The sequence below is a fragment of the Neoarius graeffei genome, chromosome 12 (genome assembly GCF_027579695.1).
Source record: "Neoarius graeffei isolate fNeoGra1 chromosome 12, fNeoGra1.pri, whole genome shotgun sequence".
Lineage (NCBI taxonomy): Eukaryota > Metazoa > Chordata > Actinopteri > Siluriformes > Ariidae > Neoarius > Neoarius graeffei.
Window position 1 is genome coordinate 82,837,698 of NC_083580.1, and position 144,179 is coordinate 82,981,876.

General features: G+C 42.9%; 4 protein-coding genes across 7 annotated transcripts; 2 read left to right on the top strand and 2 right to left on the bottom strand.

Annotated features, from left to right (window-relative positions):
- The first annotated feature begins 2,487 nt into the window (after positions 1–2,487).
- Positions 2,488–4,373, top strand: pou4f3 (POU class 4 homeobox 3). Its single transcript, XM_060936581.1, has 2 exons — positions 2,488–2,633; positions 2,871–4,373. Exons 1-2 carry the CDS (start codon positions 2,532–2,534, stop codon positions 3,771–3,773), a joined length of 1,005 nt encoding a protein of 334 aa, XP_060792564.1. The 5' UTR covers positions 2,488–2,531; the 3' UTR covers positions 3,774–4,373.
- A 9,039-nt stretch (positions 4,374–13,412) lies between these two features.
- Positions 13,413–88,781, bottom strand: rad50 (RAD50 homolog, double strand break repair protein). Of its 4 annotated transcripts, none has more exons than XM_060936583.1 (26): positions 88,717–88,781; positions 85,088–85,234; positions 82,025–82,108; positions 81,732–81,886; positions 77,208–77,393; positions 76,729–76,933; positions 75,906–76,034; positions 63,141–63,306; positions 62,350–62,543; positions 60,764–60,970; positions 56,381–56,563; positions 51,522–51,679; positions 50,937–51,112; positions 50,421–50,658; positions 44,964–45,153; positions 42,084–42,210; positions 41,591–41,784; positions 41,369–41,479; positions 40,877–40,969; positions 40,670–40,783; positions 40,400–40,527; positions 39,825–40,049; positions 26,259–26,344; positions 25,874–26,016; positions 24,833–24,966; positions 13,413–14,024 (listed from the first exon to the last, which is right to left on the bottom strand). In XM_060936583.1, the coding sequence occupies exons 2-26, from the start codon at positions 85,214–85,216 to the stop codon at positions 13,838–13,840; spliced, it is 3,942 nt and encodes a 1,313-aa protein (XP_060792566.1). In that variant the 5' UTR covers positions 85,217–85,234; positions 88,717–88,781; the 3' UTR covers positions 13,413–13,837. The 4 variants fall into 4 exon arrangements, with proteins under 4 accessions (XP_060792566.1, XP_060792565.1, XP_060792567.1 ...); XM_060936582.1 differs by lacking the exon at positions 88,717–88,781 and adding an exon at positions 88,152–88,316; XM_060936584.1 differs by lacking the exon at positions 88,717–88,781 and adding an exon at positions 86,965–87,226.
- LOC132895755 (zinc finger BED domain-containing protein 4-like) lies at positions 72,003–75,896 on the bottom strand. The gene is made up of 2 exons (XM_060936592.1): positions 72,328–75,896; positions 72,003–72,085 (listed from the first exon to the last, which is right to left on the bottom strand). Exon 1 carries the CDS (start codon positions 73,557–73,559, stop codon positions 72,366–72,368), a length of 1,194 nt encoding a protein of 397 aa, XP_060792575.1. The 5' UTR covers positions 73,560–75,896; the 3' UTR covers positions 72,003–72,085; positions 72,328–72,365.
- Positions 88,782–109,805: 21,024 nt separating the features above from the next.
- Positions 109,806–111,725, top strand: drd1b (dopamine receptor D1b). The gene has a single exon (XM_060935274.1). The coding sequence runs from the start codon at positions 110,247–110,249 to the stop codon at positions 111,585–111,587; it is 1,341 nt and encodes a 446-aa protein (XP_060791257.1). The 5' UTR covers positions 109,806–110,246; the 3' UTR covers positions 111,588–111,725.
- Positions 111,726–144,179: the final 32,454 nt, after the last annotated feature.

The window sequence follows — 144,179 nt, forward strand, 5'->3', positions numbered from 1 at the left end:
AATTTGGACATATGTTTTACTCCTCATCTTAATGGTGCTGTTTATGGTCAAGTCTGAACCTCCTGACGGAGGCAACCAGGTTTTGGGTCGTGGGGATTAATTAATGATGTCACAAAAGAAGTCTTCAGCCACAGAACAGCCCTACGCCTCGTGTACCACTTGACATCACTTCCTGTAGTGTGTTGCATCCTGCTCAAGAACATGCAGTTTTAAGTAACTGATATGCTGACAATTTTTTATAATTAATTTTGTTGTTGAAAAATTGTTGTTCATGGTTTATTCCACTTCACAGAGCAAAACTATAAAATATTTCTGTAACAGCTCTCATTTAAAAGAAATTGTTACAAACATTCCCATATTCTGAAAAATAGCTAACATTGTAATTATTTTCAACCTAAAGGACAACTTTTTAAGTGGAAACAATAAATCACCTGTGTGTGTGTTTTCTGTAAATTCATCAGTGTTTTAGTTGAAATGTTTGATCTGTATAAGATGTATATATTTTGGAAGGATGAGTCGGAACCAAGCCCTGTATAAACCATGTCACTGTAAATCAAGATGAAAGGCTGAGCGATGAATGAGCCATTTTAGTTTCTCCTTTTGAAATATTCATGTGTTGAAATGTTATCTAGAGAGAAAAGCAGGCACAGTTTCATCATAAAAAACGGATCATAAACTGGAGGGTGTACATCGTGGCATAGTTGGCTTGCTGCAGGTAACTTCATTGTTCGCTGAAGAAGCTCACATCAATCTCCATAATGAATAAGAAAATGCCAGTGAGGTAATGGATGCCTGCCACAGAGCTGGTGAATAATTGAGTGTGTGTTAGGACAGAAGAGGTGGACGGGATCAGGTGGAGCAGCCGAGCTCCACTTTCTGCACATCGAGCTCTTATATAGAGAGAACAAGTGCACACTGAAAACGACAAAAGAACGAGTGTCATGCTCAAAAGTGTAGTGCATCAGCATTTCCCCCAAACCTCATGTTCAGCTGTCACTCTATGTGTCCATTTCAGGTCGCAACCTTCCATCACTTGCATGTCAGTTCAGCTCCTAAAAAATACAATCAACATCGTTATCTGTCTTTTCCTGATCTTAAGAGAAACTGTTTATGAACATGATCTTGAATTGATGATACATTTTGGAAATCCTGAGTGAAAATGGTTCTGTTTGGAGTCTTAGAGCTGTAAAAGTTATGAAATGCAGTTGATGGTGTGATATTTTACACATTTGTACACAATCTGTTGGAGAGTGTAGATCAGTTATTTATTTGGGTTTATTTTATCTTGCCTTCACTCACTGTGTTCAATTCGCATGAACTATAAACCTTGCTCACATCAGCATCACGTTTCCATCATACCGGTATGTGAATTTTAGCCTTTCTGAAAAATGTGGTGAAACATTTTCTGTCATGATATAAATCATTTTCAGTTAAAAAGAATCCAGAACTTATAACCTGAACAATACAGAGAGTATCAGCAATCAGAAATCCTCTGTGAAGGTCAGCCAAGGTCAAAAAGCAAAACACAAGTGAATATCTGCAGGTTGATAAAAGACTCTGAGAAATGTGTGAATATAAACTACAGCTTCCACATTTAAAATAGAAATATTACAACATGGTATGACGTGTAGAAATACACTATAAATCTCTTTGAATTTATTTTTTTCCAAACCAAATCATCTCGAGTTTTTACACATTTCAAACAAACGCTATTTTTAATGAATTGGTTTTAGTGTTAATTTATTAATTGTAAATATCGTGTGTATAAAAGCACAGCATCAGTAAGGTCACCAATTACAGTAATGAAGTGATAGAAGGTGAAGTTAAATCTAGTTTGGATTTTGTTTTCATGAAGATTTAATTCATTACATTTGTAAAGAGTAAATTCAGTGGAATATTTAATTTTACATTACTGATTTTAATCTTTGGTTAAATTCAACACTCGCCTTATAAATATGATTAATGCTGAATATTTAATAAAACTACATTAAAATCAGACTCTAATTATTTTACTGCACCTTTATTTCATTTACCGCACGTGCGGCGGACCTGTCTGTCCGACCTTTTCCTGTCTCACTGTCATCAGGTGTAATTTCTTTGAGTTTTATTATTTCACTCGGTTTATTAGATTTTATCTTCATGAGCTGAAGTGATCAGTCCGGACAGCAGCAGGAGGGAAGATTGGAGTAAATCACACGAACAAACCGCCTGCTTCGGAACTAAATTCAGAATGATGTTAAAAATAAACATTAATGTACTGAATGTTCTGGCAAAAAGTCAATAAACTGAAATATTTGCGCACAGACAGCTTCAGCATTTAGAGCGCGTGCTGTTTGCACTGTGACTCTCGGGCCTGCAGTGTGTAAGGTGAGATGATCATGAGCAGGTGTGTGTGTGTGTGTGTGTGTGAGCAGGTGTGTGTGTATGTGTGTGTGTGTGTGAGACAGGTGACCGGAAGGAGGTGGTGATGGAGAGAGAAGCTGTACAGTGGTGAACTCAGAACCAGCGCACGAGGAGAGAAACTGACGGCCATGAACGGTAAGCAGCAGCACTTCCCCGTGCACGAGCCCAAGTACTGCGGCGTGCACGCGAGCTCGGAGGCCATGCGGAGGGCGTGTCTTCCTGCACCGCAGGTACGTGTAACGGGAAACTCCTTTATTCTTTACAATACAATAACAATAAACCTGCGTGTTTCCTGTACCAGCTTTTTCTCACTAGGTTTCTTAGTGCTTTTGCCTGATTTCACCCCCCCCTCCTCCCCCCCAACGCACTGCTTTCATATTAATTTTATGACTTGCCGTCTTTCCCCCGTAAATCCCGCGCGCCCCCCCGCCGCGCTGTTCACTCTCTCCGTTTGTTTGAACTCTCAGTTGCAGACCAACATATTCGGTGCATTTGATGAGAGTCTGCTGGCGCGCGCAGAAGCTCTGGCGGCGGCCGATCTCGCCAAGCCTCCCGCGACACCATACCACGCCATGAACGGCGGCGCGTGCGCCACATCCGCTTCATCTTCGTCCATCTCTTCCACTTCCTCCCATCATCATCACCACCACCATCATCATCATAACCATCACCACCTGAGCCAGACGCTGGAGGGCGAGCTCCTCGAGCACTTGTCCTCCGCGCTGGCCGTGGGCAGCTTGGCACCGGATCCGTCGGCTTTGGCCGCGCAAGCGCACCAGCATCACCTTCCGGCCGTCGCGTGCCACCTGCACCAGGCCGCAGGCCACGCGGGTCTCCCGCACGCGCACCCTCACCTTCCGCTTCCCCTGCTTCCCGGCGGTGACGGAGACTCGGACCCGCGCGAGCTCGAGGCGTTCGCAGAGCGCTTCAAACAGCGGCGCATCAAACTCGGCGTGACGCAGGCAGACGTGGGCTCGGCGCTCGCCAACCTCAAAATCCCGGGAGTGGGCTCTCTCAGCCAGAGCACGATCTGCCGGTTCGAGTCTCTCACGCTCTCGCACAACAACATGATCGCGCTGCGGCCGGTGTTGCAGGCGTGGCTGGACGAGGCCGAGGCGGCGCACCGCGACACGAGCGCGCGCACAGACCTGCTGCTGAACGGTAACGGAGAGCGCAAGCGAAAGCGCACATCCATCGCCGCGCCGGAGAAGCGCTCACTCGAGGCCTATTTCGCCATCCAGCCCCGGCCTTCTTCAGAGAAAATCGCTGCCATCGCCGAGAAGCTGGACCTGAAGAAGAACGTGGTCCGGGTTTGGTTCTGTAACCAGAGACAGAAACAGAAGAGGATGAAATACTCCGCGGCGCACTGACTCAACACTGACTCACAGGGATTATTAAACACTTGACACGTGCACAGGAACCTACGAGTTCTTCTGATCAGGAACCAGAGCACTGGAACAGTACTTTTTTATTTCCTCGTTCTCTAAATGTATTTTGCACAACAGTAATGTCACAGGACTCTTCCTGCAGCTCCGCATTTCACTTCTGTGGGTCTTAAAACAACAAGATGCCAGTTTTATTGCAGTTTTATTGCAGTTTTATTGCGCTTTTGATTTTACAGCACTCTCAAAGGCGAAAGTAGCTTTAACACTTATTTCAGTATTATTGCACATTATGTCTTGAAGTGTGTGTAATTATTTACTATTAATGCACCTGTACATGAGCCGGAAGTAAAGCGCCAGACACTTCCTTTAATGAAAAGTTGAAATTCGAGGTTCTGATGTTCGTCACTTCACTGAACGGTTCTGAAATAATAAATCCTGCAAACCTGCGCGACAGAAAAACAGAAATAAAGCTGCTATTGAATAGTTTTGTTGTGATCGTAGCCACCTTCGCAGTCTCGGAGAAATATCCTGAGATTTCACTTGAAATGTGTGACTGAATATTTAATAAATCTTTTTTTTTTCTAAGCTCTCCAGTCCTGTATAAATAAATTATATGCGCTTTTACCCTAAAGACTGAAATCCGGGACAGCCTTCTGTCTCCTGCACACGGAATTACCCTAAATATTTAATTATAGGCCTGCTAATTATAATTTTAATCAAACTTTTTACAGTCAAGTAGCTACAGAAAATTAACGTTTATTCACTACCGCGTCATGAACATTGAGAGATTATTTTATCCTGTTAATATACTGAAGATTTTAGAGCTCATATCCGACATGTTTATCATTTTAATGGCTGCTCATTAGAATTTATATAAATCATTAACAGCTACATTCACTAATAATAATCTAGAGCACACTGAACACTTCTGTGTTTTATCAATAAATAAAAATGCAGAAATGACAAATACTGAGCATTCAACTGTTTACATCATAAACAGACATGAAATATAAATATTTTATTACTTTCCAGGTTTTGTTATTCAGAAACTGTGTGTGTTGCCGTTGATTAATTCTCTTTACGGCTTTGTGCTGACTCTGAAATGATTAAATCATGGCGATGTTAATATTAATAGCAGACTGGTATAAAAAGCAGAGAGCTGTTACACACGCGCGCGCGCGACGGGAACCCCCCCCCCCCCAAACTTCTGTTTCAGTTTTGAGCAGCGGATTATTTTTATAACATTAGTGTAGTCATTTAAATGCATTATTATTATTATTATTATTATTATTATTATTATTATTATTATTATTATTATTAATACACATTCCTCTGAGGCAAAACAGAAATAAAAATGTGATTAAGGACTGAATGCTGTGCAGCTGTGCTTTAAAAGATTGTGGCCCAAACTAAAATTTTGAGCTACAAATTGTTCATTCGTCAACGGTTATCATAAAAGGTCCTTAACACTAAATATTTCAGTAATTTCACTTTAAGGATGCTCTTTAATTAACAAATGTTTCCCTAAACTCAAGAAGTCTGCAAACGAGAATTAACGAGTAACACATTATTCACTTTAAAGTGTTTATCTGAACTTCGTTTTCTGCCTCAACAGAGACAGCGTGAAAAACCCACAACAATTTATCCCAAATTAGTTTATTATTATCTCATCTCATCTCATTATCTCTAGCCGCTTTATCCTTCTACGGGGTCGCAGGCGAGCTGGATCCTATCCCAACTGACTACGGGCGAAAGGCGGGGTACACCCTGGACAAGTCGCCAGGTCATCACAGGGCTGACACATAGACACAGACAACCATTCACACTCACATTCACACCTACGCTCAATTTAGAGTCACCAGTTAACCTAACCTGCATGTCTTTGGACTGTGGGGGAAACCGGAGCACCCGGAGGAAACCCACGCGGACACGGGGAGAACATGCAAACTCCACACAGAAAGGCCCTCGCCGGCCCCGGGGCTCGAACCCAGGACCTTCTTGCTGTGAGGCGACAGCGCTAACCACTACACCACCATGCCGCCCTTTTTTATTATTATTATTATTATTATTAAAGTAGTTTGCTCTTTGTTGTACTTATTAGCTCAAAGCAGTGGACACGGGCGCAGATAGGATTTTTGAACTGGGGGGGACTGAGCTGTCAGCAAATGATTCCATTTTGTGTAAATGCATGCATATATATATATAATGTGTGTGTGTGTGTGTGTGTGTGTGTGTGTGTGTGTGTGTGTACTGAAGCTTCAATATACATTCAAATTGTGAGTTTTCTAACTGAATGAACATTGGTAGACAAAGGCCTACCTGGTCAACATTGCTCGGTTTTTGAAAAAACGCTGTAGCTAATTGTTTTTTGTTTTTTCATTGTTGACCCCACCAGGGATTGCCTGCAGGCCAGGAGGACAATGTTAACATCTTGAATCTCATAATTTCAGTTAACAGTTGCTGCTTACTAAAATAACATTATACATAAAAATAACAACATTAAAAGATATTCACCTACAGCCTAGAATGCTGTTATTTTACATTTAGCCTCCTTCAGGTAAGTCCAAATTCCTTCTTATTATTATCAGACTAGCTACTCAACATTACAAAACAAGTATTTGTCACATCTGGGAAAGGCAACAGGCAGAGGATATTTACATCTTTTGGTTCTTGAAACAAACGCTGTGATTTTTTTCCCCTCTTCTCTGGCTTAATGTGGCAGAAAGATCACCAGCTCGGTCATTAGACAGTTGTTTATAATCACTATGGTTACCGCGACAGGCAAAGTCCCCAGCTCCCCTGAGGACCCCGGGGTCGAGATGGTGCGTTACATTTACATTGGAAGTCGGAACTTGGAGCTCCGAGCAACATAACCTCAGAACTGAGCGCTTCCCAGTTTAAAAACTGGGACATCATGGAACATGGAATTCGAAAAAAAAGGCCAGTTAATGAAATGAAACGAAAACCCCAACGTTTATGCTGGGAGATGCTGGATTTCAATGCTTTTCCGACTTCAAACTTCCAACTTACGAGTACAACTGAACGCACCATTAGTCGCAGCAGAAACACTGCTGCTATCAAATGGATGAGCTGTGCAGTGTTATTAACCCAGAATTACGTGGAAAATGAACACCTTGCTTTCCCAACTCTGCAAGGATCTGCTCCAGCCTACACCGATTGAAGAAGGGGAAAATGTGGATTGATCACTGACAAGGCTGCTGCTGCTGCCATTTCAACTTGGTGCTGCAGTGCAAGTTAGTCTAACTAACAGAACATTAATCCTCACTTTTTCTACCTATGTGTGGCGCCTTACGTAGGGACGTGGGGGGGGGGGGGGGGGGACAGATTGGGGTCACTATAAATCTGGGGGGGACATGTCCCCTCCCCGTCCCCCGTGCTATCCGCGCCCTTGAGTGGACACTGTGTACGGTCCATCAACTACAGTCAGTAGTCAGTAATCCCTGGTTAAAAGGCTTATGACACTATTTATTTTAATCAGTTCGCCCTACAAATGATTCATTACATCTCTGTGTGCTGTTCAGGAGGGAGGGGGACAGAGAGAGAGACTATTTGAACTCAGGGTTGGTGTGGCAGGGGTTATTTTAAGGGTAGTGTGCGTCAACCCAAGTCACGTATGTGGCCACGCCCTTGATGACGTATAAATAGACACAGACAGACAATGCAGGGGTGAAGTAGTAATGAACCGATTTGTAGCACAGACTGTAATTCTGTTAATTCAGTGTGTGATTAAACGAAATGTGAACTTGGTCTGTAATTATTTAACATGAACTGAACGACATAATATTATAAAAGATGTAATTATATAATCATTTCTGGGAAATAATGTAAGTTAACCTGAAGGTTTGTCAGGTCCTGAGTGAGTGCTGCTGAATTATTCATGTTGGACTGAAGAATTAAGTTTACAGCCTGGATTGGATTTCCTTCGGTGTCCAACCGATTACAGAACTCTCTACTGTAAAACTTCCACTGAGAAAACTTACTGAAATTCAATTTATAATTATTTATTAGTTAATAGTTTGTATAAACGATGCTGTTCTGGATGATACACAAACATCAAAAACTGCTGTCTTAAGAATAACCGAAAAATAAAAACACGATCGAAGATCATTATGTAGTAAACTGCGAATTTTATGGGACTTGTGGTGAAGACCAAGAAAAAAGCCAGATCAGCGTGCGACAATCTATTTGTAAATTTATTTAGAAATATGTGCTCTTATTTACAGATGTATTTACGATATCGAGTAATTTAAACGTTTTGTTAATGCAGCACCTTAATGTAATCGTGCCAAAGAATAGCGGTCCTGTTTACATCTCAAACTGACAGAATGAGGATGAAAGCCACGTGCCTCCGTTATAGCCACACCCACCAGACCAGCCCCGCCCACTCACTCTCCGTGCTAATACAGAGGCGGTCAATAATTTATAAAGCAGCAGCAGCGCAGTGAGCTGAGGAGAGACACACACACTGAACAGAGAGGACTTACAGCAGTATCTCTTTTTAATCATCAGTTTTTTTTGGTTGCTATAAATGAGCAATTTGTGAATGAATCACTTATCACAGCTGATTAAATTCCTCATTTCACATCAATTTGAACATCAAATGAAGCAAAAATATCTACTGCTGCAGTGATGTGTGGAAAAACCAGAACATTAGCTGTCAGGACTTATATACTAGTGCATCTCAAAAAATTAGAATATTGTGAAAAAGTTCAATATTTTCCATCAGTTATTTAAGAAAGTGAACATGTTATATATTATAGACTCATTACATATAAACTAAAATGTTTCAAGCATTTTTCTATTTTAATTTTAATCAGTATGGCATACAGTACAAAAACATAAAAAAAAATCTCAAAATATTAGAATATTTCATTTCGAGTTTGAGTAAAACAGTATGAACACAGTGTATCTCTCGGTCTAGTTCAGTACACACAACCACAATCATGGGGAAGACTGCTGACTTGACTGTTGTCCAGAAGATGATCACTGATGCCCTCCACAAGGAAGGTAAGCCACAAAAGGTCATTGCTGAAAAGGGTGGCTGGAAAAGGTGCACAAGCAACAGGGATTGTCTTGAGAGGATTGTCATGAAAAGTTGATTTAAAAACTTGGGAGAGCTTCACAAGGAGTGGACTGAGGCTGGTGTCAGTGTATCAAGACCCATCACGAACAGACATCTTCAAGAAAGGGGATGCAACTTTCGCATTCCTAATATCAAGCTACTCCTGAGCCAGAGACAATGTCAGAAGTGTCTTATCTGGGCTAAGGAGAGAAAGAAATGGACTGTTGCTCAGTGGTCCAAAGTCCTCTTTTCAGATGAAAGTACATTTTGCATTTAATTTGGAAATCACGGTTCTAGAGTCTGGAGGAAGAGTGGAGAGGCACAGAATCCAAGGTGTTTGAAGCCCAGTGTGAAGTTTCCACAGTCTGTGATGATTTGGGGTGCCATGTCATCTGCTGGTGTTGGTCCACTGTATTTTATCAAGTCCAAAGTCAACACAGCCATCTACCAGGAGATTTTAGAGCACTTCATGCTTCCATTTGCTGATGAGCTTTTTGGAGATGCTGATTTCCTTTTCCAGCAGGACTTAGCACCTACCCACAGTGCCAAAACTACTACCAAATGGTTTGCTGACCATGATATTACTGTGTTTGATTGGCCAGCCAACTTGCCTGACCTGAACCCCATAGAGAATCTATGGGGTATTGTCAAGAAGAAGATGAGAAACACCCGACCCAAAAATACAGATACACTGAAGGCCACTATCAAAGCAACCTGGGCTTCAATAACACCTCAGCAGTGCCACAGACTGATCACCTCCATGCCACACTGCATTGATACAGTAATTCATAGTAAAGGAGCCCCAACCAAGTATTAAGTGTATAAATGAATATACTTTTCAGAAGTTGGATATTTCTGTATTGTAAATCCTTTTTTTGATTGATCTTAGGGAATATTCTAATAATTTGAGATACTGGATTTCTGATTTTCATGAGCTATAAGCCATAATCATCAAAATTAAAACAAAAAAAAGGCTTTAAATATTTCACTTTACATGTAATGAATATAGAATATATGAAAGTTTACCTTTTTGAATTAAATTATGAAAAAAAGGAACTTTTTCATGGTATTCTAATTTTTTGAGATGCACTAGTGTGTATATATATATATATATATATATATATATATATATATATATATATATATACACACACACATGACCTGATTTCAATGTTTTGGTAAAATGTTTTCTATAAATGTCAAACAAATGAACATATCTGCATATCTCCTTACGTCTGAATGTAATATATGCTTTTATAGGTTTTTTCTTTTTTTTTTAACTTGATACAGTCCTGTGTATTATCTACTCTTGAGACAATGGAACGACACAAAATGCCTGAAATCACCTAGTCATTAGGTGAGGAGGACCATCAGAACACGTAACTTTTCTAGGTCCAGTGGGTTTTCGGTGAGGGGTACCGGATTAGCAGAGACACTCATCACCATCATCAGTCTAATGCATTGCTTAATAATCAAATGCCAATTAAAGTATCCTTAGGTGTTTGGTCTTCAAATTATTAAAACTCCAATTTTCTATTAGTTGACATTAAAATTAATATCCTTTTTATTGCATGCACAGATGAAAACTTAGTTTAAGGGTCAGCCATGACTGCTTTTTGGCCCATTAATCAGAAGATATGCTACTCAGTGTCACATGATCAAGTTGCTGATAATTTTGCAAGCTCTCCAATTAATCATCTGAAAAGCACCTGACAGACACTGATGAAATGAAAAGTATGTGGATATTTACAGGACATCTGTCCTGTTATTGCATTGGCAGTCCTTAAAATATCAAACCTGGAATTTTCTGACACAAAATGAGCTGCAGAAGTCCACAAAATAATCTGAACTAGTTTTTATTTAAATCCACAATAAGGTCTTCCAAATGTGAAAATGACCTCAGTATGTTACAATAAATGTATTTTAATAACAATGTTGAAAATATAAAAATAAAAATAAATTAATTTAGAGTTACATGCCAATATAAACGTGATTTCATAAATTAATGGAAAAGCTGTTTAGGAAGATTGGCTCCGGTCAGCTTTGAGAGGCCTGGAGAAAACCACCTGTGTACATTTCAGCAGATCGTCTGTGAAAGAACGGAGCAATGTTTCATCTCCTGTTGGGACAGTGCAGTTCACCTGGAGAAAAACAAACCCAAAACATCAACCTATGTGAAAGTTCATACATTTTAAACCTACACAATGTATGCAGTATTCTGATATCTGAATGCACATCAACACAATGTGAATGTTTCTGTAGCTGAGCCGTATCCTACAGCAGGATTAAGTGACTGAGTGAATTTTAAAAAGACAATGAATTGAACAAACCCCACGATTGTACTGCTTCAGATTCCTGAGCAAGTCATCAACACTGCAGTTACCAATGTCTTTAGAGATCTTCTTAAGCTCCATCTGAGCCTGACAGAAAAACTCAGGCTAAAAACACAAACAGTGAAGTGAGAATCTGTCTGCAATCTTTAAACAATTCAGGAAAAGGAACAAAAGGCAAGGTTTGAAATTAATGTTGGGAAATTAGTGTTCATGTGAACATTTTAAACCAGCAGAAACATGACAGTAACTACATACATCACCTGTTTATGTTTAATTCTGTAATCACAATCCATAACCAAGTAAGTAATGAAATTCTCAACACATTTTTTCATGGTTTAATTAATCACAAAACACCAGTGTGTGTGTGTGTGTGTGTGTGTGTGTGTGTAGTGTTCCTCACCTCACAGTTGTCTCTTTTGTTCTTTTTAAGGTCTTTCACAAAATAATCATCAAACAACCCCTAGAAGCAAACCATTCTTGTGAAACAGGCTCTATTTCTTCCCAGGCAAAATTTAAAAGAGACTCAAGAAAACGAATGTCTTACCGTTTTCATGGTTTCCTTGTGTATACATTTTACCTCCTCCATTATAAACTTTAGATTTGGATGAGGAGCCCCGTAGGCAAACGCAGCAGAAACCAGAAGCACAATCACAGCCTTCATCTTGTTTTGTAAAGTTGGCTCAAGTCTCACTCAGATTATTCAGGTTGTTTTAAGCAGGCTCAACCTAGACACAATCCTTACACATGCTCCCGGCGAATATATATATATATATATATGCACATGAAAGCCGGATATAAACCATCACCTGTTTTCTTGGAAGCTGTTTTTTTCTTGCACTGTCAGCATTTATGTACTGAGCAGCAAACCCAAAGGCTAACAGTGAAATCTTGATAAAGATGAGGTTGATTAGGTTTGAAGATTTGCTTATGATGATGCTCCAAATTCTCTGAACAGGGGAAACTGAGTGTTTCATGACAATTTGCCAAAAAAAAAGAGAGACTGCAATGGATCAGATAGACACATCTGTGAGAGTTGATGAAACAAACTAAAACCCCTTGAACATATTTGGTTGTGAGAACTTACTGGGTTCTTTTAGCAGTAGCTAAATAAACTGTTGTAGTTAAAGTAACTGAACTGACCAATTGATGGAAAGAGTCTTCTTGTAGTAATCCATTAGATTCTAGCTATGAAGTATAATTACTTGAAGCCAAAATACAATGCTTTAAGGTCCCAAGTATTACAATAGGCAATAACTTGGATTTTATTTTTTTTACAATTAAAAAAAAGCAAAAAAAAAAAAAAAAACCCTAAACACAAATCAGGTAACGTATGCAACAAATAAAACCTTCACACGGATGACCCTTTGGTTTTTATCAACTTTAAATAAACATCCAGATTTGTTGTTTCTTTCAAATCACAAACAGTTATTGGTGAACAGAGTTATAGTTAATAACGAACAAGTTTTGTGCTGCGTATAGAGATGATGTTCATTTTATTAGGCAACCGATTCCTGTTTTTTTTACATCAGTACATGGAAGTGGAATTTCACAGCGTTTCATACTACACTGTAAAAAAAAAAAAAAAAGGTTATGCCAACTTAAAAATTCAAGGCAACTTGCTGCACAGGATTTTTGAGTTTATGTGACAACTAAGATTTTTAAGTTTTGAAGAAAGTTGTGCCAACTTGTACTTTTGGTCTTCATATTCACACAAACTTAATTTTTTCAGTTTTACATGATCAGAATTCAACTTTAAGGCCACTAATCTTTCATCCAAGTACACCATTGTATGCCATTTGTAGCATTTTAATTGGCTGGTACTGAATTGTTTGTACATTTCGTTTGCCAAATTAGCTTCAGGCTTAAAATAAGTGAATGTGTGACTTAACAAAAAAGCACCGCCACTACAGTTTTATAGCAGTTTTGCTACCATCGTGTTAAAATAAACATGCGATTTGAACTGGATTGTTATTTGTTTTATTGTGGGATAAAAAGAAAATTGAACTCAAATTTTGAAGTTTTTACTTGGATGAAAGATTAGTGGCCTTAAAGTTGAATTCTGATCATGTAAAACTGAAAAAATTAAGTTTGTGTGAATATGAAGACCAAAAGTACAAGTTGGCACAACTTTCTTCAAAACTTAAAAATCTTAGTTGTCACATAAACTCAAAAATCCTGTGCAGTAAGTTGCCTTGAGTTTTTAAGTTGGCATAACTTTTTTTTTTAGTGTAGCAAAAGTGACAAAGTGGTTTCCCCGTAAGGTCCACGACCACACCCCAGTAAGTAGTGTCAGTTTTCTAAAACACAAAAACTCACCTCAAAACCAAAAGTACAGGAATCGTATGAAAATGTCAAATCTTTCTGAATATCCAGGCTTCACAGACTCCGTAAGCGTGGAGTTATTTATATCATTTTTTTGGTGCAAAGTGTGAACAGAGAAAATAACCGAATTAGTTAAGCATCTTTTCTAAAACTGAACATAACTATGTCAGTAGTGTTACAAAGAACAAAGTCCTTATGCTTTTTGTTTGATTTTGGATACACTCCTTTTGGTTGTTAATTTCACTCATATTCATCAGTCACGCTTCCCAACATTAAATCTTCACTCTGGTGTGTGATGCACCTGGAGTGCATCAGCGCAGGTAGCTGTTAAGAGTGTTGATGTTACACTTAGAGATCTCGGAGTATTGGTCTTGGTTCTTCTTGATCCTGTAGAAGTGCTCCACATAGTTGGAGCGACCCAGGAGCTCTACAAAATCCTCATCGTGGGTGATGATGAGCAGCTGGAAGTTACGCTGCCGAGAGCGACTCTTGATGATTCTGTCATTGAGAAAGTACACAGCAGATGTTAGAGACATAATAATACAAACAATCTGCATGCACAATCCTGAGACACAACAGCAAAAGTGTTTGTCCTCTAACGGCACGCTGGTGCAGTGGTTAGCACTGTCATCTCACAGCAAGAAGGTTCTGGGTTTGAACCTCACGGCCTACGGGGGCCTTTCTGTGTGAAGTCTGCATGTTCTCTCTGTGTCTGCATGGGTTTCCTCCCACTTCAAAAGACGTGCAGCTTAGGCTGAACTTGTACGTGGCTCTGGGTAAGAGTGTCTGCTAAATGCCTGTAATGCAATGTAATCTTCAGGAGATTGCAGGTTTGAATCCCAACGGTGCCACAGCAACTCACGTCCAGGAGTCCACGAGAACTTAATTCTCCCGGGTTACAGCAGTAACTCTAATGCCCATCTGGCTTTAGGCTTATAAAGGAAACTTTACATCATGATTTCTTGATGCTTCAGATCCTGAACAACTTCATTCATTCATTATCTGTAGCCGCTTTATCCTGTTCTACAGGGTCGCAGGCGAGCTGGAGCCTATCCCAGCTGACTACGGGTGAAAGGCGGGGTTCACCCTGGACAAGTCGCCAGGTCATCACAGGGCTGACACATAGACACAGACAACCATTCACACTCACATTCACACCTACGCTCAATTTAGAGTCACCAGTTAACCTAACCTGCATGTCTTTGGACTGTGGGGGAAACCGGAGCACCCGGAGGAAACCCACGCAGACACGGGGAGAACATGCAAACTCCACACAGAAAGGCCCTCGCCGGCCACGGGGCTCGAACCCAGGACCTTCTTGCTGTGAGGCGACAGCGCTAACCACTACACCACCGTTCCGCCTCCTGAACAACTTAATTTCCTTAAAGGAAAACAAAACTCAAAATTAAACGCAGTTTTCCAATCACAGCAAGTGCCCCGATATGTCCCTCCGCACATTTAATTTAAAAATAAAAAACTTTATAACATCAATTTTAAAAGAAGTTATGACACTGCTAAAAATAGGCTTACCTGGCCGCAACCATTTGCACCGAAACCGGATGTCTGCCGGTGATGTAACTGGATCACTAGTACGCCGTTTCCCTTACTAACACAGAACTATCAAATAAAGGCTTCTAATTCTTAAAACAAACAAACAAACAAAAACCCCAAACCCAAGCAACACTGCGCGTGCACTCTCGTTCTGTGCGTGCGCTCACTGCTTTAGTGTTCAAGCTTATTTTTACAGCCAAACGCTTGACACTCGGCATGTTTAGGGCTGTTTACAACAATATGTATCTGCTTGGTTTTAGCTTCAGTATGTCATGTGGTGAGTAAGTGACGTCACAATCTGACGTCAGAACCTCAGAGAGAGTGAGATGTCAGCACCCAGGGACGTTTTATTTTAAAAAGAAAAACAATTAATCAATCTGTACACAGTATACAGATACAAATATGAACAAGTGAACGCTCAAACATGTCTTGGATGGATATTATCTGTCAGTGTAAAAGGAGTTTATTTTTGGGGTTTTGTTTAAATAAACTGTGCAAATTTAAAGGGGAAAAAAAATTTGTTTATGGCTGCCGAGTGGCATTCACCCTGCAGTGTGACGCTATCTTCCAGCAGGGTTCCTACAGATATTTTATGTTGAAGTTACTACCTTTTTACTACCTTCACAATTTTTTTTATTACCACAGCGACAATTTGGATTTGGACATCTTCTCACAATTTAACAAGGTAATCTTTGAGTGTGTGTGTTAGTCCAAGTGAATGTGCTACATATAAGTTAGTGACAACTCTACCCAAAGAGTTGGATTGATGAGACAAGATAGAAAGAAAATCTGAACGTACCGGTAGTGTAACTCTTTCCCTTTGGACGCATAATAGAACCTCCCATTGCTAGGGCTACACATGGAGTAATGCATATTTGCATAAAAGAAAACAAACTTCCACATATAATTTATAATTTTATTGAACTGTGAAACTATGGCCCATAACCTCTTAACAGGTACACAGATTTGCACTAAACCTTGTGTGTCAACACTTCACATTAGGTGCAAGATCTGATTACATTTTGTCGGCCAACACTTTCAAGATGGCCAACCTTTTGTTTGTGGAATAATCTTTTGAACAGGTGAACAGATTTGCACAAAAAATCTTATGTGCTTAGGTACATCAACTCATTACATTTAGATCAGGTCAAATGGCAAACATGAACCCACACACACACACACACACACACACACACACACACACACACACACACACAGCGCACCAGGCGCACGCACACATGGGTGCACACACACATGACAAAGACAAGACACACACCCTAAAGATACAAAACACACATAACCCAAGCCCTGTTTTGGCAGTCTCTCAACACATTGCCAAGTTTGCTTAAGATAGTCATTTGCACCAGTGCTGTAGTGGTGAAGGCCCGCAGGCAGAGTCAACACCTTCCTCCCAGAGATCAGTGTTTTAGAGGGTTAATCTTAATCATTTGAACAGTTCAACAGATTTGCTCATCACATTTTGGATGCCTCAAATGGTGCACACACAGCGCACCAGGCACACACACACATACAGCACACCAGGCACACACACACAGTGCACCAGGCACACACACACACACACACACACAGCACACCAGGCACACACACACACACACACACACACACACACAGCGCACCAGGCACACACACACATACAGCACACCAGGCACACACACACAGTGCACCAGGCACACACACACACACACAGCACACCAGGCACACACACACACACACACACACACACACACACACACACACAGCGCACCAGGCACACACACACATACAGCACACCAGGCACACACACACAGTGCACCAGGCACACACACACACACACACACACAGCACACCAGGCACACACACACACAGTGCACCAGGCACACACACACACACACACACAGCGCACCAGGCACACACACACACACACAGCACACCAGGCACACACACACACAGCACACCAGGCACACACACACAGTGCACCAGGCACACACACACACACACAGCGCACCAGGCACACACACACACACACACAGCACACCAGGCACACACACACAGCGCACCACGCACACACACACACACACACAGCACACCAGGCACACACACACACACACACACACACACACACACACACACACACACACAGCACACCAGGCACACACACACAGCGCACCAGGCACACACACACACACACACACACACAGCACACCAGGCACACACACACACACACACACACACACACACACAGCACACCAGGCACACACACACAGTGCACCAGGCACACACACACACACACAGTGCACCAGGCACACACACACACACAGCACACCAGGCACACACACACACACACACACACAGTGCACCAGGCACACACACACACACACACAGCACACCAGGCACACACACACACACACAGCGCACCAGGCACACACACACACACACAGCGCACCAGGCACACACACACACACACACACAGCACACCAGGCACACACACACACACACACAGCACACCAGGCACACACACACACACACACACACACAGCACACCAGGCACACACACACAGTGCACCAGGCACACACACACACACAGCGCACCAGGCACACACACACACACAGCGCACCAGGCACACACACACACACAGTGCACCAGGCACACACACACACACACACACACACACACACACACACACACAGCGCACCAGGCACACACACACACACAGCGCACCAGGCACACACACACACACAGTGCACCAGGCACACACACACACACACACACACACACACACACACACACACACACACACACACACACAGCGCACCAGGCACACACACACACACAGCGCACCAGGCACACACACACACACAGTGCACCAGGCACACACACACACACACACACACACACACACACACACACACACACAGCGCACCAGGCACACACACACACACAGTGCACCAGGCACACACACACACACACACACAGCACACCAGGCACACACACACACACACAGCGCACCAGGCACACACACACACACACAGCGCACCAGGCACACACACACACACACACACAGCACACCAGGCACACACACAGCACACCAGGCACACACACACAGTGCACCAGGCACACACACACACACAGCGCACCAGGCACACACACACACACAGCGCACCAGGCACACACACACACACAGTGCACCAGGCACACACACACACACACACACACACACACACACACACACACACACACACACACACACAGCGCACCAGGCACACACACACACAGCGCACCAGGCACACACACACACACAGTGCACCAGGCACACACACACACACACACACACACACACACACACACACACACACACACACAGCGCACCAGGCACACACACACACACAGCGCACCAGGCACACACACACACACAGTGCACCAGGCACACACACACACACACACACACACACACACACACACACACACACACACACACACACACACACACACACAGCGCACCAGGCACACACACACACACAGCGCACCAGGCACACACACACACACAGTGCACCAGGCACACACACACACACACACACACACACACACACACACACACACAGCACACCAGGCACACACACACACACAGCGCACCAGGCACACACACACACACAGCGCACCAGGCACACACACACACACAGCACACCAGGCACACACACACAGCACACCAGGCACACACACACACACAGCACACCAGGCACACACACACACACACACACACACACACACACACACACACACACACACACACACACACACACAGCACACCAGGCACACACACACACACACACACACACACACACACACACAGTGCACCAGGCACACACACACACACACACACACACAGTGCACCAGGCACACACACACACACACACACACACACACACACACAGTGCACCAGGCACACACACACACACACACACACACACACACACACACACACACACACACACCACACAGCACACCAGGCACACACACACACACACACACACACACACACACACAGTGCACCAGGCACACACACACACACACACACACACACACACACAGCACACCAGACACACACACAGTGCACCAGGCACACACACACACACACACACACACACACACACACACACACACACACAGTGCACCAGGCACACACACACAGTGCACCAGGCACACACACACACACACACACACACACACACACAGCACACCAGGCACACACACACACACACACACACACAGCACACCAGGCACACACACACACACAGCGCACCAGGCACACACACACACACAGCGCACCAGGCACACACACACACAGAGCACACCAGGCACACACACACACACAGCACACCAGGCACACACACACACACAGCACACCAGGCACACACACACACACACACACACACACACACACACACACACACACACACACACACACACACAGCACACCAGGCACACACACACACACACACACAGTGCACCAGGCACACACACACACACACACACACACACACACAGCGCACCAGGCACACACACACACAGTGCACCAGGCACACACACACACACACACACACACACACACACAGTGCACCAGGCACACACACACACACACACACACACACACACACACACACACACACACACCACACCAGGCACACACACACACACAGTGCACCAGGCACACACACACACACACACACACACACACACACACACACACAGTGCACCAGGCACACACACACAGTGCACCAGGCACACACACACAGTGCACCAGGCACACACACACACACACACACACACACACAGCACACCAGGCACACACACACACACACAGCGCACCAGGCACACACACACACACACACCAGGCACACACACACACAGCACACCAGGCACACACACACAGTGCACCAGGCACACACACACACACAGCGCACCAGGCACACACACACACACACACACACACACACAGCACACCAGGCACACACACACAGCGCACCAGGCACACACACACACACACACACACACACAGCACACCAGGCACACACACACACACAGCACACCAGGCACACACACACAGCGCACCAGGCACACACACACACACACACACACACAGCACACCAGGCACACACACACACACACACACACACACACACACACACACACACACACACAGCACACCAGGCACACACACACAGTGCACCAGGCACACACACACACACACACACACACACACACACACACACACACACACACACACACACAGTGCACCAGGCACACACACACAGTGCACCAGGCACACACACACACACACACACACACACACACACACACACAGCACACCAGGCACACACACACACAGTGCACCAGGCACACACACACACACAGCGCACCAGGCACACACACACACACACAGCACACCAGGCACACACACACACAGCACACCAGGCACACACACACAGTGCACCAGGCACACACACACACACACACACACACACACACAGCACACCAGGCACACACACACACACAGCACACCAGGCACACACACACACACACACAGCACACCAGGCACACACACACACACACACACACACACACACACACAGCACACCAGGCACACACACACACACACACAGTGCACCAGGCACACACACACACACACACAGTGCACCAGGCACACACACACACACACACACACACACACACACAGTGCACCAGGCACACACACACACACACACACACACACACACACACACACACACACACACACACACACACACACAGCACACCAGGCACACACACACACACACAGCGCACCAGGCACACACACACACACAGCGCACCAGGCACACACACACACACACACACACAGCGCACCAGGCACACACACACACACACACACACAGCGCACCAGGCACACACACACACACACACACACAGCACACCAGGCACACACACACACACACACACAGTGCACCAGGCACACACACACACACACACACACACACACACACACACACACAGCGCACCAGGCACACACACACACACACAGTGCACCAGGCACACACACACACACACACACACAGTGCACCAGGCACACACACACAGCGCACCAGGCACACACACACACACACACACACACACACACACACACACACACACAGACAGCGCACCAGGCACACACACACACACACACACACACACACACACACACACACACACACACACACCAGGCACACACACACACACAGCACACCAGGCACACACACACACACACACAGTGCACCAGGCACACACACACACACAGCGCACCAGGCACACACACACAGCGCACCAGGCACACACACACACACACACACACACACACACACACACACACACACACACAGCACACCAGGCACACACACACACACAGTGCACCAGGCACACACACACACACAGCGCACCAGGCACACACACACAGCGCACCAGGCACACACACACACACACACACACACACAGCACACCAGGCACACACACACACACAGCACACCAGGCACACACACACACACACACACAGCACACCAGGCACACACACACACACACACAGTGCACCAGGCACACACACACACACACACACACACACACACTGCGCCAGGCACACACACACACACACACACACACACTGCGCCAGGCACACACACACACAGTGCGCCAGGCACACACAAGTTCAAGTTCAGGTTTATTATAAAGCCCTTTAAAAACAACAACAGTTGACCAAAGTGCTGTACAGTCCATCTAAGATGAGAGTAATTAAATAAATAAATAAAAATAAGTAAGAATGAAGTGAATATACATAAAAATCATATATAAAACCTAAAAGCAGATAAAGGACAGAGACATAAAATCACACATAGACCCTAAAAGCAAATCATGGACAACAGACATGGATCTTCACTATACCAAGTCACATAACATCACACCACTCAGAGAGAGTCAAACGCCAGGGAGAAAAAGTGTGTTTTCAGGCGGGACTTGAAGATGGGCACTGAGGGGGCAAGCCTTACATGCAGTGGGAGTTCATTCCATAGTTTGGGGCCTACAACTGCAAAAGCACAATCCCCCCTACTCTTTAGTCTCGAGGGTGGGACAGTTAGCAGTAGTTGGTCAGAGGACCTCAGTGATCTCAGGGGTGTATGATGATGAAGGAGGTCTGCTATGTAGGATGGGGCTAAATGTTTCAGTGACTTAAAAACAAACAACAGAATTTTAAAATGTATCCTGAAACGCACAGGGAGCCAATGGAGAGCCTTCAGAACAGGTGTGATGTGCTCACGCTTGCGTGTTCTGGTCAGGAACCGTGCCGCAGCGTTCTGAACAAGTTGGAGCCTTGACAAGGAAGAGCAGCTAAGACCAGCATACAAAGCATTACAGTAATCAATGCGGGACGTAATAAAAGCATGTATAGCAGTCTCCAGATTACTAGGAGATAAAAAAGGTTTGACCTTTGATAGGAGTCTTAAATGGAAGAAACTAGATTTGACAACAGTATTTATTTGTTTCTCCATTTTGAAGTCTGAGTCAAAAATTACACCTAGATTTCTTACTGAATCTTTGACAAAAAGACTCAGAGGGCCAAGGTCCAAGTTATTTTAGCAGGCCTTGCTGGGTTTGCAGAGTAAAACCTCAGTTTTGTTTTCATTTAAACTTAAAAAATTCAAGGACATCCAGGCTTTAATGTCCTCAAGACAATCAGTGAGCTTAGAAACTGACTGGGAGTTAGTGGGCTTCAGTGGCATATAAATCTGGGTATCATCAGCATAACAATGAAAGGAGATGTTATATTTCTTTAAAATGGAACCTAATGGCAAAAGGTAGAGGGAGAAGAGGATAGGGCCAAGAATTGACCCCTGGGGGACCCCATAGGGGAGGGGTGCAGAGGAAGAGGTGTGTTCTCCAATGCTGACAGAAAAACTTCTGTCAACAAGATACGCCTTGAACCATTCCAAGGCTGTTCCCTTTAAGCCAACCCACTGTTCTAAGCGATCAATAAGGATGCTATGATCTACTGTGTCAAATGCAGCTGTAAGGTCAAGGAGTACCAGAATCACAAAATCACCACTATCAGTAATTTGCAGCAAATCATTAACGACTTTAAGGAGTGCTGACTCTGTGCTATGCCGAGCTTTAAAACCAGATTGAAAAGGCTCTAAAAGATTATTTGCATCTAAATGAGATTGAAGCTGTTTAAATACAATTTTTTCCAACAGTTTAGATAGAAATGGGAGCTTAGATATAGGCCTGTAATTAGAGAAGACTGAGGTATCCAGGTTTGGCTTCTTAATTAAAGGCTGCACAACAGCGTGCTTAAAGTGCATGGGTACAATGCCTGATGTAAGACTGGAGTTTATTATGGCTAAAATACTGGCTCCAGTAGTGTCAATAGTGTCTTTAATGAGACGTGGAGGAATAGTGTCTGTGGGCCCAGGTACACACACACAACGCACCAGGCACACACACACACACACACACACACACACACACACACACACACACACACACACACACACACACAACGCACCAGGCACACACACACACACACAACGCACCAGGCACACACACACACACACACACACACACACACACAAAACGCACCAGGCACACACACACACACACACACACACACACACACACACACAACGCACCAGGCACACACACACACACACACACACAACGCACCAGGCACACACACACACACACACACACACACACACACAAAACGCACCAGGCACACACACACACAACGCACCAGGCACACACACACAACGCACCAGGCACACACACACACACACACAACGCACCAGGCACACACACACACACACACACACACACAACGCACCAGGCACACACACACACAACGCATTACATGTGCCTCAGTTGTTTGACCTTTTCTTCGATCAACTTTTCAATGAACGCCTCTCGCCGATTGTCATCTACCGCCTTTAGCCAGTCTTTAAAATCAGGTTCCTCCAGCCAGAGGTCTGAAAATTTGCATTTCCCCATTGTTTAATTCTCGTGCAGATGTCGCCAGTTGGGTCAACAGATAGATTCGACTAGAGCCGTATAAACAAAGTCAGTCTCGTACTAAACAATCTCTGGTATAAATTTATACTGGATTCGACCGTTATTGGAATTCAATGCGCATGCGCCACCAACTCCTCACTGCGGTCCTCCTCGATACATAAAAATAAATTCGCCCAAATGTAGTAATTTATGGATATTATGGCATGCAGGTTAATTAAACGAATTAGAAAACACATAGGCCCAGTTGGATGGGGGTCAAAAAAATTTACTACCACGTCAGATTACGTTTACTACCTTTTACTACTTTTTACTGGCCATAATTTAGCCTATTTTAATTAACTACCTTTTACTACCTTTTAAAACCCTGCGGGAACCCTGTCCAGAGAACACAAGCTCGAATCATGACAATGCCACCAGCATCCAAGAAGGAGTCTAAGAAAGCAAAACTGGCCATGCTCTCTGGATGGGAGAGGCATACCCCTGGTTGCTTAGAATCAGTCAGGACAAAAATAAGGGAGAAAACTGGGGAAAATCCATTCATCCATAAATAAATAAGTACACAAATATAGTACTTGGTTTAAGTACATTATATTTGTAACGTGTGCCAGAATGTATTTCTGAGATATAAATCAACCAAAATTTCTGTTCAGTTGATGTGATGTTCACTTACTCTACCAAGGCGTGGGCTAAAGACTCTATGTTCTCTCTGTCCAGATTAGTAGTTGGTTCATCTAGTGCAAGGATTCCACAGTTCAGACAGAACGTCTCTGCCAAAGCCAACCGGATGATAAGTGAGGCCAAAACCTGTGAAATGACACACACCATGAGGAAAACGTACAGACAATACACACGTTAAAGTAAATGACCTACAGGGAATTTAATGGTCTTCTGCATTAAGACTTAAAAAAACCCAAACAGGTTATAGTAGGGCTGCACAATTAATCGAATTTAATCAAAAATCGCGATTTTGGCTGCCACGATTAAATTAAATGAAAATCGCGATTTATTTCCATTTAAAATGCGAGCTCTGCTGTATATCTGATCAAGCACTTTTTGACCAATACTCCGCCAAACCATTAGGGAGCGAACCGACGCATGTAAGGTTTCATTACTCCGCCTAAATAAGCAAGCAAGCCAAGTGCGCAGAGCTTCAGTGCAGCGGTATCTTCAAGGGGTGATGGCGTGAGAGTCGGTAACAGACTGAGGTGAGAGAGAAAAGCTAACTATGTCGGAACAACAGACTATTTAGCGCTGGAGGCAATGCTGTGACCTGCCTGCGCTCATGTTTAAAGCCAGAGCATGCTGATAGGCTGCTCTTTCTAGCTAAAAACTTGTAGGCCTCAGTATAATGCTATGTAATTGTTGCAATTGAGTTTTCAGTTCCTTCATCCTTTGGTAATTTCTTGGATAAATTTCATTTATTGGTCATTTGGAAATCAGAATTTCTCTTTTAAATTTCATTCTGCACTGAAAGCTGTTCATATTGTTTGTTTGAATATAGTGAAATAAAATTTAAGTGATTTCCCTAACATCAAGAATAATCGTGATTAATAATCGCGATTACAAATTTTGATCAAGATAATCGTGATTATCATTTTTTCCGTAATCGTGCAGCCCTAGGTTACAGATTAGCTTTTTATAAGCTTTCAAACACGTTCAATATTGATTTAGACTAAATTCTAACATCTTTAAAAGTATAACACTGACGCACCTTCTGTCCTGCACTGCAGCGTCCTCGCATGTCTAAGGCTGTGTCTCCTTTGACCATGACCACTCTGTAGTTGTAGGTTCGTCTCTTTGTACCAGCAGAGGCATTTTCATCCACGTCAGAACGGATCTCCACGTACTCAATATCTGGGATGAAACAATCACGCATAGAGAAGACATTTGGATGATGTCCACAAGAGAGCATGTTTACCTTAACAGGTCTTTTCTGGCATTTAACGCTTCAGATATGAATTAGATCATTTATTCAAGTTAAAGAAAATGTTTGTGGTTCACGTATTTAGCTATACATAAAATGAAGAGCGATTTTCACGACTGCTAATCTATCAGAACTAAAGTCCACCAAGTGAAGTTATTTTGCTGTAGAAGACCTTGTCCACGGTATGTGCTCCGCCACAGGTCTCGAATGATTTTGTTGATCTCTTCCATCTTCATACTGTGAAACTTCATGATTGTTCTGTAAAAATGGATATGCAGAGACTCTTAAAATATCGAAAAATACAAATTATTCTACACACGCATGTTGCTTCATATGTTGTTAACGAGACTAATGCATTTTACACAAAACAAAATATTCAAAAAAAGGTTCACACTAGAAGTATTTCAGACTGAAACAATCTGAGCCTGGTCTTTCCCATCACAGATAGATAGCACACCGATGCTTATCATCATGAGAATGTGATGAGCTGAGCAGATAAGAAAAGCTGCACAGGCAAGTGGTTGGCTGCTTGCATCAATATCCTTTCAGTTATACAGTGAATGTGTGTAAATACATAACTTTTAATAACGGGAAATAAAGTTTGTATTCAAACTCGGTGATTTATATGGACCTCAGGCTATAATAAAGGTCATGCACGATAAAGGTCTGAAAGGAAATGCGTTCAGCTGAATGCAAATATTAACTCAAGTGTTTGTACATTTGTGGTTTATTAGACTGATCTCTTACCAAAACCAAGTAAGACAAATCCCCAAATAAGGTCTGTGACCAGTCAGCACGCTCACATTCAGCTTTCACGCCCAAAGTTCATGCCAAAGATGAAACGCTTGCATTCAGAGAAAATTCAAAGATAAACATAAACCATACTCAATTTTTTTTATATTTTCTCAACCATTTAATTATGAACATTGTGTGGAAAACATCTGATCACATTTCAGACACTCTCTTAGTCTGGCTGTGCACTCTTCTCTGCTTATTCACAAACAACCTCACTTCCAACAGTGAACATCACCACGTTTATTCATCTCGGACAATAAATCTACCACCATCAAATCGACTGATGATATGGTGGACGCGAACAACCTGGAGGAAGAACCCCGCTCCTCTCTCCTCCACATGAACACACTATTCAGCCGTGAGTGGTGCACTGGATTAAACGACACAGCAGAAATCTGTAAAATGTGAATGTCATCACAGCAAACTAGAGGAACGTTTTCACTGAGGGTTATCTTTTGCAGTATTGCAGTAAGTGGTTTTAATTAAGCCTACTTAAGCATTCCCTTTTAATAATAGTAGCTATTATACGTTTTAAAAATAATCCAATTAATAAATCAGTCCATCAATAAACCATAATAGTAGGCTTGTCTCCAACTTAGCTAGTGCTTCACGTCCACTTTATTCCTAAACCTTTGAGGGTAGCATCTTGATTTTATTTTTAAATAAACAAACACCTATCTACATGATTCATTTCTAGGTTCTTACTTTTTCTCGGGGTTTGCGCTTATCATGAAATCTGAATACTATGACATCATGGACACAGCTTGTGCTTTTATTTTACTTTGAGAAAGTAGAGATGACTCACTGCCCTCCGTGTCACTAATCATGATATTGCAGGGATATTCCAGTGCGTGCGTGCGTACGTGCATGCATACTTTCTTTAGGTACACCTACATACAATTATTGACTGAAGTCTCCCTGCTGTGCATAATTTATCATCCTCCGCTGGTAACAGAGCGTCATGGGACTGACAGTGAGCAGATATAATCTCAGGAGCATTTTATATCTAGCAATATTTTAGTTTTAATAAAATCAAACAACAAAAGCTTCTCCTTGTTCAACCACAAAATCCAACAAAACTATTCAGATCTTTGACAAAACAGAAATACAACAAGCCAAATACTCCATTTTTTGTTAATAAGATCACTGGTATCTATAAACAAGACTGTAAACTAAGAAACTCTTGAGACAAACAGGAGCATAAAGATTAATCTACAAACACAAATTTAAGTTGCTCAGTCTGTCAGCAAAATACAGGTCACTCCATATTTAGACACGCATCACCAGAGCTCTCAGGCTAAACATGAGACAAAAGGCCTTTTTCACCTCGCACGCAAACGTTTCACTTCCAGAGACCGTACCAGTTGATAAAGATCCCAGCTACATGAAGTCCTCTCCTGCTAAGAGTTCAAGTTCTCATTTATTTTCCATATGTCTATTAATGCATAAAATTAACTCCTTGTACTTTTAAGTTAAAATAGGTTAGCTACAGCTTTTAGCCATATTACATGAACCTCTGGGCAAACACACTGGACCTTTCACTTGAGCAGTGGATTAGATAAGGAGTTTATTATTTGACTTAAATGCAGTTGTGTAGCAGTTACTTTTATTTACCGTTACCCTTTTTTTTTACTTAATGTTCTGTCTTTTCTTGAGAATAAGAAATAAAGGAAAAAGAATAGTCATAGTGAAAGGACAGTGAAGAAAACAATTGTGAGCAAAAAAGAAATTTCAGTTTTTAACTTGCTTAACTAATTGTAGTAATAACCTTTATTATTCAGCTTTTTGTTACTGAGCAGTTAAAGCATCTATTCAGTTACAGTCAGAAGTTTACATACAGGGACATGAACTTCATAGTAATTTTGGGCTTTCAGTGATCTCTTTGACCTGTACTTTTTCTGTGCCAGAAATGATTGTACAACATGCATCTTTAATTTAAAAAAAATTGGTGCGCAAGTTTTAATTCATTTTGGGTTTTCTGAAATCAACACAGGATCACAATTATACATACTGGGTCAAAAAATTTACATACACCGACTTAGATGATTAATTCAGTGGTGTTGAAAGTTGCAAAATGTCTTAACCTGCCGAGACCTCTTAACTTCCTGTTAGTGATGATTGACTACAGCTGGTAGCTTCTCTGTGCACAGCATAAAAAGGGTTTGTTTGACAAGGGTTTATTTTTGACTCCTTAGATTTGCCAACACACAGTACAGTGGAAAAGTCCAAGGAACTTAGTGCAGATCTGAGAAAGAGAATCCTAGATTTACCCATTGGAGCCATTTCTAAACAAAAGTACAATTTAGACACTTCGCCAAGTCACTTTGCTGGAAGTAGACCCAAACTGTCCCCCTCAGCTGGTTCGGATGGTCAGGAACAATCCAGGAACAACCAAGGCACAGGCCTACCAAGAACTCTAAGCTTCTGGAACACCAATGTCGCTGTCTCCAGTCAGGAGAGTTTTACATCACCATGGACTGAGAGGCTGCTGCCCAGGAAAGAAGCTCCAGCTCCAAAATCCACACCTTCAAGAAGGACTAAAGTTTGCAGCTGACCACATGGACAAAGAAAAAGCCTTCTGGAGGAAAGTTTTATGGTCAGATGAGATACAGATTGAGTTGTTTAGCCACAATGACCAGAGATAGAGGAACACTGTACCAACTGTTAAGCATGGTGGTGGCAGCATCATTCTCTGAGGCTGTTTTGGTGCTAGTGGAACTGGTGCATTGCACAAAGTGGATGGAATAATGAAGGAGGAGGACTGCCTCAGAATTCTTCAGCATATCCTCAGACCATCAGAAACTTGGACCCAGTTGTGCATTCCAACTAGGGATGTCAACAATTAATCGACTTACAATTAAGAATCAAGAACTAGATCAAGAACTTAAAGCATATATGAAAGAAAGGGATAGAGCCAAAATAGAAGCAGTAAAAACTGGTGGTGAACAAGAATGGAGTAAGTATCGTAAACTTAGAAACTTTGTAACGATGTTAAATAAAAATAAGAAGAGAGTGTATTATCATAAAAGGATTAACATGATAAGTATAGACAGTAAGGCTACTTGGAACATTCTAAATCAGCTAATGGGGAAGACGGGCAGATCCATACCATCATTTTTAGAGGCAGAGGGCAATTTTATCACTAAACCAGTAGATATAGCAAATTATTTGAGTATGTTTTTTAGAGATAAAATTCAGAAGTTAAATAATGGGATGGCAGTAAATGATGGAGGATTAGAATTTGCATCCAAACTTATCATAAATAAAGTTATGAAGAATAAAAGTTGTATTTTTCACTTTGATAAAGTTCAAGTGTCTACTGTTGAACAATGTATTAGATCGAGTAAGAATAAACCAGCTGGTATTGATAATTTGGATGCAAGGTTGCTTAAACCTGTTGCTGATGTTGTGGCTATTCCCATTTGTTATATAATTAATTTAAGTTTTGAAAAATCAATTTGCCCTGCGGATTGGAAGATAGCTAAGATTATTCCACTGCCCAAGAATAATAAAGAGATCTTCTCAGGGAAGAATAGTAGGCCAATAAGTATTTTACCTTTGTTAAGCAAAATTATGGAAAGAATAGCTTATGAGCAAATACAATATTATTTCTGTACAAATGATTTGAATACAGTACATCAACATGCATATAGAAAGGGGCACTCCACAGCTACTGCACTCACTGAAATGACCGATGAATGGTTGAAAGAAATAGATGTAGGTAAGATAGTTGGTTCTGTTTTATTAGATTTTAGTGCAGCGTTTGATATTCTTGACCATAGATTATTGGTGAATAAGTTACATTGTTATGGCTTTGATCAAGGTTCTGTTGCCTGGATAAGTAGTTACCTTAATAATAGGAAATATTGTGTGTATTTTAATGGTGGTTTTTCAGATGTTAGAGAGATGAATTGTGGAGTTCCACAAGGGAGTTGTTTAGGGCCATTATTATTTTCTATATTTACTAATGATTTACCTTTAATTTTACAACAGTCGTCCATTACTATGTATGCAGATGACTCTACTATTTATGTAGCGGCTTCAACATCAAATGAGTTAGAAAAAATCCTAAATGATGAGCTTGTATTGATAAGGAAATGGGTTAATTTAAATAAATTGGTTCTAAATGTTGACAAAACAAAATGTATAGTATTGTCCTCTAAACGGGGAGGGAGAGTAGAATCAAAACTGAATGTAAAAATAGATAAAACAATAGAACAGGTCACAGAAGTGAAATTACTTGGTGTGTTGATTGATAGTAGAATGTCGTGGACGAGTCATGTAAATGAAATGGTGAAGAAAATGGGTAGAGGAATGGCTGCAATTAGATACTGTAGAAAATATTTACCAGGATGCTTTGTTAAGCAATTAATGCAGGCTGTGGTTCTATCTCAGATGGACTATTGTACTGTAATATGGTCAAACACATCAGAAAATAATCTTCAAAGGTTACAGGTTGCGCAAAACAAAGCTGCACGTATAGTGCTCAATTGTTCTTTCAGAACAAGAGTGTCTGATATGTTAAAAACATTGAATTGGTTACCAGTTAAAGATAGGTTACATCACACTCTTCTTAGTTTTGTAAGAAATGTAATTATGACAAAGCGTCCTGTTACTTTGTTTAAATCTTTGATGTTTTCTAGTAATATACATACATACTTTACAAGACATTCAGTACAGAGAAGATTTTTGTTGCCTGCGTATAGAACAGGGGCTGGGCAGAGAACACTGCATTATAGAGGAATGTTAGCATGGAATTCTTTACCCTGTTTTTTGATTAATGAAGTAAATGAGAAAGTTTTTAAAATTAAATTAAAACTGTATTTGTTTACTCAAAATATATGATTATTTTCTATTCCTCTATAAATAGGATATGTGGTACGATGACTAATTGATGAGACCAACATATTTGAAACAAATTTATTTCCTCTTTTGTTTTTTGTTTTTATTTTATGTTTTTGTTTGTACAGTCTGTAAAAATGCATGTCTATATTAAAAAAATTTAAGGAATTGTAAGTTTGACCACAGGGAGAACAGCACCCTTCTGTGAAGGGGAAGCTGATGTGGATCAATATAAATAAAATAAAAATAAATAAATAAATAAAAATTAATTGTCGATCAAGACGTTGGTTGAACAAAATAAATTAATTGCAATTAATCGCCAGAGGGCGCTACTGCACTTACTTGAATGTGAACACGAGATGTTAACCCATCTCGCGAGAAAGACCAGAGGTGAAAACTAACCATGAAGTGGTCAAAAAGAAGTGCGGTATGGAACCATTTCAAACTAGTTGATTCCTGGAAAGAAGCCAAATGTTCTCTGTGCAATGCAGTATTTAAATACAACAGTTCTACTACTTCACTCAGTTACCATCTCAACAACGTGCATGCGGCTGTCCTGCAAGGCGCGAGTGCACCAGACCAACCTACAATCACAGCTGCACTGGGACGGCGCGCGTGTGATGATCGGAGGACGGAGGGCATTACAGAGAGGATATGTAGCATGATTGAGAGAGATTTGATGCCACTCAGCACAGTTGCCAGTGCAGGATTTCAGGAGCTCATTAGGTTCCTAGAGCCAGGGTACAATATCCCTTCAAGGGCAACAGTAACCTCCCGCCTTGAAGCTCGCTACGAAAAAAAAGAAAAGTGAGCTAAAAACAATGTTGACTACGGCTACTGTGGCACTAACAACAGACTGTTGGACGGCTCTAACAACAGAAAGTTACATTACCGTAATGTGCCACTATATTGACGAGAACTGGCAGCTAAAGTCAGCAGTCCTTATTACGACTAACATGTCGGATAGAGGCGGCACGGTGGTGTAGTGGTTAGCGCTGTCGCCTCACAGCAAGAAGGTCTGGGTTCGAGCCCCGGGGCCGGCGAGGGCCTTTCTGTGCGGAGTTTGCATGTTCTCCCCGTGTCTGCGTGGGTTTCCTCCGGGTGCTCCGGTTTCCCCCACAGTCCAAAGACATGCAGGTTAGGTTAACTGGTGACTCTAATGGCCCTTTTTCAGCTCGCTTCAGCTCACTTCAGCCCAATACGGCTCGCGTTTCGACTACCTTAGAACAGCACGACTCAGCTCGCTTCAGCCCTGCTTAGCACCCAAAACTCGCATGGTTTTGGAGTGGGGCTGAAGCGAGCCAAACCGAGCTGAGTGAGGCTGGGGGCGTGAGGAGACACTCCCCTGTGCACTGATTGGTGAGGAGGAGTGTCCTCACATGCCCACACACGCCCCGCGAGCACACTGGGATCTGTAAACACCGTAAACCCGGAAAAAGAAGAATTACGAATTACGAGAATTTCTGAAGCCTTATGCGCCTCGCCTCATCTATATGCTCTTGCCAGTATCTGTTGGCGTTGTCGATGACAACAAGCCACAGCACCAAGACCAGCAACACTAACGACTCCATGTCCTCCATGTTTATTGTTTACTAACCGGGTCGTGAGACTACCGCTTAAAAGATCACTGATGTCACTGTTTGCGCTGCTTAACGACATCACGTGACGTCCACCCACTTTCGCTAACTCCACCCAATGTGTCCACCCACTTCCAGCCAGCGCGGTTCAGCGCGGTTGTAGTCGAAATGCAACTTCAATAGGCCCGCTCAGCCCGACTCAGCACGGCACGGCTCAGCCCGACTCAGCCGCGTTTGTAGTGGAAAAGCGGCATTAATTGAGCGTAGGTGTGAATGTGAGTGTGAATGGTTGTCTGTGTCTATGTGTCAGCCTTGTGATGACTTGGCGACTTGTCCAGGGTGAACCCCGCCTTTCGCCCGTAGTCAGCTGGGATAGGATCCAGCTCGCCTGCGACCCTGTAGAACAGGATAAAGCGGCTACAGATAATGAGATGAGATGAGATGTCGGATAGACACACAGCTGACAATTTAGCTGACAAGCTCAATGATGTTGTGGAGACATGGGGACTCTCTGGTCGCGTTACAGCGTGTGTTCACGACAATGCTAGAAACATTGTCCAAGCTAACAACCCCACACGAGTCAGCTGGAAATCAGTTGCATGCTTTGCACATACCCTAAACCTTGCAGTCAATGACGGATTTACTGCTGCTGGTGTGAGCAGAGCAATAGTGGCAGCGGGAAGATTGGTGAAACACTTCCACCACAGCACAGTCGCAACCAAAGCCCTCGAAGAAAAAACACCAAATGCGGCTTCCACCTCATTGCCTCATCCAATCCTGTAAAACCAGGTGGAATTCGGTCTGCGACATGTTCGAGCGCCTGGTTGAACAGCGGTGGGCCGTGTGTGCCGTGTTGTCAGACCGGTCCGTGACAAAGCTGACAGATGCGAGGACGCTGGAGTTAAGAGACGACTACTAGCAGCTGATGGAGGACATGGGACCGGTGTTGGGAGCTCTGAAGTGTGCCACTACAGTCATGTCTACTGAGTCCAAGGTGTCCATATCAAACACGTACCCCATCGCGTTCAGTCTAATCAACAAGCATCTCAATGTTGCAGACGGTGACAGCCAAAAAGTGGCGGAATTCAAGTCAAAAGTGCGAGATTCGCTGGGTGAACGCATGAAGGTATGTATCCATTAATTAGCCTATCTATCTATCTATCTATCTATCTATCTATCTATCTATCTATCTATCTATCTATAATAATAATAATAAAATACAACAGCAGCAATAATGATAATAATAATAATAATAATAATAATAATAATGTCATTAATATTATTCATTTTACCGTTTTTATTTAAACAGGTTGAGTCTGATGACCTCACATCATCAACCCCAATGATTGCAACCATGCTTGACCCTCGGCATAAACACCTGGGATTTCTACGTCCAGCAAGTAGGATTTCTGCTCATTCCAAACTGCTTGCACTGGCTTCAGTAGAACATGAGAGCTCCACACCCGCAGGTGCAGCCACTGCGAGAAACGAGGGGAGCACTGATGTCCAGGAAGCTGCGCATCAGGGACATAGGCCTACGTCTGCTATGAGTCTACTCCTGGGTGATACCTATTCCAGTGCCCGCGACGGTGACGTGGAGAGCGAAGTGGAAATGTATCTAAAGGACCCCTCTCCAATTCTTGACTCTGATCCCATAGGCTGGTGGAAAGTTAATGAAGGGAGGTTTCCGAGGCTGGCAAATCTAGCACGATGGTATTTGTGCATACCAGGCACATCAGTCTCATCACAACGTGTATTCTCAGCAGCTGGCCTCACTGTCAACAGGCTGCGTACACGCCTTACTCTTGACCACGTTAACATGCTCATATTCTTCAACAAAAATATATGGTTCTAGGTCCAGCTCTGCTATGAGTTGTATGGCAACATTCAGACAGGAAAGGCTAACATGATTTTATAATTTCTTAAATTGATTGTTCTGGTTTGAGGCCCTGTAATGTTTTATGCTGTGTCTAGGGACCCTGTGAAGTTTTCATTTTATTTTACTGTAACCCTTCACAGATTAAGGGAGAGAAATATTGTTGATGTTTTAGTTCAACAGAAATGTTGAGGATTTCCTAAATAATAGCCTGGATTCACAGTTTCTTCATAATATATAGGCTAAATAATATTCTGTTTGGCTCTCTATTCAATTTCTTCTGTTCCTTCCCAGATTTCTAATGTTTCAAGTGCAACAACTGAGCCAGTCCTCAATTCATTTTCAATAAAGAATGTATTTTGTTATTCAGCATCAATACATTTGTCTGCTTTTTAACTAATGAATAATTAATTGAGGAATATAATAATATAACAATAATAATATAATATTTTTTTAACTCAGTGTTATGAATACTATAGCTTATATTCTTAAAGACCCAATTGAAAGACTGAAATTCAGGTGAAAAACGCCACTTATCAATTAATCGTAAATCGATCGATAAGGTCAATCAACTAATGATTAATGAATTAATCGATAATTTGCATCCCTAATTCCAACAGGATAATGACCCCAAACACACATCAGAGCTGGTTGTGGATAAAGTAGAACATTCAGCTTAAAACAAGTCCTGACCTCAACCCTATCGAAAATACTAGTGCATCTGAAACAATTAGAATATCCTGAAAAAGTGGAATATTTTTCCATCAAGTTATTTAGAAAAAGTGAGATTTAATATACTCTAGACTCATTACACACAAAACATTTTAAGCATTTTTCTATTTTAATTTTGATAATTATGGCCTACAGCACAAAAAAAAATAATCTCAAAATATGAGAATATTTCATTTCAAGTTTGAGTAAAACAGTACAAAGGAGGGAAAGCCACAGAAGGTCATTGCTGAAAAGGGTGGCTGGAAAAGGTGCCCAAGCAACAGGGATGAGCACAGCCTTGAGAGCATTGTCAAGAAAAGTCCATTCAAGAACTTGGGAGAGCTTCACAAGGAGTGGACTGAGGCTGGTGTTGGTGCATCAAGAGCCACCACGTACAGATGTCTTCAGGAAAGGGGTTACAACTGTCCCATTCCTAATATCAAACTCCTCCTGAACCAGAGACAGCGTCAGAAGCGTCTTACCTGGGCTAAGGAGAGAAAGAACTGGACTGTTGCTCAGTGGTCCAAAGTCCTTTTTTCAGATGAAAGTAAATTTTGCATTTCATTTGGAAATCAACATCCTAGAGTCTGGACGAAGAGGAGAAAGGCTCAGAATCCAAGGGGTTTGAAGTCCAGTGTGAAATTTCCACAGTCTGTGATGATTTGGGTTGCCATGTCATCTGCTGGTGTTGGTCCACTGTGTTTTATCAAGTCCAAAGTCAATGCAGCATCTACCAGGAGATTTTAGAGCACTTCATGCTTCCATCTGCTGACCAGCTTTATGGAGACGCCGATTTCCTTTTCCAGCAGGACTTAGCACCTACCCACAGTGCCAAAACTACCACCAAATGGTTTGCGGACCCTGATATTACTGCGCTTGACTGGCCAGCCGACTCGCCAGACCTGAACCCCAGAGAGAATCTATGGGCTACTGTCAAGAGGAAGATGAGAAACACCCGACCCAAAAATACAGACGAGCTGAAGACCACTATCAAAGCAGCATGGCCTTCAAGAACACCTCAGCAGTGCCACAGGCTTATCGCCTCCATGCCATACTGCATTGATACAGTAATTCATGGTAAAGGAGTCCCGATCGAGTACGGAGGGTGTAAATGAACACACTTGTCACAAGTTGGACATTTCTGTATTGTAAATCGTTTTTGATTTATCTACATTCTAATAACCTGAGATACTGGATTTCTGATTTTCATGAGCTATAAGCCATAACGATCAAAATTAAAACAAAAAAGCCTTGAAATATTTCACTTTACATGTCATGAACACAGAAGATATGAAAGTTTACCTTTTCAAAATAAATTACAAAAAAAAAAACCTCACAATACTCTAACTGTTTGAGATGCACTAGTACATTAACTGTGCTTAAAAGTCAGATCCATTCCACAAATTTCAGTGTTTCCCACAGACCAGGTAGCAATTTGTGGTGCTCCACTGTGCCGATGAGGGAATCGTGCGCGGTGGTGTCGTGGCGGTCGGTGGAGTCGGTCATTGGGGTGTATAATGCAAGGTGTTTACAGCGGGCGGTGTTCAAACACACAGTATTTTTCTTCAGAGTCACCTGCTGGGACTATTTTAAAGCTACAAGAAGCATTTGAGATTATTCAGTTCAATTTAAATTCTTTTAAGTTCTTTAAGAGAAGACAGCTAAAACAATTTTTCCCAGAACCCTGCCTGGTTTCATTCCTTAACCCAACTTTACATTACAGGGCAGGCCATTAGTTTGCTGGGCTTGATGTTGGTGGAAAACCTGTCTTTTAAATTTATGAAAATTACTCACCAACATTGAAGTTAAAGTTTAGTTTTTACTAGAGATGCACCGATTGCAATTTTTTGGGCCGATTCCGATTTTCCACGGAGTGTGACCTGCCGATACCGATTTTGGCCGATTCTGATTTCATTTTTTTTCAAACCACTTCACAGCACACACAAAGACTATTTTCTTTTTATCTTTTCTTTAATAGAACATTCTGCCAGATTTTCAGTAATAAATTCAGTATATAATTCAGTAATAAAAACACCTCAAAGGTTGAAAACAAACAAAAAGACATTGCTCTTTGTAAAATCTTTCTTCATGTTTGGTATTAACATATTAATTCCTGAAATAGGAAATTCACACAAACATTTTTTTCTTTTCCCATCCAATATCTGGCACAAAAACAACTTTCCCCTCATATATTATTTGCCTACTGCTATGGAACACACTTTCATAAGCCTATTTAGATTTGAAAACGTATGCCTTATAGAACAACCCATTTCTTCATTCAGTATCAAAATACAAAAATAATTTCCAGTCATACTTATACCATAGCCATTCTATCATCTTTGTCAAATGTGTATTTGTAGAGTAATTTCCAATGGAATCAAGTGCAACCAAGGCTGTAAAACAAACAAAAAGACATTTTTTTCTCTCTCTTTGTACAAATCTAACTAGATGTTTGGTAAGAGGCTAATGTATTAATTCCTGTACTGGGAAATTCACACAACCACAAACATTTTCTTCTTTTCACATCCAATATCTGGCACAAAAAAAAATTCACTATATTTGGATATCCAAATATAGTGATTTTTTTTGTTGTTGTTGTTGTTAACAGCGCGCGCCGGAGCTCGTTAGGCGCGCAGGACTGACACTGCTCTGCGCAAGCGCAACACAATCGCACTAGAAAGCATGTTCAAGCTGCCAGTGGAGCTGCAGTCTTTTTAGTTGCGAATTACGAGTATTTCCACTTTCATCTCTGTGATACACAAGTTTTGATCGGCAGAAAATCGGCATATTTTAATTTTGCCCGGCCGGTCGCCGGTCATGGCCGATCACGTGAAAATCGGCCGATTCCGATCAGCAGCTGGTCAATCGGTGCACCTCTGGTTTTTACCTTAGTTTTTTGCCTTTTTGGTGGCAATCTTTCAATCATTCTTTAGTTGACATTCAAGGAATAAATTGCAAAAAACAAGCTGGAGGTTTTTATTTTAAATTGAACTCAACACTTACCTCAACCAATACTAAAATGAAATAAATAGTATAATGTAACAACAAAATAAGAATAAAATATCATAATTAGATGTAAGAAACCACTTAAGGTAACACCAAGGCAACTAACAATAATGAGAAAGCATTACCCTAATTGGTGCAAAGCCTGCATGCCCTATCAGAACATTTAATTCTGCGTGGCTTCCTGAAAAAAACCTCCAGCGCCCTATTGTAAGGGAAGTCATTGCTGAAGCGGGATAACCGGGATAATGCAATAAGGCCGGTTCCTCATGTAAAGCTGCTGCTGTCTGCATCAAAATTGGTTTATAGCCTGACTCAGGGATTTCCGTTTCCTGTAAGCCAAGAAGGCTATGATAAAGCTCATCACGAGCACGACGTAGGCTACCTTTTAAAATAAGCGGTCGGAAGGCGAATCGGGAAGGCTGCGTTATTTTTAATTAGCGCAACGGATTTTTTTTTTTTTTCAAAAATCGCGAGTCTGATTGTGTGGCGCTAGGAATCCATTGTGTGGCGCTGCGCCACACAATGGTCTATGTATGGGAAACCCTGAATTTAACTGAACTTGTTGATGGCTTGCAAAAGCGTCTGGTCGAGGTGAAACGTGCTAAGGGACCTTTAACCAAATATTAGGTGGCTGTATGTATAATCCTGACCGTGCTGGTTTCAGAAAAACACCAAATAGATTGAAACTTATGCACCAAATTATTTTTTTTCCTATTAAAGATGTTATACGACCATTCTGCCACAGAAATTGAACAGTTCAAAGAAATCACTGAAAGCCCAATATTACCATGACATTCATGTCCCTGTATTTAAAGTTCTGACCTCAGCTGTATTCACTTCACTGCTGCTCGACTCGAGCATGGCGGTCCAAGTATAGTTTATTCGGGCATCTACCCAGGAGGCTTTAACAGACTATTCACCAATCACTTACTGGTCTAGTGCTTTATAGTAGATGTCCAGGTCCTTGTTCGCCAGCTCAGTGGTCCTCATGATTATCATCTTGTTCCGGAAGCTCTCTTCAGCCTGGCAGTACTGATCCTCACGAAGTTCCTTGCGCAAACGCAGGATCTCCTCCTCAAAGCCCTTCTGTCGTCCCAAAGCCACACTGCGTTGATTCTTCAGGTCCTCTACCTTCCGTTCCAACTCCCGCCGCTCACTGGTCAAACAAAATACAACACAAGAAATGTTTGAAACATGGAGGCACTAGTCTGGAATCTGGCAAATAAATAATGGACCACATTTTAATTCCCTCTGCTCCTTTTAAACAAAACGTTCACTTCATCCACCTTGGCTACAATACCACTCATAAAAAGAAATTATACTTACAGCCCAAAAAGACAGGTTAAGCTACACTTAACTAAAATGTGAGGAAACAAAACCTTTTTTGTCTCGCTGCCTCAACACACAGAGCATTACAATGCAGTGGTAAAGTGAGTCACTACAATGGTAAAAATAATTTAAGAAAAATTCAATTAGAGCCACACAATAAGAATAAAAGCTAATTACTTGCGCAGCTCTATGACCTTCATGTTGCCCATCTCCTTCATTAAGACCTCTCTTCTCTTGCAGACCTCCTTCAGCTCTTCCACACGCTTTCTCAGGGTCAGATTATCCTGAAGCCAGCGCTCTTGGACCTATGAGCAAGAAAGAAGCAAAACTAAAACCTCATTTCTCTTTCACTGACTCACACACCACCCATTTGTATTGATGATGATTAGAGAAAGTAGAGATTAGAGAATTAGATTAGGAAAGAGGATGATCAGACAAAGTCTGTACCTTTTGAGTGTCTATATCTTGTCGGATATTGCCCATGTCTTTGTTGATTTTCTCTCGTTGTTTCTCAGCTTCAGCCAGCTGAACATTTATCTCCTGAAGTTCTGCCTCTTTTTGCTGAATAAAGAAAAACAAATAGGAAATGTAAGAGAATTTAAGAGTAACAGAAAGTGACAGTAGAGAAAACACTGGGAGAAGTGAATCTCGTACCTGCTTGTAGTCATCTTTGCCTTCTTCAATGTACTTGGTAATTTCTCTTTCTAAAATGGCCAAATTTTTAACTCTCTCTTTAATAGCATCAATCTATGATAAATCAAATAAACATATTAATCATTTGAAATGTAATGGCTACTGTTGGTTTTAATACATAAAGAGGACACAATAAACCTGAATACACGTTCTATATCAGCGTCATTGTTTTTATTCATTTCTAATTCTTATCAGGCCTAGTGAAGAGATAAATACAGACTGAAAACAGCAAAAAGTGAGAACGTGAACAAGGACGCTCTAGAACTGAAAAGCTGAGCCATTTGTAGTGATATTACTTGCATATACTGTGATATTACTTTATGTTGTCTTCCCCCGCCCCAATTAATTTATTATCCATCTGTACATGGACCATTTAAAAAAATGAAACATGGCATAACCTTGACCACCACACTGACATGGTAGGTATGGTATATAAACAGAAAAGTTACACACCTTCTCCTGGCCTTCACTTTGTTTCTGCTTTCTGCGCTCAATCAGATCCTGCTTTTCATGCTGGAGCTTCTCTAAAGTGATGGCTAGTGGAGAGACCTGCTCTTTAGCATCCTACAGCACACAAATGGTAAAATTATTAGAACAAAACAAACACTTTCATTCAACTTTCTCCTGAATACAAGACAGAGTATTTCATGAAGCAGGAAGAGAAGCTAGCGCTACCCGTATTTCTCTGTGCAGTTCCTGAATTTCAGCACTGAACTCCACACACTGCTCTTCCAGCTGCTGCTGCTTCTGCATGTTACTGGAAACCTGAAGCTTTTCAGCACAGACCTCATTCACACTACTCTTTAAGGCCTGTATCTGCTCCTGTTGGTCCTGGATGAGTTTGCGTTTCAGCTCCATCTTACTGCAGGCTGAGATCAGAAACAAAAACACATCAGAATGATAAAGAACAGGACACTGTGGAAACCTGCATTCAGACCAAGAACAAGGTGAAGGAACTCTCACTAAAAAGCAGAAAATACACATTCCTTTTAGAAATAATGCACTCTGCAGTACATGTAGACAGAAGGTTATGGTGGAGATTTATGGAGGAAAAAAAAATGTAAAAACTGATAATGAATTCAGGTCTTTATTCTGATTTGTGCAGAATCCATCAGTTAGTCCAGTTCACACGTAGGTGTATTTGGTGTTAAATGCTCAGTGCTCATACTGGTATCAAGGCGATGTTGGACTTCCTGTTTCTCTTGGCTGACGTGCTGCATTGTGCGGTTCAGGTCCACTCCCTGAAGCTTGGCTGTATGCTGTGCTATCTTCCTCTCCACGTCCTTCAGATCCAGCTACAATGCAACCAAAGTTGAACAAAGTATCAAAACGATTGCATTGCGAAGAGTTTTATAAAGGTTTAAAGGCCATAGTGTTGCCTGGTTTGTTTATAAAAATCACTGATTGGTAGCAATCTGAATCTTCTTAGTGCCACTGTAACATTCACCCAGACACAAACACATTCACTGTATTATAATACAACCGTATTTCCAAAAAAAGTTGGGATGCTGTGTAAACCGGAATTAAAAAACAGAATGATGATGATTTACAAATCATGGAAACCCTAATATTTAATTGAAAATAGTACAAAGACAACATATCAAATGTTGAAACAGACGTTTTGTTGTCTTTTTTTTTCTTTAAATACATGCTCATTTTGATGTCAGTAACATTTAAAAGTTGGGACAGGGGCGTGTTTACCACTGTGTTGCATCACCTCTACATTTAACAACACTCTGTAAGTGTTTGGGAACTGAGGAGACCAATTGCTGTAGTTTTGAAAGAGAAATGTTGTCCCGTTCTTGCCTGATATACAGTTTCAGTTGCTCAACAGTTCGGGGTCTCCTTTTGCCGCTTTTCCACTACAAACGCGGCTGAGCCGTGCCGTGCCGAGTCGAGCTGAGTGGGGCTGTTGGAGTTGCATTTCGACTACAACCGCGCTGAACCGTGCTGGCTGGAAGTGGGTGGACACATTGGGTGGAGTTAGCGAAAGTGGGTGGACGTCATGTGATGCCGTTAAGCAGCGCAAACAGTGACATCAGTGACAGTGGCGGAACAAGTCAGAGCCGGGCCGGGGGCGGGGCAAATGACCGGGCCCTTTATTAAAGCTTATCATGACATCATTTTAGGCTACAAAATGTCCGCAACTGCGGTGTTTACCAATTTCAACACTACCGGGTGCAACTATGTTATTTAGTACATCAAGTCCTTCAAACGAACATGTAACTCAGAAACAAAAAACATTAGGATACTGTACATGGCTCATAATAAAACATCAATAGCCTATACTGCGCACATTATTTGAAGGGCATACGAATGAGCGCTCAGAGGTTGCAACGCTGACAGGAAGAGTCAGAAATAAAAGGAGGGCGGTGCAAACCTCACTGAATGCACTGTGTTTACCAATTTCAACACTACGGGGTGCAACTATGTTAGTTTGTACATTAAGTCCTTCAAACGAACATGTAACTCAGAAACAAAAAAACATTAGGCGACATACTGTACATGGCTCATAATAAAACATCAATAGCCTACTGCGCGCATTATTTGAAGGGCATACAACGAGCCTTGCGCTCCGCGAACTCATCCACGATGCTCTGTATGTCACTGATTCAGTGAGCTTTTCAGCGGTAGTCTCACGACCCGGATAGTAAACAATAAACATGGAGGACATGGAGTCGTTAGTGTTGCTGGTCTCGGTGCTGTGGCTTGTTGTCACCGACAACGCCAACAGATACTGGCAAGAGCGTATAGATGAGGCGAGGCGCATAAGGCTTCAGAAATTCTCGTAATTCATAATTATTCTTCTTCCGGGTTTGCGGTGTTTACAGATCCCAGCGCGCTCGCGGGGCGTGTGTGGGCATGTGAGGACACTCCTCCTCACCAATCAGTGCACAGGGGAGTGTCTGCTCACGCCCCCAACCTCAGTCGGCACGGTTTGGCTCGCTTCAGCCCCACTCCAAAACGGTGCGAGTTTTAGGGGCTAAGCAGGGCTGAAACGAGCTGAGTCGTGCTGGTTTTTGGTAGTCGAAACGCGAGCCGTGTCGGGCTGAAGTGAGCTGAAGCGAGCTGAAGTGAGCTGAAAAAGGGTAGTGGAAAAGGGCCATTTGTCGTATTTTGCGCTTCATAATGCACCAAATGTTTTAAATGGGAGACAGGTCTGGACTGCAGCAGGCCAGTTTAGCGCCCAGACTCTTACTACAGAACCATGCAGTTGTAATATGTGCAGAAAGCGGTTTGGTGTTGTCTTGCTGAAAGAAGGAAGGCCTTCCCTGAAAAAGATTTTGTCTGGATGGCAGCATATTGCTCTGAAACGTGTTTATATCATTCAGCATTAATGATGCCTTCCCAGACATACAAGCTACCCATGTCATGTGCACTAATGCCCCCTCATACCCTCACAGACACTGAATGCTTTTGAGCTGTGCACTGACAACAAGCCGGATGGTCCCGCTCCTCTTTAGCCTGGAGGACGTGGGGTCCATGATTTCTAAAAAGAATTTCTACTTTTGATTCATCAGACCTCAGGACAGTTTTCCACTTTGCCTTAGTCCATTGTAAAAGAGCTCAGGCTCAGAGAAGGGGGCGGGGTTTCTGGATATTGTTTATATCTGGTTTTAACTTGCATTTGTGGATGCAGTAATGAAGTGTTTTCACAGACGATGTCTTCAAAAATTTCTTCATTTTACTACCTGATATGTTGCCTTTGTACTGTACCATTTTAAATGAAACATCGAGTGTCCACGATTTGCAAATCATTACATTCTGTTTTTATTTACAGTTTAAACAGCATCTTGACTTTTTTTGGAAACATGGTTGTATTAAATATATTAATTAATAGAATTTGTATTGTGTAAAAAGTACAGACAGTGATATATTAATACACTACTTTCAGGGTGGGACTTACATATAAAATACTACACATAAAATAATTAAATACATAACATCTAACAATGAGCTGAAATTACACCAGAGAAAACCACAGAATATTTACTGCAATTACTGAAACACGATAAATTGATTTTATAAGCTCAGAGTGACCTCAGACCTGGTAGCGATCCATGAGGGAAATGTCCTGTAGGCAGGCTTTGGCCGTGTCCTCCTCAGACATCAACAGAGACAGCAGACTCTCCTGCTCCTCAATGTCTCTCTTCAATTTCTCTATTTCACGGTTGACACCCTGCAGTTTATTCTTTAACTCTGGCAGATCCTTCTCCTGCAACTCTGCAACAGACTGTCTGTATGTGGAACAAAATAAAAACAAGCTGTAACATGACAGCCATCTACATACTACTTTCATATTTTCAAAAAAGGCTGGCAAAAATAAAACACCACTAGAGTGGCAAAACAAGCGCTAAACTGGCTGGAGTAATTTTGAAAGCGAGAAGTCAAAATATAGTTAGTTTTTTTTTTCTTTTTTATCAGACATCTAGTTTTTAGGTTTGTTTACCTGACATGTTTCGACGTACGACTGTCGTCTTCCTCAGAGTGTCACCGGATGTTATTGGTGACGCATCTTTTATCAGCTGATGTTTCCGAAGGCGTGGCCTTCCTGTCTGGTTTGACAGGCCGGTCACGCCTTCTACTGTCTGTTCGTCCCCTGCAAGATGGCACTCCAGGTATGGGAGAGCATGTATGCTCCCTCATCCCGGTTGATGGTCCTCGGGCTTCGCTTACGGATCTCCATGGCCTCCCTGATCCAGCGCTGATGTTTGTTATCTTATGTGCGGATGACTCTGGCATTCCCCCAGTCCATAATGTGATTTTCCCTTTTGCAGTGATCTGTTATGGCTGACTTATAATTTTCCTGTTGTGCATTTTCTTTTATTGTTCGGGTTTGTCTTGTAGCTGTCTCCTTTTCGCACTCTTTCTTATGTTCATTTTTTCTTGTGTTGAAACTCCTTCCTGTCTCCCCGATGTAAGTTTTATTGCATAATTGGCATGGAATCTCATATATGGTGTTGCGTGATGCGTCACCAATAACATCCGGTGACACTCTGAGGAAGACGACAGTCGTACATCGAAACATGTCAGGTAAACAAACCTAAAAACTAGATGTCTGATAAAAAAGAAAAAAAAACTAACTATATTTAATATATGACATAATGAACGTAATTGAAAGAAGTCAAAATAGTACTGATCCTAAACGGAACCTGTACACCATTTAAACATGATTGATATTGACAGTACAAGTCCTAATTATAATAATGCACAAGTGCAGCCACCTGATTAGTGATCATAAGTAGCTTTAAGTGGTTAAAAGTCCAAAAGCACATCAAATTTTATTGCACAGGAGCAACCAATATAGCTCTCAGGATGTGACGCGAAGTTGTTGATAGCCAGGTACCGGAAGTTAAGTGTAGCCGATGTAAACATACCTGTGTAGGGACAGTCACAGTCCCGTCTAGAACTACAAATCCCATCAACTAACTTCCGCGATGCCCTACGTCACGGCTGGGCGGGATCACCTACGTCACATCCTCCATGATCCTATAAGTGACCCGGTTACACTCAAACTCGCTCTCTCATACAGACATATAGAGACACCCCCCCGCTCACCGGACCATCCGAAATCACGACTTCTGCCTGGCAAGAAAGAAGACTCAACGCGCTTTCGCATATACCACTGGCTACGGTAAAAAGTACCTAAGTTGCGTCGTCTCACTCAATCAAGTTACAACCGGTTTATTTGTTTATTATAAGTAACGTTACGACTGCAGCCCAAGCAGTTAATTAAAAGTTAGAAGCGACTGGATTCCTTCTGACTTAATCGCTGTGCACATTGTTTGATCAGAGACTTTTCCTCACGAATGACGAAGTTCGGACCAAGGAAACCTCTGCGCTTTTACAGGAGCGACCCACGAGCTTCTGTGAACCCTGCGAAACTTCGGGACATCTTTGTATTCCTACATAGGAGCAAAATACTGGAAGTAAGACTGGCATTTGGGCAAATTAGTCTTAGGAATTAGCTTTATGAAGTAGTGTGAATTTAAACTCAGAAACTGTTTAATTGTGCACACTGATCATTGTGTTCTACAATTGTTCTCTCTCCATTGTTTAATAGATAGGTTGTTGCATGCTTTTTCTCTATCCTTTCTAACACCCTTAATTTCATTATTACACACACTTTGACTTCATCAAGATTTCAGGGGATTTGGTAATGTTATAAGTTGGTGGAATTAGCAACCACGACGAATTCCTTTGTCTCAAGAAGACCACGAGGTGATTCTCCCTTCCCCCAACACCTTAGATAACATTCCAAACTTTACAACATCTCTCTCCCTCTCATACACACACGCACACACACACATACTACCTCACTGTTTTGCTGCTGACCATATTGAATGTATTCAACTGCTATTACCCATTTAGTATCATTGTTATAATAAATTCAATTATTCTGTTAAACTGTGCTTGTCTGTTTTTGCTGCTGTATCCTTGAAGTCACAGAGAAAGGACTATCCACGTCTGGTAAATGATTTCAGCAGTAAATCATCAGATGATTGTAATGATGAAATTGGTGGTGCTTTACAAGCGCGAAACTGGGAAGTCAGGAAAAAGGGTTCGGCAACGACCTGATGCTGACGTGGAAAGTGTGCCAAGCTGAAAACTGACACTGAATGTGTTTGTTATAAAGAGCACAAACTTTTGTGAGATACAATACAAGCACAGTCACTGAACTATTTCATGGTTAAACCCGGTTTGGAAACGTATGATTCTCGCACAAGCTTGTGTTGGAAATGGATGATATACAGACCACGATGCCCAGATATGTGAGGGCCAGCAGCAGATGGAGAATTCAGAAAATAGGCAAGCAACCTACAACCCCGATTCCAAAAAAGTTGGGACAAAGTACAAATTGTAAATAAAAACGGAGCGCAATGATGTGGAAGCTTCAAAATTCCATATTTTATTCAGAATAGAACATAGATGACATATCAAATGTTTAAACTGAGAAAATATATCATTTAAAGAGAAAAATTAGGTGATTTTAAATTTCATGACAACAACACATCTCAAAAAAGTTGGGACAAGGCCATGTTTCCCACTGTGAGACATCCCCTTTTCTCTTTACAACAGTCTGTAAACGTCTGGGGACTGAGGAGACAAGTTGCTCAAGTTTAGGGATAGGAATGTTAACCCATTCTTGTCTAATGTAGGATTCTAGTTGCTCAACTGTCTTAGGTCTTTTTTGTCGTATCTTCCGTTTTATGATGCGCCAAATGTTTTCTATGGGTGAAAGATCTGGACTGCAGGCTGGCCAGTTCAGTACCCGGACCCTTCTTCTACGCAGCCATGATGCTGTAATTGATGCAGTATGTGGTTTGGCATTGTCATGTTGGAAAATGCAAGGTCTTCCCTGAAAGAGATGTCGTCTGGATGGGAGCATATGTTGCTCTAGAACCTGGATATACCTTTCAGCACTGATGGTGTCTTTCCAGATGTGTAAGCTGCCCATGCCACACGCACTAATGCAACCCCATACCATCAGAGATGCAGGCTTCTGAACTGAGCGCTGATAACAACTCGGGTCGTCCTTCTCCTCTTTAGTCCGAATGACACGGCGTCCCTGATTTCCATAAAGAACTTCAAATTTTGATTCGTCTGATCACAGAACAGTTTTCCACTTTGCCACAGTCCATTTTAAATGAGCCTTGGCCCAGAGAAGACGTCTGCGCTTCTGGATCATGTTTAGATACGGCTTCTTCTTTGAACTATAGAGTTTTAGCTGGCAACGGCGGATGGCACGGTGAATTGTGTTCACAGATAATGTTCTCTGGAAATATTCCTGAGCCCATTTTGTGATTTCCAATACAGAAGCATGCCTGTATGTGATGCAGTGCCGTCTAAGGGCCCGAAGATCACGGGCACCCAGTATGGTTTTCCGGCCTTGACCCTTACGCACAGAGATTCTTCCAGATTCTCTGAATCTTTTGATGATATTATGCACTGTAGATGATGATATGTTCAAACTCTTTGCAATTTTACACTGTCGAACTCCTTTCTGATATTGCTCCACTATTTGTGGGCGCAGAATTAGGGGGATTGGTGATCCTCTTCCCATCTTTACTTCTGAGAGCCGCTGCCACTCCAAGATGCTCTTTTTATACCCAGTCATGTTAATGACCTATTGCCAATTGACCTAATGAGTTGCAATTTGGTCCTCCAGCTGTTCCTTTTTTGTACCTTTAACTTTTCCAGCCTCTTATTGCCCCTGTCCCAACTTTTTTGAGATGTGTTGCTGTCATGAAATTTCAAATGAGCCAATATTTGGCATGAAATTTCAAAATGTCTCACTTTCGACATTTGATATGTTGTCTATGTTCTATTGTGAATACAATATCAGTTTTTGAGATTTGTAAATTATTGCATTCCGTTTTTATTTACAATTTGTACTTTGTCCCAACTTTTTTGGAATCGGGGTTGTAAATAAGATAGATGGGTTTTTAATCCAGTGTTCATTTTAAATTTGCTTTTGAAAAAAATAAAATGGGGTTATTTACCAACACATTTTACACTCCTCAGGAGCTCTGCTTTTAGGTAGTGGCATGTGCGCACATATATATCTTGACATTGAAAGTTTGACAGTGAATCAACACGGGCTTTTATTTTTTAAAGCAAGGCAGCATTTTTGACCTAAGCCTAGCTCTAGATTTAACAGTCTCTCCAACTTGTAATACATGCCAACTAATAAATTAAAATGTTATGCCTTTCTCGCATTTCTTCTAGTTAATCGGCTTGCATGGCCTGAATCCCTTTTCTGTGGACAGTGTTGGAATATTGTTGGCACAGCATTGGGTTTGAGTCTGACACGGCCTGCGTAGCCCAAGAGGTCGGCCTGTGGATTCCTTTCAGAGCAACTGCACTCAAAATACTCCTTGCAAACGACAGAATTTCTACCAGAGGAGAGTGTTTCTAAAGTGCGACATGTTCAAGTTGTGTAGCCACTGTTTAGCAAGTTATGTTGCTCAGTTGTTGGCAGTGGAACACAGAAAAATGCTTTCCCTCATCACCACATGTATTATTTTTATAACCATAGGCTTTGCACGCCACCATTTTTCTACACCCACCATGTTTTGTACATCTGGCTACATTGCAGTATCAGGAGCAGCAAGCCAATCAAGATACAGGAAACCCATCAACAATACTTTGTCATGCTGACCTTTGACACCGCCCACAAAATGGCAATACGGCTGAAGTGGAACATAAGTGAGCAGGAATACAAAAGATTTTTAAAACACTGCTTTATGCAACATAGTGTGACAGTACAGGGGAGTCACAATGCATTTGTGCAAAATGTGTAACATTTCTAGCCTGTGTTTATTTTTTGCTGCAGGTTTCCTTAAATAAAAAAAAAAATAAAAAAAAAAAAAAAGCAGGCTGTGCTGATTTAATAATCTTGCAACAGTAACATGTAGGCCACAAGGGCTGTGTTGTGACGTTATGTGGCCAGATGACAGCTGTTTACATGGGCCACATCAGTAGCTAAAGGAAACGTACTGACCTGACAGGTTTGAGGGCCATCATGTCATCACGCTTGCGCTCCTTCCTCTTCAGATCCTGTTCCGTGTTTTTTAGCTTGTCCGGCACCAGACGCAGTTTGGACTGCATGTCATTAATGACGTCTTGGAGCTCAGCCTCTGAAGGGAAGACACGCTGACACACCGGGCAGCATGGCTCTCCTTCCTCTGTCAGCTGGCTGATAAACTGGGTGTACACAGCCGTGGCCCCTGCCAGCATCGCTGATTAGAAAATTGAAAAGACGACAAAAAGAGGGAGAAGCAAAATCCAGGCAAGAAAGGAGAGGAGAGTGAGGGAGATGGTGGAAGAGAGAAATATTGCTGTGGAATTTTCTCATGCCTCAGATCAGTTAAACAAAACTAAGCAATACTGTGAATATTTTGTTTAAACTTTACCAACAATTTGAATTGAAACATAGCTAAAATTAAAAATGACTTTCCAAGTAAAAGGGACTATGTTTCCCTTAAATGTATGACCATGCTGATCTTCCACAGCATACCTCTCTGCTTGGAGCACTTCTCCAGGTCATCCTGCAGTTTACTCAGATCAGACTCAAAGTCCTGACTTCCACACACATTGAAGAGCTTCTCCTCATAGCTTGCCAGCTGCTGCTCTCTGCGTCGAATCTCAGCTGTACAGTGACTCTTGTTTTGCTCTCTGGATGCCAGCTCCTTACTGTGTGTTAAAGTGAGGCCAGAGCCCAATGAGAGAGAGGGGGAAAACACTGAAGTATTCTCCAGGCCAAGCTAACGTCTCATTCCAATGGCTCATCTCAGAACACAGTTATACTCTACACTAGTAGCCATGTGTCTCTCGGATACTGGATGTATAGCTTCTGATTATGCACAGAACACCTGTTTTCCCCAAACCTTATTATATCCTCCTAAGTTTTGAAACAAGAATGTCATCAGGCTTTGTCTTTAGGCAATCAGTGAATTTGTAATGAAACTTTAAGAATAATCAAAACTATATATATATTTTTTTAAATTAGTGTCTCATCTGGATATCCAAAAGAATGAAATAATTATTCCAACACAATATACAGGTGATAACTGAAGGGCATGAATGTGATCTTGAGACTCACTTGAGCTTGCTTAGCTTCTCTCTGATTGAGTTGATCTCTCCAGATTTGTTATGAATCCAGTCTTCAAGCTCTCTCTTGTTAGGAAAGTGGCCCAGTAGAGAAACCAGATCTTCATTGTGCCTGGACCTGATCTTCCTTACTTGATCATCTTTATCAGTCTAGATGCCATAGTTGAAATACAAATAGTTCCCATTTTATTTATATTTCCCAGCAAGAATAGATTCATTTTATTTTACCCTTGTTACTACTTTGCACTGTCCAGGCTTGGTGGTTAAGTCTCTGGGTAACTGATCAAAAGACTGAGAGCTCAAGCCGCCACACCACTAAGCTGCCACCACTGGGCAAGCACAGCTGTTCAGCTTGGCCCTTAACCCTGTCTGTTCCACAGGGCCATATCATGGCTGACCCTGCACTCTGACCTCAACTTCCTAACGAGTTGCCATATGCAAATAAAATAAAATAAAATAAAATTCAAGGTACTGTAATGTATATGTGACAAATAAAGGCTTCAAACATGAGTAATGAATAAGCATGAATACCTGCCATCTACGTCAGTTAAGGAGTAGAATACTGACAATGATTAATTACATTACATGGCATTTCACAGACGCTCGTATCCAGAGCGACGTACAGTGATTGCAAAAGTCAGGTACACGAAGTGCTGAACTTCTAGACTTCTAGTAATAATATATGCACCTCACCACGCTACTGTATTAAACGTACTTTCACGTCAACTACTGCACAGAGCTTTGTAAATGATCTCCCAGAGTTATCAACTTTGATTGGGTCACTGTCAGCCCCTGCAGAACTTGATCAGGCAACTGAATGCTTAGAGTCAACATTCCGCCATACTTTAGATAATGTAGCTCCTCTAAAAAGGAAAATGGTCAGAGACAAAAAATTAGCACCCTGGTATAACGATGACACTCGCACATTAAAACAGACCACTCGAAAATTGGAACGTAAATGGCGTCAAACAAAATTGGTAGTGTTCAAATTAGCGTGGAAGGAGAGCTTCCTGAAGTATAGAAAAGCTCTTAGTGCTGCGAGATCAACATATTTCTCCTCCCTAATAGAAGATAACAAAAATAATCCTAGATTCCTATTTAATACTGTAGCAAAATTAACCAGGAATAAGTCCACTATCAACACATGCACACCTGCAGTATGGAGTAGCAACGACTTCATGAATTTTTTTAATGACAAAATTGAGAATATCCGACAAAAAATTCAAACTACTAATTTAAGGTTAAACAATGAAAGTGACCTTGTAGTTAACAATATAACTGTATCAGATCATCAGTTAGAATGTTTTACTCCCCTAAAAGAAACTGAATTACTTTCATTAATCTCTACATCAAAAGCCTCAACTTGCGTACTAGATCCCTTACCGACACATCTATTCAAACAGATAATGCCTGGAGTAATTGAACCGCTTCTAAAAATAATAAATTCTTCTCTTATGATTGGCTATGTACCCAAATCCTTTAAACTAGCAGTTATCAAACCCCTGATTAAAAAACCTGACCTTGATCCCTGTCAGCTGTCCAATTATCGGCCAATATCAAACCTCCCCTTTATCTCCAAGATCCTTGAAAAAGCTGTGGCACAGCAGTTATGCTCATATTTACATAGGAATAACATCCATGAAATGTATCAGTCAGGATTTAGACCTCATCATAGCACAGAGACAGCACTGGTTAAAGTAGTAAACGACCTACTGTTGGCGTCTGATCAGGGCTGTGTCTCGCTACTTGTGTTGCTTGACCTTAGTGCAGCATTTGATACCATTGATCATTCCATTCTTCTGGATAGACTAGAAAATGTTGTGGGAGTTAAGGGAACGGCCCTCTCCTGGCTCAGGTCTTATCTAACTGATCGTTATCAGTATGTTGATATAAATGGTGATATTTCTAGACGTACCGAGGTAAAGTTTGGTGTTCCACAAGGTTCTGTCTTGGGTCCACTGCTTTTTTCTCTATATATGTTACCTCTGGGCGATATTATTCGTAAACATTGTATTAGTTTCCACTGTTATGCTGATGACACACAGTTGTATGTCTCTGCAAAACCTGATGAGAGACACCAGCTTAATAAAATTGAGGAATGTGTTAAGGACATTAGACACTGGATGCTTATAAATTTCCTTCTGCTTAACTCTGACAAGACTGAAGTACTTGTGCTAGGACCACATACAGCTAGAAGTAAGTTTTCTGATTACACAGTAACTCTGGATGGCCTTTCTGTTTCTTCACGTGCAGCAGTAAAAGACCTCGGAGTGATTATTGACCCCAGTCTTTCATTCGAAACTCACATTGATAACATCACCCGGATAGCTTTCTTTCATCTCAGAAATATTGCAAAGATAAGAAATTTAATGTCATTGCATGATGCAGAAAAACTAGTCCATGCTTTCGTTACCTCCAGGTTGGATTATTGTAATGCCTTACTGTCTGGATGTTCCAATAAGTGCATAAACAAGCTCCAGTTAGTTCAAAATGCCGCAGCAAGAGTCCTTACTAGAACTAGAAAATATGACCACATCACGCCTGTCTTATCCACACTGCATTGGCTCCCAATCAAATTTCGTATTGATTATAAAATACTGCTATTGACCTTTAAAGCACTGAATGTTCTCGCACCACAGTACCTGAGTGAACTTCTGCTCCTCTATGACCCGCCACGCCTACTTAGATCAAAAGGTGCAGGCTATCTGCTGGTACCTCGTATAGTGAAGGCTACATCAGGGGGCAGAGCCTTTTCTTACAAAGCCCCACTGTTATGGAACAGCCTTCCAAGTAATGTTCGGGAATCAGACACAGTCTCAGCATTTAAGTCTAGGCTGAAAACATATCTGTTTAGTCAAGCCTTTTGTTAATGGTGTTTATGAGGTAAAGGAGTAGATCTGGAGGGTCCTCAGACATAGAGTGTTTTGGTAAACTGGGATGTATGGATGCTGTCAGTCCCCACTCGCTTGCTCACTCGAGTTTGTTGACGGTGTAGTGGCTGGCTGCTTTATGTCCCGGGGCTCCCTCATGCCTGTGTTACCTTCTGGCTCTCTCCTTTTAGTTATGCTGTCATAGTTAGTTGCCGGAGTCCCTGCTTGTACTCGGTGCAATATGTATACTGCTCCTACTTATTCAGGTGACATTGGGCATACCTAACCACCTGTGTTTTCTTTCTCTCCCCCCCACCCCAAATCTGTCCCTCTGAGTTACATGGAGTCAACAGGAAATCTTTTGGTGGAGACGGTGGGGACCTCGACTGGCTATCGTAGCCTGCAGGGAATCGGCCGTCAGACATTCTGTCGCATGTCCCAGACCCGGTGAAATGTAACTGAATTGTCTTGGCCAGGCCTAAGGGTCCCCTCTGCATCTCATCATTGCTGAGGAGTGTGCTCCCATCACCCAATCAAGCATCCAGCCAGAGCAGGTCATGATATATTTTTTACCATATTAACATGCCATTGTGTGTTATGCCTGATGTAAAGACTCTCGTCTCTGCGAGCCTACCACACAGATTTAATACTTGTCATTTTTAGGGCATACCTAACAACGTGTTTTCTTTCTCTCTCTCTCTTCCCCCCCCCCATCTGTCCCTCTGAGTTACATGTTGATCCTGGGATTGAGATGCTGGCCTCTTCTGCCCCTCGGACCTGCTTGATCCATCCTGGTGCCCTGTGTCTGGTCGGAGTTTTATCGCCCCACTCCTGTGAAGGACGGCCCCATGAGGACAGTTGAGGGTTATACCTGTTAAAACTGTTAATATTATAGTCAGGCTGTCTGTTGTTGCCCAAATGAGGATGGGTTCCCTTTTGAGTCTGGTTCCTCTCGAGGTTTCTTCCTCATGTCGTCTGAGGGAGTTTTTCCTTGCCACCGTCGCCACAGGCTTGCTCATGGGGGATAGATTAGGGATAAAATTAGCTCATGTTTTAAGTCGTTCAAATTCTGTAAAGCTGCTTTGCGACAATGTTTGTTAAAAGCGCTGTACAAATAAACTTGATTTGATTTGATTTAGACAAGAAAGTTCTAGTGCCAGCTGAGCAAGTGACAACAATACTTATGCCGCTTTTCCACTACAAACGCGGCTGAGTCGGGCTGAGCCGTGCCGTGCTGAGTGGGGCTGTTGGAGTTGCATTTCGACTACAACCGCGCTGAACCGTGCTGGCTGGAAGTGGGTGGACACATTGGGTGGAGTTAGCGAAAGTGGGTGGACGTCAGGTGATGTCGTTAAGCAGCGCAAACAGTGACATCAGTGAGCTTTTAAGCGGTAGTCTCACGACCCGAATAGTAAACAATAAACATGGAGGACATGGAGTCGTTAGTGTTGCTGGTCTTGGTGCTGTGGCTTGTTGTCACCGACAACGCGGACTGATACTGGCAAGAGCGTATAGATGAGGTGAGGCGCATAAGGCTTCAGAAATTCTCGTAATTCGTAATTATTCTCCTTCCGGGTTTACGGTGTTTACAGATCCCAGCGCGCTCGCGGGGCGTGTGTGGGCATGTGAGGACACTCCTCCTCACCAATCAGTGCACAGGGGAGTGTCTGCTCACGCCCCCAGCCTCACTCGGCACGGCTTGGCTCGCTTCAGCCCCACTCCAAAACGGTGCGAGTTTTAGGGGCTAAGCAGGGCTGAAACGAGCCGAGTCGTGCTGGTTTTTGGTAGTCGAAACACGAGCCGTGTCGGGCTGAAGTGAGCTGAAGTGAGCTGAAAAAGGGTAGTGGAAAAGGGCCATTAGTGTAATATTCTGTTGAAGTATCAATACTCAAACAGCCAAGGAAACAAACCAACCATACAAAGTACAACTAAATAGAGAACTCAAACGGCTAATTAGAAGGTGAAATGTGAATGCACTCACTTTGTCTTTCTTCAGCATGTCCATCTGGGTGCGTGCTGCGGTGTGCATGTTGAGGGTTTCCATTTCCTGGTCGAGTTTGCGCTGGGCCTGGTCCAGTTCCTCCTTTTCTCTCTGCAGCTCCTGCACCTCCATCTTCAGACGGTCCACAGTGGAACCCCGCACAGCCTTCTCCAGGTCTCGCTCCTATACACGGTTATAACCATAAATAAATATAGTCTCTCATATATTCATACCCCTGAACTTATACAAGCTCTTTCTGGTAGAAAAATATTATTTCAAGTTGTGAACAGTTTGTTGCATGGGTTCTGCTGCACCCTTCTTTGCTATGATGACTCACCTGTTGAGAAAAGCAAGACAATGCACATTTAAGGACTTTTCAATGCTGTGTCCCAAACACACAAATCTCAAACTACACACTAAATAGTATGTCAGTACCCGGGTGTCGTCAATTCATTTTTTGTAGAACTCAGTCTGAGATGTGGGCCAAAGATTTGAGAGTGTGATTATAAATAAGTACAGATTATTAATAAGAACACAAATGTTACTGTTCACATCAGTGACTGTCACAGTTACGGAGTTTTAAATGAAATAGAGAAACTTCTTGCCATTAACTGGCTAGCTCACGTTTTGTCTGTGTGCTGATCCTATAGTATAAATGTGCTCGCTCCGCAGGATTAGAAAAGCCTACAGAGTTAGCTAACCATCTAATGTTAGCTGCCTAGAAAAAAAACAAGCTTTTGTGGTAAGGGAAAGGGTTATACTTTTATCACAAAGTGCTGTGTTTGGCCACGGATGGCTGTGGCATCACTGGGATTCAAATTTTGGACGACAGAGTGAATACTTTTCTGTTGTGCCACTCAGAAGTCATTTGAAAACTTTTTGATCCAACTGGAAATTTTAGTAGCATTTTACTCACCAATGAGCATTCAATTATTGTGTTAACTTGTGCACTAATTATCATTCACAGAAGCACAAAATAAATCCCCCCTCCTAGAACTGCCACCTTATTGTGGTGGAGGGGTTTGTGTGCTTGAATGATCCTAGGAGCTATGTTGTCGGGGGCATTATGCCCCTGTCAGGGTTTCCCAAGGCAGACAGGTCCTAGGTGACAGGCCAGACTAAGAGCAGTTCACCAAAACCCCTATGGAGAAAAATCCGAGGACCGTGACGTCGCCCGGGATGACGCAGCCGGGGCCCCACCCTGGAGCCAGGCCCGGGGTTGGGGCTCGTATGAGAGCGCTTGGTGGCCGGGCCTTTGCCCATGGGGCCCGGCCGGGCTCAGCCCGAAGAGGTGACGTGGGCCCGACCTCCTGTGGGTTCACCACCCACAGAGGTAGCAGTAGGGGACTGGTGCAATGTGGATTGGGTGGCAGTCGAAGGCAGGGGCCTCGACGACCTGATCCCCGGACACAGCGGCTGGCTGTTGGGACATGGAATGTCACTTCGCTGGGGGGGAAGGAGCCTGAGCTTGTGCGGGAGGTTGAGAGGTACCGGCTAGAGATAGTCGGGCTCACCTCCACGCACAGCTTGGGCTCTGGAACCCAGCTCCTCGAGAGGGGCTGGACTCTCCACTTCTCTGGAGTCGCCCGTGGTGAGCGGCGGCGGGCTGGTGTGGGCTTGCTTATAGCTCCCCAGCTCAGACGTCATGTGTTGGAGTTTACCCCAGTGAACGAGAGGGTCGCCTCTCTGCGCCTTCGGATTGGGGAGAGGGCTCTTGCTGTTGTTTGTGCCTACGGCCCAAATAGCAGTATAGAGTATCCGGCCTTCTTGGAGTCCCTGGGAGAGGTACTGAGGAGTGCTCAGACTGGGGACTCCATTGTGCTACTGGGGGACTTCAATGCTCACATGGGCGATGACAGTGACCCCTGGAGGGGCGTGGTTGGGAGGAACGGCCTCCCCGATCTGAACCCGAGTGGTGTTTTGTTATTGGACTTCTGTGCTAGTCACGGTTTGTCCATAACGAACACCATGTTCGAGCATAGGGGTGTCCATAAGTGCACGTGGCACCAGGACACCTTAGGTCGGAGGTCGATGATCGACTTTGTAGTCGTTTCATCTGATCTCCGGCCCTATGTCTTGGACACTCGGGTGAAGAGAGGGGCTGAGCTGTCAACTGATCACCACCTGGTGGTGAGTTGGATCCGCTGGCGGAGGAGGAAGCTGGACAGACCTGGCAGGCCCAAACGTATGGTGAGGGTCTGCTGGGAACGTCTGGCCGAGCACTCTGTTGGGGAGGTCTTTAACTCCCACCTCCGGGAGAGCTTTTCCCAGCTTCCGAGGGAGGCGGGGGACATTGAGTCTGAGTGGACCATGTTCTCTACCTCCATTGTGGACGCAGCTGTTCGGAGCTGTGGCCGCAAGGTCTCCTGTGCCTGTCGTGGCGGCAATCCCCGAACCCGGTGGTGGACACCAGAAGTAAGGGATGCCGTCAAGCTGAAGAAGGAGTCCTATCGGGCCATGTTAACCTCCAGGACTCCCGAGGCAGCTGACGGGTATCGGCAGGCCAGGCGTGCTGCAGCTCGGGCAGTTGCGGAGGCAAAAACTCGGAACTGGGAAGAGTTCGGGGAGGCCATGGAGAAGGACTATCGGTCGGCCTCGAAGAAATTCTGGCAAACCGTCCGGCGCCTCAGGAGGGGGAAGCAGTACTCTGCCAACACTGTTTACAGTGCGGGTGGGGAGCTGTTGACCTCGACTGGGGACATTGTCGGGCGGTGGAAGGAATACTTTGAGGATCTCCTCAATCCTACCGTCATGTCTTCCACTGAGGAGACTGAGGCTGATGACTCAGAGGTGGACTCGTCCATTACCCAAGCCGAAGTCACTGAGGTGGTTTGCAAGCTCCTCAGTGGCAAGGCACCGGGGGTGGATGAGATCCGCCCTGAGTATCTCAAGTCTCTGGATGTTGTGGGGCTGTCTTGGTTGACACGCCTCTGCAACATCGCGTGGCGGTCAGGGACAGTGCCTCTGGAGTGGCAGACTGGGGTGGTGGTCCCTCTTTTTAAGAAAGGGGACCGGAGAGTGTGCTCCAATTATAGGGGAATCACACTTCTCAGCCTCCCGGGGAAGGTTTACTCCAGGGTACTGGAGAGGAGAATTCGACCGATAGTCGAACCTCGGATCCAGGAGGAACAATGCGGTTTTCGTCCTGGTCGCGGAACACTGGACCAGCTCTATACCCTTCATAGGGTGCTCGAGGGTTCATGGGAGTTTGCCCAACCAGTCCACATGTGCTTTGTGGATCTGGAGAAGGCATTCGACCGTGTCCCCCGTAGTATTCTGTGGGGGGTGCTTCGGGAGTATGGGGTTCGGGGCTCTTTGCTAAGGGCTGTCCGGTCCCTGTACGAACGGAGCAGGAGTCTGGTTCGCATTGCCGGCAGTAAGTCAGACCTGTTCCCAGTGCATGTTGGACTCCGGCAGGGCTGCCCTTTGTCACCGGTTCTGTTCATAATTTTTATGGACAGAATTTCTAGGTGCAGCCAGGGGCCAGAAGGAATCCTGTTTGGGAACCACAGGATTTCATCTCTGCTTTTTGCGGATGATGTTGTCCTGTTGGCTTCTTCAAACCAGGACCTTCAGCATGCACTGGGGCGGTTTGCAGTCGAGTGTGAAGCGGCTGGGATGAGAATCAGCACCTCCAAGTCCGAGGCCATGGTTCTCGACCGGAAAAGGGTGGCTTGCCCTCTCCACGTTGGTGGAGAAGTTCTGCCTCAAGTGGAGGAGTTTAAGTATCTCGGGATCTTGTTCACGAGTGAGGGAAGGATGGAGCGTGAGATCGACAGGCGGATCGGTGCAGCCTCCGCAGTGATGCGGTCGCTTTACCGGTCCGTCGTGGTGAAGAAGGAACTGAGCCAAAAGGCGAAGCTCTCAATTTACCGGTCGATCTACGTTCCGACTCTCACCTATGGTCATGAGCTTTGGGTAATGACCGAAAGGACAAGATCGCGGATACAAGCGGCCGAAATGAGTTTCCTTCGCAGGGTGGCTGGGCGCTCCCTTAGAGATAGGGTGAGAAGCACAGTCACTCGGGAGGAGCTCGGAGTAGAGCCGCTGCTGCTCCACATCGAGAGGAATCAGCTGAGATGGCTCGGGCATCTTTTTCGGATGCCTCCTGGACGCCTCCCTCGGGAGGTGTTCCAGGCATGTCCCCCCGGGAGGAGGCCCCGGGGAAGACCCAGGACACGCTGGAGGGACCATGTCTCTCGGCTGGCCTGGGAACGCCTCGGTGTTCTTCCCGAGGAGCTGGCCGAGGTGTCTGGGGAAAGGGAAGTTTGGGCTTCCCTGCTTAGACTGCTGCCTCCGCGACCCGGTCCCGGATAAAGCGGAAGAAGACGAGACGAGACAAAATAAATCCAAAGTACAGAGAAATTATAGATGAACACTTACTGCCTTTGTGAGCTCAGTCTCTAACTCCTGAAGTCTGGATGAAGAACCTTCCAGTCTCTGTAGGTCAGCCTTAATGTTCTTTAACTCTTGCTGCTTCTTGCTCTGTATGTCCTTCTTCAGCTCGATGGTCCTCTCCAAGCCAGTCTTCTTATCACGAATCTCATCAATGTTCTGCTGTTTCTGTGTTTCTTTCTCTTGCAGGTCAATCTGGAACAACATTTAGCCATTTTACACTGTAAGAACCTACATTTTTAAAGACTATTGTTCGTACTATAAACGTAAATATAATACACTTTTTGCCTTTTGCTATGCTCTCTCTGAAGTCATCACCTTAGACGTGCTAACATTTTTCACAAGAAAACTGCCGCAGGTGGAGAGAAACGACTTTTTTGATGGATGAGCTGTTAGGCAAAAGTCTGGTGTGAAGTGAGTGATACTTAATAATTAGAGGCTCAATTTTGTTACTGAACAAACATTACCATTCATATGAGTTCACATTTCAGAGTTCACCTAAAGACTCGCATTTGAAAATAACCACCAGTAACTAGCAGAAACGTGCACTGCGAATGCCATTTGCGTTTAGTCTGACTGCTGCTTTGTCTATAGAAAGCAAGAAAATCCTCACATTCAGGCGTCTCCTGTATCTCTGAAGCAAATGGTTAAACATCATAAATGCTCTGGTTAAACACTGGAACCTCAGTCATCTACTCTGCACATCTGCATCAGGTGTGACTCCTAAGTCTAACTCGTGATCAAGATAAATCATGATCCTGTGCCTGAAAATGGTCCATGTATAGAGCAGTACAAGATAAGAAAACGTGCACTTTGTTTATAGAGGATAATGCCATGGGCTACAATAAAATTTACTCCATAAATTCTGTGCCTAATCAGTAGAATACCTGTCACAAATCTAACATATTGCCTGGAAGGTATATAAAAGTTAAACAGTGGATACGTTCTACATTTTCCAGACATCCATGATTGCACAATATATTCAAGCAGTCATTACAGTCCAAACAACTGAACTGCATTTACCACCAGGACATGGACATAAAAAGTCCATTTCCCCCAATATTATGTTTTTAAAAAAAAAGGGTAGTTCCATTCATAGACGCAACATAAAATTAGATATTTCCTTTCATTAGATTCTGCTCACAATTCAATCAGTTGTTTTTGTTGTAGGATTCTGCTGCAGAAATCCTGGTTATTGCTTGTTACCGATAACATTTTAAGTGGATCTTGATTCCTCTTCACTATTAACTGTAGTATTTTACCAAGATTCGACCATGGAAAATAAAATTTAATTCAAAATACAGTATGCCCTCATAAACCTTTTAACTTTCCATGATCATAATTCCGCTGAGTGAGCTTCACTCTCACAGCTCTGTCCCGGAGGCTGCTTTCGAACTTGTACAGCTTTTCTTCTAGGGATATAAAAACTTAATCTCAGATGTCCCATTACTGTCATTTGCCTATACAGTTTCAGTGCATTCTCAATGGCCTTGGTGATTTGGAAATCAGACTGGCAAAAGGTAACAATTATGTAGAAAATTGTTCTCAACGCGGCGTATTAAAAAACTGCTTACCATAACCCTGTTGAGGGCCTCAGTATCTTGAGCTTGTCTCTCTCTGACTTGTTTATGGAAGCTCTGGAGCTGTCTCTCACTGAAAGGAGCTCGGTCATATCCTTCCATTTCCAGGTAAGAAGCTAAAGACTTCACCTGACCATCTCGGTTCTTTATATGCAACGCCTGCTTGTCTGCTTCCATCTGGAGACGACCTTCAATGAGCAGACAAACACAATCCTCGTGGAGTTCATGGACAATGGAGTTCAGGTGACCAACAACTGTTAAAATTTATTTAATTGATTCTCAAAAATAAACAACATTCCACTCAGTTGATATTTCTTCATAAAATGAAAATATATTTAATTAAATTATTATTTGTGACACATGTATGCTCTTAGCTCCGGGTAGTCACTCCTGAATGACTAGCACCTGATATCAACTCCATTACTGCAATTCTCTAGGTGCCGCACCTCACCATCTTAACTGATTTTATTAGAGTTAGATACATTTATTGATATATTTAGTGAACACATATTAAACAAAACTGAATTAATATCTTTCATAACCGATACTGTACTGCTCTTGGCAAGACAAAATTAAAATGTACAATAAGTACACTTACCCACTCCAACAACCTTTAAATAGGAGTATGAAATACAGCAACTAAACCATCAGAACACAGGAAAACTTTATATATACAAAGCCCTTAATTCAACTGCAAATCACCCATGATGACTGGTATTTAACTTCAGTGGCTGAAAGTATCTACAGAACCCTACAGTCACGAAGAGGAGAACATTATTAATTACCCTGTTCAACGAGTAAGTCGGATTTGATGTAGTTCATCCTCTGGCACTCACGACCTGCCCTCTCCAGATCACGCTGGCATTCTGTGAGTCTCTTCTCTTTCTTCTTCACTGTTTGCTGATGATTCTCATACATCTCCTGCAGCTTCTCATCTGAACCCTGAAACACCTACAAGTGGCCAAAACCAAATGCTACAGTACCAGTCAAAAGTTAGGACACCCCTACTCATTCCTAGAATTTTCTATATTGTGACTCTTTTCTACATTGTAGAACAATACCGAAGACATCAAAACTATGAAAAAACACATAGAACATACATGGAATTAAGTATAAAAAAAACCCAAATGGTTCAGATTTTAGATTCTTCAGCGTATCCAGCGTTTCCCTTGATGACGCTTTGTACACTCTTGTCATTCTCTTAACCAGCTTCATGAGGGAGTCACCTGGAATGCTTTTCAATTAACAGCTGTGTCTCATCAAAAAGTCATTAGTGGAATTTCTTACCTTCTTAATGCGTTTGAGATTAAACAGTAAATAATAAAAATACATTAAATAGCCCTATTCCACAACTGTAGTAATCTATATTATGTCAAGAACCGAACAACTAAGTAAAGAGAAACGACATCCATCATTACTTTAAGACAAAGTGTCAGTTAATAAAAATAAAGAAAAGCCATTGAATTAGGTGTGTCCAAACATTTGACTGGTACTGTAGTTTAAAACATAGTTCCTGTTTTTGAATTGTTTGCTGCGGGTCTTTTTTCGGTGTCAGTATTTAAATGACAAACTTTTTTTCTGTTTCATCAATTATTTTACACTATCATTTTATTTTTGCTGCATTTTTCCACTTTTCCTTCTGCCACATTTTCATTTTTTTTCCCATCTAAAGACAGCAAGCAGAGCTCCACTTTACGTGTCTAACAGGTTTCCTTTCCTCAGCAAAGCACCCACTGAGGAACCTGAAAGAGCTCTGGTTACAGGAGACTTTCTTACATCACGTGAAATTAGCTAGGCTTTAGGACACCAGCAGCTTTAGTCAGGTGGCTAAGGTACCAGACATAGCAGGTAATCTTAGGGTCTTAGGCAAGCACAGGTTTGCAAAGTTATTCATGTAGGAGCTAATGATATACGCCTTCATCAGTCTGAGGTTACTAAGAGTAACTTTGTAGAGGTGCTTAAATTTGCGAAGGCGATGTTCGATGCTGTAGTATGCTCTGGCCCCACCCCAACGTGGCGTGACGATGTAGCTTCCAGCAGGTTATGGTCGCTCAACTGCTGATTGTTTAGGTGGTGCTCAGAAAAAAAATGTGGACTGCAGTTGTCATGAACAGTTTTACACTCAAATCTCCAACAATCCACAGCTGATAACTTCAACAAAATAGACTTCATGTTAAATATAGAATGAATTTCCGAGTGACACAGTTGTACTTTCTGACCACACAGGACACAGTTATGAGTTACTTATAAATCATGCTAACTTCTCACCCAAATGAGGATGGCAAAACAATACATGTGATATGGAGACAGTTCTCTGTAGAACAAAAATTTAAACGTGTAGTGTATGTTCATTATGTCTAACTATTACAGATATTTTAAGTTCGTTTCTTAGACAAGGATTTTTTTTTAAGCTCGTTACCTCGTTAACAGTTTTGCCGGGCGCAGAGGACGATGAACCGGGATGAGGGAGCGTACGCGCTGTCGCACACCTGGAGCGCCGTCCTGGAGGAGCGACCTGACAGCAGGAGGCGTGAACTACCTGTCAAATTGGGCGGGACGTTCACGCCTCCGTAACGCAACATCAGCTGATAAGGCACGTCACCACTCGACATCTGGTGACTGTTTCTGAAGAAGGCGGGAGATTCTCGCCGAAACTGTTAACGAGGTAACGAGCTTAAAAAAAATCCTTGTCTAAGAAACGAACTTAAAATATCTGTAATAGTTAGACATAATGAACATCCACTACATATTAAAAATAAGTTATGGAGAAGATTGTGCCAAAGAGGTACGCTACCTGGAAAAGCTAGGAAAAAAATTGGCGCGACAAAGAAACCATCTCCGCTTCAATCTCCGCTGCCGAGACGAAGGCGTCATTCCAGCAAGCCTCTACATAAAAAATCCGATACCAACAAGAAACGCGGAAAGGACCATCGAAAAAGCGCGAATGACTCTGGTAAGAGAAAGGATCAGATGCACGACTAACAAAATCAACAATTTAAACACAGAAATAGCACAACGAACACAAGATTTCAAACGCCGGTTCAAACTCAGCAGTGACATGGAAAAAAATATGGAAGAACATCTGAATACAATACAAGAACAAGAGTTCTCAAAAACAAAAACACGCCATATTAAAAAACTGAACAGACTTATCAATAAGAAACAAAATAAATGCAAGGACAAGCAAACAAACGAAAAATGGATTTGCAATCTGTCTAAACACACACTAACAACAGCAGAACGCACTATACTCTCACGGGGCCTTAACTATGCCATTACACCAAATAGAATCCCGCATGAAGAATTCATATTGGCTACGGAACTAGCGTGCAACATGTTACAGGACCAAGGACAGAAGGCCACATTAAGGAACGAAATAGCAGGCATCCTCACCTCAGCTAAACCGCCACCCAGAAACATAACCAAACAGGAAATGGAAGCCATCAGGACACTTACAAAGAACAAGAAAATAACAATATTACCAGCTGATAAAGGGAGGACTACGGTTATCCTGGACACTAATCAATACGAAAAACAAATGTATGAAATGCTCACGGACCCAAACACATATGAAGTATTAAAAAAAGACCCGACGGAGGAAAAGAAAAAAAGACTAAAACTATTACTCAAGCCGATACTGGACGACAACAAAATCGATAAACAAACATACAACCACCTCATCCCCACAGCAGACATCACCCCCCGGATATACGGCACACCGAAAATTCATAAACCCGGAGCACCACTAAGACCCATAGTAGACAGTATAGGATCAGTTACCTACAACCTTTCCAAGACACTGGCAGACATCATCAAACCACTCCTCGGACTCACGGAATACCACTGCAACAACTCAAAACAACTGGCGAAAGAACTAAAGGAAATCAAGATAGAAAAGGATGAAATCTTCGTATCACATGACGTCATATCCCTCTTTACAAAAACACCGGTCACAAACACACTAAACATAGTAGAAAACCGGTTAAAAGCACACAGAACTCTGAAAAAACGCACAAAACTTACAGCACAGGACATAACAAAACTATTACATTTCATTTCCACTTCCACATATTTCCAATTCAGAGGTACAATTTACAGACAAAAAGAGGGATTTGCAATGGGGGACCCGCTATCTGCCACTCTATGCAACTTTTTCATGGAGGATCTGGAAACCCGAGCCATAGAAACAGCACCGGACGACTGCAAACCCATTTTCTGGAAACGATATGTTGATGACATCCTTGAAATAATCAAAACAGGCCACACACAACAACTCACCGATCACCTAAACTCCATAGACAAGACAGGCAACATCAAATTCACACACGAAGAGGAAACGGACAAGACAATAGTGTTTCTGGACCTAAAAATACACCACACAGAAGAAGGGAACATTAGAATTACAACATACAGAAAACCTACACACACCGACCAATATCTTCTCTGGACATCTGAACATCCCATTGCACACAAAATGTCAGTAATCAGAACACTATACGACCGAGCACAGAACATCACGGAGGAGAAACAACACATCCAACAGGCATTAAAAAACTGCCAATATCCACCGTGGGCAATTCGAAAAGGGAAATTACAGACACAAAAAAAGGAAAAAAAACAAACAAGAAAAAACACCGAAAAAACAAACCGGGGCTTTGTCACACTACCATACATAAAAGGAGTCACAGAACGCATCCAACGATCCATGAGGAAATACCACATCAACACCCCGGTCAAACCATACAAGAACCTCCGACAGCTGCTAGTTCACCCCAAAGACAAAATACAACTGGACAACAAATGCAACGTCATCTATGAAATCCCTTGCCGTTCATGCAATAAAGTCTATATTGGTGAAACGGGCAGATGCTTCCATACACGAAGGAAAGAACACCAAATAGAATGTGAAAAAGAAACAACAAAAAGACTCACAAGATCCGAAAAAGAAAAAGCAAACCAAGAAAACCTAAAATCAGCCATTTCAGACCACTGCAAACGACAAAATCACATAATGAATTGGGAAGAGGCCAGAGTCATTCGCGCTGAAGAAAATAGATTCCAGCGTTGGATTTTAGAGGCAGTGGAGATACGCAAGCGGGCACAGAGGACGATGAACCGGGATGAGGGAGCGTACGCGCTGTCACACACCTGGAGCGCCGTCCTGGAGGAGCGGCCTGACAGCAGGAGGCGTGAACTACCTGTCAAATTGGGCGGGACGTTCACGCCTCCGTAACGCAACATCAGCTGATAAGGCACGTCACCACTCGACATCTGGTGACAGTTCTGAAGAAGGCGGGAGATTCTCGCCAAAACTGTTAACGAGGTAACGAGCTTAAAAAAAAATCCTTGTCTAAGAAACGAACTTAAAATATCAAAAATTTAAACGTGTTGTGGAAAAACTTCCATTCTTTAAAATTTGTAATCCTGAACAAATTTAATGCATCAAACCCAATTACTCTCTTTATTCAGAATTCTATTAACCAGAATCACTACAGCAGTGTTGTATCAGAGAAGCAACAACAATTAATCATTTACAGACACTTATTCAGTGAGAAAAAGAAGAGGGAAACTTGAAAATGCAGCAAATGTCCCACATTAACTCAGTGGTTTTTGGTTCCCAGTGAGCCAAACCATGGGACTGGGCAAACACACTGCTTTCATTTGCCCTGTGGGCAGGCTAACGAAATTCTGACTGGTACACCCTTAAAGACATTTTTTTTAATTAAAGTTCTCTGCAGCTGTATATGTTTTACTTTCCTTCACAGGTTTATCACAAAGTATATAATTCCATTTGAAAAGCCTGGACAAGAAATGGTTTCATACAGTTGTATATAATACACTGGTCTGGGACACCGTTTACCACCGATATATAAATGCCTTCAAGAGAATATACAATTGATTATATACAGTGCCTTGAAAAAGTATTCATACCCCTTGAACTTTTTCACATTTTTTCCACCTTACAACCACAAACTTACAAGTTTTTTATTGAGATTTTATGTGATAGACCAACACAGAGTAGCACAGAATTGTGAAGTGAAACGAAAATGATAAATGGTCTTCAAAATTTTAAACAAATAAAAATCTGAAAAAATGTGGTGTGCATTAGTATTCAGCCCCCCTGCGTCAATACTTTGTAGAGCCACTAGGGGTGTCATGAGACACTCATCTCACGAGACGAGGCGAGACATGATATTCGGTTCACAAAAATGAGACGAGATTTTTAAATATTTTTAAGAAAACTTCAAAGATAAAAAAATATGTCTGGAAAAATAGAGTTTTATTTGACAAACTCAAAAAACTCAGTCAACAGACTGGTTTCTCTCCTTTAGTCTCCTGAAACGTAACTTCTAGCTTTTAATTGAAGCATTTTCCACAAATTATATAACAGGGATGAGAATGAAAAATATTTTAAAAGTCTGAAAAAAACGGGGCATGGGACTAATGATTTTTGGCTATTTTTTTTTCTTACCCCAAAACCATTAATTTTATCAGCAAAAATTTGCAATTTATTTGGAAATAAATTCCCCTTCTTGGTGACTCCCAGGTGAAAATGATTAGGTACAAGAGACTTGTTTTTAATCAATTCACATTTGATGATTTCAAAAAATCAATGCACCTTTTAATATAAACGAGCTCTACAGTATTATATTTCTGCATTTTTGCTATTCATGTCTTTGAATACTCTAATCCTTTACAATGAAGTGCAAACCAGAAAAAAGTTCTATCATATAATTCTCTTAAGCTTTCTTCTGATGTTATCATGGTAGCAGGAGCTCTTGCATATTAAGCAGGTGTTAAGTTTATATAAGTATTATTCTTATTATTCTTATAAGTATTATTATTAAAATGGTGACAAAATTAAGAGTTAACTTAAGGTTCAGTTAAAAATGACCTTCTGTCTCGGCTGGACATTGTTTGGGAACATTTTGTTTATGAAATGTGTATTTTGAACAGAGAAGTGTCTGAAGGACCCACCAAGGTCTGTTTTAGTGTCAGATCGACCCCCACACACACACTTTAATGTTGGATGTAATGGTAGCCTTATTGCTGAACAAAGAGTTAAGACTCATATTATATTTTTATAGTATATATTATAGTATAGCAACACGGTGGTGTAGTGGTTAGCGCTGTCGCCTCACAGCAAGAAGGTCCTGGGTTCGAGCCCCGGGGCCGGCGAGGGCCTTTCTGTGCGGAGTTTGCATGTTCTCCCCGTGTCCGCGTGGGTTTCCTCCGGGTGCTCCGGTTTCCCCCACAGTCCAAAGACATGCAGGTTAGGTTAACTGGTGACTCTAAACTGAGCGTAGGTGTGAATGTGAGTGTGAATGGTTGTCTGTGTCTATGTGTCAGCCCTGTGATGACCTGGCGACTTGTCCAGGGTGAACCCCGCCTTTCGCCCATAGTCAGCTGGGATAGGATCCAGCTTGCCTGCGACCCTGTAGAAGGATAAAGCGGCTAGAGATAATGAGATGAGATGAGATATTATAGTATATATTACTTATAGTATATTTTAGAGCTTTTTAAGATCCTTTATTATTTTGGACTATTGCATATACTATGACAGTGATTTTAAACTGTTCCTGTGTAGCCTGACCTTCGTCCAGTGGAGAAGAACACTTCTTTGTTAGACCAAACATAGTCTTTGTTTAAAACATTGTCGTAAAAACATCTCACGCGCTTTGACGTACGTAAATGAAATTGCTGAATTGCTGAAATATTATTTTGCTTATGATTGAAGGTTTCATTCACACACACATACATATGGAATTAAGATGTGATTTGCTGACCTAGCACATAGACCCAGATATCAAAATGATGTCACTCACTCACACCCTCCCATAGACACACACACACACACCCCTCTCTGAGGTCACATACAAACACACACACATTTGACAGACACAATAGCCGTTTGGAGAGATTATGATTTGTTATAAAAGGTGTTTGTAATCTTTCATCTTTGACGAAGTGACTGTGCGAATAAACTGGCATGTGAACAACTCAGGTGTTCCCTTGTCTGTTTCTCTCGTTCTATCATTCGTCCCGGATCCGAGGGTGGCTCATGAAGGAATTGGGGTCTCTTTCTGGGTGAACCCCAACAGCAGGCAACATTCAACATCACTCATCACTTCCCTTTCAAATGTTGTGTGAACTAACGAGGTTTTATCTGGACAGGATGTTGTGTAATGTAATACAGATACCATACGGTCAATCTGAAGATCGAGATGGTGATTTTGAATTAAAGAACAGGCATGTACAATGGGCATTACATACTGGAAATTTTTTTTAAATCAAAAACTATAAGTTCATCTCGGCCTAAAAAGTTTGGACAGACGCTCCCGCGCGGCACATGCCAGCAATTCCCCCCCTATGAAATGAGCAATAAGTAGGAGAGTTATACACGGTATCATACTTAAAATTTTATCAGAAATATAGATATGATACTATGATTCTCCCCAACATGCTACATTAGATAAGCTAACCCCATTTATAAAAGATACACACTTATATATGACGTGTAATTGATATATATTTTTTGGGGCGCGCGCTCTCTCTGCCATGCCGATCCTGTCGGCTGCACTGACTCAATACAACTGAAAACTCCGGTCCTCGAGAAAAGAGATAAAAGCCCGCCCACACTGAAAGCTGATTGGCTTATTTTGCTGAGTAACCCAATCAAGATGCTCTTTGTCTGGCATGCGCTACATGAACAGGCACACAGGCAGTGTTGCCAGATTGGGTAGTTTTAAGTGCATTTTGCTGGGTTTTGAACATATTTTGGGCTGGAAAACGTCAGCAGTATCTGGCAAGACTGCACACAGTCTCCCTCGCGCACCCCCTCGCGCGCACACATTCTAAGATGCGTGATGCAGACCTTAATGTTGCGCGCGCACGCTCTTGCTCGCTTCTATCAATATGCAGGAGACTCCCGGAACTTCTGGGACACTTGGGATGTCTGCGTTATAAGGTGACCACAGATCGTTAATCATCCCCCCCCCAAAAAAGAAAAAAAAATTTCTCAACGGATTTACATCGATCTCAAAAACGATCATTTTGGTCTGAAAAAGTCGGAAATCCGCCAATCGGCGGAAAATTCTCATCCCTGATATAAAAAAAAAAAGTTTTTAAAAATAGAAACATAAATTACAAAAATAAATACAACTTTTCTTTCTCCTATATAGTAGAAACCACAACCAGTCATATGCTTAAAAGTGCAAACAGAGAACAACATTTTCTTCAAACACAACACAACACAGAGCTAAGAGACTGGTACAACTGCCTAAGATAAAGTCATGTTCTTTTTCAAGAATATGGGCATGTCTACATTTTCTGGAAGCAGTTGAGACCTTTGGTCACTAACTATGTTTCCTGCAGTTGAAGAGACTCGCTCACTTGGGACAGAGGTAGCAGGGATGGAGAGATGTGCTTTGGCAAGTGGAGACAACAAAGGATACTGAGTGCAGTTTTCTCTCCACCACTTCAGAGGGCAACTTCTGAGTGGGACAGAGGCCTCTCTTCTGTAGTGTTCAATTTCTCTCTCAATCTGTTGTGATCTGTTTGACTGTTCTGTCTCTGTAGAGAACGAGCCCCCTAGCAGATTCTCAAGTGCAGTCTTCTTGGAAGCAGGTTCTGTCACTTCTGAATCAGCTCCCAGATACCCTTTTCCTCCATGTGTGGGATAGTGAGCTCCACTGGTGGCTGCCTCCTCTGCCCTCTCCTCAGCAGTGGTCTTTAAACAGCAGAAACATTGGCATTAATCTTAACCAGAAAATACCCCCTCTTCCTCTAAACACATACACAAGTGCGCATGCGCGCGCACACACACACACACACACACACACACACACACACACACACACACACACACACACACCATGACTCTGTTTTTCAGCTGGAACTGAGAACACACAGTACATTTAGACAGAAAATTGTTACACATACGATAGGAAGAAGCAATTTAAAGTGATCTACCTGATTTTGCTGCAGCTGTTTTATCCTCTTCTGTACCCTCATGAAAACAGTGTGCGCTGATCATGGTCTAACTCAGGTAGAGTCCGGAACCTTGGGTCCAGCGCTGTGCACTCCAGCAGAAAGTTGTATGCATCTCCACTATATCTTCCTGAAATATTACTGAGGATTGCGCTCTTTGTGTCGGCCACAGCGGTGGAATCGCCATCATTCGGTGTCATGCTCTGTTCGATCATGTTCTTCAGTGGAACAATAAGTGACACTGCGGGGCTCTTCTCTTCACATAAGACAGTGGTGGCTGTCTTCAAAGGATGCAACAGCTTCACAAGGTCTTTGGCATCTCTGAAATCGGAGCTGTCGAGTGTATCGATGGTTCGGGCATTTTGTCTTATCTCTGGGCTGGTAAGAGCTGCTGCGATAGCGGCTTGCTGCTCCAGGTAACAATCCAGCATATCAACAGTGCTGTTCCATCGTGTAGTGACGTCCATGATTAACTTGTGTGGTGGTAGTTGTAGCAGTTTCTGCTTTGACATTAACACTATGGTAGCTGTAGTACTCCGATGGAAAAAAGCAGCCACACGTCTCACCCGCCCGAGCAAACGAGCGACGCGCGCTACACTGAGACCAGCCTGCGTAGCTAAGGTTATAGTGTGGGCAAAGCACTTTATGTGCGGCTCCAATCTTGCTTCGCGTGCAGCCACATCCATGTTATGCGCATCATCAGTTACAATACGGATGCCATGGTTTGGCCTTGTAAGCTCCCAGTCAGTGATAGCTGCTTGTAAAACCTCGGCTGTGTTTGTCCCTGTGTGGGACTCGAAAAGCGGGCGAGTCTGAAGTACAACATTTACCATTTTCCAGTCACTAGCAATTGTGTGAGCCGTAACTGTGATATAACTCAGTGTACCTCTAGATGTCCAACCATCGGTTGTTATGGCGATGCTTTCTGCCTCTTTTAGAGTCTGTTTAATCATAGCCTTGGTCTCTTCGTAAATATTTGGCACCACTGTGCGAGCAATATGCGAACGTGATGGTATGGTGTATTTTGGTTCCAAAGTGTGGATGAGTCGCCTAAATCCTGCATTTTCTACAACAGAAAATGGTCTCATATCAGCTGCAATGAAAACGCCTATGTCTCTTGTTATTGCCGTGGCTCCAGCACTTGACTGTGGAAGTTGAGGTCCAAAGGGATTTTTAAGTGTTGTCTGTCCTTTCATCATTTTCTTTACAGCCATGACTGGCTTAAGTAGAGAGCCATGGTGGTGCTATAAGTGTTTTTGCATAGTGCTTGTATTAGCCGCAGTGTACGGCATGATTTTCTTACAGTGCTTACAAATGGTTCGTGTCTTGTCTGTCGCTGTATTGCCGTTTATTGTTTCCACCGGGAACCCAAAATGCAGCCAGACATACGACTTAAAAGTAGCGAGAGCATCTTCTACCCGAATTTCCTCCAACTCCGACATTACACTGGCTGCTACTACCTACTAGCAAAGATCCTCTGTAACTGATAACTGTTTTTTTTTTTGTTCCCGCGAGACAGGGTCAAGCTTGACGAGAAATATCGTCATGTTTTAATCTCGCGAGATCTCGTGTCATGAGATCTCGTTACACCCCTAAGAGCCACCTTTTGCTGCAATGACAGCTGCAAGTCTTTTGTGGTATGTCTCTACCAGCTTTGCACATCTAGACACTGAAATTTTTGCCCATTCTTCTTTGCAAAATAGCTCAAGCTCAGCCGGATCGGATGGAGAGCGTCTGTGAACAGCAATTTTCAAGTCTTGCCACAGACGCTCAATGGGATTTAGGTCTGGACTTTGACTGGGCCATTCGAACACATGAATATTCTTTGATCTAAACCATTCCATTGTAGCTCTGGCTGTATGTTTAGGGTCATTGTCTTGCTGGAAGGTGAATCTCCTTCCCAGTCTCAAGTCTTTTGCAGCCTCCAACAGGTTTTCTTCCAGGATTGCCCTGTATTTAGCTCCATCCATCTTCCCATCAGCTCTGACCAGCTTCCCTGTCCCTGCTGAAGAAAAGCATCCCCGTAGCATGATGCTGCCACCACCATGTTTCACAGTGGGGACGGTGTGTGCAGGGTGATGAGCAGTGTTAGTTTTCCGCCACACATAGCGCTTTGCATTTAGGCCAAAAAGTTCAACTTTGGTCTCATCTGACCAAAGCACCTTCTTCCACATGTTTGCTGTGTCCCCTACATGGCTTCTTATGCCTGTCTTTCAACAATGGCTTTCTTCTTGCCACTCTTCCAAAAAGGCCAGATTTGTGGAGTGTACGACTTATAGTTGTCCTGTGCACAGATTCTCCCACCTGAGCTGTGGATTTCTGCAGCTCCTCCAGAGTGATCATGGGCCTCTTGGCTGCTTCTCTGACCAGTGCTCTCCTTGCTCGCTCTGTCAGTTTAGGTGGACGGCCATGTCTTGGTCGGTTTGCAGTTGTGCCGTACTTTTTCCATTTTTGAATGATGGATTGAACAGTGCTTCTTGAGATGTTCAGAGCTTGGGATATTTTTTTATAACCTAACCCTGCTTTAAACTTCTCCAGAACTTTATCCCTGACCTGTCTGGTGAGTTCTTTGGTCTTCATGATGCTGTTTGTTCTTCAGTGTTCTCTAACAAACCACTGAGGCCTTCACAGAACAAGTGTATTTATGCTGAGAGTAAATTACACACAGTAGGACTCTATTAACTAATTAGACGACTTCTGAAGGCAACTGATTGCACTGGATTGTATTTAGAGGTATCAGAGTACAGGGGGCTGAATACTAATGCACACCACATTTTTATTTGTTTAAAATTTTGAAGACCATTTATCATTTTCGTTTCACTTCACAATTCTGTGCTACTCTGTGTTGGTCTATCACATAAAATCTCAATAAAAAACTTTTAAGTTCGTGGTTGTAAGGTGGAAAAATGTAAAAAAGTTCAAGGGGTATGAATACTTTTGCAAGGCACTGCATGCATCTTATTTACTGTATATTGTAGTCTGCTTTCAAGGTAAACATGCTATGGCTCTTGAACAGTTTCAGATCCATTATTGTCAGTGCTAATGCTATCTGGGTCACAGCAACAACATGTTTGCTAGCTGCTGTCATGCTCTTGGAGAATTATCAGAGTAGCTGAGCTCTTTGTAGTCATGCTCTGGTATAGCTCTGGCAGGGTCTGTAGTTCAACCTTTTCCGACGTTGTGATTTTACTCTTTGCTTTGGAATGAAGTGCAAATCCCAGAAACATTTCACACACCCACATCAATAACAGTGGTTTTAAAAATCTTTTTTCTTTTGCAGTTCACTCCAAAAGTTTATAATTTTATGTTGATTCTGAATTTGAGGTTGCATGGACATCACTGCTTTCTGTACATCACTGATTAATGATAAGCCAAACAAACTGCAAAACATCCCCACATAACAAGAGAAACATAAATGAAGAGTAATTTCCTGTTGCTGACATTTAGAGGCATCTATCTCCCTCCACATCTGACCTACTGTGCAGTTCTGACTACAATGAGGGATGTTGAGGGTTACACATCATGTAGCTAATGCACTTTGGAAAATAATTTGATGTTACCTGCTCCATCTTCTCCTCCAATTCATGATTGTCATCTTCCATTTGTTTCTTCCTGCTGTCCAGAGCCTTGATGTCATTATCCAGTTTCATGACTTTGCCTAGATTGTCATCAATGTCATTCAACCGATTCTAAAAATGCAAAGTACACATTGCGAGGGGAAGGACGGACACACACACACACACACACACACCACTTTGCTAAGAATCAATCATGCAATTATCCAAAAATCAACCTAACATTTATCAGCAGCACAATGCATAAAACCACACAGATCCAGGTTAAAAGATTGGATGTTGGTACCAGATGGGTTGGTTTGAGTAGAAGATGCTGATTTCCTGAGATTTTCACACACACATTCTCTAGAGTTTGCACAGAATGGTGCAAGAAAAAAAAATCCAGTTAGCTTCAATTTTGTGGACACCACCACCTTGTTGAGAGATCAGAGGAGAATGATCAGAATGGTTCATGCTGACAGGAACACTAGAGTCAGTCAAATAATCACTCTTTACATCCTTGGTGAGCAGAAAAGCATCTCAGGTTCTGTGTAAAGCCTCGAGACTGTTGTGTGTGAAAATTCCAAGAGATCAGCAGCTTCTGAAAAACTCAGATCGACAACCACCTCATAGTTCTGATGTTTAATGTGTACATTAACTGAAGCTCTTGACCTGGAGCTGCATGATATTCTATACTGCACTGCTGACATGATTGGCTGATTGGATAATTGCATTATTGAACAGGTGTAAATGCTCCTAATAAAGTCACCAGTGAGTGTATGTAACTTTAATGAAGTGATCCACCACACCCTCACTGCAGCTGTCTTACCTCCATGGGGTCGATCTGGTTCTCAATGCGTTGTACACTTTCTTTAGAAGCAGCTAGCTGGGCTTCTTTAGTTGACAGCAGTTCCTTGATCTCTTGAGCCTTTTCCTTATTCTGCTTCAGATACTTCAACTCTGTCTGACAGGATTTGACAGTGTTGGTCTGCTTCAGCCTTAACTGACGAAGGGTTTCCAGCACCTTGATGTACCTTTGACAGAATTATATTTGCAAAATTAAGACAGACTATTACTATGATAACTGAATGGGGTGATGTAAGCATATTACCCGGGTGTTAATGTTTACGTCACTGAAGGTAGCTGTGCTTGGCGCTTAAACATATTATCCATGCTCAGTGATGTAAATGTGACAGGAGAGCACTAACAAAAGGCAGATGACGACACAAAGACCCTGCATATGCATCAAGACTGTAAGCAAACACTAATGAACACACATCATCATGGTGCTAGAGCAGGAAAATGTACCTCGTCGCTGAGAAAATCTCATCAAATTTTTGCTTGAGGGCTTTTCCTTCACTCAGAGGCCAGTTAGACTCCTCTTGGTGGCAGAAGATGACGTGGTTGAGCACTGCTTTCGAAACGCCCAGAGCTGAGATCATCTCACGGTCTAGCTCAGCACATTTTGAACTCAGACTAACCTTTTCTCCATGCCTGCAGACACAAAGCAGTCATTCACCTTCAGTAATCATTTCATATGAGTCAGGGTTGCTGCAAATATGGAGTCTACCCCGGGAACACTGAGTAAGGAATACGTCCTGGATGGGACACTAGTCCACGTGTGTGCACACACACCTAGGGGTAATTTAGTATAGCCAATCCACCTACTGGAATGTTTTTGGAAAGTGGAAGGAAACCTGAGAACCCAGAGGAAACCAACATGACCACAAGGAGAAGGTGAAACTCCAGACAGACAGCAACCTGAGCTCAGGAACACAAGGAGGCATACACAATCAAAAATATATGTACACACATCTGTATAACTGAACCTCCACCTCCATGCATATGACTAACAGCAGTTTATCAAAACAACTTTCACTTTATGATAAACAAAAAATGAATTCAGATGCTTCAAAGAAAACAAAATTTTACAGTTTCTGCCAGGTTTCAAAATCACACTAAAAAGATATGCCCGAGTGTCAAGTGTTTGGCTATAAAAATAAGCCCAAACACTGAAGCAGTGAACACACACACACACACACACACACACACAGAGCCTTGGGAAGCCTTTTGCTACCTATAAATGCTACATCACTCGTTGCTCGGTGTTTTTTTTTTAATTAAACTTTTCCTTGTATTTTTGTGTGACATGCTTTTATTTGTTTTGACTGAGAAAAGCGATCTTTTTATGGCGACAGGATTGTTTACTAGTACCTGTGTCGGTAGTGCGTATGTCTTGAGCCGAGTGAGATTTTAACTTTATAAAAGTGAAGTCTGGTGAGCCGCAGATTTTGTTGCCAGTAAAAATCACATGCTTACAGAAAATTTCTGATTAGATTTTGAGAATTAGAAGCCTTTATTTGTCACAGATACATTACAGCACAGTGAAATTCTTTCTTTTCCATCTGAAGCAGTGAAAAAACACAGAGAGAGAGAGAGGGGGGATATTACACAATTAACAAGTTAAAGGTACAAAAAGGAACAGCTGGAGGACCAAATTGCAACTCATTAGGTCAATTGGCAATAGGTCATTAACATGACTGGGTATCAAAAGAGCATCTTGGAGTGGCAGCGGCTCTCAGAAGTAAAGATGGGAAGAGGATCACCAATCCCCCTAATTCTGCGCCGACAAATAGTGTAGCAATATCAGAAAGGAGTTCGACTGTAAAATTGCAAAGAGTTTGAACATATCATCATCTACAGTGCATAATATCATCAAAAGATTCAGAGAATCTGGAAGAATCTCTGTGCGTAAGGGTCAAGGCCGGAAAACCATACTGGGTGCCCGTGATCTTCGGGCCCTTAGACGGCACTGCATCACATACAGGCATGCTTCTGTATTGGAAATCACAAAATGGGCTCAGGAATATTTCCAGAGAACGTTATCTGTGAACACAATTCACCGTGCCATCCGCCGTCGCCAGCTAAAACTCTATAGTTCAAAGAAGAAGCCGTATCTAAACATGATCCAGAAGCGCAGACGTCTTCTCTGGGCCAAGGCTCATTTAAAATGGACTGTGGCAAAGTGGAAAACTGTTCTGTGGTCAGACGAATCAAAATTTGAAGTTCTTTATGGAAATCGGGGACGCCGTGTCATTCGGACTAAAGAGAAGGACGACCCAAGTTGTTATCAGCGCTCAGTTCAGAAGCCTGCATCTCTGATGGTATGGGGTTGCATTAGTGCGTGTGGCATGGGCAGCTTACACATCTGGAAAGACACCATCAATGCTGAAAGGTATATCCAGGTTCTAGAGCAACATATGCTCCCATCCAGACGACGTCTCTTTCAGGGAAGACCTTGCATTTTCCAACATGACAATGCCAAACCACATACTGCATCAATTACAGCATCATGGCTGCGTAGAAGAAGGGTCCGGGTACTGAACTGGCCAGCCTGCAGTCCAGATCTTTCACCCACAGAAAACATTTGGCGCATCATAAAACGGAAGATACGACAAAAAAGACCTAAGACAGTTGAGCAACTAGAATCCTACATTAGACAAGAATGGGTTAACATTCCTCTCCCTAAACTTGAGCAACTTGTCTCCTCAGTCCCCAGACGTTTACAGACTGTTGTAAAGAGAAAAGGGGATGTCTCACAGTGGGAAACATGGCCTTGTCCCAACTTTTTTGAGATGTGTTGTTGTCATGAAATTTAAAATCACCTAATTTTTCTCTTTAAATGATACATTTTCTCAGTTTAAATATTTGATATGTCATCTATGTTCTATTCTGAATAAAATATGGAATTTTGAAACTTCCACATCATTGCATTCCGTTTTTATTTACAGTTTGTACTTTGTCCCAACTTTTTTGGAATCGTGTGTGTGTGTGTGTGTGTGTGTGTGTGTGTGTGTGTGTGTATATATATACACACACACATACGTACGTACGTACGTACTGGTTTAAAGTTTTTACCTAATGTAATATTATATATTAGGATAACATGGTCCAAAATGGGTCTCATTAATGAGCTCAAACTGTTAGCAAGTTAGAGGTTTTTAGCTTTCTCCTGAAATGTTTTCTTTTATTTCTTCTTCCTCAGGGTAGTAAAACTTGCTTTCGCTGTGAACACTGTCATTATCGCCATCCATGCTGTAAAATTAATGCTATTTTGAAGCCTCATTCACGGCTGTAATGCAAATGGCTTCCTCCTCGGTATACAAATGCACTTCCATGGCAGGAAAAAAAAAGCTACATTTTGCTGCCTATGTAGTCCCCTATTTATACCAATAGGAGTCATTCAGGATTCAGCCATGTTTTTGCTCGGCGTTAGCAGATTACAGGTTTTTAGCTTTCTCCTGAAATGTTTTATTTTATTTCTTCTTCCTCATAACTGGGGTCCGTATCGTAGGATACGGACCCGCTCGCCAGCCAATCAGAGCGCAGGATTTGGACTGTGAAAAAAATAAATACCTTTATTTTTTTCGCAGTCCAAATCCTGTGCTCTGATTGGCTGGTGTAGGATTATAGACCTCTGGCGACTCGCTCGTTCACAACAACAACAACCATAGCATTTTTTGTCAACATTTATCTTTTTTTATAAGATTTATTTATAAGATTATCAAAAATCTTATAATTTTTTGGCAGCATTTCTCAGGAAAATAGCATTAATTTTACAGCATGGACAGTGATAATGACAGTGTTCACAGCGAAAGCGAGTTTTACTACCCTGAGGAAGACAAAATTAAAGAAAACATTTCAGGAGAAAGCTAAAAACCTCTAACTTGCTAACAGTTTGATCTCATTAGTTAATCCCTACTATACTGTCAGACTGCTGTTCCCGTTTATATTGTTCATTCTGTTTATATTGTCATTCGTCACACTTAAATTTATGCCGTTAATTCTGTTCACACTGCCACATTTGCCATATTTATACTTTCTGGATTGCCACCGTCTTTTCTTAGAATAGCTTTAGCTTGTGTGTGTAAATATACCCCCCCTTTTTTTAAAGTTTATATCTTTTACCTATATTTTATATTTCATGTTTATTACTGTTTGCACCAAGGATAAGAGGGAAACGCAATTTCAATTCTCTGTATGTCCTGCACATATGGCATTATTGATGATAAAGTTGACTTGAACTTGAATGAGACCCATTTTGGACCGTGTTATCCTAATACATAATATTACATGAGGTAAAAACTTTAAACCAGTACAATCTCTTCTTCAAAGTTTCACCAAATGGCTTTATTTATGCAATATAAAGATCATAATACTGTATAACTTTGGTCGAGCAAAAACATGGCTGAATCCTGAATGACTCAATTTTGTATAAATAGGGGACTACATAGGCGGCAAAATGTAGTTTTTTCCCCTGCCATGGAAGTGCACTTGTATACCGAGGAGGAATCCATTTGCATTACAGCCATGAATGAGGATTCAAAATGGCGGCTCAGCTCGGTTTTCCCTTTCGGGCGCTCTCGTTTTCTGTTAGAATTTGGTAAAGAAAAAAATAAATATATTATTTACCAGCTTAAGGTCGGTCCGTATGGTGAAATACCGTAACCTCGGCCTTGAATACTGACCTCGGCCCAGAGGGCCTCGCTCAGTACTTTCAAGACCTCGGTCACGGTATTTCACGATACGGACCTCCCAGCTGGTAAATAACATCATATATCATCCTCATAACTGAATGCTTTTTAGTCAGTATGACTGAAATTCATTATCAGGATAAAGAACTTTACTTTAAGCACACGCACCTACGTCTGCTGGCAGTGAAGCACCACACTGGTGTAAGGTCACAAAGGTTTGGTATGAAAACTCGAACAGAAAATTACCAACTATCTGAACTATGTGATGAAAAAAATTGTTGGAGATAATTAAACCTACTTTATTCTGGTGATGACTCCTTCAAGAGTCTTGAACTCTGGTGCTTTTTTGCCCTTCTGCGTGCTTTGCATGGAACGCTGTACAGCTACCAGCTCCCCGTTAACGTCTCTGAACTGCAGCCGAATCTGAGCACGTACATCTGTTTCATGGGCGTCCTGGACAAAAGTAGTAATAACACAGATATTACACAACTGTCCTTCACATTTATATTCACACGCTCATATATTATTTCATATAATACACACACACACACACACATAAATCAATACATACATACACACATACACACCTACCTTTGGATCATGAACAAAGGTATTTCCTTTACTTCCAGGTGGAAAATCTCCTGAGGTGACATATTTAAGACACTCAATAATAGTCTGAAAAAAGAAAAATACACCATCGCTGTAAATTATGTTAAAAAAAATGTAAAATAAAGTTTTAACTGGTGTTTGTGGATGTAACTCCGTATTATAGCTCGATAAAGGTTTTCCAAAGTAATCCCGAGCCCATAAGCTGTAGATGAATGACAGTTCTTGATGCAGTGCTGTCTGGGGGATCAGAGATCACGGGGGTTCAGATTAGGCTTGAGCCCTTTACACACTGAAACTCCTCCAGATTCCTTGAATTGTTTAATGATGATATGCACTGTAGAGGGTGAAATATCCAAATCCCTTCCTATCTTTTTTGAGGAACATTGTTTTTAAACATTTCAATAATTATTGCACGCAGAGACAGCTCTGGTTAAAGTAGTAAACGACCTACTGTTGGCGTCTGATCAGGGCTGTGTCTCGCTGCTTGTGTTGCTTGACCTTAGTGCAGCATTTGATACCATTGATCATTCCATTCTTCTGGATAGACTAGAAAATGTTGTGGGAGTTAAGGGAACGGCCCTCTCCTGGCTCAGCTCTTATTTAACTGATCGCTATCAGTATGTTGATGTAAATGGTGATTTTTCTAGACGTACTGAGGTAAAGTTTGGTGTTCCACAAGGTTCTGTCTTGGGTCCACTGCTTTTTTCTCTATATATGTTCCCTCTGGGTGGCACGGTGGTGTAGTGGTTAGCGCTGTTGCCTCACAGCAAGAAGGTCCTGGGTTCGAGCCCCGTGGCCGGCGAGGGCCTTTCTGTGCGGAGTTTGCATGTTCTCCCCGTGTCCGCGTGGGTTTCCTCCGGGTGCTCCGGTTTCCCCCACAGTCCAAAGACATGCAGGTTAGGTTAACTGGTGACTCTAAATTGAGCGTAGGTGTGAATGTGAGTGTGAATGGTTGTCTGTGTCTATGTGTCAGCCCTGTGATGACCTGGCGACTTGTCCAGGGTGAACCCCGCCTTTCGCCCGTAGTCAGCTGGGATAGGATCCAGCTTGCCTGCGACCCTGTAGAAGGATAAAGCGGCTACAGATAATGAGATGAGATGAGATGTTCCCTCTGGGTGATATTATTTGTAAACATTGTATTAGTTTCCACTGTTATGCTGATGACACACAGTTGTATGTTTCTGCAAAACCTGATGAGAGACACCAGCTTAATAGAATTGAGGAATGTGTGAAGGACATTAGACACTGGATGCTTATTAACTTCCTTCTGCTGAACTCTGACAAGACTGAAGTACTTGTACTCGGACCACATGCAGCTAGAAGTAAGTTTTCTGATTCCACAGTAACTCTGGATGGCCTTTCTGTTTCTTCACGTGCAGCAGTAAAAGACCTCGGAGTGATTATCTAATCTATCCCCAATGAGGCTTGCTCATTGGGGATAGATTAGGGATAAAATTAGCTCATGTTTTAAGTCGTTCAAATTCTGTAAAGCTGCTTTGCGATGTTTATTGTTAAAAGCGCGATACAAATAAACTTGACTTGATTATAGATCCCAGCCTTTCATTCGAAACCCACATTGATAACATCACCCGGATAGCTTTCTTTCATCTCAGAAATATTGCTAAGATAATAAATTTAATGTCACTACATGACACAGAAAAACTAGTTCATGCTTTCGTTCCCTCCAGGTTGGATTATTGTAATGCCTTACTGTCTGGATGTTCCAATAAGTGCATAAACAAGCTCCAGTTAGTTCAAAATGCAACAGCAAGAGTCCTTACTAGAACTAGAAAATATGACCCCATCACCCCTGTCTTATCCACACTGCATCGGCTCCCAATCAAATTTCGTATTGATTATAAAATACTGCTATTGACCTTTAAAGCACTGAATGGTCTCGCACCACAGTACCTGAGTGAACTTCTGCTCCTCTATGACCCGCCACGCCTACTTAGATCAAAAGGTGCAGGCTATCTGCTGGTACCTCGTATAGTGAAGGCTACATCAGGGGGCGGAGCCTTTTCTTACAAAGCCCCACAGTTATGGAACAGCCTTCCAAGTAGTGTTCGGGAATCAGACACAGTCTCAGTGTTTAAGTCTCGGCTGAAAACAGATCTGTTTAGACAAGCCTTGTGTTAATGGTGTTTATGAGGTAAAGGAGTAGATCTGGAGGATCCTCAGACAGAGTGTTTTGGTAAACTGGGATGTATGGATGCTGTCAGTCCCCACTCGCTTGCTCACTCGAGTTTGTTGACGGTGTAGTGGCTGCTGCTTTATGTCCCGGGGCCCCTCATGCCTGTGTTACCTTCTGGCTCTCCCCTTTTAGTTATGCTGTCAGTGAGTTTTGCCGGAGTCCCTGCTTGTACTCAGCGCAAAATGTATATACCGTTTCCACTTATTCAGGTGAGATTGGGCATACCTAACAATCCGTGTTTTCTCTCCCTTTCTCTAAATTGCCCTGTCCCAACTTTTTTTGGAATGTGCTGCAGACTTGAAGCTCAGGATGGATGTATATTAAATTAAATGAAGCTGATCAACAAAACATGAAATATATTGGGTTAATTCTGTCTGCAATGTAATACAAAGCAAAATACATTTAGAAATAACTGCTTTCTTTTTTTAATTTGCATTTTCCACACCGTCTCAACGGTCTCTGATTTGGAGTTGTACTAGGATTTTAAACACAGATAGCGTTAAATGTTTACACAGCTCCGTACATACAGTTGAATATGAGTCTATCTAAAGCACGTTTTTCAGGAGATAAAAATAAGTACACAGTGCCTTGCAAAAGTACTAAACCCCATTAAAAGTCATCAGATTTGTCTGGATTATAGTAAATGACACACAGATTGCTCCAGCTAGTGTTCACACTGGAAACCGATATGCTCTTAAAGTAAACTTTCAGTTATAATTCATTATGTTAGATCTTTAAGAAAGTTAAAAACTGAAACCTGCTGTTTGCATAAGTGTTCACCCCCATGCTGTGGAATGCTGTTGCCCCTCATGCTGATGAGGAGGAAAGAGCAGTAATGATGTTCCACGCACCGTTTTTCCAGCTCCATTCGGTCCGACCAGAACCGTCAGAGGACTGAAGAAGGAAATTATCTGCTTGTCCTTGTCCTCGACTCCAAAACTCCTCACTCCGAGGATGCTCATCTTCTCAATTTTTGACATTTTGACTCAGTAGGTTTTCTGTAAGCAGTTACAGAGATGAAGAAAACAAAACAGTAAACCTTAAGGTGCTGATGACACGTTTTTGACATCTTTGGCGATGTTTTATAACATAAAAAGTAATTCCCGATGATCCATATATTAATTCACGAAGGCGCCTATTTTACAAGTTATGATAAAAAACGCGGCTATTTGGGCAAATTTGACGGGGCTGCAGCACCCAAGAGACGAAAGAGGAGGAGGAGCTATATGACGTCAGCGAAAGAACCTTCCTCCTCACTTACCAGTTTGTTGTTGATGCGACAGGTGTTCAGTTTGTCATTATTAGTATTATACATTATATATATATATTAGTTATTATGCCTTCGCGTTGTGTTGCCGGCTTTTGCTCCAAAACCTACAAGGATGGGGTAAGTTTATTCAAGTTTCCCAGAGATCCCGAGCTGCATGCGAAGTGGGTGAAGCAAGTCAGGCGCACTCGTGACAAGTGGGAGCCCTCACCAACATCCGTCCTGTGCTCTGAACACTTCGATTTGGATTGTTTTGACACCCTTCCCAGCTTAAAAGAATCTCTTGGGTGTTCAGTTCAGCACAAACGTGTGTTACTACCATCAGCAGTGCCTACACAGTGTTGCCAGATTGGGAGGTTTCCCGCCCAGTTGAGTGGTTTCAAGTGCATTTTGGTGGGTTTTGAACATATTTTGGGCTGGAAAATGTCAGCAGTATCTGTTGCCAGATACTGCTGAAGTTTTCCAGCCCAAAATATGTTCAAAACCCACCAAAATGCACTTGAAACTGGGCGGGATTCCTCCCAATCTGGAAACACTGCCAGTATTCCGGAGGGGGTCTACTAGTAGCTATGCTGGATCCAAAGACAGTCCTCCTGTCAGAACATGTGTTGTGAAACGACATAAGATAAAGGTACGTAGAGCTATAGATTCTACATGATAATCATAAATGTAATCATAAAGTCGGTGTGATATCAGTCATGTATTTGCTTGTGAAAGCTTGCGGCTTTCATGTAACTGCCGCCTAGCAACGAGAGGCAAAGGGTAAAGAGGGTAGGCTATCATAGATTCTATTCAGAAGAGATCAACACAATTCTAGACTCCCAGAAGAGGAAGAGCTAGCACTAGAGAGTTCACCGGCGTTTTCATGCGCCGTTTCCATTGAGTAGAACCAGAGTAGAACAGCCAGCGAACCGCAGCGTGTTCTTCCGCTGACGTCACAACATGGCCGCGAGCCACGGACCCAGTTTTCTTGCACTGTGCAATTAAAAGTTGGATATTTGCGTAACAACAGCTTCTTTTCACGTAATTATAACAGAAATCTAACATGTTTGCCATGTTGTATAGTTTATTTAAGAAATTGCATAGAGTCATGTTCGTGTCATCAGCCCTTTAATTAACACCATATTTTACATCAGCAGCAATAACACTGCCCTGTCAGCATTAACAAGCAAACTGAAGCCAATCAACACTTTTATGGTGATGATACACGGGGCAACTTTTTGGGCAATGTTGCCGAGCAAAGTTGCTGGCAACGGGCAACTAGGTGAGACACAGGGCAACTTTTCAGGGCAACAACAGTTAGCAACGGCAGTTTACAGTTAGCTAAAAAAAAAAAAAAAAAAATAAAAAAAAAATCGATGTCTTAATTTTTGCTGTGACCATTTAATCAAGCTGTCTGTTGTTTTTTAGAGCTTTGGTGAGGTAAATTCCTCCATATAGAATATTAAAATAACAACTTACCGGCGTAAAAACAGATGAGGAGTCTCTCCATCTCTTCACTCGACACTGAGCGGCCGCCATATTTGTTTGAAATTTCTGATCCGAACCTCACCGGAGGTCACATGACTCGATACTCGCGTTCTGATTGGCTTATCTCAAAAAGTTGCCAGAGATTATCAAAACCATTCAGAAAGAAGCAATGTTGCCCAGTCTCAATAGAAAAGAGTCAAAACGCAATTGCCCAGCAACATTGCTCGGCAACATTGCCCAAAAAGTTGCCCCGTGTATCATCACCATTACTTCTTTCAGGTACTGCTGAAACCTGTTAAATATTTAAACAACAAACTCGAACAAGTGATAATATTGAAGAAAAGATTGACTGCGAATTATCACTGGGTTATCAGCGGGTTGCCACTGGGTTGCCACCAGCTTACCACTGGGTTATTAGCGGGTTGCCACCGGCTTACCACTGGGTTATCAGCGGGTTGCCACTGGGTTAGCACTGGGTTATCAGTGGGTTGCTACTGGGTTACCACTGGGTTAGCTGCAGGTTGCCACTGGGTTAGCACTGGGTTATCAGCAGGTTGCCACTGGGTTAGCACTGGGTTATCAGCGGGTTGCTACTGGGTTAGCTGCAGGTTGCCACTGGGTTAGCACTGGGTTATCAGCGGGTTGCTACTGGGTTACCACTGGGTTAGCAGCAGGTTGCCAGCGGGTTGCCACCGGGTTAGCAGCAGGTTATCAGTGGGTTGCCACCGGGTTAGCAGCGGGTTGCCACCGGCTTACCACTGGGTTATTAGCGGGTTGCCACTGGCTTACCACTGGGTTATTAGCGGGTTGCCACTGGGTTAACATTTAATGTTATGTCAAAGACACTCAAAGTTACACAGTAATGACATCGGATTCTGACATCAGCCATCTCAGTAACCAAATTTTAGTTTTGTTTTTCTTAACCAACATGATCTTGTGTGTATTTTATAACACAGATCTTCGTTTTCCTTGTTAAATGTATACTTACATGGTACTTGGTTAATTAATTGCAACTGATTGAACCAAATGATAAGACATAACTTGGTTTAAAATTTGGTCTCCCAGTGAAGCTGGTTTGGCATTGACTAGGAGACCAAATCTGGCCACTGGGAGACCATTTGGTCTCCCATTTTTTAACATTTTTAACATTTGTTACCGGGTCAGCACCGGGTTGTTACCGGGTCAGCAGCGGGTTGTTACCGGGTCAGCAGCGGGTTGTTACCGGGTCAGCAGCGGGTTGTTACCGGGTTAGTAGTGGGTTGTTACCGGGTCATCAGCGGGTTATTACCGGGTCATCAGCGGGTTATTACCGGGTTAGCAGCGGGTTATTACCGGGTTAGCAGCGGGTTGCTACCGGGTCAGTAGTGGGTTGTTACCGGGTTATCGGCGGGTTGTTACCGGGTCATCGGCGGGTTGTTACCGGGTCAGCAGCGGGTTGTTACCGGGTCAGCAGCGGGTTATTACCGGGTCAGCAGCGGGTTATTACCGGGTCAGCAGCGGGTTGTTACCGGGTCAGCAGCGGGTTGTTACTGGGTCAGCAGCGGGTTGTTACCGGGTTATCATCTCGCTGGTTTACATTGCCCTGACTCACAGAGATCGCTGTCTCGTGCGTATTTACTGTTTACAGCTAGCTGTTTAGCTTCAGCGGAGCAAACATTATTACAAGCGATACTGCAACTGAAAAGTGGTTTTAGTGTTGATTACCATAATAACCGCTGTTTATTTACAAAAACAGTCACTGACCTCAACTGCACACCAACACACTGGCTCTTTTTTCCCGCGTGTGACGCACTTCCGCCCGCACAGCGCACGCGCGCCAAAGTTCCTCGACACCAATCAGGTGAATGTGTGCGGTGGACTACAGCGACCATGATGCAGTTCGACTGGGAGGGTCGGAGTACTTCCGGTAAAGGCGGTCAGAGCGGCCAGTCAGGCAGCGTTCAGCGGAAACACCGTCACTGAGATGAAAGCGATGTAAAAGAAGCGGCTTCAAAATAACCGAACTCTGCGCTTTCCTGCTGCTTCTCTTCTGTAAGTAAAGTTCTGAATGCACTCAGTATTTACCGGAATAACCAATTATAATAAACACACGAAACTGTTACTTTAACTACAAACGCTACACAGTTGAGAGTGAGTTTCTAAATATTAAATATTTTAAAACAGATTCTAAAAACATTTTACAGCCAGAGACCTGTTTAACTAAAATAAAATCCGCAGACTCAGTATGAACTACACATTTAGTTTATGAACACAGTCCAGCTGTTCATGTTGAGCTCATTATTTAAAGGTGTGTAGGAATATTTTGTCTTTTTATTATTGCTTTGGAGTAAACATGTACATTTTTCACCATGATTAAATGCTAAAATAAATTAAATTTTAAATTTAGGCGCAGCCAGGGGCCAGAAGGAGTCCTGTTTGGGAACCACAGGATTTCATCTCTGCTTTTTGCGGATGATGTTGTCCTGTTGGCTTCTTCAAACCAGGACCTTCAGCATGCACTGGGGCGGTTTGCAGTCGAGTGTGAAGCGGCTGGGATGAGAATCAGCATCTCCAAGTCAGAGGCCATGGTTCTCAACCGGAAAAGGGTGGCTTGCCCTCTCCAGGTTGGTGGAGAAGTCCTGCCTCAAGTGGAGGAGTTTAAGTATCTCGGGATCTTGTTCACGAGTGAGGGAAGGATGGAGCGTGAGATCGACAGGCGGATCGGTGCAGCCTCCGCAGTGATGCGGTCGCTTTGCCGGTCCGTCGTGGTGAAGAAGGAGCTGAGCCAAAAGGCGAAGCTCTCAATTTACCGGTCGATCTACGTTCCGACTCTCACCTATGGTCATGAGCTTTGGGTAATGACCGAAAGAACAAGATCGCGGATACAAGCGGCCGAAATGAGTTTCCTTCGCAGGGTGGCTGGGCGCTCCCTTAGAGATGGGGTGAGAAGCACAGTCACTCGGGAGGAGCTCGGAGTAGAGCCGCTGCTCCTCCACATCGAGAGGAATCAGCTGAGGTGGCTCGGGCATCTTTTTCGGATGCCTCCTGGACGCCTCCCTGGGGAGGTGTTCCAGGCATGTCCCCCCGGGAGGAGGCCCCGGGGAAGACACAGGACACGCTGGAGGGACTATGTCTCTCGGCTGGCCTGGGAACGCCTCGGTGTTCTTCCCGAGGAGCTGGCCGAGGTGTCTGGGGAGAGGGAAGTTTGGGCTTCTATGCTTAGACTGCTGCCTCCGCGACCCGGTCCCGGATAAGCGGAAGAAGACGAGAAACAAGAATGAGATAAATTAAATTGACAATTTTAGGATAAGCTCCCCCCCATCATTTACATATTCTAAAAAGTAAAATCATCATTTTCTTCTGGCTGCTCCCGATTAGGGGTCGCCACAGCGGATCTCTGGTCTCCATTGCTCCCTGTCTTCCGCATCCTTCTCTACCACACCTGCCACTTTCATGTCCTCTCTCACCACATCCATGTATCTCCTCTTTGGCCTTCCTCGTTTTTGTTTGCCTGGCAGTTCCATCCTCAACATTCTCCTTCCCACATGCTCTGCATCTCTTCTCAGGATGTGCCCATACCATCTCAGTCTCATCTCTCTTAGCTTCATTCCCAAGCTCTCCACATGTGCTGTCCCTCTGATGTGCTCGTTCCTTATCCTGTCCAACCTCGTCACTCCCATCGCAAACCTTAACATCCTCAACTCCGCCACCTCCAACTTTGCCTCCTGTCTCTTCGTTAAGGGTACGGTCTCCAATCCATACATCACAGCTGGTCTCACTACTGTCTTATACAGCTTACCTTTCACTTCTGCTGGGACTTTCCGATCACAAATGACTCCCGAAATCCTTCTCCAACTGCCCCACCCTGCCTGCACTCTCTTTCTCACCTCACTATCGCAGCCCCCATTTTCCTGCACAGTTGACCCCAGGTACTTGAATTCACCAACTTTCTTTACGTCTACTCCTTGCATCTTCACTACACTCTCATCCCCATTCTCATTGATGCACATGTATTCTGTTTTGCTCCTGCTCACCTTCATTCCTCTTCATTCCAATGCATCCCTCCATCTCTCCAAACCCAACTCAACCTCCTTTCTACTTTCACCACATATCACAATATCATCCGCAAACATCATGTTCCATGGTGACTCTTGCCTCACTTCATCCGTTAAGCTATCCATCAGTATGGCAAACAAGAAAGGACTCAAAGCAGATCCTTGATGGAGTCCCACCTTCACCTTCAACCATTCTGTCGTTCCAACTGCACACCTCACTGCTGTTTCACTGTTCTCAGACATGTCTCGCACCACTCTGATATAATTCTCATTCACTCCACTCTTTCTCATACAATACCATAACTCATCTCTCAGCACTCTATCGTATGCCTTCTCCAGGTCTACAAACACACAATGTAGCTTTCTCTGGCCTTCTCTGTACTTCTCCATTAACATTCTTAAAGCAAAAAATCACATCCGACGTGCTCTTCCTTGGCATAAACCCGTACTGCTGTTCACAGATTGCTACCTCTCTTCTCAATCTCACCTCCAATACCCTTTCCCATAGCTTCATGGTGTGGCTCATCAATTTTATCCCTCTGTAATTACTGCAGCTCTGTACATCTCGTTTATTCTTCTATATTGGGACGCGCACACTCTCCATTCATTTGGCATTTTCTCATTCTCTAGGATCTTATTAAACAATCTCATGAGAAACTCCATAGCCGTCTCACCCAAACATCTCCAAGCCTCAATCGGGATACCATCTGGTCCGACTGCTTTCCCAGTCTTCATTCTTTTCATGGCTGCCCTCACCTCATCCTTACTAACCAACTCTGCTTCCTGGTTTGCTGTCTCCAATGAATCTGACCTTTTCTCTCTTGGATTCTTCTCATTTAATAAATCCTCAAAGTACTCTTTCCACCTTCTTAATACACTCTCTTTGTTTGTCAGCACGTTTCCATTTCCATCTTACATCCCTCGCGTCCCTGTTTCTTTGCCTAGCTAGTCTGTACAGGTCTTTCTCTCCTTCTTTGGTCTCCAGTCTTTCATATAAATCCTGGTATGCATCTGCTTTCGCCTTCGCTACCACTCTTTTTGCCTTCTGTCTCGTCTCTCTGTATAACCGCCTGCTTTCCTCATCTCTCTGATCATCCCAATTCTTCTTTGCTAGCCTCTTCTCTTTTATAATTTCCTGCACTTCTTTGTTCCACCACCATGTCTCCTTGTCTTCCTTCCTCCTTCCCGATGACCACCCTAGCACCTTCCTTGCTGCCTCTCTTACTAGTACAGCAGTAGTATTCCAATCTTCTGGCAGACTTCCATGACCACTCAATGCTCGTCTCATTTCTTCCCTAAACTCCTTCTGATGTTCAACCTCTTTCAGTTTCCACCACTTAATCTTCTGCTCCAGTATTTCATGCTTCCTCTTTTTCACTTTCAAACTCATCCTGCACACGACCACTCGATGTTGTCTAGCTACACTCTCCCCTGCCGTCACTTTACAGTCTCCAGTCTCCTTCAGGTTACCCCTTCTGCAGAGTATGTAGTCCACCTGTGTAGATCTTCCTCCACTCTTGAACGTCACCCTGTGCTGCTCTTTCTTCTTGAAGTATGTATTGACTATTGCCAAATTCATCCTCTTTATAAAATCAACCACCATTTGCCCTTCCACATTTCTCTCTCTTACACCATATCTGCCCATCACGTCCTCATCTCCTCTGTTTCCCTCGCCAACATGTCCGTTGAAATCTGCTCCTATCAGCACGCGCTCCTCCCTCATACTTTCTACCACTTCATCCATCTTTTCCCAGAAAGACTTTCTCTTCATTCTCACATCCAACCTGTGGGGCGTACGCACACACAACATTGATTACCACTCCTTGAATCTCCAACTTCATGCCTATCACTCTATCTGACACCCTCTTCACATCAATCACACTGTTGACCAACTCTCCCCTCAAAACAACACCAACACCATTTCTCTTTCCATCCACTCCATAATAAAACAACGTGCATCCATCTCCAGTGTTCTTGGCCTTGCTTCCTTTCCACCTCGTCTCCTGCACACAGTGTCCTTCTTTCCATCGTACCTGCTAACGCTCTCGCTCTGCCAATCAATGTTCCCACATTCAGTGTTCCTACCCTCAATTCTAAGCTCCTTCCCTTCCATCTTTCACGCTCTCTCCTAACACGCCTCCCCCCTCTCTTTCTCCTTCTCCGTTTTGGCACAACAGTAGCACACTTTCCACCGGCACCCTGTTGACCAACAGTACCGGAGGCGGCCATTGTTAACCCGGGCCCCGACCGATCCGGTATGGTATTTCTCTTTTCATTCCGCATGTTAGATTTGGCACAGTTTTACGCCGGGTGCCCTTCCTGACGCAACCCTCTCCAATTTATCCGAGCTTAGGACCAGCACCAAGAGTATGCTTATGCACCCCCAGTGGCTGGATTTTTACTTTTTATATTCTAAAAAGTAAAATAGACCATAATAAAGTAATTAATTAACCACTAATTATGCTGATTAGCCTAATAGTAGGCATGTGTGCAAAATTTTCAACATTGATCGATGCAAAAACAAATACCACCGATAGAAAAAGCTTAAACTCATGTGGTCTTTGTTGAAATTCACTTGTGTTTAAGTATATGAGCTAAAAGTTTGTTATAGTTTACATAAGTTTAATTCAGCAAAAGCAGTGACCATTTTCTCATCATTCATTATCTCTAGCCGCTTTATCTTTCTACAGGGTCGCAGGCGAGCTGGAGCCTATCCCAGCTGACTACGGGTGAAAGGCGGGGTACACCCTGGACAAGTCGCCAGGTCATCACAGGGCTGACACATAGACACAGACAACCATTCACACTCACATTCACACCTACGCTCAATTTAGAGTCACCAGTTAACCTAACCTGCATGTCTTTGGACTGTGGGGGAAACCGGAGCACCCGGAGGAAACCCACGCGGACACGGGGAGAACATGCAAACTCCGCACAGAAAGGCCCTCGCCGGCCCCGGGGCTCGAACCCAGACCTTCTTGCTGTGAGGCGACAGCGCTAACCACTACACCACCGTGCCGCCCAGTGACCATTTTGTGACCTAAAAAAGCCAATGAGCATATAATCACAGTGGTCGAAATTGAGTTGGTGGTGGGTTTTTTTTTAATTTTGTTTTTTCCTTTTTTTCCCTTCTTCCTCCTGATGGTGTCATTAATCAGAATCCTCAGAATTCCAGAGAACAAGTCAGTAGTTCTGACTTTCCTGGAAACAGCCGAACTGTAAGAGGAAATCCTCAGTGTCACTCGTGGAACCAAGATGGAAGCTGCATGGAGATGGTCACATACCTCCTTGTTTTTTTTTTTTTAATTAACATGCTGTACACAAAACATATGCTTACAAATAATAGTATTTTTAAATATTGTTTAGTGTTAAAATATTAGATTTGTTTCATTTTGGCTATTTTTTCTTTATATGCTTGCAAAATGAAGAGTGGAGAAATTTGGCAACATGATTTTGGTGACTCTAGAGCTTGTTAAAAATAACCTGAAAGAAGAGTAGATGGAACAAAAATAAGAACCGCTCAGAAAGGAGCTCATCCAAAGCACAGTGATTCATCAGTAAAGCACGACTGGAGCATTTCTTTGAGTCAGCTATGTGCAACAGCTACAGAAACCATATCAGATAAATCTCAGATAATGCCAAATGTCTACATTCACATCAAAGTGATGTACAGTAATTTCAGGATGTTTTGTGCAGGATCAGGTTCAAGGCCATCAACGACACAAAAAAAGTGCTGTTTTTGAATGGTTTTGTCTCACAAGAGGGAATAGTTTTTAAAAATAATACTGTCTGTGGTGTTTTGTGAGTGTGTGTTTTTTTTTTTTTTTAGTAATGATTCAAAGTGACTGAAGATATACTATAATCTCCAAAAGTTCATAGTAGTTGAGTGTTGTGGAGTTCTTTATGCATTTAAACTATATACTGATTCCCACATACACATTTCATTATTATAGGGAATTTAGTGTAGAATAAGGACATATAATCCCAGTTAAGTTTCAGGTTGTACCACAACAAAATGTGGAAATGGTCAAAGGAATTAATATTTATGCAACATGCTGTGAATATAGTTTTTTTTTTTTTTTTTTTAATACCAGCTACTTTGCTGTCATTCTTATGATGCTATAAATATTTAAAGTGATCCAACTCGGGGCAGGTGTGAGTCAATTATAACTTAATTCCATAAACCCCATTTGCCAAAAATCCAAAATGTAATTATACCAGCATTAAGTTTCATGAATTTGCACTCCCAGGCTACATGATAAAGGATCTTACAAGCTCCGTGTGTTCACTGATGATAATCAGACTGTAAATGTTTGTTCTGTTTTGCAGCAGTGCAGAGCACAACAGGAGACGACACCATCCGAGAGATCATTAGTCATCTCGAAGACCTCACTCACTACTCCAATCTCTTCACCTTTGTATGTTTTATCTGATTTTTTATTATCTTGAAGGTGTTTCTTTTAAATTACAGGGATTGTGTAATGAAACTGCATGGTTATATTTATGTCTCTTATTTAAAGGACACAAGTCTGATATACCTGACAAATACAGAGATGGGGAGCATCTATGTAAGTTTTGGAGAATTGCCAGCCTGCTAATGCTATTATACAGTTGGCTCCATAATTATTGCCACCCTTGGTAAAGAAGGTTGTCTGTAAAATGACTGTGGTTAATTAACTTAATGTCATGCTGAAAATGAGAGAAATTTAACATTTTTAATTAAAATGAACGTCTGTCTTTATGTCTGTCTGGCACCAACAACCATGCCAAGGTCCAGTTCACTGAGATCAGAGTTACGGGTGTCCCGCCCCGCCCCATCCTGAACCTTAACTGAAACTCTTAACCTGATTTTATGCATTGTACTTCTGCCACATGATTGACTGATTTGGATAATTGCATAATTTGTTCAGGTGTTCCTAATAAAGTGGCAGGTGAGTGTACATATAAGGGTTTAATAAGGACTTTTTTTTTTTAAATATATTTTTTAGGCTTTTTTCACCTTTATTGGATAGGACAGTGTAGAGACAGGAAATGAGCAGGAGAGCGAGAGACGGGGAGGGATCGGGAAATGACCTCGGGTCAGAAGCAAACCTGGGTCCCCGGATTTATGGTGTGGCACCTTATCCACCTGAGCCACGACGCCCCCAGGGTTTTATAAGGACTCTGCAGACAGTTTGTTCTAGCCATAACAAACACATGGTGGCATGCCTTGGCTCAGTGAACGGTTTAAATGCTCTATAATCAAACCTGGCTGTAAAGCTGAATTAGGAAAAGACTGGGAATAAATGTTTAACATGAGGTTTTTTGTTTTTTTTTGTCCTTCCACAGTTTTGCCTCTGTAAAGAATTAATCGCACAAGAACTTTTGAAAACACTTGTTTTGGTAAAGATTACTGATGGAGACTTGGAACTAAACCTGCATACAATCTTCAGAATGCTGCAGTACAACATTAAAGCACTGCTGCAGCATTCAGGAACAGAAACGGTGAGTCCAGTTTTAATCTCTTCCTTTTTCCTAAAGATCCATTTATAATATAAATACAGTGGAACTGACAAAGCTATGCTAAAATTCTATACTTATATATTATGCTTTATTGCATTGTCCTCTTTGTGGAAGGTTGGATTAAAATGTCCAAGAGACAGAATGGAGGTCCTCACAAAGATTGAGCAGAAAGCTCCACACCTGATCTTTGTCAACCAGTGCATCAGATTTTTTCAGCGCTGGATGAGGAGATGCCTGATCAGTTCTGACTAAGACTGTTGTGTTCCGACCGTTACTGCAATAATGTCACAGCATGTTTAAAAGAAATAAAATGTGTACAATGTGCATTTCTGTGAAAAAGAAATATGTACACGGTTGCATTTTTTTCCCCCTGTTGCTTGTGAGAGAAGTTAAGAGAAGAGAAAATTTAAACCCTATCGGTGTAATTGTAATAAGTTCTTATTTAAGCTTTGTCTTCTGAAGATTGGGTGCAAAAGATATGATTTGTGGTTCACCCATTTTCAGTAGAGCGCAGTGTGTTGGAGGGTGAAGCATCGCTCCATGGCATCTCATTACGTTACATGCCCTCGCATCACATAACTGCTGTAAAATCAGTTGTTCGTTCAGTTCTCTGTTCATTCACTTCTTCCACGTAAGGGTGAGCTATTGCTGCTGAGGCAAGCATATCCAGCAGAGAAATCAGACGGCTGCTCTACTCATTCTCCATTTTTTCCATACTGAGTACTCCGCCATTACTGCTCGGCTCAGGCAATTACTAAAACCTGGGACAGGACGTCACCGGTTTTAGCAATAACCGCGGGGAGGTCGCTGCCCGAGTGATGTGTCACGTCCCATTCCGTCCCGGGTTTTAGCAACAACCCTCGGCTCACACTCTGGGAGAACTGGTGCAACTGAATTTCCTTCCCTTTTCTTGTAGTTTTTTCTTTTCCTTTAATTGTTGGTACTGCACCCTCTTTCAATACAGGCTTATAGCCAACGCTCCTCAACAGATCAGAGGTCTCATATGAGTCTTCAGTGAAATGTAGGTTGTAGCAGAGCAGAGGAGAGACCACTTTGTAGGCGCCCAATGTGCTCGTGAACTTCTCGCAAAACACGTCCAAATCTTTGCAGTTTGAACATTCTTGGGCCATGAATGCAACATCACTCCACCTTCTGTCATGTTGCTGCACCCGCCAGCAACACATCTATGTGGCATGGCGATAAATTAGCTCAAAATGGAGGATTGGATATCATCATCAAGTTTTCAAATTGTTGTGAAAAACCGGGGTGACGCAAACACTCCTGGGATTTTCTGTCTGGGTTTGCTCCCATAGGTCCACCGCGTTCTGCAACACTAGGGGCGGCGCTGAGAGCCACGCGGACGGTCTTTGGCATGTGAGAGGCTAGATAGAGGGACCGCTTACTGATGACGAGTTGGTCCTATATTCCGCATCACATGCCGCTGGTATGGGGAGACCAGTCTGGGATGTCAAGATGATGATTGGCAACCAGAAAGGTACTACTCCTCCAGGGACCTTGCCCCCAAGGTCCTCGAGCGAGAGACGGGATTGAAGGAAGAACAACTCAGAGCAGCTATGCTTGACCGGCGGGTCTGGGATAGGATATCTTACCAAGTCACCGGCCCGCCGGATGACAGATGATGATGATGGAGGATCGGAGTTGCAGTCAGCTCTGTGTTTTAGTATAGCGGAAATGGCGATGAGACAGATAGCCTTCCTGCGATGATGTCACGGTCATTCACTCAGACTGCTCCCTATATGAATCATTTTAATCATAAAAATTACTATATTAGATTTATTGTTAATGCTTAAAACCATTCCTGTGCCATTCTTGAGGTCTCAAGGCATTTATAAACAAAAAGTGAGGCCATGGTTCTGTGTATATGCTTTAAGGTCTGTAAAACCCTGTCCATCAGTAGATGTAGGGAAAAGTGTGCATTTTATTATATAAAATAAATTCATTCTTTCTTGCTTCACACCCAGTGTTTTCTGGTCAGGGCTCATGATCCACATAACCAGGATAAAGTGCTTGATTGATTAATTACAGTTAAAACATAACAGGGCCAGTTCTACATAATGACTGATATTAACGGTAGGCCTCGTCACCTCTAACGAGTAGTAGCAAAAAGATGTAATCATGTATAGCATTTCTTTTTAATGGCCATCGCACAGCCATCTTGGTGTGTCCACGGCTGTATGTCAAGGGGAATATTAGTGGAATATTCATTAGCTGTGTAAACGGTTTAATAGGAATATTGTCTTTTTTGGAATAAGGGCAAAAAAACCCTGAATATTTTGTTCATGTAAACCCAGTGAGTGATCTTGGTGATTTTGACCGTGGCCTGGTTGTTTGTTTTGAGTATTTCAGAAACTGCTGATCTCCTGGGGTTTTCACACACAACAGTCTCCAGAGTTTACACAGAATGGTGCAAAATGCATCCAGTGAGTCAGTTCTGTGGATAGAAACGCTGTGTTTGAGAGGCAGAGAAGAATGACCAAACAGGTTTGAGCTGACAGGAAGACTGTGGTGACAGATAATCGCTCTTTATGCCAATGAGTGTAGTGGTTAGCACTGTCGCCTCACAGCAAGAAGGTTCTGGGTTCGAGCCCAGCGGCCGATGGGGGTCTTTCTGTGTGGAGTTTGCATGTTCTCCCCGTGTCTGTGTGGGTTTTCTCCGGGTGCTCCGGTTTCCCCCACAGTCCAAACACATGCGGTTAGGTTTTTTTTTTTTTTTTTTTTTTAACAATATTTTTTATTGAAATTTCAAATATATATCAAACTTTATGTCAAATGTACACACATTTTCTTTTATATCCCCTCGAACAGACATTCATTCACGCAGACAAAGAAAAGGAGTAAAATAAAATGGACAGTGACAGACATCAAACTGATGGAAAATAAATACCAAATTAAATAAATAAGACTAAAATGAAACAAAATAAAATAAATTGAGGTAAAATAAAAAAATAAAAGGCAGAATCATTTCATAACCTGTTTTTCAGTCAGTGTTATCCGTTTCATTGGTCAGGAATGACATAAATGATTCCCAAATGCAGGCAAACTTCTCCTGTTTACCTTTAACAATGTATGTCAATCTCTCCAGTCCAAGACAAGTCGTCAACTCCTTCTTCCATATTGCCAGTGATGGTGGTTCTACATTTTTCCAATATAGTGCAATCACTCTCCTTGCATGGAGAAGTCCAAAGTCGATCATTTTTGATTGCTTCGTTGTTCTGATGAAGTCCTTGGGGTATATTCCAAGTATACAGACTGTTGACGTCAATGGAATGTTACATTTAACCATCTGTGATAAACATTTAACTACATTTTCCCAAAATACCAAAATCTTAGAGCATCCCCATAGGCAGTGAATCAGAGTTCCCTTTTCAGTCAGACATTTAACACAAACATCAGGAATGTTAGGGGAGATACGATGAAGTTTTGCAGGGGTTATATAAACTCTCATTAACCACTTATACTGAATCAACTTTAAGCTTGTGTTAATTGAATTTGTTTGTGCTTTTAAACATGCTCCTCCCCAATCTTCTTCGCTAATATCTTCTTGTGTGTCTGTTCTCCAGGCATTTAATTTATCTGATGCTGATTCTGTTGAGTACTCCGCTAAAAGGTTATAGAATCTAGATATGTGTTTATTACCATTCAAATTATTAATCACCGTTTCCTCAATAATCGATAGCGGGGGTGTGGCCATGAATAAATTATGTTTTGATGTTATAAAACTTCTTAATTGCAAATATTTGAAAAAATGTTTTTGGGGAATTCCATATTTTTGACAAAGTTGATCAAATCTGAGAAGGGTACCTTCAAAATAAAGGTCCGAGATGGTCCCAATTCCTTTCTCTGCCCATAATTTGAATCCCCCATCTAATCTACCAGGCCTGAATTGTCTGTTGCCCCAGATAGGGGTAAATCGTGACAAAGTTATTGTTTCATCAACAAAGTTATGTGCTGCATACCATACTGATATTGTATTTTTAACAAAAGGGTTTCTTGTCTGTTTTTTCAGTGTCTTGACATCCGAGGAATATAAATACTGCTTTATGGGCAGATCTGACACTGATTTTTGTTCAATATTTACCCAAGCAGGTGGTGTGGATGGAGAAAAATAATACATTGCAGAACTTAATTGGGCAGCCCAATAATACCATTTCAGGTTTGGGACCCGTAGTCCCCCCCCTTTCATAGGGTAAAAATAATAACTTGAGCCGGAGTCTACCTTTTCTATTGTTCCAAATGAACTGGGTAAATATACTATCAATTTTTTTATGGAAATTACTTGGTAATGGAAGCGGGAGTGCTTGGAAAAGATATATAAATTTGGGTATAATAGACATTTTAATAAGGTTTATACGACCAATCATTGATATCGGCAATTTCGACCACCGGTCCAGCTTCTCTGTGACTTCATCTACCAGGGGGTTATAGTTTGTAGGGACAATGTCGCCAAGTTCCGGGGCAATCTTAATACCCAGATATTTAAATCCCTCTTGTGTGGCCATAAATGGTGTATTTATTTTGGGATTACGTCTTTCTTCTTCATTTAGAAATAACAGTACTGACTTAGATTTGTTTATTCTGTATCCAGAAAACTCGCCAAAGTTTTCAAGTAAATTAATCAAATTCGGAATACTGCTCTTCAGGTTTGTTAAGAAAAAAATTATATCATCCGCATATAATGCTATATGGTGCTCTATGTCCCAAATTCTGATACCGAATATATTCCTACGTGTTCTTACTGCGATCGCGAGAGGTTCTATTGCTAAAGTGAAAAGCAAAGGAGATAAAGGGCAACCTTGCCTGGTTGAGCGTTGTAAACTGAAAGGTTTAGAAATTGTATTATTAGTCAATATTTCTGCTGTTGGGTTTGTGTACAGTAATTTAATCCATTTAAGAAATGTTTCTCCTAGACCATATCTCGGCAGCAGATCGAAAAGGTATTTCCATTCTATTCTGTCGAATGCTTGACTAGCATCAACTGATAACCTTGCAGTGTCTTTGGCATTATTTTTCTCAAACAGTACATTTAAAACTCTCCTGATGTTATGGAAGCCTTGTCGTTGTAATACAAAACCATTCTGATCATTACTGATCAATTGAGGAAGATATTTTTCTAATCTTTTAGAGAGAGCTTTGCATAATATTTTTGTATCGCATCCCATTAAACTAATGGGCCTGAAAGATGAACAACTGGTTGGCGATTTGTCAGGTTTTAATATCACAGTTATCATAGCTAATCTTAATGATGGTGGAAGAGTTCCTGTTTTATATGATTCGTTAAACATATCTAATAGAGGTTGCGCAAGTTTCTGTTTAAACTTCTTATAAAATTCTATAGGTATCCCATCGGGGCCAGGTGCTTTCCCACTATTCATACTGCTCATGGCATCATAAAGATCCTCAGCTGTTAATGCCCTGTCCAGTACTTCCATTTCATCTCCAGACAGGCTCTGGAACTGTAGCTGATCGAGAAATGTTTGTTGTTGTGTAGCTCCTGCATATTCTGATTTGTATAATAGTTCATAAAAGTCTCTGAAGGTAGCATTAATTTCAATTGGGTCTGTTGTTAAATCGCCTGACATTGTCGTTATACTGTTAATTGTTCTTTCGGCTTGCATTTTCTTAACCCGCCAAGCCAGTAATTTGCTTGGTTTTTCGCCCTGATCATAGTATGCTTGCTTGGTCCATGAGAGAGTTTTAGCAACTTTGTCGGTTGTTAGTTTATTGTATTGAGCTCTCATTACTGCTAGTTGTTGCTGTTTGTCCTCATCAATATTCTCGTAAAGATCTAATTCTAGTGTTTTAATCTGTCTTTCCAATGTTTGTATTTCCTTTTTGTGCTGTTTAGTCTTTGAGCTTGTATATTTAATTATTTCTCCCCTTATATATGCCTTAAATGCTTCCCATCTTACACTGGCGGTTGTTTCATCCGTATTTAGCAGGAAATAGCTATCTATGCAGGCCCCCATGAATCTAAGAAAGGATGAATCTTGTAACCAATATATCTGGAACCTCCATCTCTGAGAGTGTTGAGCAAATATGCCTAAGCTTATTTCCATTGAGGCAGCTGCATGATCACTAATCACTATGCTGTCATACCAGCAGTTTGCGACATTGATAAGCAGTTCAACAGAAATTAGGAAATAATCAATACGTGAATATGTTTTATAAGTAGAAGAGTGACAGGAAAATTCTTTTTTGTTTGGATTTTTTTCCCTCCATACATCGACTAGTCTTAGATCTTTTATGAATTCAGTCAGCTTCCTCCTTGTCTGTACGTGCGAGATATCAGTTCCAGTAAGTCGATCCATTACTGGGTCTAGCGTACAGTTAAAGTCACCCCCAAAAATGTAGAGACCTTCTAAGGTGGACACAGTCAACAGTAGTCCTTCGAAAAAAGACGGCCTGTCCTCATTAGGACCATAAATATTGATTAGGTTAACTTTATATGACATAATGTTTCCTTGTGCAATCACATATCTACCAGTTGGATCTTGAATAGTTTGAGTAATTTGGAATGGAACTGACTTGTGTACAAGGATAGCAACACCTCGAGCATAATTATTATAAGAAGAATAAATCACTTGGCCTGGCCATCTTTTTTCCAGACAAGGTATGTCAGAGGCCATCAAATGGGTTTCTTGTAAGAAAACAATTTTAGATCTGAGATGTTTCAACCTATTTATAACTTGTTTCAGTTTAGTCAATTTTCTAAGCCCCCTAACGTTCCAACTGGTGATCTTAATTTCAGAATTATTCACAAGCATAGTTTTTTGCCACCAATAACATCTTCTGACACCTTGATGGGGTTATAAATGTTGCTGATTCTACCAAAACCATACACAAAATATAACACACACTGGAGGGGAAAGAAAAACCACAAAAATGACTAGAACAGTCATAACCAAAACAAAAAAAGATCCACTCCCACCCCATCATTTCCACTGAAATGCTTTCCCACACCCCCTTTAATATATCAGCTCTGGAGGATGCTGATCCACTATTGCTGAGGAGCAGCTAATCCGCGTGCCTTTGACCCTGGACAGAACAGCCATAAGTCCAAACAATCATAATGTCTCCTATTTTAACCTTAACCCCTTTCTCTGTTCTTAGTTAAAGCCAACTCTGTTCGTTAAAAAAAAAGAAGATCAAACCAGAAATAACGTTGGCGTATGTGTCGCACCACCGAAAATAATGCCAGAAAATAATTTAGTAAAATGACCCTGATTTTTTTTTTCATGTTCCCTTATTTGAAATTTTGACCCCGTCGAAAAGTTTGAACCATTCCTTATCCTTTCAGTATAACATTTAACAACACTTTCACAAAGAAACAGTCCTTATTAGACTCTGTATATCGTTTATGATACCTGACCCAACCGCTGTTTTTCTTCTTGATGCGTTCAATGTCCGTCGTAACTTCAAGAACCGTGTATCACGTCCTGTACATTCTTTATGCAGGTCGTGTCATGCTTTGGTGGAACCTCTCTGCTTCTTTCGGTGTTGAAAAAAGATGAATTCTCCCATCGTGAAGCACTCTCAGTTTACAAGGATTGTGATGAAATCCTCGAAAGCTTCCCATGGCCACAAACTGCTTCACAACTGGGACAAACTCTCGCCGAATACGGACCGTTTCTGCGGACAGATCCTGAGAGAAAGACAGCTTGCTGTCGCCGTACCTGATTTCTCGCTTCCTTGCTTCGCGATACACAAATTCCTTTTCCTGAAACTTCAAAAATCGAACGAGAACTGCTCGGTTCTGGTTAGGTTTGGCCGGCGCCAGTGTGCGATGAGCTCGCTCCAGAGTGAAAGTTTTATCAGGGCAGCCGAGCCATTGCGGTAGCATGTCATTTATAAAGTCGTAGAGTGGCTTACTTCCTTCAGCTCGTTCACGTAAACCAAAAAGCCGCAGGTTCTTTCTTCTACCTCGATTTTCCAAATCTTCTGTTTTTGTTTCAAGATAGGCAATTCGTTTGGTGGCCGAGGCTAGTGCCTCTTGGGTGTGCTGCAGCATGTCTTCTGTTGTTGCTATACGTGTTTCTGCCTCTCCGATACGTGTTGTATTTGCAACCACGTCTTGTTCCACGGCTGAAAGTTTGTTTTCAATCGCCACAATTGAGTTTGCCACATCCGACAAACGGTTATCAATGTTGTCCAGTTTTGATCCAAAGTCCGAGCGGAGAGACTTCAACTCTGCTAGCACGTCCGCCATATTTGCCATGATGCTAGCCTCCTTAGCCATCGTCGCTGCCTGAGAAGTTGTCCCAACGATACTTGCCTTGCGTGCTCTAGTGAAAATCTCGTAGGATTTCGATTCGGGCGGGTCCGACATATCCAGAGCCGCTCTGTTTGCTCAAAAATTATAGGTGCATTTGTGGGTTTTTTCTAAAATTTGTGTTCGGCTGTATGGAGCTTTCAGGCTATGCCGCCATCTTGATCCCCTCCCCCACATGCGGTTAGGTTAAAATGGGACGGCCTTGGGCTGAAGTGTCCAAGAGTGGTGGCGTGCACGTACGCAGCGGCTTTGCTCTCCTATGATGAACTAAATTTCATTGTACGTTTGTGCAGTGACAAAGGCATTCTATTCTATTTACTACTGTGGTGAACAGAAATGCATCTCAGAAACCACAAGTCAGACCATGAGGTGGGTGAACTACACTACCAGACAAGCACATCAGGTTCCACTCCTGTAAGCCAGGAACAGGAATTTGAGGCTGCAGTGAGTACAGACTCACCAGCACAATACTGGTGGAAACTGGAAAAATGTCACCTGGCCGTTACACATTCAGTCATGCCTGGAGGTAATTTATTTTAGCCAACTCAGCTACTCCCATGTTTTTGGGAGGAAATTGGAGAACACTGAAGAAATCCACACAGACAGAACATGTGAAACTCTACACAGATATCAAATGAACACATGATTTTGGACAAAATTTATCATCAGTGATCAGAAAAAGAGAGTTTACTGCCTGCACATTTTTTGTTGTCTTGCTGTAAACAACCCAGACAAATTCATTAGTTAATTATTCAGTCATGTATGAGATGAATATCAGAGCTGCAGTGTGGCACTTGACCACTGAATATGTTGTGATAACATCAGTGTCTATTTATTCAGTTTTATTTTTGTTCAGCTTTATCTTAGTAGAACAGCAGTCAGGCAAGAACTGAAAAGTCAGAGGTTTGATCATTGGCTTCACTGTCCTTCAGCAACAAATTTAAACAGCAATGTTCTAGCAGTCGAGTGATTTATGGAGAGGAAATGTATTCCTGAGAAGTTATAATGCTACTCATGGGAACTAAATGTCCGTTCAATATTAAAGTGCTGATGTATGCAGATACCAGCCCTTTCACAAACAAAGAAACATGAATTTGGAAGATAGTAATTTGAAAAGGAGCCTTAATTAATAAGATTATTTTGAAGAATAGAAAAAAAAAATGAAGAGTAAGATTCAGGTTTGAATTTCAGGTTGTTTTTACATTCATCCTACCTGAAACACTGAGTGCTATATTACAAGCAAAAGATTCTTTAAAGGTCCCATAGCATGAAATTTTCACTTTCTGAGGTTTTTTAACGTTAAAATGAATTCCTCTGACCTTCTTAAGTCACCCCAGTGGCTAGAAATTTCATAATGTGTAAACCAAACTATGCCCACCCTTTGTCAACATTTGAGAATGGCGCGTCAAAATGGCGCGTTGATAGGCTCTTCCCTTTACTACATCAGCAAGGGAGATGATCCCCACGCCCCCCTTCTGGATTCCCACCCACTGTATGGATTGCCCGCCCAGCTCAAAAGTTGCCACCAAACATGGAAATTGCGCTGTACATGGATGTGACAACACAGAAAGGAGTCTGTTTTTACTGCTGACGGGAGAGCCCCTGAAGATGCAGTGGCTTAATTTTATTTACTCCAATAATACGCCGTCGAGTCTACCTAAGACGGTGTATGTTTGTCGGAAGCATTTTCCTGAGGAATGTTTCCACAACTTGGGACAGTACAGGGCAGGTTTTGCACATCAACTGTCACTGAAGCCTGGGTCCGTACCAAGCATCCCTGCCGCATCAGCCACAAACACCGAACAAGTAAGTGTATAACTGTTAAGTCGTTTTGCCGTGTTTTAAAATCGGTGCGTTAGCCTTGCAATGGCTACATTAGCTGTGCAGCTAACCGCTTCCTGCAGTTAGCCAGGTACTCTGCGCTACAAAACCAAGAAGCATGCAGCATGCTCTGTTATAATAGCCAATCAAAACAGTTTTTACAAAGACACCCCCATTCTTTTTTTTAAGTCACTCGTTCATTTTATTTGTTTGTTTGTTCAGTAAAAACCCAAACATTTGTTGAATTTATTTTATTTCCTCGCGTCGCACCTTAATGACGTCAGCACGTGGTATGTTTCCCTTCGCGGTTTGTTCCTTCTCTCTCGCCATAGTAAGACACCCACATCCGCTTGTTCTGACCCACTGGAGGTAGCGTCACAGTGCTGTTAGCCAATCAGAGGTAACACATTTACATGTCATGAATATTAATGATAAGAGCTGAAATCCTGTCGCACTCCCGCCACCCGCTCCTCCACCAAACTAGAACAGCCTGAAACAGGAGAACCACAGCATTTTTTTCACCAAAACCGGCTCACAGGGCATTCATTCATACTAGAGACCACCGCACAATTAATGAAAAAACGATGCCATGGGACCTTTAACAAAGAATTACTTAAGGGGTGTGCATACTTATGTAACCATGTTATTGTATGTTTTCCTTTTCCCCTAAAATATTTTGATTTGTTTTTCACTTTAAATATTGTTGGTTGTGTTTTCACATTAAAGGGGGGGAAAGGATCTGCTGTGATTTATCTTAGTTAAATTTTTTACGTTACAAAAGCATGCAGTTTTAACAGGAGTGTGTCGAGTTTTTTATATCTGATTTACGGAGTTTCTGTAAATACAGCCTTCCAGCTCCAGTGTCTGATCCTTAGCTTTGGTCACTGTCTGTCTCCTTTTTAGTGAAAAATTTGAATGATTATGTGCAATGCTGGGTGGCACGGTGATGCAGTGGTTATCACTGTTGCCTTACAGCAAGAAGTTTCTGGGTTCGAATCTCACAGTCAAATGGGGTCTTTTGGTGTGGAGTTTGCATGTACTCCTTGTGCCTGTGTGGGTTTCCTCCTGGTGCTCTGGTTTCCTCCCACAGTTCAAAGACATGTGGATGAGGTCAACTAGCTGCTCCAAACTGCTCATAGGTGTGAGTGTGATGGTTGTGAGCTCCAGCTTCCCCCATGATCCTGACGGATAAGCGGGATCAGATGAGGGATGGATGTGTGCAATGCTTATCCATGCCAAGTCCACTCCAGCTGGCCCTGCTGTATCAGTCTGATTAAAGACAATTATTTAAATGGAAATAGTATCCTTCTGTGGAACCTCAGTCCTCACAGGGTTCTACACTGGTTCTGAATGACAGAACCCTGGCGCTTACAGTAAAATACCCCACAGTGGTGAAGTTTATGTATAGTTAACTCATCAAAATTCCAATCTGAACCTTTTACTCCTGAGGTCGCGTGTGTTGTCTTCATCGATTACGCATGCGCAGTCCACACTAAGTTTGTGTGAATTTATAAACATGTGACAATGACAGACTCACAATGACGAGTTCATAATAAAATGGCACTCTGTAGCCGACATGTGAATGTGGTGAAGGCTGATGTTCGCTCCGCCTGGATTTAAACCATTTCTGAAACTAAACTGAGTGTTAATGGGAGCTCCAGCAGATGGCCTCCTCCAGCCCTTCAGGAGGTAAACGTTCAGCAGATCACCGCGTCTCACTGCGGGCTGGAACACACACACGCACACACACGCACACACATATATACACACACACACACATTGTATACAATCACACACACCTCACAGCTGCACATGTGACGCAAAGCAGCCTCCCGCTGTGCTATTTGTCACGTTATGATGTGTGTGGATCATCATGTCATTCACGTGTAATAACCTTTAAAATGACTGAAAGAAGAAATAACCTTCAGTAGATGGACGCGTTTCTTAACCGGTTTTATATCCAACGACTCGCGCACGAAAACACCCGGTTCGGTTCGGTTCGGTTCCATCAGAGCGACAGAAACACACCAGGCACCGAGGAAAGAGGACCGCAGGACCGGCTTAGTGATGCACTTCTAATTCCTGTCCCCGGGGACAATTAATTGGGGGGGGGGGGGTAGGGGTGACCGGAACCCAGAGCAGCGGTGAAGTCACTGTGACCGGATCTGCTCTGAGTGAAGGTGAGGACAGGTTTACTCAAAACAACAGCCTCGGGATTGCTGCTCTTATTTCCCCAAAATCTCGTTAAGAATCCAGTGGGCGGTTCCCGACGCGCTTCCGTTACGCGCACGCGACTCCAAAACGAAGAGAGAGCGCAGATTAGAGTGCGCGCGATTCACGGAGTAATGTGAGTAATATGTGAGTAATATGTGAGTAAAATGTGAGTAAAATGTGAGTAATATGTGAGTAAAATGTGAGTAAAATGTGAGTAAAATGTGAGTAATATGTGAGTAAAATGTGAGTAAAATGTGAGTAAAATGTGAGTAAAATGTGAGTAATATGTGAGTAATATGTGAGTAAAATGTGAGTAATATGTGAGTAATATGTGAGTAAAATGTGAGTAAAATGTGAGTAATATGTGAGTAAAATGTGAGTAATATGTGAGTAATATGTGAGTAAAATGTGAGTAAAATGTGAGTAATATGTGAGTAAAATGTGAGTAATATGTGAGTAATATGTGAGTAATATGTGAGTAAAATGTGAGTAATATGTGAGTAAAATGTGAGTAATATGTGAGTAAAATGTGAGTAATATGTGAGTAAAATGTGAGTAATATTTGAGTAAAATGTGAGTAAAATGTGAGTAATATGTGAGTAAAATGTGAGTAAAATGTGAGTAATATGTGAGTAATATGTGAGTAAAATGTGAGTAAAATGTGAGTAATATGTGAGTAAAATGTGAGTAATATGTGAGTAAAATGTGAGTAATATGTGAGTAAAATGTGAGTAAAATGTGAGTAATATGTGAGTAATATGTGAGTAAAATGTGAGTAATATGTGAGTAAAATGTGAGTAATATGTGAGTAATATGTGAGTAACATGCTGCACTTTATCCCCAGACACACTGACTCTCTGTGAGAAGAGAAGTGACAGAAGTCAGTAATGTGAAGTGAAGTGTCTGAGTCACTGCGGGAAGAGCAACCTGAAGGAAGTGAAGATTCTTAAAGCGCTGATTGGAAAAGATCGGACAGCAGGACAGAAGTCACTTGGAAGACATCGTTTCTTTCTTCCTTTCTCAAACCAGAATAAGGAGGAGAAATGTGTGTGGCTGATGAGCTCGTATTTAAAGCTTCTGATTGTGCTTGGACACGTTTACTTCAGCATGCTGGGGAAACCAGCAGCCTGTTAAAGTAACTGAATGATTTGTCAGTTTCTTGTGTTAGGTTTGTTTTCTCAGCACATTTTAAAATAATCTACTTCGGTCAAATGGGTTTGGAGACTGGAGCATGGGACACCATTTCATGGTTTCTGTAATGTTAAAATAATGATGGATAGAGTTTTGCAAGATATTGGAGTAGATGATCCAGACCTTTGAGTACAGCTTCATGCTGCTCCTGTGATTCATCTCTCTTGCTTTGGACTCGTGGAATTATGGGGTGATTGCTGCTGTTATTCAGTGAAAAAAACATGGATGTAAATTTCTCCTCAGTTCTTGACAGCAATTTAGTGCGGCATGATTCATCAAAGCGTGTTCTGACTGGCTGCTTTCTTTCTCTCCTCATCCTGACCACTCTGCTGGGAAACACACTGGTCTGTGCTGCTGTCACAAAATTTCGTCATCTGCGTTCCAAAGTCACGAACTTCTTTGTTATATCACTGGCTATTTCAGACCTACTGGTGGCCATTTTGGTGATGCCATGGAAGGCAGCGACTGAAATTGTGGGATTCTGGCCTTTTGGTGCTTTCTGCAATATCTGGGTGGCATTTGACATCATGTGCTCCACTGCTTCCATCCTGAACCTATGTGTCATTAGTGTGGACCGATACTGGGCCATTTCCAGCCCATTTCGTTATGACTGCAAAATGACACCCAAAGTGGCATTCGTTATGATTAGTGTGGCGTGGACCTTGTCCGTTCTTATCTCCTTCATTCCTGTGCAACTAAACTGGCACAAAGCACAAAGTGCAGATTACACTGAACTGAAGAGCACCTACACTGAGGTTCCACTAGACAACTGTGATTCAAGTCTTAATCGAACATATGCCATTTCCTCCTCCCTCATCAGTTTCTACATTCCTGTAGCCATCATGATTGTCACATACACCCGTATCTACCGTATTGCCCAGAAACAAATCTGCAGGATATCTGCCCTGGAGCGAGCAGCAGAAAGTGCCAAAAACCGCCACAGCAGTATGGGCAACAGCAGCAGCATAGAGTCTGAAAGCTCCTTTAAAATGTCCTTTAAGCGCGAAACCAAAGTCCTGAAGACACTGTCAGTCATTATGGGGGTGTTTGTGTGTTGTTGGCTGCCCTTCTTCATCCTCAACTGCATGGTGCCTTTCTGTGAGCCTAACAAAAGTGTGGACTTCCCATGCATAAACCCAGCCACCTTTGACATCTTCGTCTGGTTTGGCTGGGCTAACTCCTCACTCAACCCGATCATTTATGCGTTCAATGCTGACTTCCGCAAAGCATTCTCCATCCTGCTGGGCTGCCAACATTTCTGTCCTGGAAGCAACTCTATTCAGATTGTGAGCATTAACAACAATGGAGCATTCAAGCATATCTCGCACCATCAGCCCAAGGACCTCATCCCAAAAGCTGGTAGCAACAGCAATTGTGTGATCCCTCATTGCATACTAATCCAGGATGAGGAAGTTCAGAACAAGGAAGAAAATTCTGTTTTTAAAACCCTGGAGAAGTTCGTCCCGTATATTTCCGACAACTTGGACAGCGATGCTGACGTTTCCCTGGAAAAGATTAACCCCATCACCCAGAACGGGCAACACAAATCCATACCTTGCTGAACGTAAGGTTTATGCGCACTGGTAGCACACAGACCACCTACTAAATAAAGAACACTAGTTTCAGAGTAAAACAACATCTGGACTAAGTAAAAGCTACAAGTTTTTCAAAACTGTTTCTTTAGGAATTTATCTGGAGAACTATCTGCAAAATTCTGACAGCATGTGCTGACAAAGTTAACAGGTTAGTTATACTTTAAACAACTTGAATGCATTTGTACATAAACTGGGTTTGCATTTTGTTCAGGTTTGTGTGCTTGTTCATTTGCAGCAGAAATGCTACTGTAGGTGAAACACGGACAAATAGAAATTAAACAAAATCTTGTAGGTGAAGACTTTTTTCATATGAATATGTCCATAAGTAATGATCTCCATGTATTTCCTGCCAGTATTGTTTCGATTGTTTACTGTGTATCAGTGATAGATGAACAGATCCATGTGCTGCTAGTTATTTTACTTGTGTCTTAATGTATATGGGCTCAAATCTTTTAATTAGAGCTGTAGCATCTAATCTCTCTGTGACATCAGCTGGAGGAAACAAAGATTATTTTTGTGATTTGAATGATCAACCTCTCTGCTGTAAAACTTCAGCAATAAACATATTTTTTCTTGTACTTTTCCTTTCCATCCCCAGTGCTTTTCATAATAGTCCTTCATCTATCTATCTATCTATCTATCTATCTATCTATCTATCTATCTATCTATCTATCTATCTATCTATCTATCTATCTATCTATCTATGGGTTAAATTATGGAGTTATTCAATGATCATTTAAATTACAGTGAATTCTATAGTATTTTACTGTTTATGGTTGCTATGGTTTAAATATAATTCTGATTTATTATTATTATTATTATTATTATTATTATTATTATTATTATTATTACTAACATCTTTATAGACTCTGAATCACTTCCAGGTTGTGGAAATCAGTGTGTGTGTCTTTCACTGCTCTTCCACTCTGAGAGTCTTTGAAGCAGGATTCAGTAGACGTGGTGTTAGAGGTGTACTGCAGTTCGCACCCACGATTTCTCACAATCCTGCAAACAGATTTAGCATACACACACTGACTGCTATGCTAATGATTATTGTAGAGATAAAATGTACATAACTGGACAATTTCAGTTTTTAAATATAAGGTAAAAAAATTATACTCATTTTTCTGTTTGTGGCACAAAATGTTTTCACAAATATCTTTAGCACGAGTGGACAAAATCCACTGGCTTTTCAGAAGGATGTGAGGTATTTATATAGGCATGTAAAGAAGTCACATGGTTACAGCTGTTTCTGCTCTCCACTTAACTGCCTGGAGCTTCATCAGAACATGTTTAAGACATTTAAACTAACCATAGTTTGTATTACATGGGAATAATAGGCTGTGATTGAATTATGGTTTCAAAACATAAAAACATCATTCAACCACAGTGCTTTACGAATTAATTACACAATTTAAAAGCTTTAAAAATACAGTGATTGACTGCTGCTCTCTCTCTCTCTCTCTCTCTCTCTCTCTCTCTCTCTCTCTCTCTCTCTCTCACACACACACACCAGCTTGTCTTTATAATTATCAATGGGCTGAAATGAATGAAACATCTGCAAAACCACAAAACTCCAGTCTTTGGAAATAAAAGAAAGAAAACATCCTTGTGGAGTCTCAGTGTTACTTTAAGTTCAGACATAAAATAAAAAAGTAAAATGATGTGTAAATTGCTAAAGATTTTTAATTTATAATTCTGTAAAACTGCTTTGTGACAATGTCCAATTACTAAAAGCACTATAGAAATAAATTTGAATTGAATAAATTAAACCTCTCTGTGCTTTTTGTGTCCATTTTAAAGACCACTGTGGTGAAAATTCACTTTTGTGATGAGAAAACTGTAATGGCGACAGAGCAATTAGTTTACTAAGATCAGATTCCATCTTTTAAATGGTCACATTAGCATTTGAAATTAATCTGCATGGCATTTTTAAACAAATCCTAGCCACCATTCCAGCTATTGCTGGCCGACGCTAATCAGGACTCTGAGGACTGTTTTTATCATACGTTAATTAGGTGTGAATACATTACAGAAGGAAAGTTTTATGGTTTTTTCCCTTGTGAAACTTTGGTGTCTCATTCATTTCAGTTTCCTATTTTACAGCACTCCAAACTGCACCTTGCCTCATTTAGGGATAAAATTAGCTCATATCTTTAAAGTCTTTAAATTCTGTAAAGCTGCTTTGCGACAATGTCTGTTGTTAAATGCGCTATACAAATAAACTGACCTGACTCTTTTGCACCAGCACAGAATTTTTGTGGGATGATCTCATCTCATCTCATTATCTCTAGCCGCTTTATCCTTCTACAGGGTCGCAGGCAAGCTGGAGCCTATCCCAGCTGACTACGGGCGAAAGGCGGGGTTCACCCTGGACAAGTCGCCAGGTCATCACAGGGCTGACACATAGACACAGACAACCATTCACACTCACATTCACACCTACGCTCAATTTAGAGTCACCAGTTAACCTAACCTGCATGTCTTTGGACTGTGGGGGAAACCGGAGCACCCGGAGGAAACCCACGCGGACACGGGGAGAACATGCAAACTCCGCACAGAAAGGCCCTCGCCGGCCACGGGGCTCGAACCAGGACCTGCTTGCTGTGAGGCGACAGCGCTAACCACTACACCACCGTGCCGCCCCTTTTAAAATTATTATTATTATTATTATCCTCTTCGGTTCAGTTTCTTGCCTTCGTGAGCTATTCCCCAAAGCTAGCTTGCGCGTGCCACAGCAAATTGTAAATGCAAACTAAATGGGTGTAAAAATGTACAATTTTTAACAACAGATGTAAACACAAGTGCTTTTTGTCTTTATGATCCTTAAATGTGATTAAAAAAAGCAGTGTTTTTCATGTTGGTTTGTAAATGCATGAAAGACATTGCCATGGTTTGAGTTTGTGTTGCTAACATATTAAGATCATTTAAGTTGCTCACAAACAAGTTTCTTACACTACCTATTTTACATACAAACAAACAAACTGTTCCCTTTTTCATTTGAAAATAAAAAAAATTCAATATTGTTTTCTCAATACTCTTGTTTTATTATTTTTTATATTATTTGAAATCTGGACCTAAACTGGAAACCAATATTTTTGGCATTTTATTGTAATATCTGAATGTATAGAGAATCTTTTGCATTCATTCCATCAGACAAATTACAAAATAGATACAGTAGCATGCATATGGGTCCAAAATACATTAACATTTGGACACAACACATGACCTAGGGGAGGTTTCAGGCTTATCCACATTCGACTGATTGCAAAAAGTTTCCAGTGGTGTTTAACCGAATATGACTCTCACTACAAATTGATGAACATCGTGTTTGATTTCCATCCATTATCTGTAGCCGCTTATCCTGAAAAATGAAAAAGAGGAAGCGTGAAATAGTGGAGCCAAAGATTAAGTGGTGGAAACTAAAAGAGGTTGAACATCAGAAGGAGTTTAGGGAAGAAATGAGACGAGCATTGAGTGGTCATGGAAGTCTGCCAGAAGATTGGAATACTACTGCTGTACTAGTAAGAGAGGCAGCAAGGAAGGTGCTAGGGTGGTCATCGGGAAGGAGGAAGGAAGACAAGGAGACATGGTGGTGGAACAAAGAAGTACAGGAAATTATAAAAGAGAAGAGGCTAGCAAAGAAGAATTGGGACGAGCAGAGAGACGAGGAAAGCAGGCGGTTATACAGAGAGACGAGACAGAAGGCAAAAAGAGTGGTAGCGAAGGCGAAAGCAGATGCATACCAGGATTTGTACGAAAGACTGGAGACCAAAGAAGGAGAGAAAGACCTGTACAGACTAGCTAGGCAAAGAAACAGGGACGCGAGGGATGTAAGATGGAAATGGAAACGTGCTGACAAAGAGAGTGTATTAAGAAGGTAGAAAGAGTACTTTGAGGATTTATTAAATGAGGAGAATCCAAGAGAGATAAGGTCAGATTCATTGGAGACAGCAAACCAGGAAGCAGAGTTGGTCAGTAAGGATGAGGTGAGGGCAGCCATGAAAAGAATGAAGACTGGGAAAGCAGTCGGACCAGATGGTATCCCGATTGAGGCTTGGAGATGTTTGGGTGAGACGGCTGTGGAGTTCCTAATGAGATTGTTTAATAAGATCCTAGAGAATGAGAAAATGCCAAATGAATGGAGAAAGAGTGTGCTAGTCCTAATATACAAGAATAAGGGAGATGTACAAAGCTGCAGTAATTACAGAGGAATAAAATTGATGAGCCGCACCATGAAGCTATGGGAAAGGGTATTGGAGGCGAGATTGAGAAGAGAGGTAGCAATCTGTGAACAGCAGTACGGGTTTATGCCAAGGAAGAGCACGTCGGATGCAATTTTTGCTTTAAGAATGTTAATGGAGAAGTACAGAGAAGGCCAGAGAAAGCTACATTGTGTGTTTGTAGACCTGGAGAAGGCATACGATAGAGTGCCGAGAGATGAGTTATGGTATTGTTTGAGAAAGAGTGGAGTGAATGAGAAATATATTAGAGTGGTGTGAGACATGTCTGAGAACAGTGAAACAGCAGTGAGGTGTGCAGTTGGAACGACGGAATGGTTCAAGGTGAAGGTGGGACTCCATCAAGGATCTGCTTTGAGTCCTTTCTTGTTTGCCATAGTGATGGATAGCTTAACGGACGAAGTGAGGCAAGAGTCACCATGGAACATGATGTTTGCGGATGATATTGTGATATGTGGTGAAAGTAGAAAGGAGGTTGAGTTGGGTTTGGAGAGATGCATTGGAATGAAGAGGAATGAAGGTGAGCCGTAGCAAAACAGAATACATGTACATCAATGAGAATGGGGATGAGAGTGTAGTGAAGATGCAAGGAGTAGACGTAAAGAAAGTTGGTGAATTCAAGTACCTGGGGTCAACTGTGCAGGAAAATGGGGGCTGTGATAGTGAGGTGAGAAAGAGAGTGCAGGCAGGGTGGAGCAGTTGGAGAAGGATTTTGGGAGTCATTTGTGATGGGAAAGTCCCAGCAAAAGTGAAAGGTAAGATGTATAAGACAGTAGTGAGACCAGCTGTGATGTATGGATTGGAGACCGTACCCTTAACGAAGAGACAGGAGGCAAAGTTGGAGGTGGCGGAGTTGAGGATGTTAAGGTTTGCGACGGGAGTGACGAGGTTGGACAGGATAAGGAACGAGCACATCAGAGGGACAGCACATGTGGAGAGCTTGGGAATTAAGTTAAGAGAGATGAGACTGAGATGGTATGAGCACATCCTGAGAAGAGATGCAGAGCATGTGGGAAGGAGAATGTTGAGGATGGAGCTGCCAGGCAAATGAAAACGAGGAAGGCCAAAGAGGAGATACATGGATGTAGTGAAAGAGTGTTAGGGTTTTGCTGGGATTCGGACCCAGGTCGCTGGTGTGATAATCCAGCAAACCCCCACTAGGCCACCAGGGGGATGACTCAAGTGCAGAGGAGTGAGGCGTAGGTAGAGTATTAAAAAACAGTTTATTTACAATATATACAATCCGATGGAAAAAACAAAAAATCCAAAAGCTCAGAAGATGACCAAAAATAAAAATATCCAAAGGTTCAAAGTCCCAAAAAACAAAAGGAAAGGCAAAAATGCAGAACGCTCAGAAGATCAAAAATACAAAGTCCAAAGAAATCAAAAACACAAGGGCACAGGCAAGATACGTGGGACAGCGGAAACTAGCACTAGACAACATAGCATAAAGACTCCGTGACTAGGGGAACAAACAGAGGGGTATTTATACACAAACTCATTAAGGAACAGGGCGGGGCAGGAAACAGGCAATCAAGACAAACACAAAACACAGTGGCGGCCTCTAGAGGCCAAAACAACCATGACAAGATAAACATAACGGCCTCTAGAGGCCAAAACAGTCCCAGTCCTAACAGAGAGGACATGAAAGTGGCAGGTGTGGTAGAGAAGGATGCGGGAGACAGGGAGCAATGGAGACCAGAGATCCACTGTGGCGCCCCCTAATCAGGAGCAGCCAAAAGAAGAAGAAGAAGAAGAAGAAGAAGAAGATCTGTAGCTGCTTAACTTGTGCAGGGTCGCAGGTGGGCTGAAGCCTATCCCAGCTGACTATGGGTGAGAGGCGGGGTTCACCCTGGACAAGTCATCAGGTCATCACAGGGCGACACACAGAGACACACAAACACTCACATTCACACCTACGGTCAATTTAGAGCCACCAATTATCCTAACCTACATGTCTTTGGACTGTGGGGGAAACCAGAGCACCCAGAGGAAACCCACACAGACACGGGGAGAACATGCAAACTCCACACAGAAAAGCCCTCACCGGCCAGTGGACTTGAACCCAGAACCTTCTTGCTGTGAGGTAACAGTACTAACCACTACACCACTGTGCCACCCATGTTTGGGTTAATTTATTTAAATCACAAATTCTCTTCCATATATTAGTGCATTATATTATGCTCTCAATTCTCCAATGTATGGAAAGATCCCATTTTTTAAACTGATTTTACGGATTTACATTTACAGCATTTAACAGATGCCCCTTATCCAGACAGGCTTACAGAATTTAACTCCAGTCAAACAATATTGTTATATCAGGACTTAAGCTGGTACCATAAACATGTTATTTTAAAATTTGCCTTATGCTGTACAGACCAGGTTCAGATGTCATTACAGTCCACATGGCAACATCCTTCAAAATTATTCATGAAACCAAATAAAACAAATTGTTTTAACTCAAAAAAATGTCTACAGGAAACCAGAATGCAGAAGTACACTTTCAGTGCAGCATTAAGGCGAAAATCATTCATACCATTTATCATTGCTGTAGTTGTAAGTTTAATGAACTGAGTGATAAGTCAAGAACCCTGTGATGGTTTCTGCCCTTTATGACTCCATCAGTTCATCCATCTGATGTTTCTTGATGTCTTTTTTGGTAGCTTGGAATCATCATCAGAACATTTGTAGACACAAAAGTTTGCAGTATCTCTGGGTGGATAACGGCAGTAAGGTATGTGGTGGAAGATTTTCCAGGCAGTGGATAAAGTTTGGAAAAAATGACAGTGAAGGTTAATGACAAGCGCGGCCATAGTGTGCTTATATAACCATGGTCCTGATTTTACTCTGAGCACAATATCAGCACTGGAGCTTGGCAGCATCTCTAAAAATATAAAACAGTCTTCCTTCTGCTTTCCTTAAACAGCTGTTTCAGTTTCCCCTAATCTGCAGACTCCATCATACTTGAGTATAATAATAGGATTACAGCCCCAGAAAGCATTACAGCTGAAAAATTACATTCCCTTAGAAGATCCTATCTAGTATGGGTGCAATGCGTTAATAATAAATTATTATTATTATTATTATCTCATCTCATTATCTCTAGCCGCTTTATCCTTCTACAGGGTCGCAGGCAAGCTGGAGCCTATCCCAGCTGACTACGGGCGAAAGGCGGGGTACACCCTGGACAAGTCGCCAGGTCATCACAGGGCTGACACATAGACACAGACAACCATTCACACTCACATTCACACCTACGCTCAATTTAGAGTCACCAGTTAACCTAACCTGCATGTCTTTGGACTGTGGGGGAAACCGGAGCACCCGGAGGAAACCCACGCGGACACGGGGAGAACATGCAAACTCCACACAGAAAGGCCCTCGCCGGCCACGGGGCTCGAACCCAGGACCTTCTTGCTGTGAGGCGACAGCGCTAACCACTACACCACCGTGCCGCCCTTATTATTATTATTATGCATGCTGATAGCATGGCTAACATGGATTAGCAATATTTACCTTTGTAGTATATGGGTTATTGTAGTACAAAAAAAGGAGAGAGAGAGAACACAGAGTGACATGATAAACTGTCAAAGAAAATCACATGTAATAGTTTTATGTATGGATCTAAAACTAATATCATGAGAAGGATCCGGTTTCAACTCTGGACATGCCTGTTAGCAACAGCAACAGCTACTTTGCAGTAAACTGTGTGGGCGAGTGTTAGCTTGTGTGTTCTGTTCATAAGTATTTTCTTACCTTCATACTTGTGTATTTATAAAGGGTTGTACAGTCTGAAGTCTCTTTCCAGCTCCAGCTGTTGGACATTTATATTACAATTTCAAGGACTTGCCATGGCAAATGAACAGCTTCCCCTAAACACAAAATACAACACCACACAGTTGCACAGTGAGAAGTGGACATATACATTAATTCAGAATGATAAGGAAATACTGTTTAATTTTATTTAGACATTTAATCAGCCAGACACATAGCACTAAGCTTTGAATCTGCACTGATTACAATAAAACTGAAATCACAGCCACTGGAAATTGAATAAAACACATTTGGAACAAGAGCCACCTTTTATCCTGTAGCTTCAACAAAAGCTGTCACCAGAAAATTAAATTTATATTCTATATGAGTCAAATCCACCTAAAATTATGAATGTAATGTAAATGTGTTAATTTACATCCAAATGCAGGCTATCCATCAATCAGTGGCTTTGAACAACATCTCAAAATTCTAATGTCTTACTTCTGTCTTGCAGTGTGTAATGTGATTCACAGTCAGTAATGCAAGTGACTAAATTTTGCTTATAAAATATAAAATGAACTTATCAAACATAAGGAGGAAACACTGAAGTATTGGGAAAATCACTTCAGGACAATTCAGTGACGGAGCGATAAGGAAATCGGGTAAGCCAAAAATATGAACTCTTCATTTCAGTATTTTAACAAGAATATATGAGCTACTGTATAACTTGAAAGTAGGATAAACAGAGGACATTTTCACACCTCAGTACAATCACTGCCAAACCTTAGATAGTCCACTTGCTTTATGATTTGTTCACATATAAACTAATTTTACATCTAATTTTAAATAGGCCTACAGGGTAACATTTAATTAACTTGAATTTCAGCAGAATCAGTTTAATTTCAATGTAATCTGCTATTTATTACAATCGATCAGTACATTTGGATAAGCTGGACGTTAAAACTATGTGTATATAATTTGCAAGTCTAATTTAGTCAATGTGCACATCATGGAAGTAAGTAAGTAATACTCAAAGACAGTAAGTGAGAGGAAGGAGGTGTGGCTGGTTAATTCCATATTGCTATATGTAAATAAACTGAAGTCGTTCTTCAGCGAGATGCTTGTGCTACAGAGCGCCTGCCTGAGTCACACTAGGTTTAGACAGGGAAGAGACAGACCCTCAGGCTTCTGGTAAGCTTTTAAATGCCCCTCATCTGGACCACGAGTGAGGCCCCTAATCAGCTCCCCACTACTAAAGAGTCTCATAGAGGATGCAGATAACAGGTCAGAGCTAGTGTTAGCATTAGTTAACCAAGAGCTGATAATGGGGCATTTTTATCCTATAACGGATATGGCAACTATGAATGACAGAATTTCAGAGATACAGATGACAATCCTGCCAGGCACAGTGCCAGGATGAAGTGACTGAAGAGGTAGTTTAAAATGACAAGGGGCAATTATTTTTATGGAGTAAACATCAGTAGTTTATCAATCTATTATGCCTATTTCTGCATTTTTTTCATCCTGCGGGTGGCAATATAGCTGGTGTTTCACCATCAGGGCTTTGAACACAAGAAGCAAGATTTTGAGCTTAATACGGGACAGAACTTGTGGCCAGCGTAACTGAGAGAGGATAGAGTGATGTGAGCAGAGCACTGGATATGGCTGAGAACTCGAGCTGCAGAGTTCAGAATATACTGTAGCTTTTGTAAAAACTGAGCCAGAAGGCTGCTGAAGAGGGAATTACAGGAGTCTAAGTGAGACATAAAGCATGAACCAGAGTTTGTACATCATTACTGATCAGAAATGGGCAGAAATGAGCATAGTGCTCCTATTGAACCATTTGGAGTACAAGCATAGTTTTGGTTTTTTCTGAAAGGTAACACTCTGAAGCTGTTTCACCAACAGTCACAATCACTGTCTGTGCTCCTGGCTTTGAGTAATAGAAGTTTGAACACAATGAAGTAGGATGTTTTTCTTCCCGTCTAAAATTATATTATATAAAATCAAAAATATGCCTGCAGATAACTATACAGTGCCTTGCAAAAGTATTCATCCCCCTTGGTGTTTGTCCTGTTTTATTGCATTACAAGCTGGAATTAAAATAGATTTTTGGGGGTTAGCACCATTTGATTTGCACAAACATGCCTACCACTTTAAAGGTGCACATTGTTTTTTTTTATTGTGACACAAACAATGATTAAGATGAAAAACCAGAAATCTGGAGTGTGCATAAGTATTCACCCCCTTTCGTATAAAACCCCTAAATAAGAGCTGCTCCAACCACTTCAATTCATAAGTCACATAATTAGCTGATTAAGATCCACCTATGTGCAATCAAAGTGTCACATGATCTGTCACATGATGTCTGTATAAATCAACCTGTTCTGGAAGGACCCTGACTCTGCTACACTACAAAGCAAGCAACATGAAAACCAAGGAGCCTCCAAACAGGTCAGAGACAAAGTTGTGGAGAAGTATAGATCAGGGTTGGGTCATAAAAAATATCCCAAACTTTGAATATCCCACAGAGCTCCATTAAATCCATTATAGCAAAATGGAAAGAATATGGCACCACTACAAACCTGACAAGAGAAGGCCCCGCCCACCAAAACTCACAGACCGGGCAAGGAGGGCATTAATCAGAGATGCAACAAAGACACCAACAATAACGCTGAGGGATCTGCAAAGATCCACAGTGGAGACGGGAGTATCTGTCCATAGGACCACTTTAACACATACACTCCACAGAGTGGAGCTTTATGGAAGAGTGGCCAGAAAAAAAAGTAATTGCTTTAAAAAAATCACATTTGGAGTTTGCCCAACAGCATGTGGCAGACTCCCCAAACACATGGAAGAAGATTCTCTGGTCAAATAAGACAAAAATTGAACTTTTTGGCCATCATGGGAAATGCCATGTGTGGCGCAAACCCAACACCTTGAGAACACCATCCCTACAATGAAGCGTGCTGGTGGCAGCATCATGCTGTGGGGATGTTTTTCATCTGCAGGGACAGGAAAGCCCCAGATAGCAATTTGATCTGAGCCGGATCAGGAATGGATGTACCCCAAAGTCCAGTCTGAATACAGCAAACAGATCCGTCCCACATAACTTTTGCTCTCTGCCCCGTATCCGGCACAGATACAATTTTTGGATCTGGAATGGATGTGGGCCAGGTCCGGCATGGATCACTAAAAACCTATCAATGCACTGCCCAAATCAGGTTTGGATGTGAGTTGGATCAGTGTCGGATCAGGGCTGGATGTAGTCCAGATATGTATGACAACCGTCTGAGGTGAACCCACAACCCCCAAGTTTGCTTCATTAGCATTAATAAGACAAATGTTAAGAAAAATCTTCAATCACAAAGTGCTTTTATTGACATGTGAACATGTGACTTTGTAGATCAGCTATTTTCACGTTGGTAATTGGTATCAGCTCACAAAATTTCTGGCACAGTGCAATAATGAACAGTGCAAAAAAACGTTAAACAATGTCAACAATGTTCAAAGTGCTGAACTACATCGTATACATCACCATATACGTAAAACATGGATTAAGTGCTGAACTGCATTATAAACACCATACAAGTAAAACATGGATATAAAACAGATGGCTTTCACACCAAAACATACTCAAGTTCATGGTCCAGGATTGTAAAGTGAACCTTATGCATGCTGTCACTGAGGTAAGAGAGGTTGCTTTCACACCAAAATGTCCTGAAGTTCACACAGGCCCAGCATGTCAAGTGAACCATGGCTTTAAAAATTGGGTTAAAGAAAGAAAGAAAGAAAGAAAGAAAGAAAGAAAGAAAGAAAGAAAGAAAGAAAGAAAGAAAGAAAGAAAATGGCAGTGTATGGTATTGGTACAAAGTCTTCACACATGTGATTTAATCAGCGATCACACCACTACAAACGAACCAAACCAACAGAGGAAACTGACCAAACTTCCCGGTGTGACTGCGCCCTCAGAAAGCGCCCCTCTCTACAATCACATGTCATCATTAGCCTTGTGCTCAGCCCCTTGTACCTGAAGATGAAAAACATTTATCAGTTCTCAAAATGGCATGATTCAAACACAAGTATATCCAGCAATCCTTCCCTACATGATTGGTGTAAATGATTTAACCAAACTTCTGGCAATTAGAGCTGAAACCATTGATTATTTTAGTAATCAATTTCAGTCATTAGGCTAACATTGCTAACTGTGCAGAGTCGGCGATGTTAGCCTAATGCTACTCAGCCTTAGCTCCGGTCCGACAGCTAACGCGGCGGAGTCGGCTTTTTTCATCCAATTATGAGCAATTTACTTTAATATTGTACATACAGGAACTCGTCTAAACACAGTGTCTACAACACTACTGTTTTATATTTAACCAATAACTACAACTGTACTGTTTTAATATAAAAACACATTAACAAAATAAACCATGTGGAAAATAATCCCAGCCATGCCAAAACAGCCTCACACACAAAATAACTTATCCCAAACAACCTTAGCTTCATTCCATAAAATACTATGGTTATTCATCCAAAAGAATCGTATCATAAAACAACTTAATGTCAAAAAGGCACTTAGCGAAAAAGTCTGCCAAGTGCTGCATACAGCGAGCGGACTGGACTGAAGTGGTGTCTGTTGAAACTGTTGAAGAGCTCGCCTGTGCTTTTGAAACTGTTGAAGAAATTGTTGGTGTCTGTTGAAGAGCGTGCCTGCGCGGTCCCGCCCTGCGGGTGTATAAAACTATCATTCTGCTCACATCCGACTCTGATCCGGGGAAAGGGTTGGCCTGTCAGACGGAGCCAATGCAGACCATAGAACATCAGCCGCGGACCGTAATGCTATCTGGGGCTGGTCAGGACTAAAGGAAAGTTGAACGGCACTAAATACAGGGCAATTCTGGAGGAAAACCTGTTTAAGGCGGCCAGAGGTTTGAGACTGGGATGAAGGTTCACGGTCTAGCAGGACAATGACCCTAAACATACTGCTAAAGCTACACTGGAGTGGTTTAAAGGGAAACATTTAAATGTCTTGGAATGGCCTAATCAAAGGCCAGACCTCAATCCAATTGAGAATCTGTGGCATAACTTGAAGATTGCTGTACACCAACACAACCCATCTAATTTCATGTTGACATGGAAGAGATTCGCAAATCTCTCAATTTTATGTCGGAGGAGCTGAGCAGAATTTCGAAGCAACAAACTTTGCTCATGGATCTCTTTACCGAAGTAAAAAAAACTGAAACGGATCATTCAAGAAAAAGACGAGAGGATTGAAAACCTGGAAAGAAGAATAGATGGTCTTGAGCAATATTCCAGAATGGAAGACGTTATAATAAGCGTTTGAAAACAAAACCCTGGTCTTACGCGGGAGCTGCAGCCGGAGCTCGGGATGATGGTGAGGATGCTTCAACAGAAGAAAAGAAAACTCTCAAGACACAAGTAATAGACTATCTGAAAAGCAAAAAGATAGATGTCGAGTCGAGCAACATTTCGGCCTGCCACTTTCTATTTTGGAAAAAAGGTAGCAGTGATCCTCCTGCCATCATTCTCCGATTTGCAAATCGTAAACACAAAACCAAGTTGATGATGCAGTGGAAAAAGTTGAAAAACACAGAGGTGTATCTGAATGAGCACCTAACAAGTAAAAACGCCACATTGCTCGAGAAGCACGCATACTCAGGAAAAAGAACAAAATACAATCAACGTGGACCAGGAACTGCAAAGTGTTTTTAAAGACAAATGCAACTGCAACTCAAGCTGCTGAGGTAATCATGGTGAGAGGGCTTAAAACCTTAAATGCTTATAGGTAAGGATTCACAAACTTCCCGTGCTTACACCTACAACACACCTGGCTGGAATATTTTGTTGGCTTAGGCCTATCCGTGTTTTGGGAATGCAGACAAATATGACATACATGAATAAACAATTTTTTTTCTGAGGCTGGAAGATTTTTTGGTGGATTATCATTTTTTGGGACTGCTGATGACAGACAATTATGGTATGCACTGAAACCTTTTTGAGGCTGAAACTGTTTTTTGTTGGATTATCCCTGTTTTGACAATGCTGATGATACAATTATGCAAGCACATTTTGTATGTGTGTGTGTGGGGTGTCGTAAACACATGCATGCACATGTGCGTACCAGTGGTAATGCTAGACCAGTGTGTCCTTGGGAAGCATTTGTATGGATGATTCTAAATCTTAAATGGCTGATTCCAATAATTTCACCTTGTACTCATTAAGTGATTGTAGCAGTTCGTGTAGGTAGGTGGAGCACAGAAGGACAGCAGGACAGAACTGCTTTCACAAAACTCTCTTTTATTTAGCTTTTCAGCTTTTATCCCTATTCCCACACACTCAGACACACGCACACACATCAGCCGTCTGGTTTTGGAGAGAGCTCCCTCTGCTCTCGCTCTCTCTCCTTAAATAGGGCGCGGTCACTGGGAAGACACACAAACACATTAATTAATGACAGGTGTAGTGATTCTGCCACTTACCTTCCCTGACTCCGCCCTCCTGTCACAGACCAATGCTAGACCATGCCCCCGCTGCCGGCCCGCATCCGACTCCCCCCCCCTTGACGGGAGAGGAAGTCCGCCACGACCATCTGCGCCCCCGGCCTGTGGATCACCTTGAAGTTAAAGGGTTGGAGTGCCAGATACCAACGGGTGATCCGCGCGTTGGCATCCTTCATGCGGTGGAGCCACTGGAGGGGCGCGTGGTCCGAACAGAGGGTGAAAGGGCGTCCCAGCAGGTAGTACCGGAGGGCGAGGACCTCCCACTTGATCGCCAGGCACTCCTTCTCGATGGTACTGTAGCGCCCCTCACGCACCGACAGCTTCCGACTAATGTATAAGACTGGGCGATCCTCCCCTCCACCCGCTGGGACAAAACGGCCCCCAGCCCTCTGTCCGACGCATCCGTCTGCAACATAAAGGGGAGAGAAAAGTCAGGGGAGTGTAAAAGTGGCCGCCCACACAGTGCAGCCTTTACCTTAGAAAAAGCCCGCTGGCATTGCTCCGTCCACTGGACCGGATCTGGTGCCCCCTTTTTAGTCAGATCAGTCAGCGGACTGGTGACGTCCGAATAATTAGGTATAAACCTACGATAATAGCCAGCCAGCCCCAGGAACTGTCTCACCCCCTTTTTGGTCTTGGGCCTTGGGCAGGCTGCAATCGCTGCTGTCTTGTTAATTTGGGGACGGACCTGCCGATTGCCCAAGTGGAAGCCCAGATACCGTACTTCCACCTGCCCAATCGCACACTTCTTCGGGTTGGCTGTGAGACCCGCCCGCCTCAGCAACCTAAGGACAGCCCTCAGGTGTTGTAGGTGCCGCGGCCAGTCATTACTATAAATAATGATATCGTCCAGGTATGCAGCCGCATAGGTGGTGTGGGGGCGGAGGACCCTGTCCATCAGCCGCTGAAACGTAGCGGGCACCCCAAACAGCCCAAAAGGAAGTGTGACGAATTGGTGTAAGCCGAATGGTGTGGAAAAGGCTGTTTTTTCCCGGGATAATGGAGTCAAGGGGATCTGCCAATAACCCTTTGTTAAATCCAGTGTCGAGTAAAAACGAGCTGTGCCTAGCCGATCGAGCAACTCATCAATACGAGGCATTGGGTACGCATCGAATTTAGACACCACGTTGACTTTTCTATAGTCCACACAGAACTGGACCGACCCGTCGGCCTTGGGTACCAAGACCACCGGGCTGCTCCAGTCACTGTGGGGCTCCTCGATGATGCCCATTTCGAGCATGGCCTCGAGTTCTTCCCTAACCACCTTTTTCTTGTGTTCGGGTAACCTGTAAGGGCGGCTACGCACTACCACCCCCGGGGGCTTCTCAATGTGGTGCTCTGTGAGGTTAGTGCAGCCGGGCAGGGGTGAGAACACGTCCGAAAACTCGGTCTGCAACTGGGCAACCTCCGCGAGTTGGGTCAGGGAGAGGTGGTCTCCACAGGGGACCGGAGAGGGACGTGATGCTAATGTTCCTTTTTGAACCTCCGGCCCCAGCTCTGCCTTCTCCGGAACCACCGACACCAACGCCACGGGGACCTCCTCGTTCCAGAGTTTGAGTAGGTTGAGGTGGTAAATCTGTAGCGCCCCACCCCTGTCCGTTCGCTTCACCTCATAGTCGACGTCCCCGACTCACCGTGTGACCTCAAAGGGTCCTTGCCACTTGGCGACTAATTTAGAGCTCGATGTGGGCAACAGTACGAGTACTTTCTCTCCTGGTGCGAACTCTCTAAGGTGCGTACCCTTGTCGTACAGGCGGGTTTGTCGTTCTTGGGCCTGCCGCAAATTCTCCTGGGTTAGGTGTGTGAGTGTGTGGAGTTTTGCGCGCAGGTCAATAACGTATTGAATTTCATTTTTGCTTGGTGAAGGTCCCTCCTCCCAATTTTCTCGCAGCACATTTAAAATGCCACGCGGCTTATGCCCATATAATAATTCAAACGGGGAGAACCCTGTGGAGGCTTGGGGGACCTCTCGCACTGCAAAGAGCAAGGGTTCGAGCCATTTATCCCAGTTACACGCGTCCTCACTTACAAATTTTTTAATTATGTTTTTAAGGGTGCAATTAAACCGTTCCACTAAACTGTCCGTTTGTGGGTGATACACGCTGGTGCGGATCAGCTTAATACCTAATAACCCATACAGTTCGTTCAGTGTTCGTGACATAAACGAGGTGCCTTGATCAGTCAGAATCTCTTTCGGGATTCCAACTCGGGAGATGACGCGGAAGAGTGCCTCCGCAATACTGCGTACTGAGATATTGCGAAGAGGCACTGCTTCCGGGTATCGCGTTGCATAGTCCACTAGAACTAATATAAAGCGGTACCCTCGTGTTGACCGATCTAATGGCCCGACGAGATCCATCCCAGTTCTTTCGAACGGGGTCTCGATTAACGGTAGAGGGCGCAAAGGTGCTTTTGGAATGGCCGCTGGATTTACTAACTGGCATTTGCGGCACGCCGTACACCACCTACGGACATCGCCGCGAATCCCCGGCCAATAGAATCAGGCCATTATTCGGGCTAGTGTTTTATCCTGCCCTAAGTGTCCAGCCATGGGATTAAAGTGAGCCGCCTGGAATACCAATTCCCGACGGCTCTTTGGAATTAAAAGCTGCGTGACTCACTCTTTAGTTTGAGTGTCCTGCGTCACTCGGTATAATCTATCCTTCATAATCGCGAAGTAGGGGAAGGACGGGGTGGCGTTCGGCTGGAGCGTTTGACCATCGATTACTCTCACTTGGTCAAACGCATGTCACAGAGTCTTGTCTCGCGACTGCTCTAATGGGAAATCCGCAAGAGATTCCCCAATAGAGAGAGGAGGAGCCAGCGGCTCCTCACCCTGACGCGGAGATGACGTAGACGGCTCTGCGACAGCTGCTCCCACCAAAGCGACACCGGGACCTCCCCCTGTCAAATGGCAGGACCCACTCTTTACTAAGTGTGTCATTAAATCCCCAAATCCCGGCCAATCAGTCCCCAAAATTAAAGAGTGGGTAAGGCGAGGATTAACCGCCGCCTTCACTATAAATTTTTCCCCTCTGAAAAAAATGTGGACTGACACTAAAGGGTTGTTGTGAACATCCCCGTGCACAGACAACACCTTCACCAATTGTGCTCCCCCCAATGCTTCGTCTTGCACCAGGCTTTGGTGGACTGAGGTCTGATTACAGCCAGAATCCACCAACGCCTGATTTGTATCCCCTTGGATACTCACCGGTATGCGATACGCTCCGGCCCGATCGAGGGCAGCTCCTGGTGCGTTGGGGATCCGAACCACCGCGCCCACCTCCATTACCGAGCACTGCTGTTGGAGGTGGCCTGGTTCCCTGCAGCGCCAGCAAACCGGCCCGGGCTTCCTCTCTGCACTAGTGCTCTGGGGCTCACTCACCTGAGGGGGGGAGAGACAAACACAGAAGGGAGACACGGAAGGGCACCGCGGGTGCGGCGGGCCGGCTGAGGTGGCACCGGCCCCCGCCTCCGCGGTGGGGGAATGGGGTGAGGAGAAGACACAGGAGGAGGAGAGAGAGAGAGAGAGAGAGGAGAGAAGAGAAGAGGTCGTCTGCTGTCCTGCCATTGGGACAGCCGCCAGATGATCCTCCGCCAGCTCGATTGCCTGATCCAGCGACGCCGGGTGGTGGCATTGGACCCACTCTGCGGTTCCCGCTGGTAAACACGCGACGAACTGTTCCAGTACCACCTGGTCGATGAGTACCTCGGCGTCACAGCTGTCGGCCCTCAACCACCACCAGCAGGCATCCCGGAGTTGCTGGCCAAATGCGAACGGCCGGCCGACTTCCTCCAAGCGCAGAGCGCGGAAACGCTGATGTTGTTGCTCCGGGGTGCGTCCCACCCGCTGGATGACGGCCTGGCGAAGGTCCGCGTAGGCCAGCCGGCGGTCGGCAGGGAGCTGTAGTGCGACCAGCTGCGCCTCTCCCGTTAGCAGGGGGAGGAGGCGCGCCGTGCGCTGTTCCACCGGCCACCCCGAGGTCTCTGCTACCTGCTCAAAGAGTGTGAAGAATGCCTCGGGGTCATCCTGCGGGCCCATCTTCATGAGGGTGAGGGGGGAAGGGCCTGCGGCGGTGGAGATGGTGGACCCCGCCGACACGAGGAGGTGCCGGAACGCCCGACAATCTTCCTGTTGCGCCAGCACCAGGGCCTCGAACCGTTGTTCTTGCTCCTTTCGGAGGGCGAGCAGCGCCTGGTGCTGGCTCTGTTGGGCCGTGGCGAGGGCGTGTATCAGGTCGGCGAAGGTGGAGGACTCCATGGGGCTGTTGTCTTCTGTGCTCGTCCCGGGTTTCGGCACCACTGTAGCAGTTCGTGTAGGTGGGTGGAGCACAGAAGGACGGCAGGACAGAACTGCTTTCACAAAACTCTCTTTTATTTAGCTTTTCAGCTTTTATCCCTATTCCCACACACTCAGACACACGCACACACATCAGCCATCTGGTTGTGGAGAGAGCTCCCTCTGCTCTCGCTCTCTCTCCTTAAATAGGGCGCGGTCACTGGGAAGACACACAAACACATTAATTAACGACAGGTGTAGTGATTCTGCCACTTACCTTCCCTGACTCCGCCCTCCTGTCACAGACCGATGCTAGACCACACCCCTGCTGCCACAGTGATGTTTATGAAGATGAGTCTTTAGATAATGGAATAGACAGTACAGGGCATGATGTATGCCTCCATGGACTATATTCCAAGTACAAACATTTGAACTTAAAAATGTATGACCATACTGAGCACAAAACTTATGAAATAGAGAATGAAATTGACCCTGAAAATTACTATTATAATAATATAGTTTGTATGTGTGAGTATTATACAGATGAACAACTCAAAAGAAATGTAAGCATGGAAAATTCTTTGTCAATAATACTGTGGCAGCGGGGGCGTGGTCAAGCGCCGGTCTGTGACAGGAGGGCGGAGTTGGGGAAGGTAAGTGGCAGAATCGCTTCACCTGAGTGTGATTAACCTATGTTTTGTGTGTGTTCTCCCCAGTAAACCGCGCCCTATTTAAGGAGGGAGAGTGAGAGCAGAGGGAAGCTCATCCCCGGATGAGACGCTGTGTGTGTGTCTCTATTGGGAAAATTATTGTTAGACTGAAAAGTGTGGCAATAAAGCCTATACACAAACCTGATCTCTGTCCTGCCGTCCTCTGTGCTCCACCCACTCGTAAGGAACCGCCACAGTGGTGCTGAAACCCGGGAAAGTGGAGCACCTGTCCTGCAGCCCCATGGAATCCTCCCTGTTCGCGGACTTGGTCCACGCCCTCACCACGGCTCAGCAGAGCCAGCACCAGGCACTCGTCACGCTCCGGAAGGAGCAGGAGCGCCGTTTCGAAGCCCTGGTGCTGGCTCAACAGGAAGACCGAGAGGCGTTCCGGCGCCTCCTCGCGTCGGCGGGGTCCACCAGCGCCCCGGCCGCGGGCCCATCTCCCATCACCTTGACTAAAATGGGCCCGCAGGACGACCCCGAGGCGTTCATCGCGTTGTTCGAACAGGTCGCCAAAGCCTTGGGGTGGCCGATGGAGCAGCGCGCGGCACGCCTCCTCCCCCTCCTGACGGGAGAGGCGCATTTAGCCGCACTACAGCTCCCCGCCGACCACCGGCTGGCCTACAACGACCTTCGCCGGGCTGTCCTCCAGCGCATGGGGCGCACGCCGGAGCAGCAGCGCCAGCACTTCCGCGCGCTGCGAATGGAGGAAGTCGGCAGCCCGTTCGCGTTCGGCCAGCAGCTCCGGGACGCCTGCTGACAGTGGCTGAGGGCCGAAGATCGCGACGCCGAGGGGATCATCGACCAGGTGGCGCTGGAACAGTTCATCGCCCGCCTACCCGCCGGAACCGCGGAGTGGGTCCAGTGCCACCGCCCGGCGTCGCTGGATCAGGCCGTAGGACTGGCGGAGGATCATCTGGCGGCTGTCCCAGTGGCAGGACAATGGATGTCATCATCTTCTCTCTCCTCTTCTCTCTCTCTCTCTCTTCCCCCTCCTCCCGTGTCCCGTCCTCGCCCCATTCCCCCACCACGGAGGCGGGGGCCGGCTCCACCCCAGCCGGCCCGCCGCACCCGTGGTGCCCTCCCGTTTCTCCCTTCTGTGTCTGTCTCTCCCCCCCCTCAGGTGAGTGACCCTCAAACCACAGCTGCAGAGGGGAGGCCCGGGCCGGTTTGCTGGCGCTGCGGGGAACCGGGCCACCTGCAGCAACAGTGTGCAGCGATGGAGGTGGGGGCAGTGGTGCGGATCCCCGACGCGCCAGAGGCTGCCCTCGATCAGGCCGGAGCATATCGCATACCGGTAAGTGTACAAGGGGCGACATATCAGGCATTGGTGGATTCGGGTTGCAACCAGACCTCGATCAGCCAAAGCCTGGTGCAAGACGAGGCATTGGGGGGAGCACAAGGGGTGGAGGTGTTGTGTGTGCACGGGGATGTTCACTGCTACCCGTTGGTGTAGGTCCACATACATTTCAGAGGGGACAAATCCATAGTAAAGGCGGCGGTTAATCCTCGCCTTACCCACTCTTTAATCTTGGGGACTGATTGGCCGGGATTCCGGGGGCTGATGGCACACCTAGTAAAGAGTGGGTCCTGCCAGTTAGCAGGGGGGGGTCCCAGTGTCGTTTTGGCTGGAGCTGCGGTCGCAGAGCCGTCTATGTCATCTCTGCGACAGAGTGAGGAGCCCCCGGCCCCTCCTCTTTCTATTGGGGAATCCCTCGCGGATTTCCCACTGGAACAATCGCGAGACGAAACTCTGCGACACGCGTTTGACCAAGTGAGAGTAATCGATGGTCAAACGCTCCAGCTGAACGCCACCCCGACCTTCCCCTATTTTTCCATTTTAAAGGATAGGTTATACCGAGTGACGCAGGACACTCAGACGAAGGAGCGTGTCACCCAGTTGTTAATTCCAAAGAGCCGCCGGGAATTGGTATTCCAGGCGGCTCACTTTAATCCCATGGCGGGACACCTCGGGCAGGATAAAACACTCGCCCGGATAATGGCCCGATTCTATTGGCCGGGGATTCGCGGCGACGTCCGTAAGTGGTGTACGGCGTGCCGCGAATGCCAGTTAGTAAATCCAGCGGCCATTCCAAAAGCGCCCTTGCGCCCCCTACCATTAATCGAGACCCCGTTTGAAAGAATTGGGATGGATCTCGTCGGGCCATTAGATCGGTCAACACGAGGGTACCGCTTTATATTTGTTCTGGTGGACTATGCAACGCGATACCCGGAAGCGGTGCCTCTTCGCAATATCTCCACACGTAGTATTGCAGAGGCCCTCTTCCACGTCATCTCCCGGGTCGGAATCCCGAAAGAGATTCTGACTGACCAAGGCACCTTGTTTATGTCACGAACACTGGCCGAACTGTATGGGCTACTGGGTATTAAGCCGATCCGCACCAGCGTGTATCACCCACAGATGGATGGTTTAGTCGAACGGTTCAACCGCACCCTCAAGAACATTATCAAAAAATTCGTAAGTGAGGACGCACGTAACTGGGATAAGTGGCTCGAACCCTTGTTGTTTGCAGTGCGAGAGGTCCCCCAAGCCTCCACGGGGTTCTCCCCGTTTGAATTATTGTATGGGTGTAAGCCGCGCGGCATCTTAGATGTACTGCGGGAAAATTGGGAGGAGGGAGCTTCGCAGAGCAAAAATGAAATTCAATACGTTATGGATCTGCGCGCAAAACTCCACACGCTCACCCACTTAACTCAGGAGAATTTGCGGCAGGCCCAGGAACGGCAAACCCACCTGTACAACAAGGGCACGCGCCTTAGAGAGTTCACTCCGGGAGATAAGGTACTCGTCCTGTTGCCCACGTCGAGCTCCAAATTAATCGCCAAGTGGCAAGGGCCCTTCGAGGTCACATGGCGAGTCAGGGATGTCGACTATGAGGTTAGGCGAATGGACAGGGAGGGGGCGCTACAGATCTACCACCTCAATCTGCTGAAGCTCTGGAACGAGGAGGTCCCCATGGCGTTGGTGTCGGTAGTTCCGGAGAAGGCGGAGCTGGGGCCGGAGGTCCAAAAAGGGTCATTGGCATCTCGCACCTCTCCGGTCCCCTGTGGAGACCACCTCTCCCCGACCCAACTCACGGAGGTCGCCCAGTTGCAGGCCGAGTTTTCGGATGTGTTCTCGCCCCTGCCCGGTCGCACCAACCTCATAGAACACCACATAGAGACGCCCCCCGGGGGTGGTAGTGCGTAGCCGTCCTTATAGATTACCCGAACACAAAAAAAAGGTGGTTCGGGAAGAACTTCAGGCCATGCTCGAAATGGGCATCGTCGAGGAGTCCCACAGTGACTGGAGCAGCCCGGTGGTCTTGGTTCCCAAGGCCGATGGCTCGGTCCGGTTCTGTGTGGACTATAGAAAAGTCAACGCGGTGTCTAAATTCGACGCGTACCCAATGCCTCGTATTGATGAGCTGCTCGATCGACTAGGCACGGCTCGCTTTTACTCGACACTGGATTTGACGAAGGGATATTGGCAGATCCCCTTGACTCCATTATCCCGGGAAAAAACGGCCTTTTCCACACCGTTCGGCTTACACCAGTTCGTCACACTTCCATTTGGGCTGTTTGGGGCGCCCACTACGTTTCAGCGGCTGATGGACCGGATCCTCCGGCCCCACGCCACCTATGCGGCCGCTTACTTAGATGACATCATCATTTATAGTAATGACTGGCAGTGGCACCTGCAACACCTGAGGGCCGTCCTTAGGTCGCTGAGGCGGGCGGGGCTCACTGCCAACCCGAAGAAGTGTGCGATTGGGCGGGTGGAAGTACGGTATCTGGGCTTCCACTTGGGTAATGGGCAGGTGCATCCCCAAATTAACAAGACAGCAGTGATTGCGGCCTGCCCGAGGCCCAAGACCAAAAAGGGGGTGAGACAGTTCCTGGGGCTGGCTGGCTATTATCGTAGGTTTATACCTAATTATTCGGACGTCACCAGCCCGCTGACTGACCTCACTAAAAAGGGGGCGCCAGATCCGGTCCAGTGGACGGAGCAGTGCCAGCGGGCTTTCTCTGAGGTAAAGGCTGCACTGTGTGGGGGGCCACTTTTGCACTCCCCTGACTTCTCTCTCCCTTTTTTGTTACAGACGGATGCGTCGGACAGAGGGCTGGGGGCCGTTTTGTCCCAGCAGGTGGGGGGAGAGGATCACCCAGTATTATACATCAGCCGAAAGCTGTCGGTGCGTGAGGGGCGCTACAGCACCATCGAGAAAGAGTGTCTGGCGATCAAGTGGGCGGTCCTCGCCCTCCGTTACTACCTGCTGGGGCGCTCTTTCACCCTCTATTCAGACCACACGCCCCTCCAGTGGCTCCACCGCATGAAGGATGCCAACACGCGGATCACCCGTTGGTATCTAGCGCTCCAACCTTTCAACTTCAAGGTGGTCCACAGGCCGGGGGCGCAGATGGTCGTGGCGGACTTCCTCTCCCGTCAAGGGGGGGGGGGAGTCGGCTGCAGGCCGGACGGGCGCCCGGCCTGAGTCGGGCGGTGGGGGTATGTGGCAGCAGGGGCGTGGTCAAGCGCCGGTCTGTGACAGGAGGGCGGAGTTGGGGAAGGTAAGTGGCAGAATCGCTTCACCTGAGTGTGATTAACCTATGTTTTGTGTGTGTTCTCCCCAGTAAACCGCGCCCTATTTAAGGAGGGAGAGTGAGAGCAGAGGGAAGCTCATCCCCGGACGAGACGCTGTGTGTGTGTCTCTATTGGGAAAATTATTGTTAGACTGAAAAGTGTGGCAATAAAGCCTATACACAAACCTGATCTCTGTCCTGCCGTCCTCTGTGCTCCACCCACTCGTAAGGAACTGCCACAAATACATTTTAATAGCAGAAGTCTTTATTGCAATTTTACTATGATCAAGGACTATTTGAGTCAACTTCCTAGATTTAATGTAATTGCTGTGTTTGAAACATGGATTACTGATGATAAGGAAGCTGATGTGGAACTTGATGGCTATAAGCTATTTACCACAAATAGGGTTAATAAAAAAGGGGGTGGAGTAGCCCTGTATGTGTCCAGAGACTTCAAATGCACGTTAGTGGAGCGAATGTCAACAACAATAGATAACATTATGGAATGTGTCACAGTGGAACTAAATATGGAGAAATCCAAGAATATAATCATAAGTTGTGTCTATAGGACACCTGGATCCTGTCTTAATACATTTAATGATATGATGATTGATATGTATCAAAATATCAATGAGAACAAGATGCTTTGTGTATGTGGTGACTATAATGTGGATCTTCTAAATCCAAATGATCACAAAAAGAGCACAGACTTTATTGATATGATGTACAGCCTGGGACTTTTTCCAACTATACTAAACCCCTCCAGAATAACATATGTCAGTGCCACACTCATAGATAATATTTTCACCAATGAAACTGGGAGTACAATAATAAGTGGACTACTTCTAAGTGATATTACTGACCACCTTCCAGTCTTTACAACTATACAGAATTTCTTTCAGGAAAAATCTCACAAAAATATAGAAATGTGTAATTATTTCAGGTGTTTTACATCTGGAATAATTATTTATATTATATATAAATGATTATTTATATTATATATAAATGATATTATGAACATATCAAGGGTTTTAAATTTTGTTTTGTTTGCTGATGACATAAACTTATTTTGTTCTGGGAAAGACTTGGAGAAACTGCTGAAAACAGTATAACAAGAATTACTAACTTTGAAAAGATGGTTTGATATAAATAAGTTATCACTAAATCTAAATAAAACAAAATTTATCATTTTTGGAAATTGTAAAATTAACTGTCCAGTATGTATTTTTTAATAGATAATATAGAAATAAAAGGTGTATATGATAACAAATTCCTAGGTGTACTTATTGATCACCAGCTCTGCTGGAAGGCACATGTTAAACATGTAAAAACAAATCTGTCCAAGTCTATTGCAATACTTCATAAAACTAAACACATTCTAAGCCAAAAATCATTGCACTTACTTTATAATTCTCTGCTTGTTCCATACATAACTTATTGTGTGGAGGTCTGGGGAAATGCATGTAAAACAACCACAAACCCGATCTTCATATTGCAGAAAAGAGCGATTAGGCTTATACACAACGAATGTTATAGTGAACCAACCAATCAGTTGTTTATAAACTTGAATGGCCTTAAATTTTGTGATTTTGTGGATTACAAAATTGCTCAATTTATGTTTAAAATCAAAAACAAAACTATCCCTGACTGTATTCAGAGGTTCTTTCAAATCAGAGAGTCATTATGAATTGAGAAGAACTCATATGTTTGTTAAAACAAAGTTCAGAACAAATGTGAAACAGAGGTGTATATCTATAACAGGAGTTAATTTATGGAATGGTCTTGAAAATGAAATTAAACTGTGTAACACATTTAAAGGCTTTAAAAAAGCATACAAACATAAGATTATCAGTAAATACAAAACCGAGATATGAAATATGTTTTGAAAAAAAGGTTTGATTTAAATTTGATCCAGCTACTTGATATGTAATGCTACAGAATACGAAAACATCAAAATTAATATGTATGTTTTGGTGTTCATTTGAAATTGAAAGCTGTAAAATTTTATTGAACAAAATGTAACAGATACTATTGTTACTATTATAATTTTATTTTGTTTTTAATTTTTTTTCCTTTTTGCTTCTTTCCTTAATTCCTTTGGCATAAAAAAAAGAAAAAGACAGTCTTTAATTTATGAAATGCAATAAGAGTAGACGCAATAAGCTTTTGCTTCAGTCTAATCCTTTTCGATCTTTCTTGCTGATATGTATGTAAGCAGTGTGTATGTTACTGAAAGTTGAAATGACCGAAATAAATATTCTCATCTCATCTCATTATCTCTAGCCGCTTTATCCTTCTACAGGGTCGCAGGCGAGCTGGATCCTATCCCAGCTGACTACGGGCGAAAGGCGGGGTACACCCTGGACAAGTCGCCAGGTCATCACAGGGCTGACACATAGACACAGACAACCATTCACACTCACATTCACACCTATGCTCAATTTAGAGCCACCAGTTAACCTAACCTGCATGTCTTTGGACTGTGGGGGAAACCGGAGCACCCGGAGGAAACCCACGCGGACACGGGGAGAACATGCAAACTCCACACAGAAAGGCCCTCGCCGGCCCCGGGGCTCGAACCCAGGACCTTCTTGCTGTGAGGCGACAGCGCTAACCACTATACCACCGTGCCGCCCCAAAATAAATAATTAAATTTAAAATCTAAATTTGAAGGAGTTGGAGCAGTTTTGCCTTGAGGAATGGGCAAAAATCCCAGTGGCTAGATGTGCTAAGCTAATAGAGACATACCCTAAGAGACTTGCAGCTGTAATTGTAGCAAAAGGTGGCTCTATAAAGTATTGACTTTTTCTTTTTTGGGGGTGGGTTGAATACTTATGCACTCTCCAGATTTCTATTTTTTTTCATTTTTCATCTTAATTATTGTCTGTGTCACACACACACACACACACACACACACACACACACACACACACACACACACACACACACACACACAAAACAATGTACACCTTTAAAGTGGTCAGCATGTTGTGTAAATCAAATGGTGCTAACCCTCCAAAATCCATTTTAATTCCAACTTGTAATGCTACAAAACAGGACAAACACCAAGGGGGTGAATACTTTTGCAAGGCACTGTAGCTAGGACTTTTTAGCTGGAAAATACAATGGGACCACATTATGAAGCCTTATCTACCTCAAGATCAGATTTTAAACAATACAACAGAACGTGAATATTTTACACGTTTTACTAAGTATAAGTCTCAGGGTTTTCCAAAAATGGCCATTTGGAATCTCCGAAGGATCCTTGGTAACCATGTTCCCATACCTAGGATAAAAAAGGCTACTAGCCTTGAATTTTAGTCTCTAATTTTAGTTTCTAATTTAAAATGACACTTGGAGTGATCCTATCCCATATCTGTAGGGAGCATAAAAATATAAACAAATTTATATTCCTTCCCCCCCTTTAGTAAACTTTGTGCATATAAAAGTCAACTAAATAGATTTATATAATTATAATTAATTATTCAAAAAATGTATTACATAAGTTTTTCTCTCTATTATAGGCACTATATAACTATTAATCCTTACAGAAACATAGGGCTTTTTGGACCCCTGGTGGACACCAAGGAGCAATGTAGCTGAGATGAATGCAAAAGCAACTCTGTCTTGCCAGAAGATGGCACTAGTTAACCATTTATATACCAATCGAGTGCCAACTCTAAACTCAAAAACCATACTTGTTGCTTTGTTCACGCTTCGCAGAACAATAATTTTTAAGCACGCTTTCTGTATGTGGTTCATGTAATTCCTACTTGAAGCAATGTATATTGTTTGACTGAAGCTGCATGTCCTTGTGTTCAGAATTTCATTGGCTACATGAAATGCCAGTCATGAGCCCAATTAGTTGCAACTGGCTCTGTATTTGCACAAAGGAAGAGGGGTATGCATTTCTTTTCAGCACGGATTCTCATTGGTTATTTTAGGCTGTGGACAGGACATGCAAGCTCCTAAGAGGTCAATTGAGGTGTCAATCGAAAGGTCAGAGTTCAGCCATCATTATAATGTGAAGATATATAATTTGTTTTTATGCAAGTAGGAGTTATGACCGAGAATATGTGGAAGATTAGGTGCATCTGATGGCTAATTTGAAATGATGCAGTAGCAGTCCATGGATATGTATTGATGTAATTTTAGACTAAATAATGTATTGAATTGGATCATCTGAATCTCTCAATGTAACAAAACCATTTTTATTGGAATGGTATTGATCGGTGGAGGACTATGAGGCTCATAGATGAGTCACTTGAATTTGGTTATTGTTTGTTGGTTGGTTGCCTGACAGGGGTGTTGATTGTACCTGCTGTTGTGGATGTATCATGAAATGGTTTGCATCATTCAAATCACAAGAATCTTAGCTTTCTAAAGATATGTCACATGAGTACTTACTTAACATAGGATTTGTGTACTTCCAACAACCCACACAGTCTCGACAGCCCTGGGGCAGGCCATTGGAACATAAAGGGGTTAAAAAACTTGGGATTTACCACTTTGTAATGTTGCCATTCCTTCTCATGACACTTAAAAGATGTTTAGGGACTGAAGACACCAAGTGATGAAACATTTCAGGTGTTATTTTTTCCCCCCATTCTTCCTGCAAACAGGTCTTAAGTAGCAGTTATCAGACCCCTGATTAAAAAACCTGACCTTCAGTCCTGTCAGTTGTCCAACTATAGGCCAATATCAAACCTCCCCTTTATCTCCAAGATCCTAGAAAAAGCTGTGGCACAGCAGTACTGCTCATATCTACACAGGAATAACATCCGTGAAATGTATCAGGATTTAGACCTCATCATAGCACAGAGACAGCTCTGGTTAAAGTAGTAAATGACCTGCTGTTGGCATCTGATCAGGGCTGTGTCTCGCTGCTTGTATTGCTTGACCTTAGTGCAGCATTTGATACCACTGATCATTCCATTCTTCTGGATAGACTAGAAAATGTTGTGGGAGTTAAGGGAATGGCCCTCTCCTGGCTCAGCTCTTATTTAACTGATCGCTATCAGTATGTTGATGTAAATGGTGATTTTTCTAGACATACTGAAGTAAAGTTTGGTGTTCCACAAGGTTCTGTCTAGGCCTACTGTTTTTTTTTTCTTTATATATGTTCCCTCTGGGTGATATTATTCGTAAGCATTGTATTAGTTTCCACTGTTATGCTGATGACAGTTGTATGTTTCTGCAAAGCCAGATGAGAGACACCAGCTTATAAAACTATGGAATGTGTAAAGGATATTAGACACTGGATGCTTATGAACTTCCTTCTGCTTAACTCTGACAAGACAGAAGTACTTGTACTTGGATCCCATGCAGCTTAACCAAGAATCTACAAAGATCTCACTCTCATCCAAAAGTAAGCTTACTCTCACAAATGCATTCTTTGTTAGAGAGGCATAAAATTGTTATAGCTGCTATAGCACTGTTATTATTAAAGCAAGAAAGACAAGCAATTGTTCCCACACAGTGCACATACGTGACTCCACCCCTTGTATAGAGAAATCTTGAGATTGTGTTTTCATGTAACCATGACAGCCAACTAATAAGGTTTTTTTTTTATTTAATGTGCAGAACTTCTTTACTATGCTGCATTTATCAAAAGCTTTCACCACGGTCAGTGCCAAACCAGCAATCAACACCGATAGGTTCCCTCTCTGAACAGCCAAAGCACTGGAACTTCATTCTGTTTCAACAACCAATTACAATTTCTATCCACTCATACATGGCTCAATTTATGTCAGAGCAGCTGAAGAATAAACTCAAAGATTCAGGTCTCAAACAGTGTCAGTATTATACGAGCCGGACAAAGGCCCATGGCTGGCAGAGAGCCACTACTGAAATACAGGTAGATGTCTAGAGGATTGACCAGCTGGGACTTTTCTGGGAATGGCAGGGATACAGGAGGAATATGTGAGTGTTTTTTTATAACACGAGTCATCTTCTGGAGCACCATCTGTATATGCATCACATTTTGTGCTGTATGTGTTAGGAGCTGAGGAGTCTCCTGAGTGGATCAGAGTTCTCAAGGTTAAATCGTGATCAGAGTTCTTAATTTACAGCTTAAACAAAAACTATATCCATGACAATTCAATCCTTGATGTAAGCAGTGACTCTGATTAACCTGCATCTGCTCTGAGCTCCTCCCTGCAATGGATGATATAATTAATTAATTATTGGTATCATATTCATGTGTGAAATATTGGCCTTGAATGACATACAATAGTTTGAGTGTATTTGCAGTTATGCATTAACCTGAATGCTGATGTGCACAATTTCAGTATAAACCCCCAACTATGCATATATAACTTGACCCAGTCTCACAGCCCAATAAGACTATTCTAAAAAAAAAAGTGTTAATTATCCCCCCAAAAAAACAAACAAACAAACAAACAAACAAACAAACAAACAAACAAACAAACAAACAAACAAACAACAAAAACCCTGACGTTTTGGGCAATATTCAGAGTTGATTTATGTGCACATTGTGAGGAGATGGTACTTCACACCTCTCCCTGTCTCATTTCAACAGCTCACACTTCAAATTCTATGAAGTTACAGTTACTTCTCTGATCAACCTTCTCATTATTGTCATCTACCACCCTCCTGTTCTCCAGGAGACTTTCTTGAAGAAAATGACACTCTCCTCAGTCATTTCCCAACTGAGGATGACACTCCAATGTCCTCGAAGTGAGTCTCTCCTCTGACAAGCACCAGTCCTCTTGCCTTTTCCCTCTTCTGCATTACTCCTCCTTGACATTCAATAGCTGCCTTCCTACACATAAGAGGGGAAATGTCCTGGATCTGGTCTTCAGTTTCCTCTCTCCAGCTACAGACACAACCCCACTCCACATCTCTGATCATCACTATCCTTCACCATCACCCTCCCTATCCTGCTTAAAACGAGCTTCACTACAACCCCATCCAAATTTCCCCAACCCTAACCCTAACCCTAACCCTAACCCTAATTATAATGTATTATTATATAATTATTACCAAATATAAAGTTATAAGCATATGTACTGTGATATACAAAAAAAAGTGAAATTTGGCTGTAGTCAAAACAGCTTTCTTATGAACTGTTCTATGAACCATGAATTTTTCATACTGATCCAACCCTATATGATGGTTTTAACTGTCAGGGTGCAGGCACTTACAGATGCAGGCGCAGGGGAGAGCGGATGTGTCGCAAACTGGAAACCAAATCCAAATCGAAAGGCTGAATACATAGTCAGGGCCGAGCAAGGTTTGGTCGATGTACAGATGGAACATCAAAGAGCAGGTGTAAATGTAAACTAAGTCAAGTCACTGGAAGCCAGGCACAATAATGATAAGGCTTGGTATGATCAGGCACAAGGACACAGAACGATACTTGATACTGAGGTGAGTATTTGCAGGGCTTAAGTAGAATGGTGATTAAGGAGATGATGTGGAACAAGTGCGCTCTTAATACTCAGGAGAGGAGGGGCGCTGTGGCGCTTGGGAGATGTAGTCCGGAGTGGCCATGTTTGGCTCCCGCTCTGAACTTAGACTTTCAGTGCTATTACTGACATTAACTGCATTTTCTTTTTCGCTTCATAAAACAACCCCCAATAATTTCAACAGATCATGTTACTAAGAAGAGATCTATGAGATTATCATGCTGCAATGGTGTTTCTGATGGGTCAGGAAATTTGATTAAATTTCACTGAAAGTCAGTTCCAAGGTGAGAGCTGAGACATTTTTAATGTCTTTTCATATTCATGACGATGATGATTATCCCCACTCTGAAGGAATAAAATAAATCCAACACATTTTGTATCCAATGGCTTTGCTAAAAATGCATTGTATGACTTAAAAATAAAGTCGAGGCAATTGGTGAGTTTTTCATGTGCAAGTAGATTGCTTAAAGATTTGCAAAAACCCTTTGTTTAGATGAGATTGCTGAGCTCTTTAACCAGATGGCTGAACATAAATACCTGCTAAATGTTGTGCCTTTGTGCAAGACTTCTTAAAAGTCTCAGCTGAAGAGTAATTTGTTCAGTGAAATGCTTTGATATTAATTTATTCCTGTTTTTAATGAAAAATGGCTGGGAGCATTGAACATGTGCATGATATTTATTATTTAAATAAGAAATCAAAGTGCATCCAATAATACATTTGGTTGGAGAGGGAACACAATTATAGATAATTGCTGGTCTGAAGACAATGTGTGGGTGGATGCGTTCAAAGGATCATGTAACACAATTAGTCAAAGCATAATGTGAATGTACAATGAGACCGGATTAAAGGGAAGTGAGAGGCAGACCTACATGTGTATCTGATTTCTCTGTCTTGGACAATATTACTTGTTCAGTGGTAATTATGTCATAAAGATTATTTCTTACTCTACGCAGATTACAGTATATCAGTGTATGTGTTACACGTATCTTCTGATCAAGTTCTGATCAAAACAGCATCAGTCAGAATAACCATGGTTTTAT

Excerpts from the sequence above, each read along its gene's own strand:
- drd1b (XM_060935274.1), top strand. The coding sequence starts at position 110,247 with ATGGATGTAAATTTCTCCTCAGTTCTTGACAGCAATTTAGTGCGGCAT.
- pou4f3 (XM_060936581.1), top strand. The coding sequence starts at position 2,532 with ATGAACGGTAAGCAGCAGCACTTCCCCGTGCACGAGCCCAAGTACTGC. Across the intron at positions 2,634-2,870 it reads CGTGTCTTCCTGCACCGCAG|TTGCAGACCAACATATTCGG; the intron begins GTACGTGTAACG and ends TTGAACTCTCAG.
- rad50 (XM_060936583.1), bottom strand. The coding sequence starts at position 85,216 with ATGTCAAAAATTGAGAAGATGAGCATCCTCGGAGTGAGGAGTTTTGGA. Across the intron at positions 41,785-42,083 it reads CCAACATCGCCTTGATACCA|CCTGCAGTAAGATGGAGCTG; the intron begins GTATGAGCACTG and ends TTCTGATCTCAG. Across the intron at positions 24,967-25,873 it reads GCTGCAGTGCAGGACAGAAG|GTTTTGGCCTCACTTATCAT; the intron begins GTGCGTCAGTGT and ends GTCATTTCACAG.
- LOC132895755 (XM_060936592.1), bottom strand. The coding sequence starts at position 73,559 with ATGGCTGTAAAGAAAATGATGAAAGGACAGACAACACTTAAAAATCCC.